Source organism: Oncorhynchus clarkii, chromosome 13 (assembly GCF_045791955.1).
Source record: "Oncorhynchus clarkii lewisi isolate Uvic-CL-2024 chromosome 13, UVic_Ocla_1.0, whole genome shotgun sequence".
NCBI lineage: Eukaryota > Metazoa > Chordata > Actinopteri > Salmoniformes > Salmonidae > Oncorhynchus > Oncorhynchus clarkii.
The window spans coordinates 49,591,695-49,735,873 of record NC_092159.1 but is presented as its reverse complement, the minus strand read 5'-3'; the positions used below and the strand labels follow the sequence as shown (position 1 = coordinate 49,735,873).

Genomic DNA, 144,179 nt, shown 5'->3' with positions numbered 1-144,179 from the left:
GTAGTTTACTTGCATTGGTAAAGAACTCAGTTGGCAGCTTGTGGTAAACGGGCAATGCATTATGGGAGAGGAGAGTTTTGTCAGTTTCATTTGATGTGGACCTGAACAAATATTTTATTAATAATGATAAATGTATGAATTTCCATTCATGATAAAAATGTAAATTTTTTCGTTGTAAAATAAAATATAATACATTCATAGAATATTTTGTATATTTCCCTGTCCTCTGACGATTTGATTATGTGATAATTATTCAGTAGCAGACTGATAAAAGGTCACACAATTATTTAAAATAAATCCATTTAATTTATCATTAGATTACTTGACATGAATAAAGAACATCAAAATGTGTACTAGCAGGATCAAGATAAACGCCTCCAAATAAAACCATCCACTTACAAACAAATAATACTTTTACATTATAGACTCAGACGGTACATACATACTTGTTCATGTAATTCACAGGTAAGAAAATAAAACTCAATCTGAGTTGTCTTTAGAAATATCCCCGTTCAATAACTGGATTGGACATAGCAGTGTAATAATTCTACACATTTTACAAACGCCTTGAGATAAATGTAATCGTCAGGAAAACGTCTACAAAATGTCTAGCCTATCGACAAACGTAGACAGACTAAATAGTAGTGTGCATTTAGATACAATGATGTAACAATACAGAATCCTCAAATAATGCGCTTTTAAAATTCTGTAGTACAGTAACGGTAGATAGGACATAACATGTTTGACAATATAACTTTGGATCTCTAAGTGCTAAATGGTGTAAACATGGATAGACCGATGAACAATCCATGTTGTGCGTTGTGTCTCTTTGTTCAGCTGCAGTTATCTTCCTTGACACTCTACGGAGAAATAAATAAATATCAGAAATCAGATCCAGCATCAAGACTATTAAGTAATAATGGTAAAGCTTGTCTTTCAAAAGTGATTACTGTCAGGCCACATACAGAATCACCAACAGCTTTTCTAATACTGGCATGGCATAGTATTTTTTTCGTTGACATTCCTACATTTCGCAGACATGCAGAAAATACAAGAACATTACACCATCCACTGAATTTGTAGAAGATTATTCACAAGGTGCAGCCATGCCCAAAATGTTGGCTACATTACCAGGACAGTCTGTTCTATTATTCAGTCTAACAGAACTAGGGAGTATATGATGGATGAAAGAAGGATGAAAACCATTAGTTGCCTCCAATATAAGGATTAAAACCATTAGTTGCCGCCTGCTATAGATCACCCTCTGCCCCCAGCTGTGCTCTGGATACCATATGTGAACTGATTGCCCCCCATCTATCTTCAGAGCTCGTGCTGCTAGGTGACCTAAACTGTGACATGCTTAACACCCCGGCCATCCTACAATCTAAGCTTGATGCCCTCAACCTCACACAAATGATCCATGAACCTACCAGGTACAAACCCAAAGCCGTAAACACGGGCACCCTCATGGATATCATCCTAACCAACTTGCCCTCTAAATTCACCTCTGCTGTTTTCAACCAAGATCTCAGCGATCACTGCCTCATTGCCTGCAACCGTAATGGATCAGCGGTCAAACGACCTCCACTCATCACTATCAAACGCTCCCTGAAACACTTCAGCGAGCAGGCCTTTCTAATTGACCTGGCCCGGGTATCCTGGAAGGATATTGACCTCATCCTGTCAGTAGAGGATGCCTGGTTATTCTTTAAAAATGCCTTCCTCACCATCTTAAACAAGCATGCTCCATTCAAGAAATGTAGAACTAGGAACAGATACAGCCCTTGGTTCTTTCCAGACCTGACTGCCCTTAACCAACACAAAAACATCCTGTGGCGTTCTGCATTAGCATCGAACAGACCCCGTGAATTGCAACTTTTCAGGGAAGTTAGAAACCAATATACACAGGTAGTTTTAATTGCTATATTGTATTTGCTTCGCCACCATGGCCTATTTATTGCCTTTACCTCCCTTATCTCACCTCATTTGCTCACATTGTATATAGACTTATTTTTCTACTGTATTATTGACAGTATGTTTGTTTTACTCCATGTGTAACTCTGTGTTGTTATATGTGTCGAACTGCTTTGCTTTATCTTGGCCTCAACTTGCCTACTTGGTTAAATAAAGGTGAAATAAAAATATATATATATATTTTTTAAATGTGTACCCAAAGGAGATCTCTATAGGGTTATGCTGCACCTCTGTACAATATGACTTCTAAGAAGAGTCTCTTTCTTTCATTTGTGTAAGAAATGGACAGAACGTCAAGGGTTATTCAAAATCTAAAGGACTAACTGACATTCTACAGCAAAATGCACAGATAACAGTCAGAGGAATCAGATACATCCAATATTATTAAGACACATAACATAATGAGGTTATTCACAAATTGTCTGTATTACGCAATGAATGACATCTGTACGATACAGACTAGTGATGCTGCCAAAACCAGAGGTGGTTGGGGAAACATCCAGCGAGACTTGACTGTCATGCAGGTTTTGGCCTCAGAGTGGCAGCACTGAACACCTTGTCGTTTTCACATCAGTGGTTCATCTCTGAATCACTGAAGGCAGGGCCACCAGCTTAATGTCATGTATACCATTATTATCTGTGTCCACTGCAGGTGAGAGCTCTCCTAGTGCTTTGTGGGCCAACCTCAGGTTCTCCCTGAGATGTCCCAGGTCTCTCTCTGCCTTGGCTCTCATGATGCTTAGCTCTGTGTAGATGTCCTTGTACGTCTCTGTTGCATACCTCTTATCCTGGGGGAAATAGAGTATGACCCATGCTAATATTTGTACAGTAATACATGGTAATAGCAGGACAATAGTGTTGTCCATCTTATGTCTACTCTTCATACATTTATACAGACAAAGGCTATTGTTATTCTGTGTGCTGTGCTGTGATCTCACCCTGAGGGCTGTCAGGAGTTCATCCTTGAGCGAGGTGATCTTCTGCTTGAGGCACTGTACCTCTGACTCCTTCACACGCAGGGAGATCTAACAGTCAGACATAATCACAGTTGATGCCTCAGACACAGGTACCACACCAGAGGATCAAGGTGCCATAGATCAGCACAGAATGTACAGCACATGAGTATGTCACATGTTTTAGAGGCTGTAAGTTGGTCATGTTGCTAAGGGTGACATCTAGTGGTGTTACCAGTCAAAGGCAGATACAGTTTACCTTTACATCAAACTTTACTGGACTAGATAAAGATTATATTTTATCTAGTATAACAATTTGTTGTTATACTTAAGCAACATAGCTATTGTGCAGTGAAGTATTACTGAAGACTTACCTCCAGCTCATACACATCCCTCTCCTGACTAAGAGGGAAGGTGTCCTGCTTGGCCAGAGAGCAAAGTCTGGTGATCTCTGCAGCAAGATGGCCACTCAGCTCCTGGAAAGACAACCACAGTCATCATTACTAACACTGTTACTTTGTATTTGATGACAAAGACAGAATTGGGAAATACTAAGGGAAATGTAAGGGACCCTCAAGGTTTTGTTGCAGAGTGTTGTAACAGTCTGATATTGTCACGCCCTGACCGTAGAGATCGTTTTATTCTCTGTTTGGTTGGTCAGGGTGTGACTCGGGTGGGAAACTCTATGTTCTGTGTTTCTATGTTTTGGCCGGGTATGATTCTCAATCAGGGACAGCTGTCTATCGTTGTCTCTGATTGGGAATCATACTTAGGCAGCCCTTTTTTCCTTTTGTATTTGGTGGGTAGTTGACTCTGTTAGTGGCCTGTATAGCCCTAGTAAGCTACACGTTTGTTTTGGTTGTTTCTTGTTTTGTTGGCGACATTTATAATAAAGAAAAAAATACACTCACTACACTGCACCTTGGTCCGGTAATTTTCAAGAAGACGTTCGTGACAGAACTACCCACCACAAACGAACCAAGCGGCGTGGCCGGGAGGAGCAGACAGAGTGGACATGGGAAGACATTCTGGAAGGAAAGGGATCCTGGACGTGGGAGGAGATCCTGGCTGGAAGAGATCGCCTGCCGTGGGAGCAGGTGGAAGCAGCGAGGAGGGCGGAAGCAGCTAGTCAAGGGGACCAGCGTTACATAGGGTCAAGGTTGGCAAGGAAGACCGGGAAGCCACTCCCATTTTTTGGGGGGGTGGCACACAGGGAGGTTGGCGGAGCTAACTCCCCATGCTCACGGCAAGGAGCGTGGTACTGGTCAGGCAACGTGTTATGTGGTAAAGCACACTGTGTCTCCAGTGCGTGTGCACAGCCCAGTGCGCCACATTCCAGCTCCCCGCATTGGACGGGCTAGAGTGGGCATCCAGCCAGGACGGATGGTGCCGGCTCAGCGCGCCTGGCCTAAAGTGCATCTCTTCGGCCCAGGATATCCTGCGCCGGCTCTGCACACTGTGTCTCCGGTGCGTCTGCACAGCTCAGTGCATCCTGTGCCAGTGCCCCTCATTTGCCGGGCGAAAGTAACCATCCAGCCAGGACGGGTTGTGCCAGCTCTACGCTTGAGACCTCCAGTGTGCCTCCACGGCCCAGTGTATCCGGTGCCTACTCCATGCACCAGGCTTCCAGTGCATCTCCCCAGTCTGATGAGACCTGTTCCGGTTCCACATACCAGGCCTACATTATGTCTCCCCAGCCTGGTAAGCCCTGTGGCAGCTCCACGCACCAGGCTTCCCATACGTCTCCTCAGTCCGGTGAGACCGGTTCCGGCTCCACGTTCGAAGCCTCCAGTGATGATTCATGGCCCGAAGCCTCCAGTGATGATCCATGGCCTGAAGCCTCCAGTGATGATCCATGGCCTGAAGCCTCCAGTGATGATCCATGGCCTGAAGCCTCCAGTGATGATCCATGGCACGAAGCCTCCAGTGATGATCCATGGCCTGAAGCCTCCAGTGATGATCCATGGCACGAAGCCTCCAGTGATGATCCATGGCACGAAGCCTCCAGTGATGATCCATGGCACGAAGCCTGCAGTGAGGATCCATGGCCCGGAGCCTGCAGTGAGGATCCATGGCACGAAGCCTCCAGCGTTGATCCACGTTGAGCCTCTAGCGACGGTCCCCAGTCCGGAGCCTCCAGCGATGGTCCCCAGTCCGGAGCCTCCAGCGACGGTCCCCAGTCCAGGGCCTGCGGCGAGGGTCCCCAGTCCGGGGCCTGTGGCGAGGGTCCTCAGTCCGGGGCCTGCTGAGAGGGTCCCTCGTCCGGGGTCAGCGACGAGGGTCCCTGCACCAGAGACGCCACCAAAGTGGGGGGGAGCCAGAGGTGGAGCAGGGTCTGCATCCCGCACCGGAGCCGCCACCGAGGTAGATGCCCACCCGGACCCTCCCCTATAATGTCGGGTTTGCGGCCAGAGTCCGCACCTTTGGGGAGGGGGGGGGGGTGGTACTGTCACGCCCTGACCATAGAGATATTTTTATTCTCTATGTTTGGTTGGTCAGGGTGTGACTCGGGTGGGATACTCTATGTTCTGTGTTTCTATGTATGGTTCTCAATCAGGGACAGTTGTCTATCGTTGTCTCTGATTAGGAATCATACTTAGGCAGCCTTTTTTCCTTTTGTATTTGGTGGGTAGTTGACTCTGTTAGTGGCCTGTATAGCCCTAGTAAGGTTCAAGTTTTTGTTGTTGTTTCTTGTTTTGTTGGTGACATTTATAATAAATAAAAATGTACGCTCCCCATGCTGCACCTTGGTCCGGTCATTTTCAAGACGACGTTCGTGACAGATATGAAGTTTATAAAAGTATGCGTTATGCATTCTACTATGTGTGTTAAGACAGAGGACCCGGCAGCCGATTTAGTTGGCTTGGAGCAGAAACACTTGTGATGGTACATGGTCATAATGTGACTGACCTGGTTGCGAGTTCTGAGGTCCTGGTTCTCCTGCTGACACTGACACAGAGCCTGTCTCTCTGCCTCCAGGGCCTGGCCCAGGTGGGAGCTCTCCAGACACTTCAGAGAGTACTGCTGGGACAACACCTCCAGCTCCCTGTGACAGGAGACCAGCTCCTCACTACACACACACACACACACACACACACACACATACAAAAAACATGATCCTGAGAGCTGAAAACCACGGCCAAGACTAGACACAAGGTGTGTTATACAGACAGACATACAGAGTCAAGGAGTCTAGTGAATTCAGGAACTACCAAAAATCCCGTTGATGATTATCAACAATTGTTATTATGGGAGTTGTCCTACCTTTAACTTTTCTATGTCCTCCTTATGTTTCAGCTGGAGAGATGCCATTCTCCCATCATGCTCTGCTTTCATGTTGGCCATGACAGACAGCTGCTCCTCCAGATCCTTCACATGACCTCTCAGTGATGATAACACAATCTCCAGCTCCTCCTCCCCCATAGTGTTTGCTTCTTCATGGGGTTCAGTAGTGCTCCTCTCATCTACATCCTTATCAGTATCAACTTCCTGGATTCCTTTCTCTACCTCATCTACCCTACTCTCTACCTCATCTACCCTACTCTCTACCTTTATCATTGGACTCTCAATGCTGTTTGGCAGGAAGTCACCCTCCACCACTTCTGCACACCTTCTAACCCAGCACACTTCCTCTACTGCAGTCACTCCGTGGTTTGGGCTTTCCACATCCATTTTACCTGCAGCATTCATTGCAGGCGTCTCTGTCTTCTGCTCACTTGTAGTGTCTAGTAGCTGTGTGGCTGTTTGCTGTGAGTCTATGTGTTCTCCCTGCCTCAGGGGGGTCAACCCTAATCCCACTGAGGAACTCCCCTGTCTCTCCAGGTCTGACCGTCTGGCCCCAAGCTGCCCACCACATCTGCTGCACATCAAAGGAGAAGAAGCAATGAGCAGTCCCTGTTGAGTCTCTTGAAATTGGCTCTTGTGTAGAGTGTTAAGCCTACTGAGACGATAGGATGAGAAGGCTTCCATGGCGGTGCAGTGTATGGAAGCTAACCGGGGATCATTTACATTGTGGAAATGACAAAGTCTTTGTGCCAGGGACTGGAGCTCGTCATTGGCCGAGGCTCCGACTGAGGAGGCGATTTGGTTGAGCAGGAAAATTCTCTCCTGTGTGATCTCTGTGAAATGTCGGAAGTCATCGGTGTCATTATGCTGGTTGTACACATTCCATATCCTCTCATCATCATCTTCTTCTTTCATTTCTGAACCTGTTTCACCTGCTATGTTTCCAATGATGTCCAGGTCTCTCAAAGAGCTGCATCCATTCATCCTGTCCAGGCCTCCAGTGTTTATGTTTAAATCTTTCTTATTATGAGAAAAAATACTATGAGCTAGGAGGAGTGTTTGCTTTTCCACTACCATGTGTTCTAAAATCTGACTTAGAATCACATCTGTGAGTTTATCCTCATTGGACTGGGATGGGTTGACCTTCAAACTGTTCAACAGCCTTCCCCAAAACTCCTCCTCTAACTGAAGCTGCCTGACCACTGTCTTGTTCACCTCCACACACTTTCTATCTAATGGCATCTTTACCACATCCATACCTGACCTGTCAATCACCTGCACTACTCTCCCTAAGGTTCTGGACATCAACCTTATCCCTTCCATCACTTGCTGAACCCTTTCTTCACCTGAATCCAATATTACTTCCTCCTGCCATTTGCCTTCACTGCTACACCTTAATCTACTTTCTTTCTCCACCGTCCTTTCCTTCTCTGCTTCCTCATTAAACCTTACGATGTCAGCCTCTGCCTCCATGGCTCTCTGGCTGTACAACCGCTCAGCCTCTCTGAGTTGTGTGTTGTGGGCCTGCAGCTCCCTGCAGGTCTGTTCTGTGTGCTGGAGCTGTCTCTCTAGTTCTAAATGCTTGGCCTCCATGGCCTGCAGACACTGTTGAAGGTGTTCCCGCTCCTTCTCTCCAAGGTGGTGTGTTTTGATATTCTCTTCCCCAGCTTCCTCCTCTTCATCATCATCATCATCCTCTTCTGCTGGGAAGCCCAGGTCTTTGAAAGTGTCCTCCCTGAGCTGTACCTCTGTCTTCTTCAGACGCTGGTCCATTGAGGCTAGTAGGGACTGGGCCTCCTGGAGCTGCTCATCTCTCCTGTGCAGCTCCTTCTCCAGGCCTTCCACTTCGGTCTGGCTGTGCTGCTCTGCCTCAGGGAGGAACTGAGGTCCACTGTACTGAGTGATAAGCTCTGCTTTCAGTCTCTCTATCTCTCTGTCTGCCTCTGTCAGCTGGTTGAGCATCTCCTGGTTGCGCTGGTTGAGGGCCTCGTTCTGGCTGCTGAGCAGTTCTACCTCCTGGGATAGTCTCCTCATCACGATAGCCTGGTCTTGGTCTACGTACTCCTCCGTGGGTCTGGGTGTCTCACAGCATAGTAGGTTGTCTATTCTCACGCTGTTGGCTCTTTCCTGAGTTTCCCCCATGCTCCGTGAATCTGGGCTCCATGCACAACTTTTTGTGTGCGATTCTGGAATCGATGTCTGTCGATGGCTTCCATTTTCAAACTGTGTCTGAGAGCTAGTTTCACTGCCCAAGTTAGATCCTCTGTTCTCACTTCCATTCTGAGGCACAGAGTACGATGAGAGTTCTGTGTCTGAGGTTGGTGACATGACAGGTGTGTTTACTGATATAGGGCAGTCAGGGAACAGATCCTCCAGCCCCTGGAGGTTTCCCTCGGTGTCATGTAGCCAGATGCTGGGTGGTGGTGATGGGTGAGTTCCAGGGGAGCTGTGTTTCTCCAGAGGGGCCGATGACAGGGCCAGGCCATGCTGCTCCTGGAGCTGCTCCTGTATGTTCTGTTTCTTCTGCTCCTGTTGCTGGAGGAGCTCTCTGGTCTCTCTGTACATGTCCGTCAGGCTTTTCAAAGAGGGAAGATCAGCTTCTGGGCACATTGGGGCCTCAAGCTTACAGGAGGAGGCAAGACAATTGTCTTTAGGTAGACATCATTGTTGCAAAGTGGAAGTATTATAAATGGAAATACAGAGCATATCCATACTATGTATGGGCCAATATTATTTTTCCTTACCGGCAGGGAGGCATGATGCTGGAGTCCTAATGCAGTGCTCAACTGAGCCTCCAGCTCAAGCCTGCGTTGGTCTGACTCTGCCAACTGGCCCTTCAACTCTTCTACCTTTAATCACAAGACACAGAGATAAAGTAAGTCCACCGTTAAGCCAACCAGCAGCAGAGAAAGCACCTCATAACGTTAACATTGTTCCTGTTAGGAATCATTTTGAGATACACAGACTCACCCTCCTGTGGTAGGTCTCCAGCAGAATCCCCATATCCTCTTTATCTTTGCCCTGGGACTCAGTGTACAATGGAACAGTCTTCTCCTGTCTAAAGGCAGTCCTTTCCACCTGCTGCCAGCACTGTTCAATCTCCCTCTGCACCCTCTGGTGAGTCCTGGGTGACCTGGGACTGATACCTCCTCTGTCACAGTCCATCTCCCAGCCCACAAGGAAGCCGAGCATGCTGTCATACCTCCTCCTCCTCTCCTCTCGCCTCCTCTTCCTCTCCAGGTCCCCTACCTCCATCCAAAGAGGCTCCTTTGTCTCCTGCTGCACCTCCTGCTCAGAGGCTAGCAGGGCCATAGGGCTGAACTCAGCCCAGTCAAAGGTCTTGGAGCGCCCTTTGCGTCTCCTCTCACGGATGCGGCTCTGTTTGGGCCCCTGGACTCTCTCTGTAGGGACCTCAGAGGAGGGGGAGGAGTCCTGGGTCACGTCTGGCTTAGGGAGGGGCAGTGACTCTGATGGGCTGCAAGGGACGTGATGGACTGGCAAGCTGCTTTACAATCACAACAGAATAACACAAATACTTACTGATGGAGGAAATGAGGCATTCTGCCTAAACAAAGGCAGAGACCTTCCCATCACTACTATAGAATGGTGGTAGTCTACTAATGCATTACTATGTAGTAGTGAGGCTGGTATTACAGACGCCATTTACCTGGCTACATCAGGAGCGTTAGATGGATGGACATTCTTCATGAGGGCCTGGATCCAGTTTCTCCGTATCCCTGCAGTCATGGCTGACAGAGTAAAGACACACTTCTGGGTCTGAGGGAAGACATTAGGAATATTACTTTGATTGAGTATAGGAGACTTACTGTATGTATAGAATGGATCAACATTCATCTGTTGATTTCAATTTTTGTAGGTATAGATTTAGTCTTACATGGATCTGAAAGCCGTAGTTCCTCTGGACCTGGTGCTCTGAGACATTATGACACTTGGTCAAGTCAATCTCCCCCTCCAGATCTGAGTTCTAACAAGAGAAGATGACAAACATCAATTCAAGACTTGGGATGAAAATATAACAAAAGCATGTTTCCCTGTCCTCACAAAATCACATATCTGTGTGTACTTCATTCAGTAAAAATGAAAATGCACATGAACTTGCCTCCTCTGTGAAGGAATCCTTGTAGTACCTCAGACTGTCAGCTGATAGCACAAACCAGTATTTCCTCCACTAGAGGGGAGCAGACAGACATTATAAGGGATATTAGATGCATAAACCTACATAATACATTTGAACTGTCAGGCTTCACCTTCATAGCAAGGATCCACAGCACCTTAAACATCACTAAATGTACACGCACACATTCAGGATCCATGTGCCTTTGGGGTAGAAACGTGGGAAGGTGTTCAGTGACGAAAGTAAAATACATTCTGGATCTGTCCATTCCTATACCTGATCCTCCTTATCCAGGTTCATCATCCACCCTTTCTTGAAGTTCAGCAAATCAGGCTGTAAGGAAGATAAGACAGTAAGTTAGTCAGGAGTTCAAAGAGGCACGGCCATACAGATGTTTTCAGACACTTCAACATAAAAGTAAACTGCCGTCAATCCACTTGGGGCTTTCATTTATACTTGTTTAAATTATGAGAGCATCCTTGTTTGAACTGTGACAGTTTTCTGACATGTTTTACAGCTTTCAGTGCACAGAAATTCCAGAAGTAATAAGCACTCACAGTCATGACAGACTCCGAGGTCCTGCGGTCCAGTGACTTAGCTCTTCTCTGAGGAGGAGGGACGGTGAGTTGACCTGGGCGTAGATCTCCACACGACTGCAGTTTCTGGGTGTAACAACAGGACACTATCAATTACTGAAGTAATAATGTAGAAGGTGTCAGATGGATTAGCAAATGTGATCATGTCCTGTATTACTGTAAGCTTGTTGCAAATAAAAAACAAGATGTCGTTTCACTTTACTCTATCATGACTGAGACGGCTTGGACGTGTGCATTGTATCAAGTCATGGCAGGTCTCTGGCAGGCAGTGTTGTGAGATGTAAGCAGGAGAGAGGAAGTGCTCTCTATACAGGGGCTGTTAAACCTTACTCACATTAAGAATGAGTTCCACTCTGGTGACTGGGCTTGGCTGGGGAGTGTATGAAAAGACTTTGGAGGCTGTATTATCCCTGATGGCCCCTGGCATCCAGTCTCACAAGCCCAGGGATGTTAAAAGTCCCAAATCTCTGTCTTGACAAGATTCCCACATCCCTGACTGTTACCTACCAAAGCTACCTTATATTGGGTTTCATCCTGGCTAACCAAATAGCTCTAAAAAACACATCAGAGAGTCCCTTTAAATCTAGATTAGCCAGCGCTAAATGAAACTAGAGACAGCGGCACCATATGAAACAAGATTATTTTCTCATTTACTTGAGCCTTCAACAGCCTCATTCTTTTTACTCTTACGTAATAAAAAAAAAAGAAAAACGACCACTTCAGTAAATCCAGAACATTCTTTGTCTGTGCCCAGCTATTTGCATAGAAAACTATCCAAGGACACATAACAGTAACATGAGGGAGAGAACACTCTGCTCCAGCCAGCAGTGTGAACTAGCCTCCTGTCTTCTCTAACAACACTGACCATTCTGGACAGTGAAGTCCCCTTTCCCTAGGATAGGATGGGAAAGGGGAAGTGGGACTATCTGGGGAATCTGAGCCTGGGGGACAGAGTGAACTGTGAACAGGCATTTGACCTCTGACTCCAATACCCCCCCCCCCAACAAAAAAACAACTACTGTAACTGGAGGAACATAAATGAACACATGGGATAATATGTTCTGTCGGGTAGGGCCTTAAGAGAAAACTCCTACAGAGGGATTTAATCAGAGATTAACGGTAAACCTTTGACCCCATGGGATGGCCATCCTGTGTATGATGTGTCTAACTAAATCATATTACTGGGTTCAACAGTTCATACAGTATCTCATAATATAAACAGAAAGATATACAGTACACCAGCCATAGTCTGTGAAAAATCAACTACAATTAAGGTGCAACCGGTTGCACCTTAATTGAGGAGGACGGGCTCATAGTAATGGCTGGAACAGAATAAATGGAATGGTATCCAACACATCAAACACATGTTTCCATGTGGTTGATAACATTCCATTCACTCCATTCCAGACATTATTATGAGACGCCCTCCCCTCAGCAGCCTCCTGTGACATCAACAGTATGTTTTCTACATCTAGTACAATGTAGAAATGGTACTGTGTACCAGTATGGACTGTACATGTGTTCGATACTGTAGTGTTAATCCTAAATGCTGGTCAGGTATTTGTTGTTGTCAGGAGTAGACAGACTGATACTTATGCTTTAGTCACTACCTTAATCACCGGAGCCAGTCTGAGAACATGGTGACTGTCATTTCACAAACAGATGTGCACTTGACTCAGGAGATACTGTACAATGATAGTGCCTCCCAGCCTCAAACACATGACCAACAGCAGTTCCCTACAGACACAACAGCTCCCTACAGATACAACAGCTCCCTACAGATACAACAGCTCCCTACAGATACAACAGCTCCCTACAGATACAACAGGTCCCTACAGATACAACTAGTCCCTACAGATACAACAGCTCCCTACAGATACAACAGCTCCCTACAGATACAACAGCTCCCTACAGATACAACAGCTCCCTACAGATACAATAGGTCCCTACAGATACAACAGCACCCTACAGCTCCCTACAGATACAACAGCTCCCTACAGATACAACAGCACCCTACAGATACAACAGGTCCCTACAGATACAACAGATACAACAGCTCCCTACTACAGATACAACAGCTCCCTACTACAGATACAACAGCTCCCTACTACAGATACAACAGCTCCCTACAGATACAACAGCTCCCTACAGATACAACAGCTCCCTACAGATACAACAGCTCCCTACAGATACAACAGTTCCCTACAGATACAACAGCTCCCTACAGATACAACAGCTCCCTACAGATACAACAGGTCCCTACAGACTTACAGGCAGATCCCTAATTACATAGTATCCATGTTTAGGTAAATGGAAAATGTGTCTAAGAGGAATGCCATTCTGAGATTACAACACACAACATGAAGTGCAGACGAATCCCCGTCAGAGCATTAAAACCAGTTTAGTTAGAGAACACAACACAGTCCTGAATTATTCACCTTCTCCCTGTCTTACTCACACACACTAACACATGCCTCAACACGGCTGATGGGAGGATTGACTTAGCCATGCCAAACTCCTGCATTTAGAACTAAACACACATATATTCACACACGTGGCACACACACACACCTGACAGTGTGGACACACGTGGCAGGCACACACACACACACCTGACAGTGTGGACACACATGGCACACACACACCTGACAGTGTGGACACACATGGCACACACACACACCTGACAGTGTGGACACACATGGCATACACACACACCTGACAGTGTGGACACACATGGCACACACACACACCTGACAGTGTGGACACACATGGCACACACACACACACACACCTGACAGTGTGGACACACATGTCACACACACACACCTGACAGTGTGGACACACATGGCACACACACACACACCTGACAGTGTGGACACACATGGCACACACACACACCTGACAGTGTGGACACACATGGCACACACACACACCTGACAGTGTGGACACACATGGCACACACACACACCTGACAGTGTGGACACACATGGCACACACACACACCTGACAGTGTGGACACACATGGCACACACACACACACCTGACAGTGTGGACACACATGGACACACACACACACACCTGACAGTGTGGACACACATGGCACACACACACACCTGACAGTGTGGACACACATGGCAGGCACACACACACACCTGACAGTGTGGACACACATGGCACACACACACACCTGACAGTGTGGACACACATGGCACACACACACACCTGACAGTGTGGACACACATGGCACACACACACACACCTGACAGTGTGGACACACATGGCACACACACACACACCTGACAGTGTGGACACACATGGACACACACACACACACACACCTGACAGTGTGGACACACATGGCACACACACACACCTGACAGTGTGGACACACATGGCACACACACACACCTGACAGTGTGGACACACATGGCACACACACACACACCTGACAGTGTGGACACACATGGCACACACACACACACCTGACAGTGTGGACACACATGGCACACACACACACACCTGACAGTGTGGACACACATGGCAGGCACACACACACACCTGACAGTGTGGACACACATGGCACACACACACACACCTGACAGTGTGGACACACATGGCACACACACACACACCTGACAGTGTGGACACACATGGCACACACACACACACCTGACAGTGTGGACACACATGGCACACACACACACACCTGACAGTGTGGACACACATGGCACACACACACACACCTGACAGTGTGGACACACATGGCACACACACACACACCTGACAGTGTGGACACACATGGCACACACACACACACCTGACAGTGTGGACACACATGGCACACACACACACACCTGACAGTGTGGACACACATGGCACACACACACACCTGACAGTGTGGACACACATGGCACACACACACACACCTGACAGTGTGGACACACATGGCACACACACACACACCTGACAGTGTGGACACACATGGCACACACACACACCTGACAGTGTGGACACACATGGCACACACACACACACCTGACAGTGTGGACACACATGGCACACACACACACACCTGACAGTGTGGACACACATGGCACACACACACACACCTGACAGTGTGGACACACATGGCACACACACACACCTGACAGTGTGGACACACATGGCACACACACACACCTGACAGTGTGGACACACATGGCACACACACACACACACACACCTGACAGTGTGGACACACATGGCACACACACACACACCTGACAGTGTGGACACACATGGCACACACACACACACCTGACAGTGTGGACACACATGGACAGTGTGGACACACATGGCACACACACACACACCTGACAGTGTGGCACACACACACACACTGACAGTGTGGACACACATGGCACACACACACACCTGACAGTGTGGACACACATGGCACACACACACACACCTGACAGTGTGGACACACATGGCACACACACACACACCTGACAGTGTGGCACACACACACACACAGTGTGGACACACACACACACACACCTGACAGTGTGGACACACATGGCACACACACACACCTGACAGTGTGGACACACATGGCAGGCACACACACACACCTGACAGTGTGGACACACATGGCAGGCACACACACACACCTGACAGTGTGGACACACATGGCACACACACACACACCTGACAGTGTGGACACACATGGCACACACACACACCTGACAGTGTGGACACACATGGCACACACACACACCTGACAGTGTGGACACACATGGCACACACACACACACACCTGACAGTGTGGACACACATGGCACACACACACACCTGACAGTGTGGACACACATGGCACACACACACACACCTGACAGTGTGGACACACATGGCACACACACACACCTGACAGTGTGGACACACATGGCAGGCACACACACACACCTGACAGTGTGGACACACATGGCACACACACACACCTGACAGTGTGGACACACATGGCACACACACACACCTGACAGTGTGGACACATGTGGTACACACACACACACCTGACAGTGTGGACACACATGGCACACACACACACCTGACAGTGTGGACACACATGGCAGGCACACACACACACACCTGACAGTGTGGACACACATGGCACACACACACACACCTGACAGTGTGGACACATGTGGTACACACACACACACCTGACAGTGTGGACACACATGGCACACACACACACACCTGACAGTGTGGACACATGTGGCACACACACACACACCTGACAGTGTGGACACACATGGCACACACACACACCTGACAGTGTGGACACACATGGCAGGCACACACACACACACCTGACAGTGTGGACACACATGGCACACACACACACCTGACAGTGTGGACACACATGGCACACACACACACCTGACAGTGTGGACACACATGGCAGGCACACACACACACACCTGACAGTGTGGACACACATGGCACACACACACACCTGACAGTGTGGACACACATGGCACACACACACACCTGACAGTGTGGACACACATGGCACACACACACACACCTGACAGTGTGGACACACATGGCACACACACACACACCTGACAGTGTGGACACACATGGCACACACACACACACCTGACAGTGTGGACACACATGGCACACACACACACCTGACAGTGTGGACACACATGGCACACACACACACCTGACAGTGTGGACACACATGGTGGCACACACACCTGACAGTGTGGACACACATGGCACACACACACACACCTGACAGTGTGGACACACATGGACACACACACACACACACCTGACAGTGTGGACACACATGGCACACACACACACACCTGACAGTGTGGACACACATGGCACACACACACACACCTGACAGTGTGGACACACATGGACACACACACACACACACACCTGACAGTGTGGACACACATGGCACACACACACACCTGACAGTGTGGACACACATGGCACACACACACACACCTGACAGTGTGGACACACATGGCACACACACACACCTGACAGTGTGGACACACATGGCACACACACACACACCTGACAGTGTGGACACACATGGCACACACACACACCTGACAGTGTGGACACACATGGCACACACACACACACCTGACAGTGTGGACACACACCTGGTGGACACACATGGCACACACACACACACCTGACAGTGTGGACACACATGGCACACACACACACACCTGACAGTGTGGACACACATGGCACACACACACACCTGACAGTGTGGACACACATGGCACACACACACACACCTGACAGTGTGGACACACATGGCACACACACACACCTGACAGTGTGGACACACATGGCACACACACACACCTGACAGTGTGGACACATGGCACACACACACACCTGACAGTGTGGACACACATGGACACACAGTGTGGACACACATGGCACACACACACACACCTGACAGTGTGGACACACATGGCATGGCACACACACACACACCTGACAGTGTGGACACACATGGCACACACACACACACCTGACAGTGTGGACACACATGGCACACACACACACACCTGACAGTGTGGACACACATGGCACACACACACACACCTGACAGTGTGGACACACATGGCACACACACACACACCTGACAGTGTGGACACACATGGCACACACACACACACCTGACAGTGTGGACACACATGGCACACACACACACACCTGACAGTGTGGACACACATGGCACACACACACACACCTGACAGTGTGGACACACATGGCACACACACACACACCTGACAGTGTGGACACACATGGCACACACACACACACCTGACAGTGTGGACACACATGGCACACACACACACACCTGACAGTGTGGACACACATGGCACACACACACACACCTGACAGTGTGGACACACATGGCACACACACACACACCTGACAGTGTGGACACACATGGCACACACACACACCTGACAGTGTGGACACACATGGCACACACACACACACCTGACAGTGTGGACACACATGGCACACACACACACACCTGACAGTGTGGACACACATGGCACACACACACACCTGACAGTGTGGACACACATGGCACACACACACACCTGACAGTGTGGACACACATGGCACACACACACACACCTGACAGTGTGGACACACATGGCACACACACACACACCTGACAGTGTGGACACACATGGCACACACACACACCTGACAGTGTGGACACACATGGCACACACACACACACCTGACAGTGTGGACACACATGGCACACACACACACACTGACACACACACACACACCTGACAGTGTGGACACACATGGCACACACACACACACCTGACAGTGTGGACACACATGGCACACACACACACACCTGACAGTGTGGACACACATGGCACACACACACACACCTGACAGTGTGGACACACATGGCAGGCACACACACACACCTGACAGTGTGGACACACATGGACACACATGGCACACACACACACCTGACAGTGTGGACACACATGGCACACACACACACACCTGACAGTGTGGACACACATGGCACACACACACACACCTGACAGTGTGGACACACATGGCACACACACACACCTGACAGTGTGGACACACATGGCAGGCACACACACACACCTGACAGTGTGGACACACATGGCACACACACACACACCTGACAGTGTGGACACACATGGCACACACACACACACTGACAGTGTGGACACACATGGCACACACACACACCTGACAGTGTGGACACACATGGCACACACACACACCTGACAGTGTGGACACACATGGACACACACACACACACACACACCTGACAGTGTGGACACACATGGCACACACACACACCTGACAGTGTGGACACACATGGCACACACACACACACCTGACAGTGTGGACACACATGGCACACACACACACACCTGACAGTGTGGACACACATGGCAGGCACACACACACACCTGACAGTGTGGACACACATGGGCACACACACACACCTGACAGTGTGGACACACATGGCACACACACACACCTGACAGTGTGGACACACATGGTACACACACACACACCTGGTGGACACACACACACACACACACCTGACAGTGTGGACACACATGGCACACACACACACCTGACAGTGTGGACACACATGGCAGGCACACACACACACACCTGACAGTGTGGACACACATGGCACACACACACACACCTGACAGTGTGGACACATGTGGTGGACACACACACACACACACACCTGACAGTGTGGACACACATGGCACACACACACACACCTGACAGTGTGGACACACATGGACACACACACACACACACCTGACAGTGTGGACACACAGTGTGGACACACATGGCACACACACACACCTGACAGTGTGGACACACGTGGCACACACACACACACCTGACAGTGTGGACACACATGGCACACACACACACACCTGACAGTGTGGACACACATGGCACACACACACACCTGACAGTGTGGACACACATGGCACACACACACACACTGACAGTGTGGACACACATGGCACACACACACACACCTGACAGTGTGGACACACATGGCACACACACACACCTGACAGTGTGGACACACAGTGTGGACACACATGGCACACACACACACACCTGACAGTGTGGACACACATGGACACACACACACACACACACCTGACAGTGTGGACACACATGGCACACACACACACACCTGACAGTGTGGACACACATGGCACACACACACACACCTGACAGTGTGGACACACGTGCACACACACACACACCTGACAGTGTGGACACACATGGCACACACACACACACCTGACAGTGTGGACACACATGGCACACACACACACACCTGACAGTGTGGACACACATGGCACACACACACACACCTGACAGTGTGGACACACATGGACACACATGGCACACACACACACCTGACAGTGTGGACACACGTGGCACACACACCTGACAGTGTGGACACACATGGCACACACACACACACCTGACAGTGTGGACACACATGGCACACACACACACACCTGACAGTGTGGACACACATGGCACACACACACACACAGTGTGGACACACATGGCAGGCACACACACACACCTGACAGTGTGGACACACATGGCACACACACACACCTGACAGTGTGGTGGCACACACACACACCTGACAGTGTGGACACACATGGCACACACACACACACCTGACAGTGTGGACACACATGGCACACACACACACACCTGACAGTGTGGACACACATGGCACACACACACACACCTGACAGTGTGGACACACATGGCACACACACACACACCTGACAGTGTGGACACACATGGCACACACACACACCTGACAGTGTGGACACACATGGCAGGCACACACACACACCTGACAGTGTGGACACACATGGCACACACACACACACCTGACAGTGTGGACACACATGGCACACACACACACACCTGACAGTGTGGACACACATGGCACACACACACACACACCTGACAGTGTGGACACACATGGCACACACACACACACCTGACAGTGTGGACACACATGGCACACACACACACACCTGACAGTGTGGACACACATGGCACACACACACACCTGACAGTGTGGACACACATGGCACACACACACATGACAGTGTGGACACACACACACACACCTGACAGTGTGGACACACATGTCACACACACACACCTGACAGTGTGGACACACATGGCACACACACACACACCTGACAGTGTGGACACACATGGCACACACACACACCTGACAGTGTGGACACACATGGCACACACACACACACCTGACAGTGTGGACACACATGGCACACACACACACACCTGACAGTGTGGACACACATGGCACACACACACACCTGACAGTGTGGACACACATGGCACACACACACACACCTGACAGTGTGGACACACATGGACACACACACACACACACACACACCTGACAGTGTGGACACACATGGACAGTGTGGACACACACACACACCTGACAGTGTGGACACACATGGCACACACACACACACCTGACAGTGTGGACACACATGGCACACACACACACACCTGACAGTGTGGACACACATGGCACACACACACACACCTGACAGTGTGGACACACATGGCAGTGTGGACACACACACACACACACCTGACAGTGTGGACACACATGGCACACACACACACACCTGACAGTGTGGACACACACACACACCTGACAGTGTGGACACACATGGACACACACACACACACACCTGACAGTGTGGACACACATGGCACACACACACACACCTGACAGTGTGGACACACATGGCACACACACACACACCTGACAGTGTGGACACACATGGCACACACACACACACCTGACAGTGTGGACACACATGGCACACACACACACCTGACAGTGTGGACACACATGGCACACACACACACACCTGACAGTGTGGACACACATGGCACACACACACACCTGACAGTGTGGACACACATGGCACAGTGTGGACACACACACACACACCTGACAGTGTGGACACACATGGCACACACACACACACCTGACAGTGTGGACACACATGGCACACACACACACACCTGACAGTGTGGACACACATGGCACACACACACACCTGACAGTGTGGACACACATGGCACACACACACACACCTGACAGTGTGGACACACATGGCACACACACACACACCTGACAGTGTGGACACACATGTGGTACACACACACACACCTGACAGTGTGGACACACATGGCACACACACACACACCTGACAGTGTGGACACACATGGTACACACACACACACACCTGACAGTGTGGACACACATGGCACACACACACACCTGACAGTGTGGACACACATGGCACACACACACACACCTGACAGTGTGGACACACATGGCACACACACACACACCTGACAGTGTGGACACACATGGCACACACACACACCTGACAGTGTGGACACACATGGCAGGCACACACACACACACACACACCTGACAGTGTGGACACACATGGCACACACACACACCTGACAGTGTGGACACACATGGACACACGTGGACACACACACACACCTGACAGTGTGGACACACATGGCACACACACACACACCTGACAGTGTGGACACACATGGCACACACACACACACCTGACAGTGTGGACACACATGGCACACACACACACACCTGACAGTGTGGACACACATGGCACACACACACACCTGACAGTGTGGACACACGTGGCACACACACCTGACAGTGTGGACACACATGGCACACACACACACACCTGACACACACACACACACCTGACAGTGTGGACACACATGGCACACACACACACACCTGACAGTGGTGGGACACACATGGCACACACACACTGACATGGCACACACACACACACCTGACAGTGTGGACACACATGGCACACACACACACACCTGACAGTGTGGACACACATGGCACACACACACACCTGACAGTGTGGACACACATGGCACACACACACACACCTGACAGTGTGGACACACATGGCACACACACACACACCTGACAGTGTGGACACACATGGCACACACACACACACCTGACAGTGTGGACACACATGGCACACACACACACACCTGACAGTGTGGACACACATGGGACACACACACACACACCTGGCAGTGTGGACACACATGGCACACACACACACACCTGACAGTGTGGACACACATGGCACACACACACACACCTGACAGTGTGGACACACATGGCACACACACACACACCTGACAGTGTGGACACACATGGCACACACACACACACCTGACAGTGTGGACACACATGGCACACACACACACACCTGACAGTGTGGACACACATGGCACACACACACACCTGACAGTGTGGACACACATGGCACACACACACACACCTGACAGTGTGGACACACATGGGCACACACACACACCTGACAGTGTGGACACACATGGCACACACACACACACCTGACAGTGTGGACACACATGGCACACACACACACACCTGACAGTGTGGACACACATGGCACACACACACACACCTGACAGTGTGGACACACATGGCACACACACACACACCTGACAGTGTGGACACACATGGCACACACACACACACCTGACAGTGTGGACACACATGGCACACACACACACACCTGACAGTGTGGACACACATGGCACACACACACACACCTGGCACACATGGACACACACACACACACCTGACAGTGTGGACACACATGGCACACACACACACACCTGACAGTGTGGACACACATGGCACACACACACACACCTGACAGTGTGGACACACATGGACACACACACACACACACACCTGACAGTGTGGACACACATGGCAGTGTGGACACACACACACACACACACCTGACAGTGTGGACACACATGGCATGGCACACACACACACACCTGACAGTGTGGACACACATGGCACACACACACACACCTGACAGTGTGGACACACATGGCACACACACACACCTGACAGTGTGGACACACATGGCAGTGTGGACACACATGACACACACACACACACCTGACAGTGTGGACACACATGGCACACACACACACACCTGACACACACACACACACCTGACAGTGTGGACACACATGGACACACATGGCACACACACACACACCTGACACACACACACACACCTGACAGTGTGGACACACATGGACACACACACACACACACACCTGACAGTGTGGACACACATGGCACACACACACACACCTGACAGTGTGGACACACATGGCACACACACACACACCTGACAGTGTGGACACACATGGCATGGCACACACACACACCTGACAGTGTGGACACACATGGCACACACACACACCTGACAGTGTGGACACACATGGCACACACACACACCTGACAGTGTGGACACAGTGTGGCACACACACACACACCTGACAGTGTGGACACACATGGCACACACACACACCTGACAGTGTGGACACACATGACAGTGTGGACACACACACACACACACCTGACAGTGTGGACACACATGGCACACACACACACACCTGACAGTGTGGACACACATGGCACACACACACACACCTGACAGTGTGGACACACATGGACACACACACACACACACACCTGACAGTGTGGACACACATGGCACACACACACACACCTGACAGTGTGGACACACATGGCACACACACACACCTGACAGTGTGGACACACATGGCATGGCACACACACACACCTGACAGTGTGGACACACATGGCACACACACACACACCTGACAGTGTGGACACACATGGCACACACACACACACCTGACAGTGTGGACACACATGGCACACACACACACACCTGACAGTGTGGACACACATGGCACACACACACACCTGACAGTGTGGACACACATGGCACACACACACACACCTGACAGTGTGGACACACATGGCACACACACACACACCTGACAGTGTGGACACACATGGCACACACACACACACCTGACAGTGTGGACACACATGGACACACACACACACACACCTGACAGTGTGGACACACATGGCACACACACACACCTGACAGTGTGGACACACATGGCACACACACACACCTGACAGTGTGGACACACGTGGACACACATGGCACACACACACACCTGACAGTGTGGACACACATGGCACACACACACACACCTGACAGTGTGGACACACATGGCACACACACACACACCTGACAGTGTGGACACACATGGCACACACACACACACCTGACAGTGTGGACACACATGGCACACACACACACACCTGACAGTGTGGACACACATGGCACACACACACACACACAGTGTGGACACACATGGCACACACACACACCTGACAGTGTGGACACACATGGCACACACACACACCTGACAGTGTGGACACACAGTGTGGACACACATGGCACACACACACACACCTGACAGTGTGGACACACATGGCACACACACACACACCTGACAGTGTGGACACACATGGCACACACACACACACCTGACAGTGTGGACACACATGGCACACACACACACCTGACAGTGTGGACACACATGGCACACACACACACACACCACACACACACACACACCTGACAGTGTGGACACACATGGCACACACACACACACCTGACAGTGTGGACACACATGGCACACACACACACACCTGACAGTGTGGACACACATGGCACACACACACACACCTGACAGTGTGGACACACATGGCACACACACACACACCTGACAGTGTGGACACACATGGCACACACACACACCTGACAGTGTGGACACACGTGGCACACACACCTGACAGTGTGGACACACATGGCACACACACACACACCTGACAGTGTGGCACACACACACACACCTGACAGTGTGGACACACATGGCACACACACACACCTGACAGTGTGTGGACACCTGACAGTGTGGACACACACACACACCTGACAGTGTGGACACACATGGCACACACACACACACACAGTGTGGACACACACACACACACACCTGACAGTGTGGACACACATGGCACACACACACACACCTGACAGTGTGGACACACATGGACACACACACACACACACACCTGACAGTGTGGACACACATGGCACACACACACACACCTGACAGTGTGGACACACATGGCACACACACACACACCTGACAGTGTGGACACACATGCACACACACACACACCTGACAGTGTGGACACACATGGCACACACACACACACCTGACAGTGTGGACACACATGGCACATGGCACACACACACACCTGACAGTGTGGACACACATGGCACACACACACACACCTGACAGTGTGGACACACATGGCACACACACACACACCTGACAGTGTGGACACACATGGCACACACACACACACCTGACAGTGTGGACACACATGGCACACACACACACCTGACAGTGTGGACACACATGGCACACACACACACACCTGACAGTGTGGACACACATGGCACACACACACACACCTGACAGTGTGGACACACATGGCACACACACACACACCTGACAGTGTGGACACACATGGCACACACACACACACCTGACAGTGTGGACACACATGGCACACACACACACACCTGACAGTGTGGACACACATGGACACACACACACACACACACCTGACAGTGTGGACACACATGGCACACACACACACACCTGACAGTGTGGACACACATGGACACACACACACACACCTGACAGTGTGGACACACATGGCACACACACACACACCTGACAGTGTGGACACACATGGCACACACACACACACCTGACAGTGTGGACACACATGGCACACACACACACACCTGACAGTGTGGACACACATGGCACACACACACACACCTGACAGTGTGGACACACATGGCAAACACACACACACCTGACAGTGTGGACACACATGGCACACACACACACCTGACAGTGTGGACACACATGGCACACACACACACCTGACAGTGTGGACACACATGGACACACACACACACACACCTGACAGTGTGGACACACATGGCACACACACACACACCTGACAGTGTGGACACACATGGCACACACACACACACCTGACAGTGTGGACACACATGGCACACACACACACACCTGACAGTGTGGACACACATGGCAGGCACACACACACACCTGACAGTGTGGACACACATGGCACACACACACACACACCTGACAGTGTGGACACACATGGCACACACACACACCTGACAGTGTGGACACACATGGCACACACACACACACCTGACAGTGTGGACACACATGGACACACACACACACACACACCTGACAGTGTGGACACACATGGCACACACACACACCTGACAGTGTGGACACACATGGCACACACACACACACCTGACAGTGTGGACACACATGGCACACACACACACCTGACAGTGTGGACACACATGGCAGGCACACACACACACCTGACAGTGTGGACACACATGGCACACACACACACCTGACAGTGTGGACACACATGGCACACACACACACCTGACAGTGTGGACACACATGGCACACACACACACACCTGACAGTGTGGACACACATGGCACACACACACACACCTGACAGTGTGGACACACATGGCAGGACACACACACACACACACACCTGACAGTGTGGACACACATGGCACACACACACACACCTGACAGTGTGGACACATGTGGTGGACACACACACACACACACACACCTGACAGTGTGGACACACATGGCACACACACACACACCTGACAGTGTGGACACACACACACACACACCTGACAGTGTGGACACATGTGGTGGACACACACACACACACACACCTGACAGTGTGGACACACATGGCACACACACACACCTGACAGTGTGGACACACATGGCAGGCACACACACACACACCTGACAGTGTGGACACACATGGCACACACACACACACCTGACAGTGTGGACACACATGGCACACACACACACCTGACAGTGTGGACACACATGGCAGGCACACACACACACACCTGACAGTGTGGACACACATGGTACACACACACACACACCTGACAGTGTGGACACACATGGCACACACACACACCTGACAGTGTGGACACACATGGCACACACACACACACCTGACAGTGTGGACACACATGGCACACACACACACACCTGACAGTGTGGACACACATGGCACACACACACACCTGACAGTGTGGACACACATGGCAGGCACACACACACACACCTGACAGTGTGGACACATGTGGTACACACACACACACACCTGACAGTGTGGACACACATGGCACACACACACACCTGACAGTGTGGACACACATGGCACACACACACACACCTGACAGTGTGGACACACATGGCACACACACACACACCTGACAGTGTGGACACACATGGCACACACACACACACCTGACAGTGTGGACACACATGGCACACACACACACCTGACAGTGTGGACACACATGGCAGGCACACACACACACCTGACAGTGTGGACACACGTGGCACACACACCTGACAGTGTGGACACACATGGCACACACACACACACCTGACAGTGTGGACACACATGGCACACACACACACACCTGACAGTGTGGACACACATGGCACACACACACACACCTGACAGTGTGGACACACATGGCACACACACACACCTGACAGTGTGGACACACATGGCACACACACACACCTGACAGTGTGGACACACGTGGCACACACACCTGACAGTGTGGACACACATGGCACACACACAAACAGCTGACAGTGTGGACACACATGGCACACACACACACACACCTGACAGTGTGGACACACATGGCACACACACACACACCTGACAGTGTGGTGGCACACACACACACACTGACAGTGTGGACACACACACACACACACACCTGACAGTGTGGGACACACATGGCACACACACACACACCTGACAGTGTGGACACACATGGACACACATGGCACACACACACACACACCTGACAGTGTGGACACACGTGGCACACACACCTGACAGTGTGGACACACACACACACCTGACAGTGTGGACACACATGGCACACACACACACACCTGACAGTGTGGACACACATGGCACACACACACACACCTGACAGTGTGGACACACATGGCACACACACACACCTGACAGTGTGGACACACATGGCACACACACACACACCTGACAGTGTGGACACACATGGACACACACACACACACACACCTGACAGTGTGGACACACATGGCACACACACACACACCTGACAGTGTGGACACACATGGCACACACACACACCTGACAGTGTGGACACACATGGCACACACACACACACCTGACAGTGTGGACACACATGGCACACACACACACACCTGACAGTGTGGACACACATGGCACACACACACACACCTGACAGTGTGGACACACATGGCACACACACACACACCTGACAGTGTGGACACACATGGCACACACACACACACCTGACAGTGTGGACACACATGGCACACACACACACACCTGACAGTGTGGACACACATGGCACACACACACACCTGACAGTGTGGACACACATGGCACACACACACACACCTGACAGTGTGGACACACATGGCACACACACACACACCTGACAGTGTGGACACACATGGCACACACACACACACCTGACAGTGTGGACACACATGGCACACACACACACCTGACAGTGTGGACACACATGGCACACACACACACACCTGACAGTGTGGACACACATGGCACACACACACACCTGACACACACACACACACCTGACAGTGTGGACACACATGGCACACACACACACCTGACAGTGTGGACACACATGGCACACACACACACCTGACAGTGTGGACACACATGGCACACACACACACACACACACCTGACAGTGTGGACACACATGGCACACACACACACACCTGACAGTGTGGACACACATGGCACACACACACACACCTGACAGTGTGGACACACATGGCACACACACACACCTGACAGTGTGGACACACATGGCAGGCACACACACACACCTGACAGTGTGGACACACATGGACACACACACACACACACACACCTGACAGTGTGGACACACATGGCACACACACACACCTGACAGTGTGGACACACATGGCACACACACACACACCTGACAGTGTGGACACACATGGACACACACACACACACACACCTGACAGTGTGGACACACATGTCACACACACACACCTGACAGTGTGGACACACATGGCACACACACACACACCTGACAGTGTGGACACACATGGCACACACACACACCTGACAGTGTGGACACACATGGCACACACACACACACCTGACAGTGTGGACACACATGGCACACACACACACCTGACAGTGTGGACACACATGGCACACACACACACCTGACAGTGTGGACACATGTGGTACACACACACACACCTGACAGTGTGGACACACATGGCACACACACACACCTGACAGTGTGGACACACATGGCAGGCACACACACACACACACCTGACAGTGTGGACACACATGGCACACACACACACACCTGACAGTGTGGACACATGTGGTACACACACACACACACCTGACAGTGTGGACACACATGGCACACACACACACACACCTGACAGTGTGGACACATGTGGTACACACACACACACACACCTGACAGTGTGGACACACATGGCACACACACACACCTGACAGTGTGGACACACATGGCAGGCACACACACACACACCTGACAGTGTGGACACACATGGCACACACACACACACCTGACAGTGTGGACACACATGGCACACACACACACCTGACAGTGTGGACACACATGGCAGGCACACACACACACACCTGACAGTGTGGACACATGTGGTACACACACACACACACCTGACAGTGTGGACACACATGGCACACACACACACCTGACAGTGTGGACACACATGGCAGGCACACACACACACACTTGACAGTGTGGACACACATGGCACACACACACACACCTGACAGTGTGGACACACATGGCACACACACACACACCTGACAGTGTGGACACACATGGCAGGCACACACACACACACCTGACAGTGTGGACACACATGGCACACACACACACCTGACAGTGTGGACACACATGGCACACACACACACCTGACAGTGTGGACACACATGGCACACACACACACACCTGACAGTGTGGACACACATGGCACACACACACACACCTGACAGTGTGGACACACATGGCACACACACACACACCTGACAGTGTGGACACACATGCACACACACACACACACACCTGACAGTGTGGACACACATGGCACACACACACACCTGACAGTGTGGACACACGTGGCACACACACCTGACAGTGTGGACACACATGGCACACACACACACACACCTGACAGTGTGGACACACATGGCACACACACACACACCTGACAGTGTGGACACACATGGCACACACACACACACCTGACAGTGTGGACACACATGGCACACACACACACACCTGACAGTGTGGACACACATGACACACACACACACACCTGACAGTGTGGACACACATGGCACACACACACACCTGACAGTGTGGACACACATGGCACACACACACACACACCTGACAGTGTGGACACACATGGCACACACACACACACCTGACAGTGTGGACACACATGGCACACACACACACACCTGACAGTGTGGACACACATGGCACACACACACACACACCTGACAGTGTGGACACACATGGACACACACACACACACACACACCTGACAGTGTGGACACACATGGCACACACACACACACCTGACAGTGTGGACACACATGGCACACACACACACCTGACAGTGTGGACACACATGGCAGGCACACACACACACCTGACAGTGTGGACACACATGGCACACACACACACACCTGACAGTGTGGACACACATGGCACACACACACACCTGACAGTGTGGACACACATGGCATGGCACACACACACACACCTGACAGTGTGGACACACATGGCACACACACACACACCTGACAGTGTGGACACACATGGCACACACACACACCTGACAGTGTGGACACACGTGGCACACACACACACACCTGACAGTGTGGACACACATGGCACACACACACACACACCTGACAGTGTGGACACACATGGCACACACACACACACCTGACAGTGTGGACACACATGGCACACACACACACCTGACAGTGTGGACACACATGGCAGACACACACACACACACCTGACAGTGTGGACACACATGGCACACACACACACACCTGACAGTGTGGACACACATGGCACACACACACACCTGACAGTGTGGACACACATGGCACACACACACACACCTGACAGTGTGGACACACATGGCACACACACACACACCTGACAGTGTGGACACACATGGCACACACACACACCTGACAGTGTGGACACACGTGGCAGGCACACACACACACCTGACAGTGTGGACACACATGGCACACACACACACCTGACAGTGTGGACACACATGACACACACACCTGACAGTGTGGACACACATGGCACACACACACACCTGACAGTGTGGACACACATGGTACACACACACACCTGACAGTGTGGACACACATGGTACACACACACACCTGACAGTGTGGACACACATGGCACACACACACACCTGACAGTGTGGACACACATGGCACACACACACACCTGACAGTGTGGACACACATGGTACACACACACACCTGACAGTGTGGACACACATGGTACACACACACACCTGACAGTGTGGACACACATGGTACACACACACACCTGACAGTGTGGACACACATGGCACACACACACACACCTGACAGTGTGGAATGTAAGAGCAGCGCTTCATCCCTGTCCGTGAGCCTTTACACACCATGCATTCAGGCCAGAGCCGAAACGCTTGACGTGACATCTTTGCCTCTCCAACACCTGGTCTTATGAGTCATGTCCAAACAAGTCCAATGGAGAACTAGCGGGAACAGCTGTGTGGTGTACACGTGTACGTTACCTTAACAATGACAGACTCCATCAATGGTGTGTAAAATACCAATCTATATGTGTAGATGTGGAAACACTATTCTAGTGGAAACACTAGACCCCTAAAGGGGTCTGCCGAAAGGGCAATGCTTGTCTTGGGCCCTCCTGGTGGGTAACAAGTGTTGCTATTCTTAAAAGCTATGGTTACTCTTTGGATTATGAGGTGTGGTTCAAGTGATGGTATTATAGTGGAGGAATGTGACAAGCCTTACCGGGAGTGGGAGGACTGACTGCAATGTAAAAACACTGTGACGGTGTGACTGATACCTCTCTCTGGTTGCTGCGAGCTTCACTCCTCCCCTTCCTGGATCCAGCCTGACCCAGGTCCTCTCCCACAGCACTCCTCCCAGCCTTCTCTGGCTCATTGTAGCAGCTGAAAAGCAGGAAAATCAAGCCTGTCATTCAACAAACAGCCATGGTGTCCTCCATGGCACCTCACAGGTGGGCTGTGACATCACTTCCTGCAGAAAGAACTTCAGGATGACAGCTGAATAATGTCACCAACACTTATTCTGTACCCCCAAGCTGGGCCTAGACTGAGGACATCCATGTCACCTACATCCATCTAGTGCTACTGTTGAATTGGACTTTCAAGTGACATCCTCACCTCCAGTGCCATGTTTTGTTTAGAAAGATAGCAGATATTACATAGATGGAATTCCCTAGAAGAATCCGATAGAGCGTTTGTATGTACAGTATGACCACAAAAGCGAATACTATCTTTAATACACTGTGGGTGTAGCATCTGTCCTGTTATAACAGGGATGGTAAATTCTTGTTGAGGCATGTATGTATCTGTATGAGTTGGCACAAACATAATACTGTGCCCTCAGTCAGTGTAATGTCTTGCCTTGACATTTCTCCTACTTTCTGATGACTGGCAGTTTGTGAGGAACTCAGAAATAGAATTCCTTCAAAATATCTAATTACACAATCCTTTAGGAATTTCGAGGCCTTATTCAGGGCAAGGATTCTGTCTGTCCTTAGAAGGCAATGAATGAAACACACAGACCAAGGAGGTATTCCCATCACGTAGCCCAAATACTGTATATGCTGTTAGTTAGGGAACAAACTGGGAGTGCTTCTATAAGTTACAGTACATTTAAAAAACGTTACCTCCCTAATGGAAGAATATGGATCTTTGATGTGCTGTTGGGCTGTGTGTAATGTGTGTACCATTTTATACAGAGAGAAACAGGGAGGCATCTGCTGTCCTTTAGTGCTAATTGCTAGCACATTTGGTCCTAGCCCATGCCAAACCAATTTTATGCCTGTTAGCATTTTCATGACAACACACAACAAATACAAAACCAAATAAATAAAATTGTAACTAATGTCCAAGAACATTGCGTTCATTATAGATCTCCCAATATCAGACACAACTGATAACATGTCTTCTCCATGATTCTCACCTTCTCTCTGCCATGTTGTTCTTGTTGGCCGGTGGGTGGTCTCTGTATGGCGTAGGCTCTGTGGGCTGGCTGGCGCTGCTGGTGTCAGTCCCCTTGCTGGCCACAGAGTCCAGGGAACTCACAGAGCTACTGATACAGGAGCCGTTGGAGAGCCGCAGACTACCGTCAAAGGTCAGGGAGTCACTGGAGGCTGAAGGGAGGTAGTGGGAACCATGACCTGAGGAGAGTTATTAAATAAAGAGGGCTGTTTTCAGACTGTGACTGCACAGGTTAGGTCTATGTTTTGCATGATACTTTAGGTCATTGCTTTTGGACCGAAACACAAATAGCAGGACAGTGGCAAGATTTTTATGAGAATCCTGTTCTAAAAAATCTAACTTGTAAGACTTGTTATATGAGGAATCTGGTCAGATAGTTACTATAACGTCTCCCATCTAAGGAAGTGTCACGTTTGACCATAGAGACATTTGAGGGACACCACTGCATAGTGCCACTATAAAGTTGCACCTAACAGACCACAGCTCATTAAAGAGATGCCTCCAGTTTGTTTTCCTTTTCATCTGCTCCCAGGCCATGGAAAAGCATCTGTAAAACCTGTCATCTACATCAGCCTAATGAAGTCCCCTACAGGCACAGTCTGCACTACAGGAGTTGATCCTGCTCTCCGTTATAACCTAGGCCCAGACACACCAATAAGTCTGCACTTACCGTTCATCACATGACCGCTATTAAGAGAAATGTCTGCTCTGCTCGCATAATTAATCTTAGTTGTGTCTGTGAAATATATTAGAAATGATTGTTTACCATGAGCCCTACATCCTTTTCTACAGTCTTTCAATAACACTACTACACTGGTAAAGAATCTGTCCACTATTAAAGGCCAACTTTCTCATCCTGTATGCATGACCACCTGCAGGAAGTTAGGACAGTGTTAGAGGGCAGGAAATGGCTGTAAATGTCTGGCAGACTTGAAAGCCTGTCTGAGTGTGTGTGTATGTGTGTTGGCTGGTTTCTTTCCTCCACACCTGCAGGGGTCTCGTCCAGGCCCAGGGGATCAGTATCTGTCACAGTCCAGACAGGGGCCACATCCGGACCCCCACTGGGCCGCTCTCCCTGCCACAGGCGAGGGTCACCACTTTTCATGACTGAGAAACTGGGCTCAGTGGCAGCCATCTTTGCTGGGCTGGGCTCCTGATGAACACAGTATGTTTTCATTATCATAATGTGTAAAGGCATAACACATCATTGACATATACAGTAGTTGACGTATTTTTCCGCAATATTTTCAAACATGTATTTAGGCCACCGGTGACCAGGCATCTTGGTTACAATGTTATGAAAAGAAGAAGTTATCACCTGGGAAGTAGTGGGTTCTACTTTGCGTCTCTTCTTCTGATTCTGCTTATAGGTCCGTGGGTAAACGACGAGTTGTTCACTCCAGCTGGTAAAAAGAAAACGACACGGACATGACAGGGATTCAAAATATTGTCCATCAAAGACAAGAATTTACAGAAAAGATAAATCAGGAGTGACATCATTTCATACTGTAATATCAGAGAAGTTAAGTCAGGAGTGATATCATATCATACTGTAATATCAGAGAAGTTAAATCAGGAGTGATATCATATCATACTGTAATATCAGAGAAGTTAAATCAGGAGTGATATCATATCATACTGTAATATCAAGAAGCATTACTGACCCATTGATGATCTCCTTGTTCTCTCCCCGGATAAAGAACTCCTGTTCAGGTGTGATGATGCACAAAGCATTCCTCTGGCCTGTCTTAGGCTCTGCGTCAATCACCGCTGTACACAGATTCATGTTCACTGTTCCTTGTGGCAGAGTGCTTGTCTAAAGGAATGATACACAATGTCAATAATTTTGTCTGACTGGAAATTCTGGCAGAGATTATGATGCTAATCATGGTATCTTTTGTACACCATCTAGAAATATCCCAAAATATATAGAGAGATATTTTGGAGGGTTAAAGGACATCACGAACAAGACATTACCTGTTGCAACTGAGTTGTAATACAGGCTATATAGAGTGACATGAAAGAGAGCAGAGAAGGAGATTTTAGAAGATCAGTGAGAGAGGGGGATGTGTCATTAGAGAACAGATGAATCCCAAATCATCTGCTCTGGTACTACACACAACATCTGGCTAAGAGATGCATAGTGAATCTTCTCATAAAACTTTAAAACATACATCAGGACAATATACTGTAGTTAACCTCTATTCATGTTGGATGATCTGGTTTGCTTAGCTTTTGGGGTGTGTGTGTGTGTGTGTGTGTGTGTGTGTGTGTGTGTGTGTGTGTGTGTGTGTGTGTGTGTGTGTGTGTGTGTGTGTGTGTGTGTGTGTGTGTGTGTGTGTGTGTGTGTGTGTGTGTGTGTGTGTGTGTTCAAATACAGAATATCTTACCAACTCGTCCAGTGCAAAGCTCATGCTGCCATGTTCATACAGGATGAAGAATCGTCGCTGCCATTTCTACCATTTAGAGATAGAGTTGTTATGGATAATGTTGCAATAATGCCTCAAATATTGAATAACTTGCAGGTCTATCAGACTATAAACTAGTACTACTGATTTCATTTCTGTACAACCATAGTCCAAGACTAGATAGTTATTTGTCATTCTCTTACCCTTGACCTCTGAATTGGATTGTCAAAGTCTGTCCCCTCAGCAGCCAAGCAGAGCCAGCCTCCATAGATGGGTTTGGCCTGTCAAGCATGGGAACACAAGGAGAAATCAGTGTGAAGGTTCTATCAAATTAAATCGTTTTTCTATGCCATCCAATGGGTCTTGGCTTTTTCTGGCAGGGAGCATCAATACTTGTTGATTCATGTTTTGAATGTCAAAGGAATAACAATCCTATCTTTTTAGGGAATGTCCTTTGTAGGATTAGCCAGTGACCGTTCGTGATTCAGTGTTCTTATGCTGCATTTACAAAATGTGTGAACAGATTAAGTATGTCCATGCAACAGGCCATAAATAAGAGGCAGGGATAATCTTGTTGGCATGGAAAAGAGAAGATAAACTGCTCTTTGTGCTCTTTTTGAGATGTCCCCAAAGACTGGAATGTTCTGACTCTCTGCCAGTTACTCAACTTGCTCAACCTTTTGTCAGAGAGTTTTGTTTCTTGTGTTATGAGTGCTTCTCAACATGAGATAATTCTTTCCTCAAAAATTCCAACTTGGATACTTTATACGTAACCTTCACACCTGAGTCAGATGCTTTAAAACAGGAGCTTACTTAGCTGAGGTTCATTGACCAATGGCTCTAAATATGCAAGACACACAGAGATGGGCACAAAATATGCCCATCTGTCATCCCTGTCATCAACATTCAGAAAAGTAATAGCCAAAGTATTAAAACTAATAAAACATAAATATTTTTGTTCCTTACCATGATCAGTTGGAAGATGCAGCTCCCGAGACTTGAAGCAGTTCTGACATTTACTTTTATAAAAAATGTTCGCTTGGAATTTATTACACGGATTCGCACTCTTTTGTCCAGACATTTTGTCGCATATAGGCTACCACTATGTAAATCCGAAATGCTCCCCAATTCTCTCTTTGCGGTGCAGTTTGTCCGATTCGAACATCTGTCAAATCCTGTGCGCTTTGAGCTCTCCCTGACCGGTCGAAATCTGGGATGTCCTAGGCAGCTGAGGAGTTGGATATATATATCCAACCTGGACTCATGGGCTGACGTAATATACCAAACGAATATCCGTGACGCTAAAATCAGTATGATACGCTACATTTGGTATGTATTTATTTGTGGATGTCCACCATCCATTTCGTTTAATATGTTATGAATTACAGTTCGTATTATATGTTACAATTCGTATGTTATCTTACAAATTATAATCCGTACTATATGTTACAAATTCTAATCCATACTATATGTTACAAATTCCAATTTGTTGTGGCTAACGTTAGCTAGGTGGCTAATGATAGCTAGGCTAGGGGTTAGGGTTAGAGGTTATGGTTAAGGTTAGGGTTAAGGTCACAGATGGGCAGTAGCTCTGTTACAAGTATTTGAAACATGTATTTTAATTACTTCTGAGTATTTTGTCATTTGTATTACACTGGGTTGAACTACACTCCAATGTATCTTGTCATAAGATACTTTCGAGAGCTGTACATTTTATTTTCAAAATACAAAATACTTTTCTATATATTTTTTTTATAGTGGTTCACAATTTTGTTGCCCCCTTTCACCCTGCATTGGTATCATAAGTCTCATGGCACTATGGTGTGATAAGAGCGTCTGCTAAATGAACTAAATATAAATGTATATGTGAAAATGGACATTTGCAAAGCATGCTAAGTGTTATTCCAATGAGCTCCACATTACAAGGTAATAATACCCAGTGTGCTTTGCAGTTCATTTTGGTATGTTCATTTTCACATATACATTTTGGTCATTTAGCAGACCCTCTTACTCAGAGTGACTTACAGTCATGGCATTCAACTAAGGAAGATAAACAACAACATTTCACAGTTATAGCATGTAAGAAGCTTCTATAATGTTATTGCTATTCTGGGCTGGCTAATTGCAAATATATTTCTGTATTTTAAAATACAAAATACATGTATTTTAATTAAATAGATTTCAAAATAGAAATATTGTGTGGTTTAATTTGATACAATATTTATGGTATTTTGTGTAATTATATTTTGTCATTGTATTTTGTACATTTTGCCCATCCCTGGTTAAGATTAGGGTTAAGAGTTAGGTTAAAGGGTTGTCAGGGTTAGGGAAATGGTTTGTTAACATGCTAAGTAGTTGCAAAGTAGCTCAAATGAAGAAAGTGATTGCAAAGTTACAAATTAGCTCAAACGCTTGTCCGTGATGAGATTCAAACATGCAACCTTTGGGTTGATACACATTTGTGTTATATATCCTTATATATCCTTTCGTTTGTGCCTTAAGTAACCTTTTTTTCTTATGTCTTATTAACATATTATACTCATTTGAGTGTCCTGGATTTTCGTTTAATATGTTATGTCTAGTCTATGAGACCAGCCTGATAAAGCTCAACTTTGCTGCCTTCTACTGCCTGATTGATAGCTGAAATGATAATAAGTCTGGTGAGTTCACAGTATATTCACATTTCCTCACCTGATCTCACAAGATGCCCCTGTCCTGAAATTGACATCAGCCTTATTTCATAGCAACAATAATGATATTATAGACTGACAGAAGATGCAGGCATTTATTCAAGGCATGACAATGGCAGGTTAGAGGTGTACATAAAAATGCTTTCAGATTTGGCACATTCAAAACCACATTTACAAAAACAGTATTTATAACTCTTTTGAATCAATGAACTGCGTTTATTTAGTTGAAAGCGGATTTCCTATGGACCCATAATGAAGCATACTGTTTTTGTTGTAATCGTATGTGATATACAGTACATAATAAAACACTCAACGGTAGTCTCACTGTAATGATGAATGATATGAATTACTGTCATATGACGACAATGTTGGATCAACTCACGTCTGCAATTTTCATGAAGCTTAAAAAACCTTTGGGTAAAAATAAATTAACCAATTTTCTTCCATACAATTGCGAAAGCATCAGATAACAAAAACACAGGATATACATTAGCTACGTACATTATTTACATAAATTGAAAGCACATCTTTTAAAATCTCCTCGTCCTTTCCTGTAGGATGACCAAATATTTCTTATTCAAATAATGATGCATAATATCCATTTCTATGGCCAGTATGGTATTTTTGTGACCTTGTAATTTTATGCTACAATCTAAATGACACAAATTCTTAATCCAGAGCACGAACACAAAACAATCTGCAAATGTCAAGGTTATGGGTTTAAACCGCTGTGAAAATGCCCAAATCATGACTTTGTTGAAACAATTGTTTTGTTCACTTTTTGTAATTATTAGTGTTGAGAGTGTTTTTCTAATATGAGTTTTAGGTGTTTGAGTTTTAAACTTCAGGATTTTGTTTTCTACTTCCCTAGAGTAAGATGAACCTGTGGAAACCATTTTTATGTCTCTACATGCAGTTTGAAGGAAGTTGCTAACTAGCGTTAGCTCAATGACTGGGAGTCTATGGTACTTGGCTCGTGAAACTACCTCTAACTTCCTTCATACTGGATGCAGAGACATAAACATGGTATTCACAAGTTCATCTGACTCTGACAGCTTGTGCTCAGAATAGAAATCTAAACATTTCACTTTTGTATCATCTCATTGACTACAGAGTTAAGAAAGACAGCAACACTGGCTATGTCACAGTCTGGTTATTAGATCTAAGCACACATGACATTCATACTACTTCGGCAAAGGGAATCCTACACAAATAGCATGGTTTTATTTATTTGTATACATTTCAGACTAAATTCATTCACTGCACACAGATATTTTTTGTTGGTGTAATATATCAGTTAGAGTATCTAAAAGACGCATGTAAAAATCTAGTATTTTTTCCCAAAAATCTGTACTACTGTAGTAAATGAGGATAGGGTTACAACGTACTAGCTGTGAATACTGGAGACAGAACACACGATACTGAAGAGCTGAAACCAGGTTTGAGGAAGCAGGAAAGAGGAGGTCCCAGTTAATTCCATGTATTGCCTCCTGTTTCCCCTCTACCCTGAGAACTCCTGTCTGTGATACATGTCTGGATCATAGTATTTGGTTACCACCACTCTGTTGGCAAACTTGCGGCCAGTGAGGGCCTGCATGGCTTTCTGACAGTCTGCAGTAGAAACGTACTCCACAAAGATCTGAAACAAAAAGAACCATCAATCTCATCAGGATCCAAATAGCAGATACATACATGTTCAACAACAATTCATACTTCATGTGGTGTATTACAGTTTTTTATTTTGTTCAGACCAATTACTTATGTTTAACAACAGTGAAGAGCAGAGTCTCATTCTGTATTGAATAACCTCAGTTCAACCTTTTACCTTGCCACAGCCAGGGACCTCCACTCCTTCGACAGGCCGGGGAATCTCGATGGAGCGCACGCTGCCGTACTTGCAGCACTCCTCACTGATGTCCTCCAGGATCTCCTCGTAGTCCTCGTCATCCACCAGCTCCTCAGGCATCACCATGTTGAGCAGGCACAGCACCTCCGTGGGCAGCCCAGAGTTCTGAAGTCCCTGCAGCCCAGGCACCTGCAGCGTCACCGGGGTCTCGATGATGGCAGTCTAGGTGGGAGGAAGGAAAACAGCCCAGACAGACGACACATTTAGACTGCTGGTACTCACATTTGTTTCTTGCCATTCAAAATGCACAAGCGAACTGCGCTCACCGGATTGGCGTTTTTGGCTCCCACACTTGCTCTCTGGACGATGAGCTTTTTGTCACCCAGTTGCATGCCATTGAGCCCAGCCACCGCCTGACAAACATACACAGAAACTTTTCAAATATGGAATAGAACCTTAAAAACAAGATTGATTTGACGCCAAAAAATGATAAACCATAACCATGAGAAAGCATAGCATTTGCTCATCCGTACCTGATCAGTCGCACTGATGTCAACATATTCACAAAAGGCATAACCTTTGGAAAGTGACGTGGCACTGTCCTTGACAAGGTTGAAAGCTTTGAGTGGTCCGAATGATGTCAAGAGCTCCTTCACCTGCATAAGAGATGAAGACAAGCAGAGACATAAGCAGGGTAATATGAATCCACCACATATTCTACTGAATGAATTCTAAGCCTCCATTTAATAGTCATGAGGAGAGAAATCATACCAAGGTGAATGGCCTGGAGAAGTGCAATAAATGACATGGTCAAAGAAAACAAAATATTTGTATCTTGAATTTAAAAAATAAAAATAATTGTAGAACGTTTATTAGTTTCAGTGTGATGAGATTAAGATTGCTTAATTACAAAGCAAATCAATTGTTTGTTAATAATTTGTATATGCATACAACGGCTGATGTTTTACAGACAAACTCTATTTAAGTATGACATATACTAAATCCACAATAATCCAGGGAAACTATATATGAGATTTTTGAAAGAGCACTGAATGACTGATTTTCTGTATGACAAAACATTAACAGGTACAGACTTTGTGTAATGTATTTCATTTTATTCATATTTTACCAGAAATTAATTTACTTAACAATAATATAAAGTTATTAAACAGTAATAACACAAGTTGTGCTGAAAATTGTGCACAGACTATAAAATCCAATACTTATATTTGTTTACTACTTCACCTGGGCTATGAAAATGATGAACCCATCATCAAAGTAAACTGATTGGCTATCACTTCATCTACAAAATGCACTTGTTTCATGACAGTACATCATGTTAACACAGTCTTAACTTTATTTTTAAGGCTGAGAACCACCCCAAACCTAAAATTAATCGGGTATCTGTTTATTTTATCCCACCCCTAACTAATTTAGTCCTTAACGCGTTTCAAAAGAGTGATGGGAGAGAGAGAAAGAGTAGCCAGGAAGGGAACCTGCTGGCTAGGAGTGTATCCGTGGGAGGAACGGAATGTCTTACTTGCCTTGTGTTACATGTTGGCATGGCAGCAGTAGATCAGTACTACTGAACAAATTATGAGCGCAGACTTAACGATCTTACAGGCCCCTAGCTGGGGACAAAGTGGGGGAACAAAAATGAAAGAGCTGTGAGTATCAAAGCAGTAGCAGTGACTGCAAGAGTAAAAAAATAATAAGAAAATAAACACCAGGGTACAATCAGGGTACTGTTTAGAAAGAAAATCAGGAGGAATGGAAAGTTAGAATCCAATTCATTTAGTGCACAACAACATTGCAGAACTATACTGTTTTCCAATCTCTCTGGAGCTTGGAGTGAAGATGTAGCACAGTCAGGGCGTAATATGTTTGGTGTGAAGAATCATGGAATATGGTTGTTGGCAACCATTTGACTTAACCAGGAATTTTACTCAAGCCTGCATTTTGTGATATCTAGGACATGTTACCTCGCTCCATCTTATGAACTGGACTTTGCCTACCTTTGTCAAATAAGCATGGTTAAAATGAGAAATTAGCATACAGCTGAACAGTTACACTTTTCACTCACTAGAGTACTGATAATCAAGCCTGTTAACCCACCCATTCATATACTTATAGCTCCTGCTAGCAGGTGGTCACGCATTTATCCCATTCAAAAGTATGTTTTCATGGGATCATTAGTGACTATAAACTACTTATCTGATAGAGATACTATTGTTATCTCTGAAATCAAGTGAACGAGATTGAAACTGGGTTGATGATTATGCATAAATAATATGTGTAAATATTAATTCACAATTTAGTTCAGTCATGAAATCACTAGCTGAGTTTTTATTCAAACACATCAGAGCGATTCATGGAGTGAAAAATAATGTGTTCACATTAACTAATGCTAATGAATAATGCTAATGAAATGTAATCTCATGATTGCTAACAGAAGTGTAACAACAAACTGCATAAAAGGAGGAGTTATTGGCATCTTCACAAATATCAGACATAAATAATACATTCATATTTTGATTTCCATACAACACTGGCCAAATTGTAGACACAAGGAAAACAGAACCTGAAAAAATATGAATTTTAAGAAAAGTGTAATTCAATTATTCAATGTTTTTCAAACAGCAACTTCTCCTTTGGGTAGGGTGTACATTGTGCTTTGCACAAAAGCACTCTCACACCTGCAGGGTGTGACTGAAGAAATGCTGTCAGTGCTGAATGTGTTAGTTCCTATAAGCATCTCTACACTACTAAATGCCTGTCATGGACTTATGGCCAGGGAAAGAGCTACAGTTAAGATCATACTGTCTACTTTAGACCAAATGTTATTCCCATTGTTACTCCCTATTATGTTTTATTCATGTGTGCCTATAAGCTTTATTTAGCTCACTGTATCTCAACCAGTGGAGGCTGCTGAGGGGAGGACGGCTCATAATAATGGCTGGAATGGAGCTAATGGAATGGCATCAAACACCTGGATACCATTCCACTGATTCCGCTCCAGTCCTTACCACAAGCCCGTTCTCCCCAATTACGGTGCCACCAACCTCCTGTGGCCTCAACATGGTTGTAAATGTAAAGGACAAAGGTCACTTCTCCCCCACCCAACCAGAACAGAATACTGTAAGTCTGTCACTTCAGTGACCAGTTCAAGAAAGTAATACAAATGAGAAGGGTCAGGTATGCTTGTGTTGTCAATGTGAAATGACTGTTTGAGTGAAGTACCTGATCATCATTGAGATAGTTGGGTAGGCCTCCAATAAACAGTTTATGTGGGGAGTCTGGTACCACTGTGGACACGACACCTAGAGAGACAAAAACAACAATAAACACGTTCAACTGCAATATACCTGTACTGTAGCTGATATCTACTGGTGCTATGAATGTGAACTACATAACTAAGAAAGCATGTTGCCACTGTACAAACCTGGGACATGAAAAGCAGGCTGCTCTGAAATGCCAGGTAGGGGCCGGTAGTCATGTGGTCGTCTTATCTTCAACGACTGACCTTGGAAAATGATTCCATCGAAAGCCATGGCCTGTGTGGTCTCATCGACAGACCGGAACTGGAGAGGAAGATGCCAAACAGGGAGTTAGACAGTTTAAGTAAGTTATGCAAGGCAACAAATGTTACACACCAACATATACAGAAGAGAGGCAACCTACCTCTAGGAATGCAAAGTTTTTATCCTGATTTATCTGCACAGCAAGCACAGGGATGCTAGGGGCTTGTGATAGGCCTGCAAGCCTCATTTGGGCATTGAAGAATTCTGCCATGGACTCCTAAAAACAGAAATAAATAAAGGAAAAAATATCAGCTGAAACCCATACAGTAACTGCAAAAATACCGTGAAATACGATGTTGTCACTTCAATGTGCAAGACAACGTAAGTCCTCTGGGAAGTTCACCTCTGTCACTCCAAAGGGAATATTGCCAACATAGAGACGTCGAGCCTGCCTAGTCATCTGACTGCCAACTATGGGCACTTGGGTGGGTGTTACTGCCAACCCACTCATGGCAGATGATGCCAGCAGGGCTATTGTGGGTATCTGCCCAGCCGCTGAAGGGAAAAGTAGAGAGTAAGAGAAACTTCACACAACCTTAGTAACTGGCACTGTTCTTGACAATTCATTCTTACATGTATGAACTTAACAGGAAATAAATAAAACAGGGGAACATTACAGAGGGATATTAGCCACTTAACGGGCAAAGAGAAGTTGACAGATACCTTGCATAGCTTTGTACTGCAATGGTGTGATGTGTTCAAAGCCAGGGGGAGGCACATCCCAGTATCTGCAGGTCCGTTTCCTCTTTGTTCTTCGTGGAGAATAGCTGAGTAAACAGAATACATGTTGGCTCATTGTTGGCAAAGGTAACACTGAAAAGGCAATACCTTAGTATACCTGACATGCTGCTTTCTGTCAGTAAGTGGCTCTAGGTACTGTACCAGGGGCTAAATATTCACCTGTGCTTCTTGTGATCCCGCGAGGTGCTCCTCTGCTCCCGGCTCTTCCTGTCTCTACTGCGGCTTCGCTTCTCTCGGCTCCGGTTGCCTCGGTCTTTGCTCCAGCTGCGATGTTTCTCACTGCGGCTCTGAGACCCACTGCCGCTCCTCTTCTTGCGTCTCTCTTTCTCTCTCTCTATGTAGGTGGGAAGGGAAAGGATGGAACATAAGCCAAGCTTTTGGTAGCTATATACAATCATGGTTCAGCATCATTAAGCACAATGGGTCACTATAATACACCGGACATACCTAACATGCAGAGAGGGGTTGTAATAAGCTAGTATGAACTCTTGAATAAACTTAATTTGATCGGGGTAAAATACACAGAAGCTGCTTCCAGCTATGTGAATAGATTTGACAGAAATTAGTTCATTGCATTCCAGTGGGATGCTTATTATGGACCAAGATATAGCTAACCTACCTGCAAGCTGACCAAGCAAACGAAATTGATCAGTCAGTCTGGGATAGCTAGCTTGATTATCTTGGTAACTAGCTAGCTAACTAGACCAGTGAGTGCATCTAGATATTTAGTGCAGCTATAGTTAGCTAGTTAACTAACTACCAATTTAGCTAGGTAACGTTAGATAAGCTAATTCACACGAACTATAGCCATGCCATGTTTGCTAATCAATAAATTAAGTGGCTAATGGTTAAATTAGCTAGCTAGTCAAATAAGCTACATCTGCATACAGCAGGACTAGCTCGTCTAGCAAAGCTATCTAGCTAACTTGACAACTAGCCACATAACCACAGTAATGCATGCTAGTTAGCTAGCTAAAAGCTTCTAGATAGCTAGAGCCATTGCAACACATCCAAAATTGAAGGCTGAAATAAAATGGGAAATCACCCTGTCGGTTTTCGCACAGCTGTTTTTCGAATTCTTCAAAATCAGCCATGATTAATGCAATATTTTAAACCGATGATATTCTGTATCTGCCTGACTGCCTTGACGGATCAGACTTGGCTGTCCAGAGTCCAGCTAGCTGTAATTGCACAGTACTGTAGTAGACGGCTCCATGGATTTTTCCAGTCGGCAAACTGCTTGCGCTACCCATTCCACAGAGTGATAAAACATAGCTACACAGTAGAAACCCAGATGAGAGAGTAGCCAAACATTCCAAGAGTGTGCAGATCAGGGAATATCCTAGAAACGACGCGCAAGGGGAGCGTTCAAGAGCAATCACACTTTGTACGTAGAGCAATCACACTTTGTAGAGTTTTAGTCAATCCTGTAATCGTAATCAATATGAGAAACTGAATGCCACGTGAGGATTAATTAGTATAAAGATGAGAAGATAGTAACGTGTTTTTTCTACAACACTTATAATAAAGTTTATTATTTACTTTTCTTTTGGGGGGAGGGGAGGGTTGGAGTCCCCTGGAGGTCAGGGTCCCATGGCACGTGCCCTGCGTACCCATTCGGTAAGCCGGACCTTTGTGTGTATGTGTCTGTCTTTCTGTCTGTGTGTGTAGGCTATGCATGCTCACTGGTACGTCTGTGTGAGTGTGTGTGATTCAGTTTGTTTTCTATGCCATATCCTTTGTGGTGCACTAAATGAAAACAGAGCTAAATAGAGCAAGGCCTTAGCAATGGGACACCATCTCCCCCACGACCTCTGCCTCCTGGAGGTGTGAGCTGCCTTGCCATGCTAAACATAACATGTATACAACATGCATGGAAAATGACTGACTCAGCTGTGCACTATTAATAGAGCTCAAATCCCAAAGTATTGCTGGGGGGACAGGGACTGCTGGTCAGAGCTACACTCTGAATGGGCTGGGGCTGGGAACATTGCCCCAAATGAGAAGACCTAACCAGGAATACTAGCAGACATTTTTCCACCAGAGGTCTAGCCACCCCAAACCGTAAGTGGCAGTTGTGTGAATGATATCAAACCATACTATAGGTGTGAAATGGAGACAGTCAGCCAATGACACACAGCCAGGACAGTATTTGCACGTTTTGTGTTGAGACACAAGGAAACTTGTTACTGTAACTGTATAGTTCCATGTTCTGATTTCATTGTAGTTTGTGTAGGGATGGCAGGATAACATCTATGATTACGGTCTTTAGTTTTTTTTTCACATTGTGTCTTTATCACATTTGTTTCATTCGTGTTATTCTTGGATCTATTAAGTTTATCTTTGAGTTGTGCTGATGTTACCGTACAGCTTTTGAAAATAACGTTGCTATAGTATTTTTAGGTCAGGATATATTTGGAGCCTCCCTTTGGCAGACACACACTGTACAGTACATGGTAAACTGTGGCTTAAGTGCTATTAAAACACCCAGTAGAACAAATACTGTGGACCAATCACACTTAAACTGTAATGGGACAAACTGGGATTGTCGTAGGTGGTTATTGCAAAGATATAGTAATCTGAGGAAAGAAAGTTACTGTAAAGTGACTGTATCTTATACTGTATGAATAAACTATGAAATGTTGAGTCACCTTGACTGTCTGACATATTCGGTATGCTTCACATTGACACTGTCCTAACTGAAGATGGGTTTCACTTTGCCCTTTGTGATAATTTGAGGTCATGTATCAAGGAGTATGTTTAGCTCCTTCTGATGAAACAACCAGACAGCATTTATTAGAGTGATCATACGCGCTATCTTTTAACTTGCTCTGTCACTACAGTACATGGTCAATATCTGTCTCTTCTGTTTCCATTTCAGAGTTATGGAGTAACTAAAGGCTTAAAGGCCCAGTGCATTCAAAAATGTGATTTTTCTATGTTTTATATATACTTCCACACTATGAGGTTTGAAGAATACTGTGAAATTGTGAACATGATGATAATGGCCTTTAAGTGTAAGAGCTGTTTGAAAAGACCACTTGAAAAATCAGCCTGTTTTGGTGGGATGGAGTTGTGGCCTGCCGGTGACATCACCAGTTGGTAAATTAGTTAATAGACCAATAAGAAAGAGAGCTCCAACACTCTCAGCCAATAACAGCTAGTTTTCAGTTTTCTCCTCCAAATCTGATCACTCCCAGACAGTCCCAGCTAAATTCTTATTTGATAAATTGCCCTTTTCTAAAAGCATTTTTTCTTCTTATTTTTGACCAAAACATCTGCATTGGACCTTTAACGGTTGTCTTTAACAGGGTCTTTTGGATACCAAAATCATGGACCTGGAATATCTGTTGGTATGAAATACATTTTTGAGAATGTTCAATATTCTCACTTTGATCATATATGACATGACCTATAGAATTTGAATTGAATTCTTATTCTATGTATCACTTCTCATCCATTAGTCAATCCATTGATTATTGATTCATCTTGACATGCTTTCATCATATCATATAATGGACTGTAGACCGACGTGTATTTCTGTATAAGAATGCCCTGCATACTTCAATACATTTACTGCCTGTATTTTTAATTCAAAACTATCAAGTTTTCTCACTAAACACTAAAACATGGCACTATATGCTACTGAAAATGATATTCCCATTGGTCTTTTCCAGAGTATGGACCCAGCTGCAATTCTGCTGGTGCCTGTTGTGGTGGTGGTAACAGCAGTGGTTATTTTCCTGCACCATCTGGTGCTCAAGTTTTTGTCCACAGCAACAGTGCGCAACAAGGTGGTCGTGATAACAGATGCCTTAACAGGACTGGGAAAGGGTAAATCCTTTGTTTTGATTTTGAAAACAAAGCTCAGATATGAAGTGCACATAGAAAACTGTTATTACATTGTTACTAAAACAGTATTCTGTCTGTAAATGTATTAATCCAAACCTTTGCAGAATGTGCAAAGTTGTTTCACGAGGGAGGAGCTAGAGTCATCCTTTGCGGAAAAACTTGGGAAAAACTTGAAGGTTTTGCTGATAACCTGACTAGCGCTGCAGACCCTAAATTAGTAAGTATGTCGTAACTCTTAAACCCAACAGAGCAATTATATGGTCTTTATATGCCTGATACAAAGTTACGTTTTATTAGCATTTATATGAATATGCATAAATTGTAAAGTGATCATGAATATCCTAAAGATTAATAACCATACTGTATATTACAGTAATTTGGTCCTGCATTATTGTGAAATTCTCTTTCCCTTTCCTAGACCTTCCCTCCTAAACTTGTGCTGGTGGATTTCGGTGACATGAACAGCATGCCAGATGTGATCGTAGAGATGCTGGAGTGTTATGGCTGTGTGGATGTGCTCATTCTCAACAGCAGCCTTAAAGTCAAGGCCCCAGTACAGAGCACATCACTGAAGATGGACAAGCTAGTTATGGACAATAACTACTTTGGCCCTATCACAGTGGCTAAGGGTACTATATCATAACAGAGCATAATTTAACTCAGTTAAAAGGAATGGAAGTTTGAGAGTTGTGTTGCATTGGTCCCTTCCACAGGTCTTCTGCCATCCATGATGTCGAGGAGGACTGGCCATGTGATTCTGGTCAACAGCATCCAGGGCAAGCTGGCTATGCCTTTCCGTGCCACTTGTGAGTTCAGTCATTTTCATACTGACAGTAGGCCTACTTCTGAATGTATTTTGATGAAGTTTGAATTAACAGGTATTCAGATGTACAGTATGAGTTCCCTCAATAATGAAACAATTGTATGAGCGGGAGATGAGGGTCTGAATTTGGCTTCTGCTGGGTTTCAGATGCTGCCTCTAAGCATGCGGTCCAAGCCTTCTTTGACTGTCTGCGGGCTGAGGTCCAGGAGTATGGCATCTCTGTCAGCACTGTCAACCACACCTTCATCATCTCCCCTCCACCTGGGGAAAATACCAAGAAGTCCATCTGGTCAAGTAACCTGCTGTCTCAGTTGATGATCTTAAAACTGTGTGTTGTGTTGGTCTGACTACTCTAACCAACCTTATCCCGCCTCCCCCTCCCAGTCTTCTCCAAACAGAAGGTTATGGGCATCACACCAACAGAGGCTGCCAATGAGATCCTGAAGATTCTGAACAGCAAGAAGAGGGAGGTGGTCATGGCTCACTCCCTCCCCAAGATGGCCATCTATGCCAGATCCCTTTTCCCAAATGTATTTTTCGCTGTGATGGCTGCAGGAGTGAATAATGCTGCAGGAGTGAATAATATTGCAGCTTTAGCAGACTCTGAGGAGCTGTAGTCAACATAGCATTGGATTGGCACTGGATTCTGGATACACACCACATAGAACTGGGAATAAGATGATGTGTTGGGCCAGCACTTATGACTGTCAAATATGGAGGACCAGCTGAGACCGGAAAAAAATAGAAGAAGACAAAATTATTATTGAAATGTTTGTATGTTTTCAATGCTGAATGGACACAGGTGACTGAAAAATATTTTGGAAAAATGTTTATTTGGAAACTAAAATAACTTGGGTATCTCATAAGGTACACAACTTGCTTCAGTAGAACTGTCATATAGCAGAAATGAGGGAAACTGTTGTTTGTGTTATTGGGAACCTTATATTAGGCCTATAGAACCTAGAAATAAACCTTGTTTTGAGCTCTGTCTCCTTGTCTTTACTTTTCATAATATATGTAACATTGGTAAAGAGACCACTTTGTAGCCTACAGATGGAATTGAAGACTCATAATTGTATTTTGTGACAGAGGTGGATGGTAATTTAATTACAATCTCAACTCATTATAGTCATGAAGTAACTATTTTACGCTGGCTAGTGGACATCAATGGAATTGCATTGGGAAAGACTGCGCACAGCCACGAGCGAGAACTGACTCTTGAACAAGACAATCGATATGGCTTTACGAAAATTGATTTTTCGCGTCTATGCATTGAACAGCACACCTCATTCTGTAAAGGTTTTGAATACTCATATGTCTGCCTTTAGTGTATTGAGTCCTAACACCGATTTGAGAGTAAAACATGACCGACACAACCTCTGCTTTTCTATCAACCTGGACGGCGAAGGTGAGCGTGAAACAGAGCAGGGATTGCAATTTACAACCAGGGTGTTATAGTAACTCGAGGCCGGTGTTCATGCATGGCCCACTTGGGAAGGTTCCTAGTTAGGAACACATGACCGTGGGGAATATAATATGTTACACGTATAAATAACATTTGACTCTCTTGGCACAGGACATCAGGATAGCGCGGTGCTGCGCTACAAATTTACGAGCAAGAAGGAGGTAGATCTACTGTCAACTTATGTACCCGAGTCTTTCAGGGGCAAAGGAGTTGCAGCTCTTCTGTCGAAGGTAAACTGTCATGACTATGGAATCCCATTTCCGCCACCCCCCAAAAATGTAAAGGCCCAGTGCAGTCAAAACGTGTTATACTGTGTTTTATATATATTTCCACACAGGTTTGAATAAATCTGAAATTGTGAAAATTATGATAATGCCCTTTTAGTGTAAGAACAGTTTGAAATGTCATTCTGTTTTGGTGGGATGGAGTTTTGGCCTGCCTGGTGAAATGAACAGGCGGTAAATGAGTAAATAGTCCAATTAAATATTGTTCCAAACTACTCTGCCAATAACAACTAGTTTTCAGTTTTTCCCTCCCTACTCAGACCACTCCCAGACAGTCATAGCAAAATTATTGCTTGAGAAATTGCTCTTTGCTATTTGAAAACAATCACTGTAAGGTACTTAATTGTTACCCAGCAATGATTTGATATTGAGAATTTAAAAAACGTCTGCATTTGACCTTAGAAAATGATTATACTATCTAAACATTTCTAGGTAGTATCTACACATTTTGAGATACGTAAGTCAACATTTTGAGATACTTTTTTCTAACCTTAATTTAACTATTCAAGTCAATTAATAACAAATGATTATTTACAAGAACGGGCTACGAAAAGGCAAAAGGCCTCCTGTGGGGATGGGGCCCAACTTGTTTAAATGTAGGACAAAACACACATCACGACAAAAGAGACACCACAACACTACATAAAGAGAGACATAAGACAACAATATAAAAAGACAGGAACATGACAATACATGGTAGCAGCACAACATGACAACAACACAACATGGCAGCAGCACAACATGGTAGCAGCACAAACATGGTACAAACATTGTTAGGCACAGACAACAGCAGGAAGGGCAAAAAGGTAGAGACAACAATACATCACACGAAGTGTCAGTAAGTGTCCATGATTGAGTCTTTGAATGTAGAGATGGAGATAAAACTGTCCAGTTTGGGTGTTTTTTGCAGCTCGTTCCAGTCGCTAAGTTAGTTGCAGCGAACTGAAAAGAGGAGCTACCCAGGGATGTGTGTGCTTTGGGGACCTTTAACAGAATGTGACTGGCAGAACAGGTGCTGTATGTGGAGGATGAGGGCTGCAGTAGATATCTCAGATAGGGGGGAGTGAGGCCTAAAAGGGTTTTATAAATAAGCATCAACCAATGGTTCTTGCGACAGGTATACAGAGATGACCAGTTTACAGTGGAGTATAGCGTGCAGTGATGTGTCCTATAAAATGTTGAGATATTAAGTCCTCACCCTAGGGAGGACTCCTGGTCCTTTACACAGACACAGAGACAACAACTGTGAGTGGTCAATAGAGCTAACAGTGCTGAGTTTGCTTTATGCAGGGTTGCATCATGTAGGACTTTGCATCTGTAATTAAAAAGTAAATCACACAACAAACCATTGCTATTGTGTTGATTGATTAATTGCTATTGTGTTGATTGATCATTGCAGTCAATCAAGTTCGGATATAAATCAAATTTGATCACATTCATATTTTCTCTTAACACAAATAAATGGGCCTATATTTAATATATAATTTAGGTTGTAAATACATAGCTTAGGCTATAAATACATGACGTTACTGCTTTGTTTCCCTTGCCCAGAGGGAATCAGAGTGCTTAGGCTTCTCTGGCTACCTGCAGCTGTGGTTGTTATCTGTAGGCTACAGTTGATCAGTTTGTGCTCAAGTTTACAGATGGAAATCACCACACAATGCTACAAATAAATAAACATGGCACGGCAGGTAGCCTAGTGGTTAGAGCGTTGGGCCAGTAACTGAAAGGTTGCTAAATCGAATCCCTGAGCTGACAAGAAAAACATCTGTCGTTCTGCCCCTGAACAAGGCAGTTAACCCACTGTTCCTAGGCTGTCAAAGTAAATAAGAATTTGTTCTTAACTGACTTTCCCAGTTAAATAAAGGTTAAACAGGTTTATTTGTACTTTTACATTGTAGATTATTAGTGAAGACATCAAAACTATGAAATAGTATATATATATGGAATCTATATATATATATATATATATATACAATATATGTATGATTTACCATCTCTACATTTGAATGAAATGAAATAGTATATATATATGGAATCTATATATATATATATATATATATATATACTATATGTATGATTTACCATCTCTACATTTTAGATAGTATTGACTTTTTTGTATGTGGTGGGAATTGGCTTCCATACATGACTCATGATGTCTTTGGTAACAATAAAATAGTTGCATGTTTGGTAATATTTTTTAATTGCAATATTATTAATATTATTTATTAATACATTTGAACCATTCTCCTCTATTCAGGCTGCCATGGATTTTCTAGTGGAAGAAAACCTCAAGGCCCATATATCTTGTTGTTATATTAAGAAATATGTTGAGGAAACCCCACTTCTTGGTTATAAGGATCTTATTATAGTCTGAATAAGCTGCATCCTTGATGAATAGTGGTTGGAAAGAATGGTAATTGTAAAAATACCATAATGTATTCAGTATTTATAGTGCTAGTCAAAAGTTTGGACACACCAATTCATTCAAGGGTTTTTCTTTATTTTTACTATGTTCTACATGGTATAATAATAGTGAAGATAATCAAAACTATGAAATAACACATGGAATCATGTAGTAACCAAAAAAAGTGTTAAACAAATCAAAATATATTTTAGATTTTAGATTCTTCAAGGTAGCCTTGATGACAGCTGACAGAAACTGACAGATGACAGAAACGGAAGTCCACCATTGCTTGAAGACAAAGGTCAGTCAATCCGGAAAATGACAAGAACTTTGAAAGTTGTACAGTCGCAAAAACCTTCAAGCGCTATGATGAAACTGTCTCTCATGAGTACCGCCATAGGAAAGGAAGACCCAGTTACCTCTGCTGCAGAGGATAAGTTCATTAGTTACCAGCCTCAGAAATTGCAGCCCAAATAAATGCTTCACAGAGTTCAAGTAAAAGACACATCTCAACATCAACTGTTCAGAGGAGACTGCATGGTATTCATGGTCAAATTGCTGCAAAGAAACCACTACTATAGGACACCAATAATTAGAAGAGACTTGCTTGGGCCTAGAAACACGAGCAATGGACAATAGACCGGTGGAAATCTGTCCTTTGGTCTGATGAGTCCAAATGTGAGATTTGTTGTTCCAACCGCCATTTCTTTTTGCGATGCAGAGTACGGATGATCTCTCTATGTGTGGTTCCAACTGTGAAGCATGGAGGAGGAGGTATGATGGTGTGGGGGTGCTTTGCTGGTGACACTGTCAGTAATTTATTTAGAATTCAAGGCACACTTAGCCAGCATGGCTACCACAGCATTCTGCAGTGATATGCCATCCCATCTGGTTTGCGCTTAGTGGGTTTATCATTTGTTTTTAAACAGGACAATGATCCAACACACCTCCAGCCTGTGTAAGGGCTATTTGACCAAGAAGGAGAGTAATGGAGTGCTGCATCAGAGGACCTGGCCTCCACCATCACCCGATCTCAACCCAATTGAGATGGTTTGGGATGAGTTGGACTGCAGAGTGAAGGAAAAGCTGCCAACAAGTGTTGAGCATATGTGGGAACTCCTTCAAACTGTTGGAAATGCATTCCAATGCTGGTTGAGAGAATGCCAAGAGTGTGCAAAGCTGTCATCAAGGCTACCTTGAAGAATCTCAAATATAAAATATATTTAGATTTGTTTAACACTTTTGTGGTTACTACATGATTCCATATGTGTTATTTCATAGTTTTGATGTCTTCACTATTATTCTACAATGTAAAAATACAAATAAAGAAAAACCCTTGAATGAGTAGGTGTGTCCAAACCTTTGACTGGTACTGTAATACATATTGATTATCAGCCTACTTTCAGTCTACCTTATTTTGCATTCTCTAACCATGACTTTGAGAAATATTTATTCCGGAGTACGTTCAATGAGAGGCCAAAATAAGCAACCATGTTTGAGTCACTTCAAATGTAGCTTACTATTTCCATCAGAAAGGAAAAGTTTTATTGATAGAAAGAATTCTTCTTTATAAAGTTGTCTGTTGTATTACTTGCTTGTTTAAAATATTTGTGAATAATCTCTTATATTTGTTTGTACATTTTTCATTGATTGAACAATTGTCATTTCTATAATAGATTGCATTGATATCAAACACCCTCTCCTTGTCATGTCTTCAGTAGAGAGCTACCCAGTCTAGTCCGGGTCTTCGTAATGCTGTTCTTTTGTTCTCAAGAAATATAACACCTGCAGAATAGAGGATAGACTTTATTGATTGAATCATCACAATTCAGGATTTGTACAGAATAAAAATAGGATAAAGAAACACAATGTTTTTTTGCAAATCAGATTATAGTTTTTAATCTAGTCATAGATAGGGATCCTGTATTCATCTCTGAATACTCAAGAAGTAAAGAGTAATCTCCTTTAAAATAGTATTATCTGGAAGTGACAGTGGGTTTAAGGGCTTTAGTTCTAATCAAGAGGATATTGCCTTTCAGGACAGCAGTATAGTGCTCAGACCTTATAACTCTACAATTACTACTGTACTAGGGGGATTTGGAAAGTAACCTTATCCTTTGGACCGGTTTTTGGAGAGACAAAATACGGTTATTGTAATGGTACCGCACTGATGATACAAGGACAATGTTTAATGAAAGAGCTGCTATTACTACTGAAAGATTAGTGGAATCTGTGTGGGTAGCTGGACAGGTAGGATGACTGACAGTGAAGGTGAACAGGTGTCAGGTGACAGAGGAATGGATGAGACTGAGGCAGGAATTCCTTCAACCATAAAGTGGTATATTTACTGAGTAGTGTGGATTCATGGACGCACAGAACTTCTGGATCAGATGGAGTTAAGGAAGAGAAAGCAGCGAGATCAGGCGATGGCAATTTCCTCCTTTTATGGAGTTGAGATCTGTCAGACATTTCCACCTGACCTAATTAAAGCGCCCCTGGCCCAGCTGAGTAAATGGCTGGGACAGTAGGGGACCGGCCCAATGAGGCCACAGTGGGCTCATCAGAAGTCCCGGGTTTATCCTTCACGCAACCAGAAGAGAGAGCCAACATTATGAAACTTCTAGTAGCCTCAGCCTATGGAATTCCCAGACCCAAACTGCCATATTTTGAAAACGGAAAGGAGAGTGAATTTGTCCTTTTGGAAATGGCATTGGAGAGCCTACTGGGTATTCACAGTCATCTGTCAGAACGCTACAAATACCAAGTACTAATGGATCATTTGCGGTTTCCCAGTGCATACAGGCTGGCCCAATCCTTTATGCACTCCGCAACACCACACACTGCAGCTCTCCAGGCCCTGGAATTCCTGCCTCAGTCTCATCCATTCCTCTGTCACCTGACACGTGACCACCTAATCTTTGAAAGATTAGTGGAATCTGTGTGGGTAGCTGGACAGGTAGGATGACTGACAGTGAAGGTGAACAGGTACGTTACAGACACTTTTTTAGTTCCAATTAATGTAAAATTTTGTATTAAATATTCATTGGACATGTTGAGGGCAGTTACATTGTGTGATAATAAGGAAATAATATTGTGGGCCAGTGGTGACTAATTCATTTTCTGGGGGCGTTTTAAGATGACATGATTGGGTATAGACCAAATATCCTTGAAGAGCAATACACCTTTTGAAAATAACATGACATAACAATCTCTTAGTACTCAGCTCAGAGGTCAAGAGTCTTATCTGTGATTGCAGGATGGGGAGGCGTACAAGGTAAAAATGTTGCATATGGGGCCACATTAGCGTACTATTGTGAACATGCCTCTGCATACATTTAAGAAGATCTCTATAGGTAATCTGCTGGATTCAGAGAATTGGATTGAGATTCAGCACGTTGGAAGAGAAGAGGAGCGGGTTCAATAGAAACAGTTAACAATTACTAGTATAGTTGTTTGTTTAGGAAAGTTTACCTTTACAAAGCACTAAGAACTAAAACAGAACCACAAGCCGGGAAATAAATATTTGGAAGAAGTATTACAGCACAATGTTGATTTAACCTCACAACAGACCAATTATGACTTGCCTTGGAGCAGCTGTGAGAAAGACCTGTCATTTCAGTTGCAGAAAAATCTCTTCCTGTTAACTACAGAGAAGCAGCTCTGCTTCGTTATGAAGTAAGACATAGCACAAATATATTTTCACACTTACATGTATCTCCCTTCAGAGTTTAAGTGTGTTACCATCTTTATTTCCTGAGACTAACAATTCAACAGATTACACTTACCACTTAGCAGAAAACCTACAGTGGACAATATCTCTATCACCCATCTAACATGATTTGAGTGTCACAATAGTATTGCAGTGGTACAGTATAACATAAACTCAGCAAAAAAATAAACGTCCTCTCTGCGTTTAAACGGCGTCCTAAACGGCATTTATTTTCAGCAAACTTAACATGTGTAAATATTTATATGAACATGTCAAGATTCAACAACTGAGACATAAACTTAACAAGTTCCACAGACATGTGATTAACAGAAATTGAATGATGTGTCCCTGAACAAAGGGTGGGGGGTGGGGGGGTCAAAATCAAAAGTAACAGTCAGTTTCTGGTGTGGCCATCAGCTGCATTAAGTACTACAGTGCATCTCCTCCTCATGGACTGCACCAGATTTGCCAGTTCTTGCTGTGAGATGTTACCACACTCTTCCACCAAGGCACCTGCAAGTTCCCTGACATTTCTGGGGGGAATGACCCTAGCCCTCACCCTCCGATCCAACAGGTCCCAGACGTGCTCAATGGAATTGAGATCCGGGCTCTTCGCTGGCCATGGCAGAACACTGACATTCCTGTCTTGCAGGAAATCACACACAGAATGAGCAATATGGCTGGTGGCATTGTCATGCTGGAGGGTCATGTCAGGATGAGCCTGCAGGAAGGGTACCACATGAGGGAGGAGGATGTCTTCCCTGTAACGCACAGCGTTAAGATTGCCTGCAATGACAACAAGCTCAGTCCGATGATGATGTGACATACCGCCCCAGACCATGATGGACACTCCACCTCCAAATCGATCCTGCTCCAGAGTACAGGCCTCGGTATAACGCCCATTCCATAGATGATAAACGTGAATCCTGTCTGGTCCAGCGACGGTGGGTTTGTGCCCATAGGCGACGTTGTTGCTGATGATGTCTGGTGAGGACCTGCCTTACAACAGGCCTACAAGTCCTCAGTCCAGCCTCTCTCAGCCTATTGCGGACAGTCTGAGCACTGATGAAGGGAATGTGCGTTCCTGGTGTAACTCGGACAGTTGTTGTTGTCATGCTGTACCTGTCCCGCAGATGTGATGTTCGGATGTACCGATCCTGTGCAGGTGTTGTTACACGTGGTCTGCCACTGCGAGGATGATCAGCTGTCCGTCCTGTAGAAAGGCCTCTTTAGTGTCCTAAGTTTTCATAACTGTGACCTTAATTGCCTACCGTCTGTAAGCTGTTAGTGTCTTAAATAAAATCAAATCAAATCAAATTTTATTTGTCACATACACATGGCTAGCAGATGTTAATGCGAGTGTAGCGAAATGCTTGTGCTTCTAGTTCCGACAATGCAGTAAAACAAGTAATCTAACTAACAATTCCAAAACTACTGTCTTGTACACAGTGTAAGGGGATAAAGAATATGTACATAAGGATATATGAATGAGTGATGGTACAGAGCAGCATAGGCAAGATACAGTAGATGGTATCGAGTACAGTATGTACAAATGAGATGAGTATGTAAACAAAGTGGCATAGTTTAAAGTGGCTAGTGATACATGTATTACATAAGGATACAGTCGATGATATAGAGTACAGTATATACGTATGCATATGAGATGAATAATGTAGGGTAAGTAACATTATATAAGGTAGCATTGTTTAAAGTGGCTAGTGATATATTTACATCATTTCCCATCAATTCCCATTATTAAAGTGGCTGGAGTTGAGTCAGTGTCAGTGTGTTGGCAGCAGCCACTCAGTGTTAGTGGTGGCTGTTTAACAGTCTGATGGCCTTGAGATAGAAGCTGTTTTTCAGTCTCTCGGTCCCAGCTTGATGCACCTGTACTGACCTCGCCTTCTGGATGATAGCGGGGTGAACAGGCAGTGGCTCGGGTGGTTGATGTCCTTGATGATCTTTATGGCCTTCCTGTGACATTGGGTGGTGTAGGTGTCCTGGAGGGCAGGTAGTTTGCCCCCGGTGATGCGTTGTGCAGACCTCACTACCCTCTGGAGAGCCTTACGGTTGAGGGCGGTGCAGTTGCCATACCAGGCGGTGATACAGCCCGCCAGGATGCTCTCGATTGTGCATCTGTAGAAGTTTGTGAGTGCTTTTGGTGACAAGCCGAATTTCTTCAGCCTCCTGAGGTTGAAGAGGCGCTGCTGCGCCTTCTTCACGATGCTGTCTGTGTGAGTGGACCAATTCAGTTTGTCTGTGATGTGTATGCCGAGGAACTTAAAACTTGCTACCCTCTCCACTACTGTTCCATCGATGTGGATAGGGGGGTGTTCCCTCTGCTGTTTCCTGAAGTCCACAATCATCTCCTTAGTTTTGTTGACGTTGAGTGTGAGGTTATTTTCCTGACACCACACTCCGAGGGCCCTCACCTCCTCCCTGTAGGCCGTCTCGTCGTTGTTGGTAATCAAGCCTACCACTGTTGTGTCGTCCGCAAACTTGATGATTGAGTTGGAGGCGTGCGTGGCCACGCAGTCGTGGGTGAACAGGGAGTACAGGAGAGGGCTCAGAACGCACCCTTGTGGGGCCCCAGTGTTGAGGATCAGCGGGGAGGAGATGTTGTTGCCTACCCTCACCACCTGGGAGCGGCCCGTCAGGAAGTCCAGTACCCAGTTGCACAGGGCGGGGTCGAGACCCAGGGTCTCGAGCTTGATGACGAGCTTGGAGGGTACTATGGTGTTGAATGCCGAGCTGTAGTCGATGAACAGCATTCTCACATAGGTATTCCTCTTGTCCAGATGGGTTAGGGCAGTGTGCAGTGTGGTTGAGATTGCATCGTCTGTGGACCTATTTGGGCGGTAAGCAAATTGGAGTGGGTCTAGGGTGTCAGGTAGGGTGGAGGTGATATGGTCCTTGACTAGTCCCTCAAAGCACTTCATGATGACGGATGTGAGTGCTACGGGGCGGTAGTCGTTTAGCTCAGTTACCTTAGCTTTCTTGGGAACAGGAACAATGGTGGCCCTCTTGAAGCATGTGGGAACAGCAGACTGGTATAGGGATTGATTGAATATGTCCGTAAACACACCGGCCAGCTGGTCTGCGCATGCTCTGAGGGCGCGGCTGGGGATGTCGTCTGGGCCTGCAGCCTTGCGAGGGTTAACACGTTTAAATGTCTTACTCACCTCGGCTGCAGTGAAGGAGAGACCGCATGTTTTCGTTGCAGGCCGTGTCAGTGGCACTGTATTGTCCTCAAAGCGGGCAAAAAAGTTATTTATTCTGCCTGGGAGCAAGACATCCTGGTCCGTGACTGGGCTGGATTTCTTCCTGTAGTCCGTGATTGACTGTAGACCCTGCCACATGCCTCTTGTGTCTGAGCCGTTGAATTGAGATTCTACTTTGTCTCTGTACTGGCGCTTAGCTTGTTTGATAGCCTTGCGGAGGAAATAGCTGCACTGTTTGTATTCGGTCATGTTACCAGACACCTTGCCCTGATTAAAAGCAGTGGTTCGCGCTTTCAGTTTCACACGAATGCTGCCATCAATCCACGGTTTCTGGTTAGGGAATGTTTTAATCGTTGCTATGGGAACGACATCTTCAACGCACGTTCTAATGAACTCGCACACCGAATCAGCGTATTCGTCAATGTTGTTATCTGACGCAATACGAAACATCTCCCAGTCCACGTGATGGAAGCAGTCTTGGAGTGTGGAGTCAGCTTGGTCGGACCAGCGTTGGACAGACCTCAGCGTGGGAGCCTCTTGTTTTAGTTTCTGTCTGTAGGCAGGGATCAACAAAATGGAGTCGTGGTCAGCTTTTCCGAAAGGGGGGCGGGGCAGGGCCTTATATGCGTCGCGGAAGTTAGAGTAACAATGATCCAAGGTCTTTCCACCCCTGGTTGCGCAATCGATATGCTGATAAAATTTAGGGAGTCTTGTTTTCAGATTAGCCTTGTTAAAATCCCCAGCTACAATGAATGCAGCCTCCGGATAAATCGTTTCCAGTTTGCAGAGAGTTAAATAAAGTTTGTTCAGAGCCATCGATGTGTCTGCTTGGGGGGGGATATATACGGCTGTGATTATAATCGAAGAGAATTCTCTTGGTAGATAATGCGGTCTACATTTGATTGTGAGGAATTCTAAATCAGGTGAACAGAAGGATTTGAGTTCCTGTATGTTTCTTTCATCACACCATGTCACGTTGGCCATGAGGCATACGCCCCCGCCCCTCTTCTTACCAGAAAGATGTTTGTTTCTGTCAGCGCGATGCGTGGAGAAACCCGTTGGCTGCACCGCTTCGGATAGAGTCTCTCCAGTGAGCCATGTTTCAGTGAAGCAAAGGACGTTACAGTCTCTGATGTCCCTCTGGAATGCTACCCTTGCTCTGATTTCATCAACCTTGTTGTCAAGAGACTGGACATTGACAAGAAGAATGCTAGGGAGTGGTGCACGGTGTGCCCGTCTCCGGAGTCTGACCAGAAGACCGCCTCGTTTCCCTCTCTTTCGGAGTCGTTTTTTTGGGTCGCTGCATAGGATCCACGGTCGCTGCATAGGATCCTTAACGACCGTTCCACAGGTGCAGATTCATTTATTGTTTATGGTTCATTGAACAAGCATAGGAAACAGTGTTTAAACACTTTACAATAAAGATCTGTGAAGTTATTTGGATTTTTACGAATTATCGTTGAAAGACAGGGTCATGAAAAAGGGACGTTTATGACTGTTCACTGACAGAACTAACCATGTACACACACACACACACACACACACACACACACACACACACACACACACACACACACACACACACACACACACACACACACACACACACACACACACACATACACACACGATCAGATATGCTTGGGGCATGTGAGGCTGTGGAATGTAAGCCGTAGGAAGGTGAATTCAGTAGAGGGTAGCAGCAGCATCCTCACATCTTCACCCATCATTTCTCCACCCTATAATCCAATGTGGTCATTTTCCAGAACAAACAGGGATTTATCTGAGATACAGACGCGTAGACATGTCTCTGCTTTCTAAAATGAACTTTAATCCCTATGTATTTACAATGCACCGGGTCTTATTAAACAATGATCCCAGATGTGATGCAGAAACCAGGTCACCCTGCAATGCACAGCAGGTGCATGACTGAAACGCCTCGATCACACCGACAGCGTTATTGCATTTTGGTACACCAGAAGTACATTCATTTCCAGTGGGACGCTGCGTTTGCCTTGCAGCATTGCGTTGCAGAGGCATTGAAACGCATTCTGTGTGGTGCATAAGTTGGATTTATCGAATGTATGCATCATACTGTGTGCGTAAACGGCTTGACAGAAATGGTAGCAGAAGGTGAATGTTGAACACCCATATCCAGCTGATGCTGTGTATTTTAGGAAACCAGTGATGGACATTTAGATGAATTTAGATGTAGATGAAAGCCTCTATTATTTTGCTAACCTTCAGATGTGAGTCTGGAAGAGAAAGACAGGGTCCCCGTATTGAAGCCACATCATTGGTGGCAATGCCCTGTGCTTTCACAGCAAACTGTTTGAATTCTCTCTTCAAATGAAATGAAATCAAATGTTATTTGTCACATGCGCCAATTGCAACAGGTGTAGACCTTACTTTGAAATGCTTACTTACAAGCCCTTAACCAACAATTCAGTTTTAAGAAAATATAATTAAGAAAATATTTACTAAATAAACTAAACAAAAAAATCAATTAAAAAAATAACACAATAAAATAACTTGTCCTATCTCACATGATCCTTGCTTCAAATGTAACAATAAATGCTTTGTTTAAACTATTGTGTTCCCACTGGGCAAAAACTGGCTGAATCAATGTTATTTCCACGTCATTTAAAAAAAATCTTTGTTTAAATGTGATGATGTTGAATAAATGTGGAAAACTGATTGGATTTGAAAAAAGACATCAACGTCAGTCATCAACGTCAGTCATCAACGTCAGTCATCAACGTCAGTCATCAACGTCAGTCATCAACGTCAGTCATCAACGTAAGTCATCAACGTAAGTCATCAACGTAAGTCATCAACGTCAGTCATCAACGTAAGGGAATGTAGTCACTTTGAACCTAAATCCAAAGACATGGTGACATTTTTTGTTGATTTCATGTTGAATTCACGTTAGTTGACAACTCTACCAAATTTAAATCAAAACTAGATGTTTGTTTAATTTAAATCAAAACTAGTCTGTGCTCAGTGGGTTATTTTCACTGATATTTCCACAGCATATTATTTGATCCAATATGAATCTCCTGGTGCCTTAATTTATGCAAAGCTTGTTAAGGCTTCTCTCCACCTGAAGGCTTGTGAAGGCTTCTCTCCACCTGAAGGCTTGTGAAGGCTTCTCTCCACCTGAAGGCTTGTTAAGGGGCGGCAGGGTAGCCGAGTGGTTAGAGCGTTGGACTAATAACCGAAAGGTTGCAAGTTCGAATCCCCGAGCTGACAAGGTACAAATCTGTCATTCTGCCCCTGAACAGGCAGTTAACCCACTGTTCCTAGGCCGTCATTGAAAATAAGAATTTGTTCTTAACTGACTTGCCTAGTTAAATAAAGGTAAAATAAAATAATAAGGCTTCTCTCCACCTGAAGGCTTCTCTTCACCTGAAGGCTTGTTAAGGCTTCTCTTCACCTGAAGGCTTTTGAAGGCCACCTGAAGGATTGTGAAGGCTTCTCTCCACCAGAAGACTTGTGAAGGAAGGCTTCTCTCCACCTGAAGGCTTGTGAAGGCTTCTTTCTCTCCATCTGAAGGCTTCTCTCCATCTGAAGGCTTAAGGTTTGTGAAGGCTTCCCTCCACCTGAAGGCTTGTTAAGGCTTCTCTCCACCTGAAGGCTTGTGAAGGCTTCTCTCCATCTGAAGGCTTGTGAAGGCTTCTCTCCACCTGAAGGCTTGTTAAGGCTTCTCTCCACCTGAAGGCTTGTTAAGGCTTCTCTCCACCTGAAGGCTTGTTAAGGCTTCTGTCCACCTGAAGGCTTTTGAAGGCTTCTCTCCACCTGAAGGCTTGTGAAGGCTTCTCTCCACCTGAAGGCTTGTTAAGGCTTCTCTCCACCTGAAGGCTTGTGAAGGCTTCTCTCCATCTGAAGGCTTGTTAAGGCTTCTCTCCACCTGAAGGTTTGTGAAGGCTTGTTAAGGCTTCTCTCCACCTGAAGGCTTGTTAAGGCTTCTCTCCACCTGAAGGCTTTTGAATGCTTCTCTCCACCTGAAGGCTTGTGAAGGCTTCTCTCCACCTGAAGGCTTGTTAAGGCTTCTCTCCACCTGAAGGCTTTTGAAGGGTTCTCTCCACCTGAAGGCTTTTGAAGGCTTCTCTCCACCTGAAGGCTTGTTAAGGCTTCTCTCCACCTGAAGGCTTTTGAAGGGTTCTCTCCACCTGAAGGCTTTTGAAGGCTTCTCTCCACCTGAAGGCTTGTTAAGGCTTCTCTCCTCCTGAAGGCTTGTTAAGGCTTCTCTCCACCTGAAGGCTTGTGAGGGCTTCTCTCCACCTGAAGGCTTGTGAGGGCTTCTCTCCACCTGAAGGCTTTTAAAGGGTTCTCTCCACCTGAAGGCTTGTGAGGGCTTCTCTCCACCTGAAGGCTTTTAAAGGCTTCTCTCCACCTGAAGGCTTGTGAAGGCTTCTCTCCACGTGAAGGTTGTGAAGGCTTCTCTCCACGTGAAGGCTTCTCTCCACATGAAGGTTTCTCTCCTTGTGAAGGTTTCTCTCCACGTGAAGGCTTCTCTTCAGCCTCTTGTGTCTATTGTTTGTCATAGCTTTTCACTTATAAGGATGTGCATTGGATTTCTGGTAAACTACATCTGAGTTTGAATCTGAAATGGCATTATTTGATTATAATAGCATGGATTGCTCTTTAAAGGTTCCACCAGAGTACACAGATCATATTAAATTAAGGGACATAAGTGGAGTTGGCTCCAATGTCAGATTGTACAGTGACCATTTCCTGGTAAACTGTTTAAGCTTACAATACACAGTTTCCTGTTCAGAGGAGATTTCACAGTATCAGAAGTGACCCATATGACCCATAATACAGTCATTATTGGGCTGTCCTTCCATAAAAAACGATTTTCACTGTGATGCTGCGAAAAAAAGCAGAATCAGACACAAACCCCCTCCCTGTATAATTTAATACCTCTGCCAGGAGATTATCCTGGTTGTATTACCAACGCTTCCTATTACGTCATGATGCCTATGTACAGGGCGTTCTGTCTGTGGATGCAAAGAACAATATTCAATCATTGTAAAACAATAATGTGTGTTAAGTCATGCAAGGAACCCCAAAAAAATCTGCATGGTCAGCTGTTCCCATATATGCCTCAAAAACTGTATACTGTATATGAATTGCAATTTTTTTTATCTTTATCAAGTATCCTACTTTATTCACGCATAAATCAATATTTATTGAAGAAATTGTCACCTGAAAACTATGTCAAAGCTGAAATGAGTTGCCTTGGGGTGTTATTTCCCTCCTGACCAACATAATACCATAGCCTGAGGAAGGAAAGCAAATTGCCTGTCTACTGCAAACATTGAGAAAGAAAGTTATCCTAAAGCTGATGTTACAGGATCATGGCTCAACAGTTTAAGTTTGAGCAGTGAAACCCGCCTTCTCTACCATCCCTCCAATCAAGGTAGAGCAGCACTGAAAGATGCGCACAGCATCTCCAGATGATGGTTAATATATCAGTGTCAGATGAGCAAGAACATACTATACTAACTGTATGTGGAAACATTACACCGTCATTTATGTCCAACAAAATATTGTTATTATAGAAAGGAACAATTTATTGCGATGATCAGTTTAGAGATCAACAACGTGTCAGTATGGGATGACAAGCGTATTTGGCACTTCGCTTGGAACAGCCGGTGCACCAGATTTTTGGGCATGGAATTATGATTATGTGCTTTTGCTTACAAGAATACCAGATGTACCGAAAGAAGAGATGTGTTGTTCATAGAATGGCCTCAATTTGTTTGTGGAAGAAGGTATGGCTGGTTCTCATCACCTTCAACAAGACGTTCCGCGACTCCTGCATAAACTTCTCTTCGTGTTCTCCCTTGCTGTGGTTTGCGCGTCGCTGTACTTCATTCTCTCCGGCTGCTGTGATTTTATTTTAGTGGATACTGCGAAACATTTGAAGCAAACCTCTCAACTTTTACCTTTGACTGTGCTGTTCCAAAGGAAGAATGCCTCGGCTACAGATGTCGGTGTGCGCTCAGCATCCCCCTTCGGCAGCGCAGGTGCGACAGGTGCAGTTGGTGCGCAATCAGCCAATGTTGGTAAGGACTGGACGGCAACAAGGAGGCTACCCCAAGCAATCATCATAGGGGTGAAAAAGGGCGGAACACGAGCTCTTTTGGAATTCCTAAGACTTCATCCTGACATTCGAGCACTTGGCTCTGAACCCCACTTTTTCGACAGACATTACTCACGTGGGTTGAATTGGTACAGGTATGTACCTACCTAGCTATCGATGATGATGATGATGATGATGATGATTAATTATTATTATGATTAGAATGATTAGAATGATAGTGCTGAAACAAACATTTGTGTTTGGTTGATATTTGTTTATATATATTTGTTTGACAGGAGGGCTTCATTGTTTGCGTTCTGATTATGTTTACAACTTGCAAAAGGTGTAGAATGATGCACAGTCCTCATTGGAATTTCTGCTTGCTCATGGTCAGCCTGTGTATTGCAAGTTAAAGGGGCTATTTAATGTCTGGGAGAATTTCTCTACCTATTTAAAAAAATGTATTTACCCAGACAAGTAAGTTCAGAACAAATTATTATTTACAATGGCGGCCTAGCCCCGTCAAACCCTAACCCGGATGACACTGGGCCAATTGTGCACCGCCCTATGGGACTCCCAATCACAGCTGGTTGTGATACAGCCTGGAATTGAACCAGAGTCTGTAGTGATACCTCTAGCACTGAGCTGCAGTGCTTTAGACCGCTGCACCACTTGGGAGCCCTACATTTCCCATACATACACTCTGAAGAACAACTGTAAAATCTGTAACACAAATATTATGCAGCGATGTTCTCTATGCCATTATTATTTTATCATTTTGACTGTTCTCCAAAAACAAATAAATGTACCAAACATTCCCCCAACTCCTGAACCTAACATCTGCTACATGATCAATCAATCAATCAAACTTTATTATATGGCACATTTCTTACAACAAATGCATTTCAAGGTGCTTGGGCCAACAGTGCCCCACAATATGGACCTTGTTCTCTCCCTTGTTTGATGTTGTGTGGTGAGCGGTTATTTTTCGTTTTTTAAACAACTAATTGACCAACTTTGGTTCAATTATTTGAATTCCATTTTGTTCAGTTTTCTTCTGTGCGCTCAATTTGCTCATTGTACAGTTTTTCTAGAGATACATCAGATCCAGCCTCAGCTGTGCGATGTAGTAAGGAGTTGTAGTTTCCAACAGGCCAATATTCTATTGTTTAGAGCGTAAAACGTGAGAATTAACTACAATGACCACAATCCCTTGCGCATCTACTTGTCCGGTCTTTGTTTCTTTTACGCCTGCTATGGAAGAGACAGAAGAATGTGCGATCATGAGGTGCTATAGAGCAGCTGTGGCTTCACGAGGGTTCATCTCTACCTGAAAATACTGTACATGATCTAAGTGATTGATATTTGGCATTCAGCAGTCATAAAAGTATGCCTTATTTACTTTGAAGGACTACAAAATTGTGATTTTGTCAGACTGCATAGATAGCAGCTCAATAGAGATGAGATGACGACTTAGAATGAAATAATAAAGTTATTGAATAAAACAAATGTAATATACACAACAACTGAAATATTTTATTAAAGTAAAGAGAATAAATTAAGGTTAATAGGGGATAAGCAGTGATGGACAGTCACTACCATCATGTGACTTTTATTGATGGTTTTATTCTGTGTTGTTACAGCATTCAGGCCACACAATGCATAGTGCATTTAATGTTTTAAAATATTATTGAAACCGCGATTTTTTAATAATCGGACCGAACTGACCTCAAAAAGCACTAATCGTCAAAAAGCATTAATCGCTCAGCACTGTTGATGTCTGAAGTATCATACTGTCTGTTCCTAAAATGGAAATATTCATCAAGCTGCTTGATCAAAGTATAGCACCACATTGTCTAATGAGAATATGCACTGGTGTATGCATTGTTTCTGCTGAGAGGAAAATAATCAAGGCTCTTTATTGAAACACTACCCATGGAATTGAACTCGATCTTGATAATGGTTAGATAACAGCTCCAAGGGAGAAAAGCTGAGTGCAAATGCCAAGCGAGTCAATGCAACACAAAAACGACATATTCTGCCAGTGCCAAAATCTGTCTCCAGGGAAAATCAAAAGTGGGCTCACTAATGGACTTTGCTTGTATTTGTGTGCTCCCTCCCTCCTCCTTTCTCCCAGTTTCTCTTTCGTCCTTCCTTCCTTTCTTTCTCTCTTGTCCTTCATCTGGATTTCTACTGAGGCAGACAGCCGAGTGTGTCCTCTCTCTCTCCCTGGTAGCACATGCTCTTACAAGGGGTGTGTATGAGTTTCAGTGCCCCTCAGCCCTCGTTCAGTTGAATGGGAGTGTATTAACATCCGTCAGGGAGGAAGAGCTGAGTGAGGCTGGAGAGCACACTGGGGAAAACTATATAACACCATGTAAATTATTAAGAACCAGCAGGCATGTTGGCTTCATTGGCACAGGATGACATAGAGGAGTGGGGAGTGAGCATGACCAGATAGATCATGGTGTTAAGGGATGATTCAGTCCCTTTATTTGGCTGTAGGCCTCAATCAATAGTACCTTGGATTGGTTGATGGTTATTCAAAGAATTAACCCCCTCTTCGATCTAAAACAAATGGATATAGTTATATTCTAATTTGGCTCTATTTTGTGTATTTGATATAAGATTGAACAGCCTCACTGTCCCTCTCAGGAACCTGATGCCCAAAGCTCTGGAGGGCCAGGTGGTCCTGGAGAAGACACCTAGGTACTTTGTGACGGAGGATAGCCCCGGCCGGATCCACTCCATGTCCCAGGAGGTCAAACTGATCGTGGTGGTGCGTGACCCTGTGACCCGCGCCATCTCTGACTACACCCAGATCATATCCAAGACTCCGGGCGTTCCCAGCTTTGAGACCCTGACGTTCCATAACGGGACGGAGGAGGCGCTGAAGGTGGACTATCTGTGGAGCCCCATCTGGATTGGCCTGTATGCTCTGCACCTGGAGAGATGGCTGGCCCACTTCCCCTTGGAACAGATCCACTTTGTCCATGGGGAGAGGCTGGTGAGCGACCCTGCAGGGGAGCTGGGCAGAGTCCAAGACTTTCTGGGCCTTCAGAGGATCATCACAGACAAACACTTCTACTTCAACAAGACAAAGGGTTTCCCCTGCCTGAAGAAGCCAGAGGGCAGCAGCAAGCCCCACTGCCTGGGCAGAACCAAGGGCAGGCCACATGCTGACATCCACCCTCAGGTCATCCTCAGGTTACGTCAGTTCTACCAGCCACACAACCTGCGCTTCTACCAGATGACAGGGCAGGACTTTGGCTGGTAGGATGGGAGCCTAGAATGAGGTGGAAAAAATATGATACCATCGTTACTGTTCAAAACACAGGCTGCACGAAGAGGATACAGGACAAAGCTTGAATTGGTGTATTTTGTGACGGTCCTGATGTCATCTGGATTAACTCAAGTCCTCATGCAACCTGTATTGGCAAACAAATCAAAACAGTCACACTTTATTTTGTGACATTTAAACCGCAAGAAGTAACGTGAGTAATGCCATAGGCCTACTGTGTAACACCATGGAAAGTGACAACATCCACCGTCAGAAAGCAGGTCCTCAGAACTCTAGTGTGAACTTACCCTTTACTCCACTAGATGGCAGTCCTTCCCCAACAGAGGCTTAGACGGTATTGTCGAGGTACTGTAAACTACTTGGAAAAATGTGGATTTGTGGTCATGATCGTCATACACATTTTTTTCTGTAGTCAGATTGAGCAAGTATTACCATAAGAAATGACATGGCATCCCATAATTTAAATCCAAGACAATTCAAGGCAGCTGCATTGGCAAATACTTGAAATATTTAGTAGAGTCCTGCATTGATCCATTCAGTCTGTAGTCGTTTCCAGTTGGTTTTCATTTAAATATTCCCTAGTCATTTAAACCCATTTCCTGTATTGTCCTTAATTTCTGACAAAGTTTGTGTTCAATACATTTCCTGTGTATGTTTATGTTTATGGGTGCTGCTTTTTCTTCATTACATTCTGAAGCAAATATTAAGATCCAACTTTCTCTCAAACACAAACTTACATACAGCACATATAAACACAAGCACCATATTGTAACCTACTGTACGTGTTGGAAATAGCCGTCTGTACACCAAGCATCCATATGGCAACTAGACTTGGCTGATATTTGCAGCCCCATGCCGAATGTGGCAACAAAACTACTAACATAGCTTATAAAAACAGCTTTACCATCTGCTCCAGAATAACAGTAATGATAAGAATAGTCATGGCCTTGGCTCTAGAAACATACAGGAGGAAGTTGAGGACAAGTGTTGTTTATTCAGTCAGCTCCATGTTCCTTTGGCCATATTATTAGTAATGATCTCCTCAACGGGATCCATTATACCCTATATAGTCCAGTGAGTTTGGGATCCTGTATATGAGAGCCAATTTATGGTCATTTTAATGAAGAGGTCACCAAGCCTGGTCCTGTAAAGCCTTATAGATCTCGTAGGCCCTGTTCTGATACTGTGAAAATGCATCCTTTCTTCCTCCCCTTTGTGTTTTGAATTGGAACCTATCCAATCATGTTGGAGCAGTCATAACCTCAATGAAGGGAGGATGGAAGGTACATTCTAACAGTATTGGAATGGGGCCCTGCAGGCCCAGGGTTGGTGACCACTGTCTTAGCAGTAGGCCTCTCCCTGTGGTTCTGTCATGCTGTCCAGGCCCATTACATAGGCTGCTCCAGTGGAGGGTTTTTGCCCATTGACAGGGAGGTCCAGAGGCCCAGCATTTCCTTCTCCCCTTGCAGGCACAGCCGTCAGGTACATGTCCCACATCTGCTCTGGCAGGTCCATCTCCAGCAGCTTCTGCTTGATCCTCAGGTTCTTCTCAATGTTCCGCCGCTTGTACTTGAACTCTACGATGGTCTTGGTGTACCTGTTCAGTGCTGTCACTGCAGAAGCCATGCAGGTGGCGAAGGAGCCCCATGCTAAGCTGGGGAGGGGGAAGAAGAAGAAGAACAGAGGGTGTGATTAACCTCAGAATTGCATGCTCTCTCCATCATGACTGTGTTACTATACATGGCCTCAGAATGCTAGCGTCGCTTAAAATTGCACAAGTATCACATAGCTGGGTATTAGAGTTGAATCACTCCTATTGTATAGCACCTAGTGTAACGGTAAGTGACCTAGTCAGTACATACATGTAGGACCAGCTGTAGTCCCAGGTCTTGGGCCTCCAGTCCTCCGGACCCATAGCCACAGCCAGCTGAAAGGCCGTGGTGAACATCATGTGGGCAACCATCCCCAAAAGGCCTGGATCCCGAGGGACACAACACAATACAAAAACGCAAATAAATATGGTGAATGAAATCCTGAGATAATATATGAGACTATATATTTTTCATGTATAATGGTTGTACCTTTCAAAAGCACTGGTATAAGTACAGCAAAAAAATTGTATCTGCAATTGATATTAGTAGCCACACGTGGCAGTATTGTATACGTTATGAATTGAGGGCTATCAGTTTGGATACCTTTCACTTATTTTAAAAACCTTGCATGAGGACAGGTGTTAGTGTGAACAACATTGAGTGCAGTCCATTAATTTTCTCCATGATCATGCTTCCTTATTCACTGGATATTCCGTTTATAGTATTACTGGGGAAGCTGATAGGTTACATTAATACAGTTGCAGCCATTCCCCTTCATAACAATGACATATAGAAGAGAGAATGATGAAGAATCAAAGCCCACCACAGCACAGTTCCCTCTACTCTCTCTTTCTCTGCTGCCTCTTGGCCATCTCTCTGCCAACATTCTGCTCGTCTACAGCTGCTTTACTTGGGATTAACGCCCTAACAACAAGGGGGGGGGGTCAGGGGAAGGTGGGAGGGGAAGGGGGGGGTACTCCTCTGGGTAGGCCTTGTCTTGGCCCAAAACCACTGCCCCATCTCCAATCCGATTAGTCCAGAAACCAGCAAATCCCCAGAGGCATTGGACACACAGACCATAGACCACTGCTCTACGCGCTATGTTAGCACTTACGCTGGGCTAGCTTCCCTACAACTGTACCTCCCTGAGCAAGGCTCCCATCCCACTCTGCTACTATTATTGCTCTGCTTTTCTGCTAACAAAATCATATTCATATTCACATCCACATTTGTTCCACGGACCCAAGGAGAGTTAGCTGTAGGGATTCCACAAATTCTGTAGTGCATAAACCACATTTTAAACGTGTATATTCACTCCTACTTACCCCCACAATACAGTTTGACAGATGGATAGCAACACAATAACCATGATTGACAATACAGTGAGTGAATCTAAATGAAAATGACTCCTGATTGACATTTTGACATTTTCTCAACATCATCTTGATTCCCCTCCTATCAGCTTTGGAAATGGTCTTTGAATGGATGAACACTTAGAGTAGATTCAGCAGTGTACTGAATATCGTATCTGTAAAATTGAAATAATCCATTTAGGATATGGACTAGCCACGGTCACTCTGGCCGGCCTCTGCCTGCCTGGGATGGTTAGTGGGTTGCATGCATGGTATTAGATGATGTAATCCCCTTGGTGGCTAGTGTTACACACAGACACGCTGGACTCTGATCTACTGTGGAGCTGGGACTCCCAAAGCCTGTCTACTGTAGGCTCTCTATCCAATTTGACCAGCCCAGTGCCAGCCTTAGTGTGATAGCGTGGCATGGAGGTTGACATGGCCTCTGGTCATTGAGAAACGGAGCCAGGGGATGTCCACTCACTAGTGTGCCCCCTCTGTGAAGCTGACTTCATAGTTAAGGATGCAGGGAGATAATCAACTCCTCAGTGGCTGGTGATCAGCTTTGAGTGACTGTATGAAAGTATTCTTTGATGACTTGTTCACTTGACAAATGGTGAACGTCACATTTTTTAAAAATAAATATGACTGTGAACATCATTCCCAGGCACAGATGTGTTACCTGACAGGGCGGTGAACATGGCAGCAAAGGCGTTGAGCTTCAGCTTGTTCATGACGCTGAGGCAAGGACACAGCTCTAACCACATGAGTACACCACCCGTGAACAGCAGGATGAGGTAGAGACACTCAGCTGTGATGCACAGCCACAGGACCCCTGGGAATAGAAGGAAGAGAGGAGTCAGTCAGAGTGAGTGCTACTGTCGCCTCTAGAATCCACTTCCCTCTACTAAATAATCCCACCTATAGGAAGGGAGACATCAACTCCATAGACCCAGACAGGAAGAGACCCCTGAGCTCTCTGTAGGCCTGCTCTGGTGGGACTTGGATAGAGACGACAGGTGCAACTGATAATAAGATGAAAGCTGCTTCTAATGTAAAACTACTACAACAGCTTTACTTTAGTTTTTAGGCTGTTATTTAGGATTTCCTATGGAAGCCCTGATTGGAGTCACAGTAGATTATGTTCCAGTAAAAGGCAAGAGTTGACGGACATTCCAAAAAAAGTTGCAGAGGAATTATTGGGAGCAGATATGACTGTCTTTATTTCTTTTCACAGTAGATTATGAACAATTGTTGATGCTTCATATAGATTTTGTTGAGAGTGAAAAAGGGGACACCTGCAAATGGCATCATCCTATAAAATCACTGTCTTTATATATTTTTGATGACTGGACTCATATAAAGTTGTGGTCAAGAGGACAATATAGATTTATCAGGGCTTTACACTACTAGACGGAAAGATAATCGTTTTATAAATGGGTTTTACCTACCTTTTTCATGGTCAGGTGCAATGTCTTTAAAGTCTCTGCAGTTAAAACCTGGAAGCAGAGAAACATTCATTTAGTTCATGTAGCCTAGTCTTGTTCTTTTTCTTACCTTCCAAAAATGTTTTACCCTTATTTGTTATTTTCTATAAATGAAATATAAATGTGTTAGTATGCACAGAAGCATCAGCTAAATGGTTATGATCAGGATTTTCACCTTCGTGTTGTTTGACCGATCGTTTACCACTTTTAAAATCAGACCCTATCCATTTTCTGATAGTGGTGTCTCCAGTCTTCATGTCTCCAGTCCTCATGTCTCCAGTCTTCATGTCTCCAGTCCTCATGTCTCCAGTCTTCATGTCTCCAGTCCTCATGTCTCCAGTCCTCATGTCTCCAGTCCTCATGTCTCCAGTCTTCATGTCTCCAGTCCTCATGTCTCCAGTCTTCATGTCTCCAGTCCTCATGTCTCCAGTCTTCATGTCTCCAATCCTCATGTCTCCAGTCTTCATGTCTCCAGTCTTCATGTCTCCAGTCCTCATGTCTCCAATCCTCATGTCTCCAGTCCTCATGTCTCCAGTCCTTTTTCTATCCCACTAAGCTGTTTGTTCTGTCACACCTCAGGACTGGCTACTGCTGACTCTCACAGCTGTTTGTTCTGTCACACCTCAGGACTTTCTACTGCTGACTCTCACAGCTGTTTGTTCTGTCACACCTCAGGACTGGCTACTGCTGACTCTCACAGCTGTTTGTTCTGTCACACCTCAGAACTGGCTACTGCTGACTCTCACAGCTGTTTGTTATGTCACACCTCAGGACTGGCTACTGCTGACTCTCACAGCTGTTTGTTCTGTCACACCTCAGGACTGGCTACTGCTGATTCTCACAGCTGTTTGTTCTGTCACACCTCAGGACTGGCTACTGCTGACTCTCACAGCTGTTTGTTCTGTCACACCTCAGGACTTTCTACTGCTGACTCTCACAGCTGTTTGTTCTGTCACACCTCAGGATTGGCTACTGCTGACTCTCACAGCTGTTTGTTCTGTCACACCTCAGGACTTTCTACTGCTGACTCTCACAGCTGTTTGTTCTGTCACACCTCAGGACTGGCTACTGCTGACTCTCACAGCTGTTTGTTCTGTCACACCTCAGGACTGGCTACTGCTGACTCTCACAGTTGTTTGTTCTGTCACACCTCAGGACTGGCTACTGCTGACTCTCACAGCTGTTTGTTCTGTCACACCTCAGGACTGGCTACTGCTGATTCTCACAGCAATCATATCAAATCAATGTTGAGTCACAGAGTTTCTGCAAGCAATCCAACTGCACTCAATGATCTCCACACATGTGGAGTCCATTTCAGTAAAGTCAACACAAGTAACCTGATACCAAACAGAACATTACTTTTTGCTTATTTTATCAAAGCTCAAAGACTAAAAAAGACAAAACAACATGATGATGTAATTATGCAAGTAAATAGTAGACTGTCAAATCATTTGCATCTTGATCTTATTTTAGTCTCTCCCAATGTACTTCCTCCTTCACTTCCTGTTGTAATGTACCCAAACCACATCAGGTTTAGAGAGCATGGTCACACAGGACCAGCTGCTGAGCGGCCAACATAGTTGCATGTTCTATTTCAACATTTCTGCAAGTTGTACATGAACGTTATTTACCATTCATGTCAGCAGCCTGCTCACAGGAGAAGAAGATGCCGGTGTGGAACTTCCTCATCAGGAACTTCTCTTCTCCCGACTCCCAGATGTACTGCACCAGCCGGCTGTCATTGATGTTACTGCTGTTGAAGCGAATGCAGTACGACTGCCTGGTCGTCACCGGCCCCGTGCAGAAAGGCTTGACCACCTTCCTGGTCCCCTCGCACCAGAAGCTAGTGGTCACTGCTGACAGGGCACACGTAAATGCTACAATGTTGAGGGTGAGCGCCAGGGACCCCCGCCGACTGCACTCTGTCCCCATGCTGGAGGCTGGGCAAAATGAAATGAAAAGGCAACTAATCCAGGCTTTCGATATGTCGCCGCCGTGTTTTGCCTCTCAAATATATCTCAAATCTTCATAATCTTGTGGCATTTGAGGTTCCTTGAGTGATGCTGTATGTGCATCTCCTGTGGCTCTAAGGATGTGCTGCCTGATACCTTTATTGAAGGATTCGTTCTCTTCCTTGCTTGCGCTCCCTTATACTCCAATCCTCCAATCACTCTTTTTGTCTCTCCCTTGTTTATTTGAACTCTCTCTCTCTCTTTTCTCTTCTGCTTGCTGTGGTCTCTTTTTCTCCCATCTTTCTCCACCCACTCACCAAATGTGTAATTTATTACACAGGACAAATTATATTCTAGACCTCCATTTTATTGTCATATCTAAACCTAGACGGTTTCTGTGAGCATAGTAATAAAAAAGATTAATTTGGGCTTACTCTTTAATCTGGAACAAGGCTCTCGCCAATGCCAACATTGGACTGGACATGCTCTGGCATAGTTGGGCATTACTGATGCATGTTTTCACAAACTACACTGAGTGTACAAAACATTAGGAACACCTTCTCTTTCCATGACATAAACTGACTAGGTGAATCCAGGAGATAGCTATGAATCCTGATTGATGTCACTGGTTAAATCCACTTCAATCAGTGTAGATGACGGGAAGGAGACAGGTTAAATAAGGATTTTAAAGCCTTGAGACAATTGAGACATGGATTGTGTATGTGTGCCATTCAGAGGGTCAACGGGCAAGACAAAATATTTAAGTGCCTTTGAAAGGGGTATGGTAGTAGATGCCAGGCGCACCGGTTTGAAGGTGTCAAGAACTGCAACGCTGCTGGGTTTTTTACGCTCAACAGTTTCTCGTGTGTATCAAGAATGGTCCACCAACAAAATAACATTCAGTCAACTTGACACAACTGTGGGATGCATTGGAGTCAACATGGTCCAGAATCCCTGTGGAACGCTTTCGACACCTTGTGGAGTCCATGCACCGACAAATTGATGCTGTTCTGAGGGCAAAAGGGGGCTACAACCTAATATTTGTTTTGTACACTCAGTGTATAATTTCATCACACTACCTGCGATCATAAAGGTCAGATCAACTCAAAGTGTGACAGTGACTTTAGGTTGTGAAACACACATTATTGCATGAGGCTGCAGATCAAGCATCAACATGTGTGCATGCAAAGTAAATCTGTTCCTATTTGATAGCCTGGTGATTGGCTTATGCAGGATGTTACATGCAAATGTAGGCAAACTGCTTTGGGAAATAGGCTTAACAGATGACAGATGTTGGGAGAAAGGATCCTGCATTTTCTTCAACTGATTTGTCTTGTCCATAACTACTCTCCACTAGGCCAATGAATACCAAGAGGGCAGCAAGTGCCACTTCCTTCACTGATCAGCAGTTGTGGCCTACCTATTGGAGTTCAGTGCATGGAGCTGACTTGAGTGACACATCTCCACTGTGTTGGTGAGGTGCAGTAATTCTTGACATGAAGCTAACAACCAACATCACTGAATGATTGTTTCTATTGAGAGAATTTGATACTGACATTTGTATTCAGATTTCTGAGAGACCAAACGTTTCTGCACAGACCGTAAAAACAAAGGACCCAGGAGGATTGTTAGATCAGGGAATGAGGAATTAATTCCTCATGGCAGAAGTTATACAGTACACTGTGGAAGTACCATGATAATGCTTAGTAATGATATTACGTCTTATGTAATACCAAGCCTTAAATGTACTCTCTTGTGACTTAATGGGACAGTGTCACTTAATAGATCCAACAGAAAACAGAGATGACAGAGATGACTTTGCAGATTCAAGTGGTGGGGAAAACAGGGCAATAAAACGGATGTGTAATCAATCGATATTTGACATAATATTGGACACCTCCTATTGGAAAGTAAGGCAAACCCAGTGAGCTGAGAGTATATGATTGCAGCACAACGATGTTGTCAGAAATTCTGTAAACATAATCCATATGTTGGTACATTACCTTCCATGTGCTATTCTGTAAACATAATCCATATGTTGGTACATTACCTTCCATGTGCTATTCTGTAAACATAATCCATATGTTGGTACATTACCTTCCATGTGCTATTCTGTAAACATAATCCATATGTTGGTACATTACCTTCCATGTGCTATTCACCTTAAAAAAGGCACAAGTACCAAAACATTACTTTCAAGTGAGTGGAACCAGACCGAGGGTTTGAGACATTTTCCCTTGTATTCTTGTGGTCATCTTTCAATTCTGTAGTATGCTGAGAGTTGGGTAATATTTTCCCTAGGAAATATAGTCTACCCTTGATTATGGGGCCATCTTAGTTGATTTACAATATTATGTGCAATGATATGCTTATGACCCAATTACTTTGAGTCCATACTGTTTGAGGGGATTTTGATATATAATTTTGGAATGTACACTTGCCAAATGCCCAAAGTCCAGCTTCAGAGTAGTGCTGAAAAAAATTCACCAACAACTGTCTACTTCCAATTCCTCCTATTCTTATATAACAACCAATTAAAAAATGAACATGATTTCCCCTCTCAACTATACCTGTATTGTTTTTGTTTTTGGCCAGAATCCACAATTTACAGAATCAAAAATGACCAGCAGTAGATGAAACATGCAACCTCAAAACTCAAAGCTTACAAAGGTATTCCATCAGGATTATCCTCAATCTGAATCCTTTCATGTTTGCCAGGCAAACTGAGCACCATTGATGGATGAGGACACTGACCTTGTTCAACCCCATGTAGATGCACACTGCTCTGAACATGTCAGCACACTCAGCTGTCCAGGCTCCTGGATGTCATGAGAAACATGCATACACTGGGCTGTACAGAAGTAAGCAAACATAAAATAAGAATACATTTGGACCCGATATACTTTTGAGAGTTTAGATGCCAATGTAAGAAATGTTGATTTTGGCATCATGATGGTACTGTAGGCTGCTATGTCCTGAGGCTCTACAGGCAACACCACTCAGTGTGTTGTTATGGATTTGGAAGTCCTTTTCCTTCTTTTCCTGTAAATAGCCAGGAAATGATTATAACTGGAACTCAACTTACACTACTATATCCTGACCATTATAAAGAGATAAACATTAGTAATGACTAAAACATCTATCTACTTTCCCACCAACACATTTGTTACAGTAGTATTTCTTAATGCTGCTTACATATATTTGAGATACTGTGATTGGGTTAACGTGCCATCTGATTATGCAAGATAAATTCCAGATTGATGGCATAGGAGTGCTTAATCCATTAAATGTTCAGTACATAAATATGAGTTAGGAATCCATCTGGCTGAACATTGTGCTCAGCAGTTATGATTTGCACAGCTATGTTTGTGTCCCCTGTGTACCACTGCCATCACGTCAGACATAAGCTGGTTACACTAGCTTCATTCCCTCTATGACGTCAGTTGGTTTTACTAGGTAACACGTTAGATCAAGACCTAAGCTGATATGAGCTCTGCTGGGGCTGCCAAAACTAAAATGAGATGCAGTTAAATTAATAACACATTCACACACACCATCCCACCAAAATACCCTGAAAGTTATTTAGGTACGGTATAAAGTTATAAAGATATACGGTATAAAGTTATAAAGATATACGGTATAAAGATATAAAGATGCTGACATTAACACCAATACCATTTCCCCCATTGTGTCATAGATGATCAGACGTACAGTACTGTAAACGGGTTGCTTAGACTTCACTCTCTTGTGACGAGGGCAACGCAAATACCTTGAGCTGAGCTCAGCACACTGACATCTTAGCCTGGTTTCTACACAACATACCACTAACACCATAACACACATAATGCTAATTGTATCACTATCATTTACAGTTTTTATGCTGTTAATACCATTGCCAGTCATAACAATTTACTTGAAGATGGTATTATAGGCATCCATATTATTGATCATTCATATAATAATTCTGAATTTCAAATCAATTATTCCAGAGAACGCACTTCCACTGCTCCAGAGTCCAATGGCGGCGAGCTTTACACCACTCCAGCTGACGCTTGGCACTGCGCATGGTGATCTTAGGCTTGTGTGCAACTGCTCGGCCATGGAAACCCATTTCATGGTCCCGAAGAACAGTTCTTGTGTTGATGTTGCTTCCAGAGGCAGTTTGAAACTCGGTAGTGAGTGTTGCAACCGAGGACAGACGATTTTTACGTTCTACACGCTCCAGCACTCAGTGGTCATGTTCTGTGAGCCGTTGTTGCTCCTAGACGTTTCCACTTCACAATAACAGCACTTACAGTTGACCGGGGCAGCTCTAGCAGGGCAGACATTTGATAAACTGACTTGTTGGAAAGGTGGCATCCTATGACGGTGCCACATTGAAAGTCACAGAGCTCTTCAGTAAGGCCATTCTACTACCAATGTTTGTCTATGGAGATTGCATGGCTCTGTGCTCGATTTTATACACCTGTCAGCAATGGATGTGGATGAAATAGCCCAATCAACAAATTTGAAAGGGTGTCCACATACTTTTGAGGATGTAGTGTATAACAAAGTTTCCTTGTTTAAATCACTACATTCTGTAACCAATACTGAAATAAAAATTAAGACTTGCTATACATCACTACGTAAAAAACTTGACACCTGTCAATGACATGGCAATGTTGACATGGTCTGAGCAGGGTCATCTTATATGGGATTCAATATTGGCAAAGACTCTGTGGAAACATGAATCATTTTCAGGAATTTAATCTAAATTAGCCAACTTTTCTAATTACGCTGAGCATTAGCCAGATCTAGTAGAGGAGTGTATGATGCTGTGACAGAGCTGTCAGAGTAAAGCCATCACTCTCACAGCACAGCACTTACTCAGCTCAATTCCTGAATTCATTGAGGTCCAATTACTAAAACAGCAGATGGCCCAGTAATCTGCCATGAGAGTGTTACAATGGAGAGACAATTCATCTCATCTCCCTATGCTAGCTACAGGGACAGCCCTGAGCTGCTTCACAGACACGAATACCCTGCTCTACAGGTGGGCTTAAACTTGCACACCTTTCACCCTGCTCATTCACATATCTTATTTACCACAAACCAGGTAGCCTAGTGGTTAGTGTTCGACTAGTAACCAAAAGGTTGCAAGATTGAATCCCCGAGCTGACAAGATACAAATCTGTTCTGCCCCTGAACAAGGCAGTTAACCCACTGATCCTAGGCTGTCATTGAAAGTAAGAATTTGTTCTTAACTGACTTGCCTAGTTAAATGAAGGTAAAATAAATATTAAGTCAGTGATCATCACTGTAGTGTCAACTACAACAGGTGAAATAGGACGGTAGTATCAGTATTTTTTTTATGGAAATCATGTAACATCGTTATTTTGGAAACAATGGACATATTACATCCAGAAAGCTCAATCTAATCCTTAGCTAATCTTAAACTGCATCAACCTGTATTATGTAAAGCTTGATGTCATTGTGCCTGTATGATGCACACACTACTACCTCATTGGACCCTAGAAAATATGTCAACCTCGTATGACGTAGTTATCCTCTTTATCTTCAAGACCGCTTGTCTGGTATTTAAGTAGCGATGACATTGTGAAGTGGTCAGGGTGAGAAGGAGAGTCAGACCAAGTCAGGAAGAAGCCAACAGGTGGTTTCCTCCAAGTCAGGTGAGAGAGGTAGTGCACACAAAACAAGAAAAATAACAACATTATCCCTTCACCATAGTGTTTCTTTGCAGCATGGGGAATTCTAAGAGTGGGGCACTGTCTAAGGAACTTCTGGAGGACCTGAAGTCCAATACTAAGTACAACGAGGCCGAGCTGTGTGTCTGGTACCAGTCCTTCCTCAAGGAATGCCCCACAGGCAGGATCACCAAGGAGCAATTTGAGGGCATCTATGCCAGCTTCTTCCCTAATGCAGACCCTACTGAGTACGCAAGGCATGTCTTTAGGAGCTTTGATACCAACGCAGATGGTCAACTGGACTTTAAGGAGTACATTGTGGCCCTGCACCTTACCTCCGGAGGCAAGACCCTGCAGAAGCTAGAGTGGGCCTTCGCCCTCTACGACGTGGATGGAAACGGAACCATCAGCAAAAATGAGATCCAAGAGATTGTTAAGGTACAAAAACAAACAATTTCTCTGCCTCTAGTGTGGTGGTAGTTACTGAACCACTCAGTATACAGAATGGACATAAACAAAGATCTTAGTTACAACCAAAAAGTGCAACAAGATGAATCAAATTAAAAGCAGAACATATATTATTTCATACATTTGTGAAATGATTAGGTGAGTTGTTTAATATTCTACGTATTCAGTCATCCCGTAAAAATATGATGGGAGAACAATCTTTATGTAGTCTGCATTTCAAGAACTGTGCTATTATAGTACATGTGCTGAATTCAGTATTTAATCTACATTTTAAACTGACATGTTTATATTTTATTGTTATATTACTTTACAGTCAATATTTAACATGATCCCCGAGGAAGACCAAAAGGACCTGCCTGAAGATGAAAACACACCTGATAAGAGAGCAGAAAAAGTCTGGGACTTTTTTGGAAAGAAAGAAGATGGTAATTTTGATTGTGAAGAATTTCCTAAATGTGATGAGAACTTCTGGCATGAGAGACTTCTTATGAGTTTTGCACAATTAGACACATTAAATAAACAACCATAATAATGTTGATTCACTAAGGACATGTTCTATGTTTCCTTTCCAGACAAGATTGCAGAGAGGGAATTCATTCAAGGAGTGATGGACAACAAGGACATCCTACGGTTGATTCAGTATGATGAGCCCCAGAAAATCAAGGACAAACTGAAGGAGAAGAAACAATAGCTTTCCGACAAAATCATTCTTTTGAATTCTATAAGACTGTTCATCAAAGCTTTACTGTTTACAAACCCAGCTCTCCTGCCAGACCTGGGCTCTTTGTGCGCTAGACAACATTGGCTTACACATTGAAGTACCGCACATTGTGGTGGATGACCTGTTTTGTCTATGAGCCACCTGGACTTTTCTTCCCACTCAAATAACTGTTCCGTGCTCTAGAACTCTGGGTATTCTTTTCTATTTCGTAATGAATGAATGGTTTACAGGATTCTGTTGCCTGCTGCTGTTTAGTTTAATAAAGAGAAAGCCACCAGGAAAGGACCCACTGGGCACACACTGGTTGAATCAATGTTGTTTCCATGATATTTAAATGAAATGACGTCGAACCAACATAGACTTGACATCTGTGCCCAGTGGGGAGCTCCTTGTGAAGGGACTTAGGCTGAAGTTAACAATCCCTGTCTTACTATCAATCCTATTAGTATGTGAAGGTCAGTTTAGAAACATCCTGGCAGAGGTTTGTTATGAAGGTAATCATGTCTATAGAATGTGTCTTATAATGTGCTTAGCAGGACTGAAACCTCATAATATGTACAGTATTCAACTGGTAGACCAACGGAAAAGGAGTCTTTTTTCTTGAATATTGTTGACATTTTGTTGATGCTGTCAGAGACTGCTGGAAACTACATAATAAAAAAACGCTGTGAAAAATGACATTATTAAGGGGTTCTAAAAAACGTTTTAAAAAATAAATATATAGACTATATACTGGATTTAAGTAGAGAAAATGAGTAAATGTAATATTCAACTTTTGTTGAAAGATTCAAGGCATTCTAAAAAGAGCAATACAGATGTACTTTCACAAATCGTCTGCCTGGTCCTGAGGGAATGAGATTTCTTTCTTGTTTCCATTTTGATTTCCCTTCAATAAGCGTGTATTTAAGTGTGTAGAGTTGTTATTATATTTTGAAATGGTATCATCCTGAATTTGATCATATGTTGATCCTATGTCGGTTTATATTGTTAAAGAGACATACTATAGTATCAAATACAATAACTGTCTTTGTTTACAAGAACAATAGTAAACATATAACCAAATTACCATAATTGCAATCTAAGAGAATGGCTCAATAGTGTTGATGAGATTGAGGAGCAGCCTCAAACTATGAGAATAGAAAGGTTCAGAACTTTTGTGAAACAGCACAGCACAGTTGAAAAATATATGGCAAGTAGAAATGAAAACTAGAGATAGATGGGAGGGACTAAAGGAAGAGGGATAACTGAGGTATAATGTACTGTGCCTGTAAAATATATTGTATAAGCAGGGAGTATAAGTCTAAGTATTGTTGTACATTTGTTTACTCCAATTAGGGGAGGGGTGGTAGGGTTAGGGGGAAATAATAAAGAACTAAATATTGGAAATGACGCAAACGATTACATTGATAGAACCCACAATCTGCAATATTAAAGATGATCTAGAGCGAGGAGCAGCCCGCTCCATACATTACACACGTCAAATAATGAATTACAGAACATGTGCTTTAACTCCAATCATATGTCATTTTGGCACTGAACTTGTCCCAGCTGTAAGGTCAGAAACACAGGACTCGTTCTCTCTCTAAAGCCTGATCTGGCTCCCAGTAATGCATGGCCTGGTTTCATGTTAATATTCCCCCACCTGGCCGATCTCCCTGGATCTCCCTGGCCAATCCACAGACAGTCAGAGGGGAGGGGATTGACTGTAAAAGCCGGAGGCAAAAGGCTGAATTTCATCTGCTTATTGGGATGAATCCAATTCATTTAAACATGTCCCAGGACTTGAAGTAAGCCAAACTGTATGTAAGCCAGTATATGATAATGAAACAAAACCCTTTTAAGTCTTGTCAAATCGTATTTCCAAGGAAACAATTTATTGTAAACACAGCATTCTACAGTATATTGTCTGGACAAAGGTCACCAATGATTTGACATTTCTTTAAAGATTGGACACATTTGAATTGATGTACATGAGAAATGGAAATCAGTTAACAAAAGGCAATTAAATCAACATTAACATTACTACAAAATGACTGGTTAAGTTAAGTACATTAACTTCTAATGCAAGAACTTTACCATAACACATATAACATTGACACATACTGTCAACACATACTGTCACATACTGATAACGTATACAATAAGTTCAACATTTCAATCTGGATTAGTTTGGGATAGAATAATGCAAATCATTTCAGTGGTATTTTCATATTTTCTCACCTAGAAACAATGTGGATAAGGCATGTATATACTGAATAGACGTTGTCTATATACTGAATAGATGTGTTCTCTGTTTGCATGTCTTGGCATAGTGAATGTATTATCCACATTAGAATATGAAAGGAGTGATAGTCTGAGGAGATGGTCCATAAACACAGTAAGTCCCTGCTTTGTTACACTTCCAGAATAACTAACGGCAAAACGCAGACTGACAGACAGACAGACACACAAACATGCCGTGTTTTATATCATGTTATGTACGCTTGTTAAGGTGGATATGTTGGCTAAAGGCTATGCTATTATCTGTTAATAGCATACTGTATGAAATGTATGGTCAGTAACACTGACCACTTTTTCTGATGAGCTTTTGCGAGTCATTAAAATGTGACTTGGAGCGTCCAACTGAGCACTCCTGGAAATACAAAGCACTCCTGGAAATACAAAGCACTCCTGGAAATACAAAGCACTCCTGGAAATACAAAGCACTCCTGGAAATACAAAGCACTCCTGGAAATACAAAGCACTCCTGGAAATACAAAGCACTCCTGGAAATACAAAGCACTCCTGGAAATACAAAGTGGACTGTTTTTAGGATAAATGCAAAATAGCAATTCCCAACTCTAAGCAATGGTTGACTCACAAAGTGCCGTGCAAAATAAATGAATGATTTTCGAATCTGTTGACTATTATCCTGTTATAGTTAATTGACAAACAACAAGGTACAAACATTTAGTTGACCAAAAGTGCAAGGCCACTTAAACAGTTAACAGCTAAATACATCTAGCTTGTATCTACAAATATACACTGATGCAGAATAGAATATATCAAGAACATTCCAGGTACTGTTTATAACCTTGAGGCACTAAAAGGTGTTCATTGTAACATGGATCGTCGTCATCATTGTCTCACCACAGATCCAAAATAGACTCAGGCCTATGTTCCAATTTGCCACACGAGGTGACGTGTGACAGACATGCTGTTTCACAATCCTAAACATCTTACCCTATTCAACTTAGAGAGAGGTTGTTGTACATAAATTCATGTTCATGACAAACCTTAATGAGTTGATTCACTCTTGTTCATTGAGTGCAGTAACTTGGAGTATATACTTTCTGTAAACACATCCCATATACATTGTACTACAGTGCCAAGACAGCCATCATATTTCACAAATATGCACTTAACCATATACAGTTAATGTAAGATATTTTCCCAAAACATGCAAATCTTGACAGGTAAAATGAATGGGCGTAAATATGAAAATATATCATATTTAATCTAGGATATCACATAATGTTTCATGTTCCAGTATCTAAAATAAAGTGAAATGTTAATAATTAGTTGTTCAGTTTCTAATTTTACAACAGATAAAAAACAAAATTATTGTTTAAGCTTGTTTAGTGGCATTCATTATACAGAGTAAAACTATCAAACATTGTATTACTGTAACATGCTGGTATTTGGACTATTGATCTCTTGTTTTTCCATTGTAGGTTCAAAAGCACTGCATTGGGAATGCTAACTTTTCTCCAGTTATCACTGAGATAACGTTGTGCTATTCTGATGTCATCATAGACAGAATGTACAGGCCTCACCTTATCCTGAACATACATGCACCTGCACCTGTAGTTGGAATGTTCTGTGAGAGGCCTGGGATTCTGACAGTATGGAGGTGTTGCCTCTGGTTGCTTGAGGTACGTCAATGTAGTTGACTATATGTCCATGTCCACAGGGCGGAGCTCCCCGGTCTTGTGCTCCTGCACCCACAGCTCTCGGTCTTTGGCTGGGTCCACACTCTGAAGCAGCTGATCCACTGGCTCCACCGTCTAGACAGGGTATCAACACATAAATCTCTTGCCACCTTAGCTAACACTATCAGAAAATAACTCTTCCCCCGGCACACGCACGCACGCATGCACGCACGCACGCACGCACGCATGCACGCACGCACACGCACACACACACACACACACACACACACACACACACACACACACACACACACACACACACATCTCATAGACAATGTAAATGCTTAGAGAACTCATAGATGCTCATACAGAACACAATGAGGGGAGAGACAGTCACTTCTATCCATAGTGGACAGGGTTAAGCGTACTGTTTCTGGAGACACATCGAGCTGCCTTTTGCTAATAAAACTGAAGGCAAAGAAGTGTGCCAGCGGGTATCAGCTGAGCTTGTTATAGTGGCCCTCTAAAGGACACCCTCCTTATTAGGCTGATCAGTAGTGTGTGGCACCTGTAATTGGCCTTCACCAACACCCAAAGTGGCACTACCCTTGGTACAGGACCCTCAAGGTGTTTGCACCTCCTAAATGAGGAGAGCATCTGGGTTCATTCTCCCTGTTCAAGTATGGCCCAGTGAAACAGTCAGCAGGGGGTGATAACAGCTGGTGAAGGTGTGACAGAGGTATGGTGATCGAGTTTGGAGGCAGTGAAATCCTTTTAACTGTTTGGCCAGCATTTTCACAACAAACATGCTTACCTAAACGTTGATCTGAGTACATTGCACAAATCCTTTGTATTGGGATACTTGATCTAGAATTGTTAGCTCCTAACAAGGATCTGATTTAAAAAAAATCAACATACACCACACTCCAAATGACCTATTTCACTGATGACCATTCTGTTTTACTGTAGCACTATGCTCTCCAAAATACCTATTACACGGATGCCCATTCTGTTTTACTGTAGCACTATGCTCTCCAAAAGACCTATTTCACTGATGACCATTCTGTTTTACTGTCGCACTATGCTCTCCAAAAGACCTATTTCACTGATGACCATTCTGTTTTACTGTAGCACTATGCTCTCCAGATGGTAACCATCACACAAAGTGCAACCTATGTTGTATATTTAATTATTTAACATAACAGTTCAAAACTGTAGACTAGACGTAACATGGTAAATATAAATACAGGACACTCAAATTAGTATGATATGTTACGTTTGGCATGGTATCATAAGACAGAAGGTTACGGGTATAACGCGAACGCCTAGCAATCCAAAATTTGCATTACTCGAATCTCATCACAGACAACATTAGCATTTTAGCTCATTAGCAACTTTGCAACTACTTACTACTTTTTAGATACTTTGAAACTACTTAGCACAGGGGTCTCCAACAGATCGATATCGCAGCCCATCTATGAGTAGCTCGCCAACAATTCTGAAAGTACATGCATTTTTCACGTTCCACCGCAAACTGACAAAAACAAATCTCAGTAGTGTCCGAGACCGCAAGCTCCCAGCTACAATCTAATCAACGCAACATTGACATTATCCCACCATTGGTTAGCCACTATTCGCAAAAAAAGCCAAACCTAACACGATATCTGCCAATTAATTTCTTACCTGGCAGAAGTACTGTATATCATGAGTAAGTAAATAATTTGTGTCTATTATTTGCAAACGTTACCATTAAATAAGCATCAGTAGTACAGAACCATTGCTAGACCGGCACATTAGATGGCACATTGCTCACTCTCTAGATGCACAATTAAAGGGAAATTATACTCAAAAATCTAAATGTGTTCGTTTTATTCCAGACCAAAAATATAAGGTCTTCTGTTGTGACTCAAAACATCCAATTTCGTTGTTTCTCTATGAACAAGTGTAATTTTGAAAGTGAAAAACAAAAACAATCTTAAAACAGGAAAAATAAAACTGAAAAAACATATTTTGGGAAAATATAAAACAATTTGGATTTTATAGAGCCCCCCCCCTTAGATTTGTTTATTGACCATTTTTTAAAACAGGTATATTGACAGAAAACATACACACTACTTTCTCCTGTACACTAAGGTCCCAGGGAAGAGTTGGAGGGGAGAGGAGAAGAGAAGAATGTGACTATTTTAAAGCTAGGAAAAAAATTAGTAGCTCGTGACATGTTTCATTTTTTAGAAGTAGCTCTCATGCCGAAAAAGGTTGGAGACCCCTGACAGCACGTTAGTGTAACAGTATAGACTCTACGTCCGTCCCCTCGCCCTGACCTGGTCGCGAACCAGGGACGCTCTGCACACATTAACAGTCACCCACGAAGCATCGTTACCCATCGCTCCACAAAAGCCGCGGCTTCAAGGTGAACCACTACTTCAAGGTCTCAGAGCAAGTGACGTCACCGATTGAAATGCCACTACCGCGCACCACCACTAACTAGCTAGCCATTTCACATCGGCTACATTAGTTAAACCTTCCCCTAACCCTAATCTAACGCTTAAACTAACTCCTAAAACTAACCATAACCCAACTTTAACACCTAACCATAACCCCTAGCCTTAGCCACCTAGCTAACATTATAATTCATAATTCTTAACATATCATACATTTGGCAAATTTGTAACATATTGTACAAATTGCAATTCATCACATATTATACGAATTGTAATTCGTAACATATCATACGAAACGGATGATGGACATCTACAAATTAACGCATACCATACAAAACGTAACATATCATTCTAATTGGGGTGTACTTTTACTATGTTACGTCTAGGTCTGTTACGGTGACCGTATTCTACCCTTGAGTCCAGGCTGTCATGACTGTCAGATTGGTTGTCTGACTCCAGCAAACAGCCACATGTTCTGTCAGGCTGACTCAAGGGAACAGCCACATGTTCTGTCAGGCTGACTCAAGGGAACAGCCACATGTTCTGTCAGGCTGACTCAAGGGAACAGCCACATGTTCTGTCAGGCTGACTCAAGGGAACAGCCACATGTTCTGTCAGGCTGACTCAAGGGAACAGCCACATGTTCTGTCAGGCTGACTCAAGGGAACAGCCACATGTTCTGTCAGGCTGACTCAAGGGAACAGCCACTTGTACTGTAAGTGAAATGGACACATGGCTCACACTTTGGTTGAACATGTCAGTTTCATGTCGCAGCGTTGTGTACTGGCGTAAATCTTGTCGTATCATCTCCACCCTCTCAACCTCAAGTCTCTCCAGCTCCTGAAGAACAGAGGGAAATACATAGACAAGGAATCAACCTCACTGTCAAAACAAATATAACGATGAACATGATCAGCTTTTATTGTTTGTTATCAACAATGAGACTATGAAGAGTTAGTTCAATTGTATTACCAGGCTTGTGGTGACCATCTCCTCAAACCACTTGGACTGGGCCCGGTTGTACAGGTCCACATTGTGCATGAGGTCATCACCTGTAGAGAACAGATTCAGAGTGGTCATTCAACACAGTGTATTTGACTAGGAGGTAATACTCAACATTAAGTTGCTGGTATACATGTGCAGTTAAATTGAGGTAGTTAAATATGAAGTACTACGGCCTTGAAGTGTTTACTACATTAAATGTAGGCCCTAAATTAACTTATGCATGAGGAAAAGTGTGCAAAAGGGCACTCAGTAACCATGCCTGTTGCAGTGTGGGACAACAGGCCACAGACAAATTCCTTTGTCCTGTTACTATGGAGAACCAGCCCCAGACATTAAACATGAAATAAAGGGACTTTGGAACAATGGTTTCCGTCAGCCACAATGGTGGTCATGATGATAGATGGAATATGAAAATGTATGTCATTTTTGTTTAGTTATTAAAGGTTAATAGATGACGTTATTACGAAAACAACGTGAAGAGTTTTCCTAGTATATGTTTGATGTTTATACATTGTACGTTGTGTGGAAAATGTCCAAATCAAAAGGACTGTTTTGGTAAAGATGAAATGTTAAGTTAGTTGTCTAAAATTGGATTTGAGAAAAACCTAGACCTTGCTCTTAACTAGGTACGCCCAGAGAATTGCCCTAAAGGCAGTTACGCCCACTTCTGACCCAAGGGTATAAAACCTGTGAGTAAAGAATTTACAGAAGACTACGTGACCCAAGCTGCAGCCAAGGTCTAAAACGTCAACGGACCCAGAACCCAAGCTACGGATGAGTAGCTGTGTCTAAGCGGGTGAATTCAAGCCTTAGCATCCAATCCCAGCGAATCGTGGTATCTAATAGGTTTCATTCCTATGCTGTGAGCTCTGAGCTACAGAGCTGTCTGTCCTCGGAAGACCCCTTCCATAGCAAGGGTGAGGGAACAGACTCCTAAGCCAAAAGGACACTGACATCGTGAGGACGACCAGAAAGGCGCGCCGGAGAAGTGCAGCCTGAACAGTCCACGTGGAGGATCCACAGATAACTTCCCCACGTAACTACATCATTATATTCTGACCCATAAGAGCGGCAGTTTGGGGCAAGAGTTAGAATAGCATAGCTGACAAATTCACCCACATGTATATTTCTCTCGTGTACTTTCTTTTTTCTCTCTCTTTTGAAATCCCCATTGTGGGTAACACGCGCCATAGTGTGTTGGCCCGTTATACTAAGTTCTAATCAATAGCCTATAATGTGTTTTGTCTATGTGTATCTTTCATCATCATTTTAGCTTTGTAGTAAATAAATATTCAACTAAGATTGGTGTGGTACGAACTCATTGGTGAGACCCGGGTCCGTGCAGATTCACGGACTATACGACGTTCAGAACGAGATTTGGGAAATAGAAACTCAATAAAAACTATTTTTCCCATGGTGCCCCAGGTTAATGAGTTAATAATTGCTTGAATCAGTGTCACGTTCTGACCTCTATTTCTGTTGTTTTGTATTTATTTAGTATGGTCAGGGCGTGAGTTGGGTGGGCAGTCTATGTTTGTTTTTCTATGTTTTGGGGCATTTCTATGTTTTCGGCCTAGTATGGTTCTCAATCAGAGGCAGGTGTCATTAGTTGTCTCTGATTGAGAATCATACTTAGGTAGCCTGGGTTTCACTGTGTGTTTGTGGGTGATTGTTCCTGTCACTGTGTTTGGTGTCACAGGATAGGACTGTTTTGCGTTTTCACATTTCTTGTTTTTGTTAGTTTGTTCATGTGTAGCGATTTATTAAAACATGAATAACCACCACGCTGCGCTTTGGTCCGCTTCTCTTCCTCCTACAGACGAACGCCCTTACAGAATCACCCAACCTACCAAGGACCAAGCGGCGTGGTAAACAGAGGCTGCAGCAACAGCAACAGCAGGAGAAGCGACTGGTGCAGCAGGAGCAACAGCAGCAGCAGCAAAGGCAGCAGCAGGAGGAGCAACAGCAGCAGCAGCAGAAGCAGCAGTGGGAGAGGCTGCACTACTTGGAGAGATGGACTTGGGAGGAGATTCTAGACGGGAAAGGACCCTGGGCAGAGCCAGGAGAATATTGCCGCCCCAAGGCCGAGCTGGAGGCAGCAAAAGCAGAGAGGCGGCATTATGAGGAACTAGCACGGCAGAGCGGATGGAAGCCCGAGAGTCACCCCCAAAAATTTCTTGGGGGGGGCACAGGGGGAGTGTGGCAGAGTCAGGAGTCAGACCTGAGCCAACTCTCCCCGTTTATCGTGAGGAGCCAAGGAGGAGCTCAGAACCAGAGCTGGTGTTGGAGGTGAGCGAAGCAGAGACTGTGAAGGAGTTAATGGGGGAATTGGAGGAGAGTGATATGAGGGACTTGCTGGTTTGGTGCATGAGGCACGACATTCGCCCGACGGAGCGTGTCAGGGATTTAATGGCACCGGGGTCAGCTCTCCATACTCATCCTGAGGTGCGTGCGAGGGGTCTGGTGAAGACTGTGCCAGCCTCACGCACCAGGCCTCCTGTGCATCTCCCTAGCCTTGCATGTCCTGTGCCATCTCAGCACTACAGTGCTCCTAGCAGTGCTAACTGTGGCGGGCGTGGTGCTGGTCAGGCACCGTGTTATGCAGTTGTGCGCACGGTGTCCCCAGTACGCGTGCTTAGCCCGGTGCGCTACATCCCAGCTCCCCACATCTGCCGGGCAAGGGTGAGGATCCAGCCAGGGCGGTTGGTGCCAGCCCTGCTCTCAAGATCTCCAGTACGCCTTCACGGTCCGGTCTATCCGTCACCACCTCCACGCACCAGCCCTCCGGTGGCAGCCCCCCGTACCAGGCTGTCTCTCCGGTCCATCCTTACAGGGGCTTCCTCCTCTCCAGCTCTGCCGGAGCCTCCCGCCTGTCCGGCGCCGCTGCCGGAGCCTCCCGCCTGTCCGGCGCCGCTGCCGGAGCCTCCCGCCTGTCCGGCGCCGCTGCCGGAGCCTCCCGCCTGTCCGGCGCCTCTGCCGGAGTCTCCCGCCTGTCCGGCGCCTCTGCCGGAGTCTCCCGCCTGTCCGGCGCCTCTGCCGGAGTCTCCCGCCTGTCCGGCGCCTCTGCCGGAGTCTCCCGCCTGTCCGGCGCCTCTGCCGGAGCCTCCCGCCTGTCCGGCGCCTCTGCCGGAGCCTCCCGCCTGTCCGGCGCCTCTGCCGGAGCCTCCCGCCTGTCCGGCGCCTCTGCCGGAGCCTCCCGCCTTTCCGGCGCCTCTGCCGGAGCCTCCCGCCTGTCCGGCGCCTCTGCCGGAGCCTCCCGCCTGTCCGGCGCCTCTGCCGGAGCCTCCCGCCTGTCCGGCGCCTCTGCCGGAGCCTCCCGCCTGTCCGGCGCCTCTGCCGGAGCCTCCCGCCTGTCCGGCGCCTCTGCCGGAGCCTCCCGCCTGTCCGGCGCCGCTGCCGGAGCCTCCCGCCTGTCCGGCGCCGGAGCCTCCCGCCTGTCCGGCGCCGGAGTCTCCCGCCTGTCCGGCGCCTCTGCCGGAGTCTCCCGCCTGTCCGGCGCCTCTGCCGGAGTCTCCCGCCTGTCCGGCGCCTCTGCCGGAGTCTCCCGCCTGTCCGGCGCCTCTGCCGGAGTCTCCCGCCTGTCCGGCGCCTCTGCCGGAGCCTCCCGCCTGTCCGGCGCCTCTGCCGGAGCCTCCCGCCTGTCCGGCGCCTCTGCCGGAGCCTCCCGCCTGTCCGGCGCCTCTGCCGGAGCTTCCCGTCTGCCCAGCGCCATCGGAGCTTCCCGTCTGCCCAACGCCGCCAGCGCCGCCCGTCTGCCCAGCGCCGCCAGCGCCGCCAACGCCGCCCGTCAGCCAGGGGCCGCCAGTGCCGCCCGTCAGCCAGGGGCCGCCAGTGCCGCCAGTCAGCCAGGGGCCGCCAGTGCCGTCAGTCAGCCAGGGGCCGCCCGAGCAGCTGCCCCTCTGTCCAGAGCAGCTGTCGCCTCTCTGTCCCGAGCAGCTGTCCCTCTGTCCCGAGCAGCTGTCCCTCTGTCCCGAGCAGCTGCCATCGCCCCTCTGTCCCGAGCTGCTATCGCCCCTCTGTCCCGAGCTGCTATCGCCTCTCTGTCCCGAGCTGCTATCGCCCCTCTGTCCCGAGCAGCTGCTTCACCTCTGTCCCGAGCTGCCCCTCTGTCCCGAGCAGCCCCTCTGTCCAGTGGGGTCATTGAGAGGGGTGGTCATGGTGAGTAAGCCAGGGAAGCGGACAATAAGGCGGACTAAGACAATGGTGAAGTGGGGTCCGCGTCCCGCGCCAGAGCCGCCACCGCGGACAGACGCCCACCCAGACCCTCCCCTATAGGTCTAGGTTTTGCGGCCGGAGTCCGCACCTTTGGGGGGGGGTACTGTCACGTTCTGACCTCTATTTCTGTTGTTTTGTATTTATTTAGTATGGTCAGGGCGTGAGTTGGGTGGGCAGTCTATGTTTGTTTTTCTATGTTTTGGGGCATTTCTATGTTTTCGGCCTAGTATGGTTCTCAATCAGAGGCAGGTGTCATTAGTTGTCTCTGATTGAGAATCATACTTAGGTAGCCTGGGTTTCACTGTGTGTTTGTGGGTGATTGTTCCTGTCACTGTGTTTGGTGTCACAGGATAGGACTGTTTTGCGTTTTCACATTTCTTGTTTTTGTTAGTTTGTTCATGTGTAGCGATTTATTAAAACATGAATAACCACCACGCTGCGCTTTGGTCCGCTTCTCTTCCTCCTACAGACGAACGCCCTTACAATCAGTTAATCACGCAATTAGAAACTTTAATCATTCGATGAGCAACAGTCGTCACATTAACTAATGCAATGTCATGACAAAAGGGTGTAAGAAACAACCTAAAACAAAACTACAGAGGAAGTTATTTTACAATCCAGCCTCTCCAATAATAGCACATCTAAATCAATATGGTAATGAGGCCAGGGTTTTTAATAACATTTGCCCCTGTAAAAAGGGAAAGACACAAGGCAGACGTCATCTAAAGCGTGCCTAACGGGATCTATTGATTAGAGCTGTGAATTGAGACTAAGGGATCTGAGTGGGAGAGAGAATGAACAAGATGACGACTTTTACTGATTTATTTTTTCATGCTGGCTTTTTCCTCTAAAGTGTGTGCATAGATATGTATGGAAAAAGCAATTACAATCTTGGCACCAGAGCTATTTGTACCATCATACTACCTGGAATACAGAGAAATGGGAGCCCCAGGCATTGTACTGCATGGCTGATCATAGCCTCATGTTATCTGAATTAAGCATATTCACTATGATTCCACATTCAAATATAAATGCAAAGCAAGACGTGTTTGTCTCCTAAGCACATGATAATGCAATGTTTTTGAGATCCACAGTACAACACAACACACTGGAAAATATACTTGCAGTATAACAGATGGTTTTAAGTATAAATTAAGAGACATTGCTCAATATTTTGACTATGCTAATTGCTTAGTATCATTACATTACTATTGGCTGCTGTTGGCAGTGAGCTTTAGTGTTGTCGGCCTCCTGTCTGAGCTCTCAAACCCCATCCATGTCTGACTGAACCCTCCCACAATCCCTATCTGACTGCAGCACAGCCCCACCTCACCCCCTCTGCCTCCTGCTGGGGAAAACATAGTCTTCTTAGGCAACACAGTCTGGGAATCCACCCCAAGTCTGAACCCTGAGCGTGTGAAACATATCTGCACTGTCCGCAACCCTGTCTCTGCTCCATTTACACAACAGACCCGGCCATGTGATCCATGTTGCCAGATCTGACTGTTTGGGATGCCTGGCTGGTCCGGATGGGACAAGTCCTCCATTGATACCCTTGTTCACTGCGACCAAAAGATTAGCCCTGGGGATTGTGGGTAATGGTCCTCTCCTAGCCGACTTATTATCCCACCACAAAAATAGATCATATTCCATGTTGAAATACTACTGGCTCTCTTTTGCAATGTTTTCTGGTGTTGTGCCAGGGGGTGCTTCCCTCAGAGTTCTCACTCTGTCGGCTATGCCTTTTGCTGCTTATGAAAACACTACCACAACTTTACACAATGGCAGCACAACATCACAAGGTTAGGCAATTTGCGTGCAATGCAAGAGTGGCCTCAAAAGGGGCTTACGCAACATAAAAGCCGCTGCTCAGCGATACAGGGCTGATTTATCAAGAAACACAGCTGTGGGTGAATTGAACGGCTCAGATTTGAAAGGAGAGAGGCAATTTGTCGCCTTTAGAAGTACACTGTGGTAAGTTAATAAAAAGCACACCTGAGAATGCAGCATGCTTTGGGTGCATGTTCTCTCCTCTCTGGGGGTAGAATCGGCACCGCTATGCTGGCGTTTCATGGAACTGTGACATGCGGCTGCTCTACATATGATGCAATGTGTGTTTAACCCCTGACCTGCTTGTGTGGATTTCCGCCGGGCCTTCTTGATGTCCTCCTCGTGTTTGTTCATGTGCTTGATGTCCAGCTGCTGGGTCTTCACTTCCAGATCTTTCTGCCGGTCTGCCAGGGCTTTACGGGCCTACAGCAACCCAAGCAGCAGTGTGAATACAGAAACAATATGAGTCATTTCATGCTAATCCTCAGATCTACTGAACCTACAACTATTACCACAGTCATGGCAGCCCTTTCATCTCGGCTACCTATTTCCCCACTCAAATCCCGGCCTCATCCCTTAATCTATTCTTATTTCACATCACAGGATCTTCCTTCATTTCGTCTGTTGATTGCAATTCTCCAATGTCATGATGTAACACTGTTGGAAATGTAAACACAGCACTTGGCAGGCACGAACCGTAAACCCACAAAATCTCCTGTGTCTAATGGATGCCAACTAAAATAAAACGAACAGGACGTTATGATCGATTGATTAATCTAGTCTATATGATTACCATGGGGAGAAAGATAGGCAACAAAAAGCAACAGGTTTTTCCTGAGCAGAAAAACGGTTAATCTTATAAGACGGTGAATGGTTTCAATAGTCCAACAGAATAATGCTGTGGTGTAGTCAGATCAACCCTAAACCACTTTTTATGACATTCATTTTGGATAATTTAAAGCTTCTCTAGGAAAACCTGAATTGTAGGACAAGGATTATAGGATGCTTTGGTATAGAATGGTCCATACCTTCTCCACGCCTGCATAGCGGCTGGCCAGCTGCTTCCTGAGGTCTATGATGTGGTGATCGTACTTCTTCAACTCCTTCTTGACGTTGTCTCTGAACGTCAGCAGGGGCTTCTCCACCTCACACTGGAGCTGAAGAGGTACAGTTATTACAGTTGTAATTGATATGTACTTATATGTAACTACACTGTAACTACATTGTATCTGCCTATCTAACTACTATATAAATACACCGATTTTGTCATGTATTGTCATATTATGTCTTGTTCCTGTTCTTTCTCTTCACTTCGTCTCCCTCTGCTGGTCGTATTCTCCCAGCTGTTCCTCATCTTCTCTAAACTACCTCGTTCACCCTTTTCCCACCTGTTCCTTTTTTCCCTCTGATTAGGTCTCTATTTCTCTCTCTGTTCCTGCTGCTGTCTTTGTCAGATTCTCGTTTGAGTTTCTCATGCCAGAACCAAACTATCGTCTCGTTTGCTTCACCCTTGTCCCGTCCTGTCGGAATCTGCCTGTTCATCTGATGCTACGTGTGATCAGGTACCTCTGTCCTCTACGACCCGCGCCTACCCAGAGAGACCAGCAGTCTGTCGCCGCTAACCCAGCTATTCTCCTCTGCTGCTAAGAAGGGGACTCTAACCCAGCTATTCTCCTCTGCTGCTAGAAGGGGGACTCTTCTGTAAATATCAGAAGGACTTTATGATTCATTTATCTCCCTCTCTGCGGGTTGTCTATTTTGCCATTATATACATTTCTGAAGAGGATCTATGTCTTCCCTGTGTTTTGACATTAAAGGACTCTGTTTTTGTTAAACCGCTTTTGGGTCCTCACTCACGTGCATAACAGAAGAATCTGACCAAGAATGGACCCAGCGACTTCGGATCCTCTCCACTCAGCCGTCGAGATCCAGGGAGCGATGCTAGGCAGACACGAGCAGGAATTGTCTGCTGCTCGACATGCCGTTGAGACCCTGGCCGCCCAAGTCTCTGACCTCACAGAACAGATTCACCATCTCCGCCTCGATCCACAGGCCACTTCCAGGGCTTTCGAATCTCCGGAGCCCAGAATCAATAACCCGCCGTGTTACTCTGGGGAGCCCACTGAATGCCGCTCGTTCCTCACCCAGTGTGATATTGTGTTTTCTCTCCAGCCCAACACTTACTCCAGGAGCACAGCTCGTATCGCCTACGTCATATCTCTCCTTACTGGACGGGCTCGTGAGTGGGGCACGGCAATCTGGGAGGCGAGGGCTGAGTGTACTAACCAGTATCAGGACTTTAAGGAGGAGATGATACGGGTTTTTGATCGTTCTGTTTTTGGGGAGGAAGCTTCCAGGGTCCTGTCTTCCCTATGTCAAGGTAATCGATCCATAACAGATTACTCTATTGAGTTTCGCACTCTTGCTGCCTCCAGTGACTGGAACGAGCCGGCTTTGCTCGCTCGTTTTCTGGAGGGTCTCCGCGCGGAGGTAAAGGATGAGATTCTCTCCCGGGAGGTTCCTTCCAGCGTGGATTCCTTGATTGAACTCGCTATTCGCATAGAGCGACGGGTTGATCTTCGTCACCGAGCTCGTGGAAAGGAGCTTGCGTTCTCCGTTTGCCCCCTCTCCGCATCACTACCATCTTCCTCCGCCGGCTCGGGTGCTGAGCCTATGCAGCTGGGGGGTATCCGCATCTCGACTAAGGAGAGGGAACGGAGAATCACCAACCGCCTCTGTCTCTATTGCGGTTCCGCTGGTCATTTTGTCACTTCATGTCCAGTAAAAGCCAGAGCTCATCAGTAAGCAGAGGGCTACTGGTGAGCGCTACTACTCTGGTCTCTCCTTCAAGATCCTGCACTACCTTGTCGGTCCATCTACGCTGGACCGGTTCGTCAGCTTCCTGCAGTGCCTTGATAGACTCTGGGGCGGAGGGCTGTTTTATGGACGAGACCTGGGCTCGGGAACATGACATTCCTCTCAGACAGTTAAGGGAGCCCACGGCCTTGTTCGCTTTGGATGGTAGTTCTCTCCCCAGGATTCAGCGTGAGACGCTACCTTTAACCCTCACTGTCTCTGGTAATCATAGCGAAACCCTTTCTTTTTTAATTTTTCGTTCACCTTTTACACTCTGTCGGCTCCCGAACGTAAGGCTCTCGAAGATTATTTGTCTGTAGCTCTTGACGCCGGTACCATAGTCCCCTCCTCCTCTCCCGCCGGAGCGGGGTTTTTTTTTGTTAAGAAGAAGGACGGGTCCCTGCGCCCCTGCATAGATTATCGAGGGCTGAATGACATAACAGTGAAGAATCGTTATCCGCTCCCTCTTATGTCTTCAGCCTTCGAGATCCTGCAGGGAGCCAGGTTTTTCACTAAGTTGGACCTTCGTAACGCTTACCATCTCGTGCGCATCAGGGAGGGGGACAAGTGGAAAACGGCGTTTAACACTCCGTTAGGGCACTTTGAATACCGGGTTCTTCCTTTCGGCCTCGCTAACGCTTCAGCTGTCTTTCAGGCATTAGTCAATGACGTCCTGAGAGACATGCTGAACATCTTTGTTTTCGTTTACCTTGACGATATCCTGATTTTTTCACCGTCACTCCAGATTCATGTTCAGCACGTTCGACGTGTCCTCCAGCGCCTTTTAGAGAATTGTCTTTTTGTGAAGGCTGAGAAGTGCACTTTTCATGCCTCCTCCGTCACATTTCTCGGTTCTGTTATTTCCGCTGAAGGCATTAAGATGGATCCCGCTAAGGTCCAAGCTGTCATTGATTGGCCCGTTCCTAAGTCACGCGTCGAGCTGCAGCGCTTTCTCGGCTTCGCGAATTTCTATCGTCGTTTCATCCGTAATTTCGGTCAGGTGGCAGCTCCTCTCACAGCCCTTACTTCTGTCAAGACGTGCTTTAAGTGGTCCGTTTCCGCCCAGGGAGCTTTTGATCTCCTCAAGAATCGTTTTACATCCGCTCCTATCCTTGTTACACCTGACGTCTCTAGACAGTTCGTTGTCGAGGTTGACGCGTCAGAGGTGGGCGTGGGAGCCATTCTTTCTCAGCGCTCCCTCTCTGACGACAAGGTCCACCCTTGCGCGTATTTTTCTCATCGCCTGTCGCCGTCGGAACGTAACTATGATGTGGGAAACCGCGAACTGCTCGCCATCCGCTTAGCCCTAGGCGAATGGCGACAGTGGTTGGAGGGGGCGACCGTTCCTTTTGTCGTTTGGACTGACCATAGGAACCTTGAGTACATCCGTTCTGCCAAACGACTTAATGCGCGTCAGGCTCGTTGGGCGCTGTTTTTCGCTCGTTTCGAGTTCGTAATTTCTTATCGTCCGGGCTCTAAGAACACCAAGCCTGATGCTTTATCTCGTCTCTTCAGTTCTTCAGTAGCCTCCACTGACCCCGAGGGGATTCTCCCTGAGGGGCGTGTTGTCGGGTTGACTGTCTGGGGAATTGAGAGGCAGGTAAAGCAAGCACTCACTCACACTCCGTCGCCGCGCGCTTGTCCTAGGAACCTTCTTTTCGTTCCCGTTCCTACTCGTCTGGCCGTTCTTCAGTGGGCTCACTCTGCCAAGTTAGCCGGCCACCCCGGCGTTCGAGGTACGCTTGCTTCCATTCGCCAGCGTTTTTGGTTGCCCACTCGGGAGCATGACACGTGTCGTTTTGTGGCTGCTTGTTCGGTCTGCGCGCAGACTAAGTCCGGTAACTCCCCTCCTGCCGGCCGTCTCAGACCGCTTCCCATTCCCTCTCGACCGTGGTCTCACATCGCCTTAGATTTTATCACCGGACTGCCTTCGTCAGCGGGGAAGACTGTTATTCTTACGGTTGTCGATAGGTTCTCTAAGGCGGCTCATTTTATTCCCCTCGCTAAGCTCCCTTCTGCTAAAGAGACGGCACAAATCATCATCGAGAATGTTTTCAGAATTCATGGCCTTCCGTCAGACGTCGTTTCGGACAGGGGTCCGCAATTCACGTCTCAAATTTGGAGGGAGTTTTGCCGTTTGATTGGGGCTTCCGTCAGTCTCTCTTCCGGCTTTCACCCCCAGTCTAACGGTCAAGCAGAACGGGCCAATCAGACTATTGGTCGCATCTTACGCAGTCTTTCTTTTCGTAACCCTGCGTCTTGGTCAGAACAGCTCCCCTCTGCAGAATACGCCCACAACTCGCTTCCTTCGTCTGCGACCGGGCTATCTCCTTTTCAGAGTAGCCTCGGGTACCAGCCTCCGCTGTTCTCGTCTCAGTTCGCCGAGTCCAGCGTCCCCTCCGCTCAGGCTTTTGTCCAACGTTGCGAGCGCACCTGGAAGAGGGTCAGGTCTGCACTTTGCCGTTATAGGGCGCAGACTGTGAGAGCCGCTAATAAGCGTAGAACTAAGAGTCCTAGATATTGTCGCGGTCAGAGAGTTTGGCTCTCCACTCAGAACCTTCCCCTTAAGACAGCTTCTCGCAAGTTGACCCCGCGGTTCATTGGTCCATTCCGTATTTCTCAGATCATTAATCCTGTCGCAGTGCGACTTCTTCTTCCGCGATATCTTCGTCGCGTCCACCCGGTCTTCCATGTCTCCTGTGTTAAGCCCGTTCGTCGCGCCCCCGCTCGTCTCCCCCCCCCCCCCCATCCTTGTCGAGGGCGCACCTATCTACAGGGTCCGTAAGATTTTGGACATGCGTCCTCGGGGCCGTGGTCATCAGTACCTAGTGGATTGGGAGGGGTACGGTCCTGAGGAAAGGAGTTGGGTTCCCTCTCGGGACGTGCTGGACCGTTCGCTGATCGATGATTTCCTCCGTTGCCGCCAGGTTTCCTCCTCGAGTGCGCCAGGAGGCGCTCGGTGAGTGGGGGGGTACTGTCATGTATTGTCATATTATGTCTTGTTCCTGTTCTTTCTCTTCACTTCGTCTCCCTCTGCTGGTCGTATTAGGTTACCTTCTCTTCCTCTCCTTCTCCCAGCTGTTCCTCATCTTCTCTAAACTACCTCGTTCACCCTTTTCCCACCTGTTCCTTTTTTCCCTCTGATTAGGTCTCTATTTCTCTCTCTGTTCCTGCTGCTGTCTTTGTCAGATTCTCGTTTGAGTTTCTCATGCCAGAACCAAACTATCGTCTCGTTTGCTTCACCCTTGTCCCGTCCTGTCGGAATCTGCCTGTTCATCTGATGCTACGTGTGATCAGGTACCTCTGTCCTCTACGACCCGCGCCTACCCAGAGAGACCAGCAGTCTGTCGCCGCTAACCCAGCTATTCTCCTCTGCTGCTAAGAAGGGGACTCTAACCCAGCTATTCTCCTCTGCTGCTAGAAGGGGGACTCTTCTGTAAATATCAGAAGGACTTTATGATTCATTTATCTCCCTCTCTGCGGGTTGTCTATTTTGCCATTATATACATTTCTGAAGAGGATCTATGTCTTCCCTGTGTTTTGACATTAAAGGACTCTGTTTTTGTTAAACCGCTTTTGGGTCCTCACTCACGTGCATAACAGATTTAGAGTCCTGGTAGTCCTATACAGGATATATGTGACCTAGCTGCATAAAGCATGGATATAAATAGTCATGAAAAGTGCACTTAGGCCACTATACTTTCAAGAGGATTTCTCACTCTTCCACACGTTACCTAACCCCATCCCATCAGCCGTGGTGTCTCCGAGCTCAGAGGAGAAGGGATCATGGCGGGCTGCATGTCCGCAGCCTGGGGCTCATCAGAAGACACCACTAATTAGTCAGACAATGGAGGCTATGTAAAGCTTCAAGGCTACCTCTGCTTTATATTAAGCATTCTTAAGACCCAGTAGAGTTTTTTCTTCACTGGTAAATGCTGCTGTAAGCCCCCCCCCCCCCCCTCTTTTTCTTTGCCCATGTCAGACCAGAGTGAGGTAAACAAACACCCCAGTACGTGGTCCTAGAGGCCTTGGATTGACCAAAGGAACACATAAATAAACTGACTGCCAACTAAGCCTTCTCTGAGGGCTCCATAGCCCATAGAAAATACATCTTATAATGTTATTGAAGGTATGAGTGAAGCATGGATGTTGTCCACTTCCATCAGTTCACATGGAAATTTTAGAATGTTCTTAAAAATCTATAACATCCACAGTATCTTCTAGCAAGACAGCAACCTTGTTGGAGAACTTGAGGTGGACTTCAGCCTCGTCATGACAACTCCTCTTCAGCTGGGCCCAAGCTTCCCCAAGGGTTCTGGAATGGGATCAAACAAGAGACATCAAACAAAACTGGATAGAATGGATGGGAAAACACCCAAGTAGCAAACAGGTATATGGTGAAGAATATAGAACGAATAGACATCTATTCTGTTAACTCACTCACCCTTCCTCCTGAGCAGCCAAGGGGCTCTGGGAGAGCTTGGAGAGGTTCTTAGAGTATTCATCTTCAATCTTTATCCTGCAACAGACAACGACAGCCATGGGGCTCTAAAGTATGGGACTCCAAGGAAGACCAATAGAGGAGATTTTTTTTTAAAGCTGACAGAGTTTCAGAGGAGCATTGGTGCATGGAGACACTGTCCTCCAGCATATCGCCGACACCCAAAGACATACAGCACTGTGGCCACTATGATGCTCAAAGCCTATTATTCTGTGCTGAGAAGATATCAAACAATATCCTGTAACAACAGCCTGGATATGAGTTAATGCACTTTCCTGTGGAAAGGCCAGAGATGGGAATGATGTGAGGCTATTTACTCATGGCCACCATGAGGGCGACTCAGAAAGACCAGCCATATTTCTGTGACATTCAATTATCCCACAAATACCCATTAACCATACACATCTGAGTAGACCTGTCCTCTACGGGAGGTCACGAAGGCCATTCCAAAGAAATGGATATGGCCAGAATCTGACATCAGGTCAGCTGTCTCACTGAACCAATGAAGAAAGGTCAGCCCTGAATTAGAATGTTGGGGAATGGGGCCTTTAAATGAATTGTGTGAATACAGTCAGGGGAAAAAGTGAAAGTCCACCTAATTCTCAAGTCTATTGAGTCAATGGGAACTTTTGTTGTGGGCGCAAAATGGGGCCTCTTGCTATGCTGAAGCCTATGAAAGCATATGTTTAGGATGTCCACTTTATGAACGTCTACAACTTAACGTTATAAACCTAGTACGGTACAACACATGTATCTGAATTCAAATGTGCATGGGGATGATACACCTGGGGCGGCAGCTAGCCTGGCGGTCAAGAGTGTCGGGCCAGTCCCCAAGTCGACTAGGTGAAAAATCTGTCCATGTGCCCTTGAGCAAGGCACTTAACCCTAATTGCTCCTGCAAGTCGCTCTGGAGAAGAGCGTCTGCTAAATAAATACATTGTAAATATATGAATAGATACTATAGAGTGGAGCCAGGTTGTCAAGGACAAAATAACCCATGCTCTACAATAACATAATGATAATGACAAGAGAACCCTGTTTCACCCTGATAAGACACGACAAACAGTCCAAATATGATTACGATCAAAAAAGATACGATAAAGTTAATCAATAACATTTCCCAACACACAAAATACACAGTACCACTGACCCCTTCCAAGCTGACTATGTTGTGTTACCTCTCCCGGACGAACTCAGCCATCTCTTTCTGCATCTGTTTGCCCTTGAGCTGTTTCTGCAGCAGCACTTCAAAGCCGCCCACAGAGGGGGTCCCTTGGGGGTCCTTCTTGTCAGTCTGAGGGAGAGGATGGAGCATCAATCACACACGCAGACTTCATTTCATGGAGAAAATGCCATTTTTACATTGAGTGTGTGTGAGTGGTGATGGGTGTTGGGGAGTGTGTGTGTGTGGATGAGTGTATGAGTCAGAGAACTACAAATGTATGTGTCAAGGAGTGCATGCGCACGTGGGTGTGTTCGTCATTTGCGTGTGAGTTATGAGTGTGTGTGTGTCTAAGGGTTGAACAAGGAGCAGCACATCCCACTATGTGTAACAGGATGCGGATACGACAGGGAGTGATGTGGTAGCCCCACGTGAACCAGAGGTGACAGATTCAATTCACACAATGGGCTTGAGCTTTGGCTGAGTGGAGCACATTATGCCACAGAAATACAGACAGCCACTTAGAACATGACTCAGTGGAACAAGAACAACCATCCAAATCACAGTTCAGTGAAAAGAGGCTTCTGTTACAATCATGTTTGCAGACACATGAGTTGGCGTTAATATGACAGACAAAATCTACCCTATTGGATTCAAAGTCATATGTAACAGGGATGAGATTCCTATAAATATAGGAAGTAGGGATCTTATTCTATGAGCTGGAGAGTGGTTTAGAGATGTCAGGCGCTATCTTACCCAGAAGTAGTCACAGTAGCTCCACTCATTGGGCTTCAGTAGCTGCTGCTCTGGTTGAGCTGGCATCACACTGGGCAGCGGGAAGGTGACGCAGTTGATCTGAATGCAAAAAAATAGAGATACGAATTCAAGAGAGTGAGAGACAAGTGAGAGAGGTTTCTGTGAGACATCAGAGGGAGAGGAAGAAGGAAAGGAGGAGGAGGAGGATAATAGACTAATTGCATTCAACTCTCAGGAATGAATGTGGGAGAAACTCTATGGTTAGAGCAGACATCAAATGTGTAATTTGTGGGAGATGTGCATAGAAGCTTCTCATTTGGAGACGGGACATGGAGGCTCAGTTTTTGTCTGTCATGAGGATGGGAGTAAAGGTCAGGAATGAGTAAATACTCTCAGGGGGTGTTGGTCATCAAGATGGTGATCCAGAGAATCCTCAGAGGTGGAAAGGGGGGGGGGGGTGACATGGAAGGGGACAGATGGAGGGGAGAGGGACAGAGAAAGAGGGAGAGAAAAGAGAGGGGGAGAAAGAGAGAGCACAAACCGTCCAGTCCTGGCCTTACGATCCTTACACTTATTTGTGATAAACTAAAACAACATCATAATGAAGAGAAAGACCTACAATCAGTGATACAGAGGAAACAACCAACAACAACCCAAACCACTGTAGAGCGGAGTCACAGCTAAACACACCCAGCACTCAGACTGAATACACACTCTGGTCCACAGCGTCTTCAATTACCCTTAGAGGACTGCAATTATGTAATGTTCACCATCTGTAACCTCTCCCTGCTGGCACAACAACATGTCCTCTATCTATGCCATACTGCCAATGACATCCCAGCAGACTACATGGACATCCAGACACGCTGAATCTCAGATGCACAAATATGTATTATGTGTTCACTGCTTGGCTAAAGCACACGACAAGGACAAAACCCACTGTGCACATTTCTACTAGCTTGCTTATGTAACTATGACATTGTTTGAAGCTTTGTGTTGCAAATCATTGAGCCTATTGGGAGTTGAAACTATTTAGAATTAGGGAGAGATTTAGAGAAGTTCCTGAGAAAAAACAGTCAAACAATGGAAGCAAGCCCGAAAAGCTATTCTGTAATAAATGCTAACATGAGCCCCGTTCTTTCCTGAAGGCAACCAGCCGTCTGCAGAGATCTCCAACTCCTGCTTGAAAGCAGTTCTATCAATGGCCCCTGGACATCTAATATGTACACACTAACACCCACATACGGACAGGCAAGAGAAAGGAGGTGCATCAATCAGACACACACACACATGCACGTACGCACGCAGGTGTGCACGCACACACACACACACACACACACACACACACACACACACACACACACACACACACACACACACACACACACACACACACACACACACACACACACACACACACACACACACACACACACACACACACACCTAAGTCTGCATAATATGCATGCTTCCACACACCACATGAGATACAGTAGTAGGAACACACATAGAAGTGTAGTAGACTCTTTCTAACGCTAACGCTAACGACTGATTGTCACGGACACCAGATTTTCCATCACACTGACTCGCCATCTATCACTGCTGTTGTTTATCTCCTGCTCACATCCTCCAGAAAATGAGACCATTTATCTGCAGCATGGCTGTCTCTATAGCTCACTACTCTTTTATGGGCTCTTAGTGGGGTGCTACACTGTTAGGACTCAGAGATTCATATTCATTACCTCTGTGAAAACCAGGGAGAATTGTATGGCACTGTTGGCACTCTGTGTGGTTTATAGTAGTTGATGTTTTTGGACAGTCAGCAAATCGAGGGTGTTATGGTTCAGCCTGACAGTGTTATGGAGATTCTGAGAGGCAGGCAGGGTCATAGCTTATAAATGATTCACATGATGATGGTCATTCCTGTAGTTTAGAACAGACTAATTACACTTACCCTCAACAGCAGACAGTGTTGACAAGTGCCAGTTTGCCTAATCAACCAGAGGGACAGTCTGTCCTCTACCTGCATTCATTATACAGTCATTTCCACCCTAAATGCTTAGGCAAATGTAGAAAGGTTAATTTATTGCCTGGACGTTTAAAAATTGTGAGCCGGGCCTCACACATTGGAATGGTTTGAATAGACATAAATATCACTAACAGCATGGAAAATAACCCATGCTTAAAGACATAAAACACAGAAAATAGCCCATGCTTAAAGACATAAAACACAGAAAATAACCCATGCTTAAAGACATAAAACACAGAAAATAGCCCATGCTTAAAGACATAAAACACAGAAAATAGCCCATGCTTAAAGACATAAAACACAGAAAATAGCCCATGCTTAAAGACATAAAACACAGAAAATAGCCCATGCTTAAAGACATAAAACACAGAAAATAACCCATGCTTAAAGACATAAAACACAGAAAATAACCCATGCTTAAAGACATAAAACACAGAAAATAACCCATGCTTAAAGACATAAAACACAGAAAATAACCCATGCTTAAAGACATAAAACACAGAAAATAACCCATGCTTAAAGACATAAAACACAGAAAATAACCCATGCTTAAAGACATAAAACACAGAAAATAACCCATGCTTAAAGACATAAAACACAGAAAATAACCCATGCTTAAAGACATAAAACACAGAAAATAACCCATGCTTAAAGACATAACACACAGAAAATAACCCATGCTTAAAGACATAAAACACAGAAAATAACCCATGCTTAAAGACATAAAACACAGAAAATAACCCATGCTTAAAGACATAAAACACAGAAAATAGCCCATGCTTAAAGACATAAAACACAGAAAATAACCCATGCTTAAAGACATAAAACACAGAAAATAACCCATGCTTAAAGACATAAAACACAGAAAATAACCCATGCTTAAAGACATAAAACACAGAAAATAGCCCATGCTTAAAGACATAAAACACAGAAAATAACCCATGCTTAAAGACATAAAACACAGAAAATAACCCATGCTTAAAGACATAAAACACAGAAAATAACCCATGCTTAAAGACATAAAACACAGAAAATAGCCCATGCTTAAAGACATAAAACACAGAAAATAGCCCATGCTTAAAGACATAAAACACAGAAAATAGCCCATGCTTAAAGACATAAAACACAGAAAATAACCCATGCTTAAAGACATAAAACACAGAAAATAGCCCATGCTTAAAGACATAAAACACAGAAAATAACCCATGCTTAAAGACATAAAACACAGAAAATAACCCATGCTTAAAGACATACAACACAGAAAATAACCCATGCTTAAAGACATAAAACACAGAAAATAACCCATGCTTAAAGACATAAAACACAGAAAATAACCCATGCTTAAAGACATAAAACACAGAAAATAACCCATGCTTAAAGACATAAAACACAGAAAATAACCCATGCTTAAAGACATAAAACACAGAAAATAACCCATGCTTAAAGACATAAAACACAGAAAATAACCCATGCTTAAAGACATAAAACACAGAAAATAACCCATGCTTAAAGACATAAAACACAGAAAATAGCCCATGCTTAAAGACATAAAACACAGAAAATAACCCATGCTAAAAGACATAAAACACAGAAAATAACCCATGCTTAAAGACATAAAACACAGAAAATAACCCATGCTTAAAGACATAAAACACAGAAAATAGCCCATGCTTAAAGACATAAAACACAGAAAATAACCCATGCTTAAAGACATAAAACACAGAAAATAACCCATGCTTAAAGACATAAAACACAGAAAATAACCCATGCTTAAAGACATAAAACACAGAAAATAGCCCATGCTTAAAGACATAAAACACAGAAAATAGCCCATGCTTAAAGACATAAAACACAGAAAATAGCCCATGCTTAAAGACATAAAACACAGAAAATAACCCATGCTTAAAGACATAAAACACAGAAAATAGCCCATGCTTAAAGACATAAAACACAGAAAATAACCCATGCTTAAAGACATAAAACACAGAAAATAACCCATGCTTAAAGACATAAAACACAGAAAATAACCCATGCTTAAAGACATAAAACACAGAAAATAGCCCATGCTTAAAGACATAAAACACAGAAAATAGCCCATGCTTAAAGACATAAAACACAGAAAATAACCCATGCTTAAAGACATAAAACACAGAAAATAGCCCATGCTTAAAGACATAAAACACAGAAAATAACCCATGCTTAAAGACATAAAACACAGAAAATAACCCATGCTTAAAGACATAAAACACAGAAAATAACCCATGCTTAAAGACATAAAACACAGAAAATAACCCATGCTTAAAGACATAAAACACAGAAAATAACCCATGCTTAAAGACATAAAACACAGAAAATAACCCATGCTTAAAGACATAGACAGGGTATCAACACATAAATCTCTTGCCACCTTAGCTAACACTATCAGAAAATAACTCTTCCCCCGGCACACACACACACGCACACTCACACACACACACACACACACACACACACACACACACACACACACACACACACACACACACACACACACACACACACACACACACACACACACACACACACACTGTAGGGTACTCAGCCACTGTTGCTATGCGACAAATTACTTTTGCTGTGAAGGCACAATCCCCCATAATAACAAAAGATTCCAAGACGTCCTCCACTATTCTCAGAATGCTGTGGCGTCCTCCAACTCTGTGTTCACTCATTCATTTAATTAGTGATTATTGTGTGACTGCTTTGGTAAAACATTTTCCATTAATAATAATCAAAAATAACCCATCTGAGTCTTCCAAACGACCTAAGATGACACCCAAACAAGCTGTTACGCTTTCTTCTTAACAACAAGTCAAACAGCACTTGAGTATGTTTAATGAGGTGGAAAACATGGCTGGCTATTCAGATGATTCAGCCCTGTGCATCTTCCTTCCATCACACTCAGGACCAGCCTTATAATACGGAGGAGACAAGGTAACAACAAGGTTACGGGTCTATTGGTCTCAAATCAGCGGAGGCTGGTGTCACTTTAAATGGGAGGATAGGCTCATTAAAATTGATTAAAACACATTAAACACACCGTCCCATTCACTAAATTCCAGCCATTAGTATGAGCCATCCTCCCTTCACCAGCCTCCACTGTCTCTAATGGAGGGGCCATGATCCATCTATATGGGATCTGATTCTGTCCATGACAGCTGGAAGACAGGTCACGTGACGCAACATGCATCATGGGACAACAGGAAAACACCCTCCTGGACTGACATCATGATGAACGCCATACCCAGCATCAACGACTACAACCTCTCATTATTCCATCATTACACGACACCACTTCTTCTATGCAATGAATGAGTCCCTGAACAAAACCATGAATATCAATAATCACAGACCAATTACCCATTCATGTGATTTCTCTTTACACCGCAAAGTATAAAACTGCATTATAATGGAATGAATGTAGCCTAATCTAGTGGTCTCCTTTTCTGAGATATTCATTGCTTGATCCATTTATATTTCTACAGAAGACATGACATCATGGTTAAATGTTGAGGATGTGTACAGACCATCATGGCTCATGTAGGATTGGATAGTACACTGAGGATTGGGGTGCACAACAGCACCCCAATCCTTTGTCAACAATGCCATCAATCAAGCCCTATCAAACAAAGCTCACCTGTAAAAAAAAGATCTACAAATAAATAAAATAAACATGTTTTCTATTTTTCCACAATATCAATTCAATTCGTTTCCTGAATGGCTCCAGTGTTTCCTATGGCAGTCTTTTCCATTTCAGCAACATTAATCAGTGTGCTATTGCTTTTGTAACCATGGAAACTGGCCTTGCTGCATCTCTCTGTGCAGGTCGGTGGGGCTTCACAATAGGCAGACTGACAGCTCCCGTGGCTGGAGCAGGCCAGCGAGCCCACCGAGCAGAACCAACACTGGGCACACACAGAACTGTCTGTCAGCCCTCAGCCCAGCACTCACCATCTCCTCCTACATTCCTCATTATAGGTTACATAACCACGAGGTCCAGTGTCAGAACAACTTAAACACTCTGAGGGATGTTATACATAAATCTGGTTACATGTGGTCCACACAAATCCCTAATTTGCTAGAAATTTGTTTCTATATTTCTGAGTATAATGAGTTTAATGAATGCTAGTTATGGATACGTGGGAGTAGGAATTCAAGCTGCGTGTGTGATGTAAATGTTTTCATTAGCTGTTGTTGATGGAGAGTAGAACGGAATTATAATCATGGCTGTAATGTGGAAGTGTTGATGTTGTGTTTTGGTGAATGCAGTCCTGGGTGAACTGCATTGTCCTGCAGCCATGTGGGGTCCATTGGGGGATGGGAGGGATGCAGCATTACACTCATATAATATATTTCTATGTTTTCTAGAGAAGAAGACTCAGAGGGCTCGTCAGATTCTGGATCTGTCTGAGAGAAATATACTCTAAATATACCCAGAGATGTCAACTGTCAGCTACAAAGATCTTTTGCTTTTCAAGAAAATCAAAGCCCATCATACATTTAAAGAGTATGATCAAAAAAAAGACTTTGCTGCATGGGATACCTATTCTCACTCAAAGTCTGCGGCAGCTTCTGTGAACTGAGAGAAATCTGAAACTCTTCATTGCTTGAGGACGCATCTCCTGTGTGTAAATGGCGCTTCTGCAAGCCTCAGTCCCAAACCCACAAGACTGATAGAAGGGAGTAGACACAGTACAGTCAATGAGAAAAAGATTAGCACTGATTAAGACTAATGTTCTATCCAATAGGTTGTTTGGTGTGGCGGCAGTGTTCCTGCACTGTGGGTTCCCCCATTACTCCACAGAGATCTACAGCCAAACACAGAGAATACACTGCTACACAGACACACTGTAGCATAGTGGGTAGATGCAGTACATTTTAACATTGGCAGATGGTGGAATGAAATACACAAACATCTAGCCTATTGTCGGGTAAGCATTGTTATCTTCTTTCTTCTGTTCAATTATCTCAAAAGGGAATAATCCTAGCTAAAAATAAACATTCTGTCACATCTGCTGTTTCTCCCTGGTGTAATGGTGCACAGGATCTGTATCCTAAACACAGTCTGAGGCTGCTGCTGCTCTGAGAGAGAAAGGGAACAACAGAGATAGACAGAGAGAGAGAAACAGAGAGAGATAGAGAGTGAGTGAGAACAACACAGAGAGAAAGAGAGAGTGAGGGCGACAGAGAGAGACGGGTAGTGAGATGGAGAGGTTCTGGGTTTGGAGCTCCAGGGTACTCACTGTTATCTTGGTCTCCTTGATCTCCTTGTTCTGCCTCTTAGCTGGCGAATTGTTCCCCGGGTTCTGTTGGGAGAGACAGGAGGCATCGTCAACGTCAAAGCTCTCCTCGGTGTCAAAGCTGGCCGCCTCCATCATCACACAACACCTATACTCCTCCTGCTCCTCTCTCTGCTCCTTTCTCTGCTCCTCTCGCTGCTCCTCACGGGGAAACCCTGCTCCTGCAACTGAGGCTGCCTCTCACAGCCTGCTGCCTGCCTGACGTGGTGAGTCGAGTGGAGACGCGTCACAGGGGTGGGGTGGGGGTGGTGGTGGTGTGTGTGTGTGGGGGGGGGGGGGGGGGTAAGGGGCTGGGGAGAATGGAGGGGGATGTGTGGAGTGGAGGGAGGGGGTGGAGGCGGTTGGTCGTAGTCCTAGGAGCGTGACGAGGCTGTCACCCGAGTCTGGAGGTTGACGGCAGGGGGAAGATGTAGCGAGGAGGCCTGTGTCTCCCTACTGTCCATACTGAAAACTAGTGAGACAACACATGGATGGAGCCAGCGGAAGAGAGCGAGAGAGAGTGCTTTAGCAATGTAAACATATGTTTCCCATGCCAATAAAGCCCCCTTGAATTTAGTTGAGAGATGGAAGACTGAAGGAGAGGTGGGGATTTATTTACACATTCGATCACCATGCCTCCCTCTTCCCTCTTCAGAGAGATTGAAAGAAAGAGACAGAGAGAAAGAGGGAGTGTGTGTGTGTGTGTGTGAGAGAGAGAGAGAGAGAGAGAGAGAGAGGGGGGGGGGGGATGTTGAATGAGGGAGGAGAGGATAAGGAGAGAGGAGAGGGGGCAGGGTCTGAGGGAAATGGCTTAGTAATGATAACTAGAAGGCTAATTATGATTAAGAGGCAAGTCGGAGGAAAAGAGGAGGAGAAGGAGGAGGAGGAGGGAGAAAAACAAACCAATGAACAGCCTCTCTGGCCCCACATGTGTGTCTATGAGCTTTAGAGCTTTGGTCTGTGTGTGTGTGTGTGTGTGTGTGTGTGTGTGTGTGTGTGTGTGTGTGTGTGTGTGTGTGTGTGTGTGTGTGTGTGTGTGTGTGTGTGTGTGCATACAATACTGTCTGACAGTGTGGGTGTGTGTTAGCGTAATGACAATTCAGAGCGGTGTGGGTATATGATAATAGTGTGTGGGTACAGGATGTCTGATAATAGTGTGTGGGTACAGGATGTCTGATAATAGTGTGTGGGTACAGGATGTCTGATAATAGTGTGTGGGTACAGGATGTCTGATAATAGTGTGTGGGTACAGGATGTCTGATAATAGTGTGTGGGCACAGGATGTCTGATAATAGTGTGTGGGTGTTTGCGGAGGTGTGTTTGGCAAGTGTGTTTGTGGAGGGCTGATGCATATTTGAATGTTTTTCAGGGGTGGGGGTCCAGAGGGTGGATGAGCGGAAGAATTGATGTACACATGTGAGTGCATCGTATGTGAGTGCGGAGGGAGCCAAAAAGGTGTGTGTGTGTTTACCCACACGCGTGTGGTGGTGTTATCTGTGTGGGCAGGGCTGCAGACACACTTATCCTCTCTTTCTCACTCTCTCTCTCTCACTATCCTTCTCTCCCTCGCTCGTTCTACTCTCTCTCTCTTTCTACCATCTCCCTCTCTCTCTCTTTCTACGATCTCCCTCTCTCTCTAATGATGGCGTTCCACCAGAGGCTGCAGCATGTTTACAGCGAAAAGCAGAGCTGCCACCGCCCGTACACGTGATCGCCCCAAGGACACCACCCCACTGTGCCCTTCTCTCCACCCCTGCTTATTACAACACCCCCCTGCAGAGGCCAACACAACAACACAGTCAGCTGTAGTAACCCAGTGAAAGCCTCATGCTTCGCATCGACGCACTCTCACCTTCCTCCTCCGAAACATGGCGCCGTTGACCAGCACCTACCGATGTGCCCGGGCTGCTCGGAGCGTGGCGATCCAGCCAGCGGACTTTCCCAGAAGCCCAGGATGCCCAGTTCTCCCAGTTTGAGCTATAAAGATTATCTTGCTGGTGTCCTTACAAAAGCTGACAACAAACCCTGCGGCATGGTCCAAATCTCAGCTGCCCATATGGCCCAAATCTGTCCATGTATTCTCCCGTTAGCTGATGACGGGGTACTCACTAACGCTGGGTAATTAGTCACGTGGGTTGGCGTGTAACACTTCTTGGCCCAGGTTCATAGCTGCTCAAAGCAGGACTGGGGAGGACCATAGAGGACCATTTTTGTCCTGAAGAATGTTTGATGCGTGCGAAGGATTTCAAGCATACCATATCAAGAATAAACAGGGAATTATTGCATTAAAATAGTAAAAATGTTAATTAGTTTGCCTACAACACGTTATAAGTGTTACAGGAACCATTATTGAGTTTGAGCTGCTTAATGTTGATGTGAATTCAATATCAGACAACTATTTCACTCCGATCAACACGTTGAGCTGATTGCAATGTTCCAACCGTAATAGACTTAACGAGTTGGACAAAATATAGGTTTATCAGGTGAAGTCCCTTTTAAAAAGGGTATTGCAGACTGCAGTGCTGAGTTGAAAGTCTCACCTGTTTGTCCATAGTGGCTCTCCGTAGGGGCACGCCAGGGGGGTCCGTGGGATGCATAGCACTTCCTGTGGTATAAGGTGCTTCATTGGCTACAGGGGAAAAGATCAGAAATGTCATTGAGATGATTGACAGATTAAACCCGCTCATTACTGAATCAGTTCAGAACGATAAACAGATGGGGGAACATACAACTCCTTCATGTGACGGACTGGGTATCAATCCATTATAGTGAAAAGGTCAGGTTGTGCTTATGTCTTCAAGTGACATCTTAATGTTATGGAGTCGTTTGCATCCTAACAGTAGGGAATAATACATCCCCATTCATCATCCAGACAGAAAGCAGTTTGCACTCCCTTACATCCCTCCTTTGTCCCAGCTTCAGTCCATCTCACTGGGCTACGGCTCAGTACACAGCATATCTCATAGGTGTTTTCATCTTCTTCTCCCTCTGGCCCATAAGAAAACAATGGCCTTAAAATAATGCCAACGGCCTAAAGGGAGATGATCCTGTGTGTCTGTATGTGTGTGTGTGTGTGTGTGTGTCACAACCCTGCATACGTCTATGGTAATGTCCCTACTCACATCCTACAGGGTCCTAATGGTTCCTCATCAGCCGTGATTCATGGCTTGTCGCTGCATATCAAGGCAGCCCATCTCAAAATGAGCTAGAGTATTATCACAGTTGAAGTCGGAAGTTTACATACACCTTAGCCAAATACATTTAAACTCAGTTTTTCACAATTTCTGACATTTAATCCCAGTAGAAATTCCCTGTCTTAGGTCAGTTAAGATCACCACTTTATTTTAAGAATGTGAAATGTCAGAATAATAGTAGAGAGATGTAAGGGTTCTCGTCCTCCTCTTCTGAGGAGGAGTAGCGAGAAGGACCGGAGGACCAATGCGCAGCGTGGTAAGTGTCCATAATGTTTTTTAATGAAGACAATAGAACACTCGAACAAAACAACAAACGATGACGTGAATATACAAAACCGAAAACAGTACCGTGTGGACCAAACACTCACACGGAAAACAAACACCCACAACCCAAAAGTGAAACCCAGGCTACCTAAGTATGATTCTCAATCAGGGACAACAAATGACAGCTGCCTCTGATTGAGAACCATACTAGGCCGAACTCAAAAACCAACATAGAAAAACAAACATAGACTGCCCACCCAACTCATGCCCTGACCATACTAAAACAAAGATATAATAACAGAACTAAGGTCAGAATGTGACAGTACCCCCCCCAAAGGTGCGGACTCCGGCCGCAAAACCTGAACCTATAAATCAAATCAAATCAAATTTTATTTGTCACATACACATGGTTAGCAGATGTTAATGCGAGTGTAGCGAAATGCTTTTGCTTCTAGTTCCAACAATGCAGTAATAACCAACAAGTAATCTAGCTAACAATTCCAAAACTACTACCTTATAGACACAAGTGTAAGGGGATAAAGAATATGTACATAAAGATATGAGAATGAGTGATGGTACAGAGCGGCATAGGCAAGATACAGTAGGTGGTATTGAGTGCAATATATACATATGAGATGAGTATGTAAACAAAGTGGCATAGTTAAAGTGGCTAGTGATACATGTATTACATAAAGATGCAGTAGATGATATAGAGTACAGTATATACATATACATATGAGATGAATAATGTAGGGTATGTAAACATTATATTAGGTAGATTTGTTAAAGTGGCTAGTGATATATTTTACATAATTTCCCATCAATTCCCATTATTAAAGTGGCTGGAGTTGAGTCAGTGTGTTGGCAGCAGCCACTCAATGTTAGTGGTGGCTGTTTAACAGTCTGATGGCCTTGAGATAGAAGCTGTTTTTCAGTCTCTCGGTCCCAGCTTTGATGCACCTGTAATGACCTCGCCTTCTGGATGATAGCGGGGTGAACAGGCAGTGGCTCGGGTGGTTGTTGTCCTTGATGATCTTTATGGCCTTCCTGTGACATCGGGTGGTGTAGGTGTCCTGGAGGGCAGGTAGTTTGCCCCCGGTGATGCGTTGTGCAGACCTCACTACCCTCTGGCGAGCCTTACGGTTGTGGGCGGAGCAGTTGCCGTACCAGGCGGTGATACAGCCCGACAGGATGCTCTCGATTGTGCATCTGTAGAAGTTTGTGAGTGCTTTTGGTGACAAGCCGAATTTCTTCAGCCTCCTGAGGTTGAGGAGGCGCTGCTGCACCTTCTTCACGATGCTGTCTGTGTGGGTGGACCAATTCAGTTTGTCTGTGATGTGAACGCCGAGGAACTTAAAACTTACTACCCTCTCCACTACTGTTCCATCGATGTGGAGAGGGGGGTGTTCCCTCTGCTGTTTCCTGAAGTCCACAATCATCTCCTTAGTTTTGTTGACGTTGAGTGTGAGGTTATTTTCCTGACACCACACTCCGAGGGCCCTCACCTCCTCACCTCCTATAGGGGAGGGTCTGGGTGGGTGTCTGTCCGCAGTGGCGGCTCTGGTGCGGGAAGTGGACCACACTTCACCATAGTCCTTGTCCGCCTCTTAGCCCGCCTCCGTGGCCTCTTTAGAGCGGCGACCCTCGCCGCCGACCTCAGACTGGGGACCCTAGCAATGGGTCCCGAATGGACGGGAGACTCCGGCAGCGCCAGACAGATGGGAGACTCCGGCAGCGCCGGACGGACGGGAGACTCCGGCAGCGCCGGACGGACGGGAGACTCCGGCAGCGCCGGACAGGCGGGAGCACTTGTAGGGAGGAGACAGAGAGACAGCCTGGTGCGGGGGGCTGCCACCGGAGGGCTGGTGCATGGAGGTGGCACCGGATAGACCGGACCGTGAAGGCGCACTGGAGCTCTTGAGCACTGAGCCTGCCCAACCTTACCTGGTTGAATGCTCCCCGTAGCCAGGCCAGTGCGGCGAGGTGGAATAGCCCGCACTGGGCTGTGCTGGCGAACCGGGGACACCATGCGTAAGGCTGGTGCCATGTACACCGGCCGAGGAGACGCACTGGAGACCAGATGCGTAGAGCCGGCTTCATGGCACCTGGCTTGATGACCACTCTAGCCCGGCCGATACGAGGTGCTGCAATGTACCACACCGGGCTATGCATGCGCACCGGGGACACTGTGCGCTCCACCACATAACACGGTGACTGCCCGGTCCCTCTCGCTCTCCGGTAAGCACGGGAAGTTGGCACAGGTCTTCTACCTGACTTCGCCACACTCCCCGTGTGCCTCCCCCCAATACATTTTTGGGGCTGCCTCTCGGGCTTCCAGCCGCGCTGCCGTGCTGCCTCCTCATAACGCCGCCTCTCGACTTTCGCTGCCTCTAGCTCTGCCTTGGGGCGGTGGTATTCTCCCGGCTGTGCCCATGGTCCCTTGCCGTCCAGAATCTCCTCCCATGTCCAGGAGTCCTGATCTCGCTGCTGCTGCTGCCCGTTACCACGCTGCTTGGTCCTTTGGTGGTGGGTGTTTCTGTAAGGGTTCTCATCCTCCTCTTCTGAGGAGGAGTAGAGAGAAGGATCGGAGGACCAATGCGTAGAGTGGTGAATGTCCATAATGTTTTTTAATAAAGACAATAGAACACTTGAACAAAACAACAAACAATGACGTGTGGACCAAACACTCACACGGGAAACATACACCCACAACCCAAAAGTGAAACCCAGGCTACCTAAGTATGATTCTCAATCAGTGACAACAATTGACAGCTGCCTCTGAGTGAGAACCATACTAGGCCGAACTCAAAAACCAACATAGAAAAACAAACATAGACTGCCCACCCAACTCACGCCCTGACCATGCTAAAACAAAGAAATAATAACAGAACTAAGGTCAGAACGTGACAAGAGAATGATTTATTTCAGCTTTTCTTTCTTTCACCACATTCCCAGTGGGTCAGAAGTTTACATACACTCATTTAGTATTTGGTAGCATAAATTGTTTAACTTGTGTCAAACGTTTCAGGTAGCCTTCCACAAGCTTCACACAATAAGTTGGGTGAATTTTGGCCCATTCCTCCTGACAGAGCTGGTGTAACTGAGTCAGGTTTGTAGGCCTCCTTGCTCGCACACGCTTTTTCAGTCCTGCCCACAAATTTTCTATGGGAGGTCAGGGTTTTGTGATGGCCACTAAAATACCTTGACTTTGTTGTCCTGTTCTATTTTTGTTTCCTCAGACCAGAGGACATGTCTCCAAAAAGTATGATCTTTGTCCCCATGTGCAGTTGCAAACAGTAATCTGGCTTTTTTATAGCGGTTTTGAAGTAGTGGCTTCTTCCTCACTGAGCGGCCTTTCAGGTTATGTCGATATAGGACTTGTTTTACTGTGGATATAAATACTGTTGTACCTGTTTCCTCCAGCATCTCCACAAGGTCCTTTTCTGTTGTTCTGGGGTTGATTTGCACTATTCGCACCAAAGTACGTTCAACTCTAAGAGACAGAAGACATCTCTTCTTGAGCGGAATGACGGCTGCGTGATCCCATGTTTATATGTGTGTACTATTGTTTGTACAGATGAACGTGGTACCTTCAGGCGTTTGGAAATTGCTCCCAAGGATGAACCAGACTTGTGGAGATCTACAATTTTTTTTCTGAGGTCTTGACTGATGTCTTTTGATTTTCCCATGATGTCAAGCAAAGAGGCACTGAATTTGAAGGTAGGCCTTTAAACACATGCACAGGTACACCTCCAATTGACTCAAATGGTGTAAATTAGCCCATCAGAAGATTCTAAAGCCATAACATAATTTTATGGAATTTGCCAAGCCTCTTTAAAGGCACAGTCAACTTAGTGTATGTCAACTTCTGACGCACTGGAATTGTGATACAGTGAATTATAAGTGTAAACAATTGTTGAAAAAATTACTTGTGTCATGCACAAAGTAGATGTCCTAACCGACTTGCCAAAACTACAGTTTGTTATCAAGAAATGTGTGGAGTGGTTGAAAACAAGTTTAATTGACTCCAACATAAGTGTATGTAAACTTCCGACTTTAACTGTACATCAGCATGACTCATGAGGGAAGCTGAGCACCACAGCCATGGAAAGAAATGACATAATGACCCCTGAAGGAAGCTGAGCACTACAGCCATTTAAAGACATAACATAATTACCCCTGAGGGAAGCTGAGCACCACAGCCATGTAAAGACATGACATAATGACCCCTGAAGGAAGCTGAGCACCACAGCCATGTAAAGACATGACATAATGACCCCTGAAGGAAGCTGAGCACCACAGCCATGTAAAGACATGACATAATGACCCAGCTCTACCTCACACATAATGGAGCAGAGACCAGGAGAATATGGATCAGAGGGGGATGGATACTCTGTTAGAGAGACAGATACAGAAATATATATCAAGGGATCAAGCTATTTTACGAGGTCTCAGAACAACAGTGTGCTGAAATGGAATGGTATGAAGTCTCACTAGGTGGGTATCTGCGGTATCATCAACAGAATGCTCTGCCACAGATAGGGAGCCCATGGCGGTGCCGTCATACTTATTCTAGAGCCCATGGCTGTCTCCATGAATGCTTTGCATTATCGAAGCAGACTGAGTTATGGACTCAGATACAGGCAGTGTAATCTGAGCCCACTTCCTGTTCAACACTACTTCACCCTAACTTCTTGGGGCTTGTCTCCAGTGCCGGGCCGGGGCATCCGGAGCCCAGGGAGGATCCGGGCTGGACTAGCCAGGCAGAGAGATCCCTCAACCTGGGCTTCATTACTGCCTGCCTCCCCTGGGAGGATTAGCCTTGTCTGGTCTGACAAATCCCTACAGCTGGCTGTTCTCTCCCTGGTTGTTCTCACAATGTGTGGAGAGAACATGCCAGCAGTGGACTACCATCTACTGGCCTGGGATGGTGTTCCTCAGACATACAGTAATGAGAGGCAGAACCTGAAATGCCCCTAAATAAGCCAACAAGTGTTCCAGCTAGCTAGGTCAAGTTAGATTGCTATGGCTTCAGTTGTACAGCTACAACACAGCGAAGAAGAGGAATTGCTATTGCAATCAACACTTTTGACACTTATTTAACTCAATAGATATGGTAGATTTAATTCAGAAGAGGCTTGATGTTACCTTCTGGTAAGGAGTTCCTTTGTGCCGGTGGTCTCACTGGGGTTCCATAAGTAGCAGAGGGCCGTTCCCATGTTGTTTCTGGAAGGACACATAAATAGTTAAAGCCAAATGAGGAGTAAGGCACAATGGACACACAGTTCCACAGTTTCCCTGAACGCTGAATGAAACTCTAAAGAACACAGGTGGAGAGCACAACCATTCAGAAATGTTCAGAAAGTATTGTAGAGGACATGGTCACACAGGACTATAGCGGGCGACTACAGTGTTCTGATAATCAGTGTTCTCGTTCAGTTGAGAACAGAGAAACAAGACGAGAATACTTGAAATTAAAAGTATTGAAATGAATGATTCACTTGCAGAAAAAACTATTGATATTCTTGACATTCTCTGAGAATGTTCCCGGGGCATCAAAGAAACATCTTTTCAGTTAGTGGAGCAAGAAGTCCTTTGTTATCTGGACAGTGTTAGAGAGGCTTTCTGACTATCAATCAGGCAGAGACACTGTATATACAATGATCTGATAACGTCGGTACATTACATGCTCTTGAGTAATAAAAGTGTTAGACTTGCTTGAAAATACAACTGAGTGCCCTTTAAAAATAGCATCTCTAATCAGTGTAATTCAAAAACACATTGTAATCATTATGCAGTTGAATTAATATAATAATGAGTGTTACAGCATATGGTTTTATAAAATAGCCCCTGGGTCTTTATCTCTACTACAGTGTGTGGTGTGCCAAGGTGCAGTGTTCTGCCAGAGTGTTGGAGCTTCCGTGGGTGAAGCCTGGCTTTGTCCTGTGGGAAACAGTCTTTTTCTCTGGCTCCTATCCCATTGAGGGGCACGCACACACACACACACACACACACACACACACACACACACACACACACACACACACACACACACACACACACACACACACACACACACACACACACACACACACACACACACGCTCTGTCTGTGTAGTGCAGACCACCAAATGAAAAGCGTTTGATAAGCATCTGTATAAAAGGTTGGCTGCCTATTAGCCCTGGTATTAAAGCAGGTATTTCTTCTGTCTAGTAATCAGGGGTTGTTTAAATGTCATTACACAGGACGGCTTTGTGGAACACATAGGTAGAGCTGCTGAGGTTCCTGCAGCAATGGTGGCCATCACCACACATTTGGGCTAATCAGATGAAAGTGGATGAGATGTTAAGCCCTCCTTCAGATGAATGCGCTGGGGAGATGTTGATGATGGGGAATGCTAATGAGCTCTCTGAGACGGCAGCATTTCACAGCAGAATTGGAAACTATGGTTACCAAAAAAAAACGGACAAATGGAACTGATGGTTTCTGATTTAACATTTGTGAACGCTAACCTGACGCAGTAAAAAAAGGAAGTAAGCTTTATGCGTGTGGATGCATCACACTGTTTTTGCTCGTGAAAGGATGAAATATGTATTGGTTCCAGCATAATCGGGCAGGATATATAGCTACAGTAATAAAGCAGATGTATACATTATATATACATAGTCAGAGGGTTATTGTAGAAATCTATGGTGCTGGCAGAAGGTGAATCACAGCCAATAGGAGTGGAGGATCTGCCAGATTTCTTCCACCCTCCTCATAATATTGACCCTCCTCTCACATGAGTGAGCATGTCAGTAGGGTTGTGGTGGAGCTGTGTGCCTGGCTTACCTTTGCTGCCGGTGTTGACGTAGTACCTGCATCCCTCGGGTGACTTGTAACATCTCCAGCCTTGGGGAAGAGGGACACTCTTACTCTCATCCCCCGGTGCAGGGCTGGTGGCCGCTGGCTTCTGTCACAAACATACCACTCGTTTCACCACCAGATAATTCATATAAGCTGGGACTGTTTCCCAGTCCTGCTCATATAAATGGTGAGTACAAATATTAACTATTCATTGAGAAATTTTGATTTTGTTCTGTTTTTTTACTGTAACTGATTTGCGCACTTGATTAATACACATAATATTCCATACTACGTATCTGCATATCGAGGGGTTGCATCAGCCTCTAATGTTCCCAATTAGCAGTGTCTGCTCATTTCTTCCCAGTTACAGTACAACGTACTCCCACATTTCTAAAGCAGGCTGATCACAGGCGCAGACACAGCTGTGTAGGAAAGATCTGTTTTAATTAGGAACAATGTCATAATTAATATAATGATTCATTCAGGAAATATTGACCTGTGGCAAGGAATGGGAAAGCTTGTTTGATTGCAGGAAGGGTGCTCTTTTCTTGGAACCCTTCATGTGGTTGTTGGTAAACTGAGAAGACCCCACTGCTGAAAGAGACAAAAGAAAGCCCCATTGCACTCTGCAAACCCCCACCTAAACAAGCCTAATGGAACAAAATTAGAGCTCTTTGACAACACAGATCCGCCTTATGTTTATCGATGAGCAAAGGAAGCAAACAAAGAAAAGAACACCCTCCCTACAATTAAACATGGGCAGGTTTGAAAATGCTGTGGATTTGCTTTGCTGCCTCTGGTACTGGGGGCCTTGAACGTGTGCAAGACATCATGAAATCAGCAGATTATCAAGGTGTTCTGGAGTGCAATGTTCAACCCAGTGTCCTAAAACTGTGTCTCTGTCAGTGGTGTAAAGTACTTAAGTAAAAATATTTTAAAGTACTAAGTCGTTTTTTAGGGTGTCTGTACTTTACTTTACTATTTATATTTTTGACAACTTTTACTTCACTACATTCCTAAAGAAAATGATGTACGTTTTACTCCATACATTTTCCCTGACAAAGTACTCATGACATTTTGAATGCTGAGCAGGACAGAAAACGGTCCAATTCACACACTTATCAAGAGAACATCCCTTGGTCATCTCTACTGCCTCTGATCTGGCGGACTCAGTGAACACAAATGCTTTGTTTGTAAAGGATGTCTGAGTGTTGAAGTGTGACCCTTGCTATCCGTAAATAACAAAAACAAGAAAATTGTGTCGTATGGTTTGTTTAATATAAGGAGTTTTAAATTATTCATACTTTTACTTTTGATACTTAAGTATATTTTACTCAAGTAGTATTTTACTGGGTGACTTTCACTTTTACTTTTTTTTATTAAGGTATCTTCACTTTTACTCCAGTATGACAATTGGGTACTTTTTCCTCCACTGATCTCTGTTGAAGGTTGTGGGTCTTCCAGCAGAACAACAACCCAAACACAAATGAGAAAGCACCCAGGAATGGTTCAATAATAAATACTGGACTCCTGCAGTGGCCAGCAATGAGTCCAGATCTGAATCCCATAAAAAACGTATGGTGAGATCAGAAAACAGCAGTTGGTGAAAGGCATCACTCAAACATTGAAAAATGTGCAGCTGAAAAATGGGCCGTATTGCCATGTGCAGCAACCCCATTGATGATTACAATAAGTGTTTTTTTGCAGCCATGTTTGCCAAAGGCTGTTTAACCAAGTATCAGCCCTGGGTGCCATGTATTTTGTCCATGCCATTTGTTGAAATTTTCTTAAATAACAATTGGGTCTGCAATGTTGACAATCCAATAAAAAAATTATTCCATTTTAACTTATTTCAGAAGTTCAAGGGTTCCAATATATTTGTCCACCACTGTACATGTTCCCTTGAAATCAAACCAAATCAAAGTTTATTTGTCACGTGCGCCGAATAAAATAGGTGTAGACCTTACAGTGAAATGCTTACTTACAGGCTCTAACCAATAGTGCAAAAAAGGTGTTAGGTGAACAATAGGTAAGTAAAGAAATAAAACAACAGTAAAAAGACAGGCTATATACAGTAGCGAGTCTACATACAGACACCGGTTAGTCTGGCTGATTGAGGTAGTATGTACATGTAGATCTGGTTAAAGTGACTATGCATATATGATGAACAGAGAGTAGCAGTAGTGTAAAAGAAGGGTTGACGGGTGGTGGGTGGCGGGACACAATGCAGAAAGCCCGGTTAGCCAATGTGTGGGAGCACTGGTTGGTCAGCCCTATTGAGGTAGTATGTACATGAATGTATAGTTAAAGTGACTATGCATGTATGATAAACAGAGAGTAGCAGCAGTGTAAAAAGAGGGTTTGGGGGGGTGGGGGGGGCACACAATGCAAATAGTCTTGGTAGCCTTTTGATTACCTGTTCAGGAGTCTTATGGCTTTTGGGGTAAAAACTGTTGAGAAGCCTTTTGGTCCCAGACTTGGCACTCCGGTACCGCTTGCCATGCGGTAGTAGAGAGAACAGTCTATGACTGGGGTGGCTGGGGTCTTTGACAATTTTTAGGGCCTTCCTCTGACACCGCTTGGTGTAGAGGTCCTGGATGGCAGGCAGCTTAGCCCCAGTGAATGTACTGGGCCGTTCACACTACCCTCTGTAGTGCCTTGCGGTCAGCAATTGCCGTACCAGGTTGTGATGCAACCGGTGCTCTCTATGTTGCAGCTGTAGAACCTTTTGAGGATCTCAGGACCCATGACAAATCTTTTTAGTTTCCTGAGGGGGAATAGGCTTTGTCGTGCCCTCTTCACGGCTGTCTTGGTGTGTTTGGACCATTCTAGCGGAGCTGTTGATGTGGACACCGAGGAACTTGAAGCTGTCAACCTGCTCCACTACAGCCCCGTCGATGAGAATGGGGGCGTGCTCGGTCCTCCTTTTCCTGTAGTCCACAATCATCTCCTTAGTCTTGGCTACGTTGTGGGATAGGTTGTTATTCTGGCACCACACGGCCAGGTATCTAATCTCCTCCCTATAGGCTGTCTCGTCGTTGTCTGTGATCAGGCCTACCACTGTTGTGTCGTCTGCAAACTTAATGATGGTGTTGGAGTCATGGGTTAACAGGGAATACAGAAGTGGACTGAGCACACACCCCTGTGGAGCTCTAGTGTTGAGGATCAGCGTGATAGATGTGTTGTTACCTACCCTCACCACCTGGGGGCGGCCCGTCAGGAAGTCCAGGATCCAGTTGCAGAGGGAGGTGTTTAGTCCCAGGTTCCTTAGCTTAGTGATGAGCTTTGAGGGTATTATGGTGTTGAACGCTGAGATGTAGTCAATGAATAGCATTCTCACATAAGCAAACAACATCCGTTCCGATGTGCTGTTATTATTTAGAAGCTATTCTTTTCGGCTCACATTGCTTTCTTCAGGGCTTTCACAGTGCCTTCCCTTGGTTGGAGGGTGTTATTCACAATGATCCACTATCTGGATAAAAAACTATCACAGCTTCTTGGACCTTATCAGCAGTTCCCAGAAGGTTCATACACACCCATAAAGCTCCTGGTCACATTGCGACTGCAGAATTTACTGCAGTGTACTTTATAAGGCAAAAGTCCTCTTTAATCTACAGGGATGGCCTGACGGACGATTCATTGTCATTAACAACAGTGTGTTGCCCAGTCAAAGCTGTCTGACAGAGGGCCTGCTGAACTCTGCCTGTACCACTTCTAACATGGTGACTGGCTGCTAGTCACGACCCTACCCCAGATCCACTGCGGAGTGTGGGGACAGAGGGGGAGGAGAGGGGGAAAGGAAAGAGAGGAGGGAAGGATATTAAATTAATGATAAAGCAGAGAGATCCTGCTGATATCTACACTCGTTTGATGTACAAGATAAAAGGGATTCCTTTCTGTCTCTCTTTCTGATATAAAGCACTGGGCTTGCAGTGAGCAGTTTGCAGTGAGTACATTACAAAGCACCTCGTCTTCATTGACGAGCCATGCTGTGCTGCAGGAAACTGTCCTCAGTCATTTATCATGAGCTCATAAAATGCATTATCCTTCCTCAAGCTCCCAATAAGGACATACTGTATGTGATTTTCACAATGTCAGACAAATCATGAACATACTGTATCACCAAGGGGCACAATGTCCATTAGCTTAACATAAATCAGACTTCATACAAGTATAATGGCCACTACTAACCCTGACCTAATGCATCTTAGGCAGCATACCATCCTCTGAACCATGGAATAGCAGTGAACTGGTACTTTTTGCCCGGAGACATGAATCGTTAACTAATTAATCCTCCCAGAGAGATGTAAATGACAGATTCTTATCTTGAGATTTGTATCATATGTGATTTATCTCACTTCCCTGAGCTGTAGCGATTTCACATGTCCCCTGGCAAAAAACTGTTGAATAAAGTGGAACGGCATCCAAGCGTTCAAAGAATTTAAAAGGACAAAATCCTCTGGATATCTCCTGCCAAATCCCACAATCCTTTGGGGTGGTGCTCCCACTGCAACCCTTGGGAGGAGGCTCTTTATAGAGTATACTCCCCTCCAGTTTCCTCAGTTCCCATTGAATACCAACAAAGCAACAGGACAGGCCCTCTCCCACCACTACAGAGGAGAGTCTGGGCTCTTGCTGTTAGCATGCCCTTCTGTGGCTTTATTGGTATGACTGGGAATGAACGAGAGCATTAAAGCCACATTGTGCTATCTGCAATAGGGGGATTATTATAGTGCAGCACCTGAAGCTGGTTAAAGACAGGGGTACTAAAGGAAGAGCCTGGCCTAGTGTTAAATCCTCACCGCTGACTGATTTTCTCTACACTCAGCTCTGCATGTCAATGTATCTCTCTGCCTATTGTATCCATCCTACTTAGGGCCGATCTCTCTCTCTCAGTGGTGTGGCCCGGTGGGCAAAGCCCTCTCACTGTCACTCCAGGAAGTATTGGTGGTGCACCGAGTGCCCTGTAACAGTTTTAAACTATTTGGACATAAAGATGAACTTTATCAAACAAAACAAACATTTATTGTGGAACTGGGATTCCTGGGAGTGCATTCTGATGAAGATCATCAAAGGTAAGTGAATATTTATAACGCTATTTCTGACTTTTACTGACTCCACAACATAGCGGGTATCTGTATGGCTTGTTTTTGTGAGCGCTGTACTCAGATTATTGAGCGCTGTACTCAGATTATTGCCCGGTGTGGTTTTTCCGTAAAGCTTTTTTTAAATCTGACACAGCGGTTGCATTAAGGAGAAGTATACCTTTAGTTCTATGCATAACACTTGTATATTTCATAATTTCTGTAAATTGATGTGGCTCTCTGCAAAATTTCAGCGGATGTTGTCGAGGAGTTCCGCTAGCTACACTACAAACATTATCAGGTTCCTTTGAAGCAATTGTAAAGACACCCCACCACTACATAACCAAGAGTTAGTGAGATGTAGTCTGTGTAAGGCGTAGTCTGTGTTTAACCCACTGAGGTATGGTTTAATTTCATTATATATTATAAACAGTTTGAGATCATTTTGAGAGGATTTCGCCAGTGGTTGAATGGGGAATTGGGCTTCTCGGGAAAATGTTGTCCAAGGTTGCAACAGTAACCAAGGGAGGCAGGGCTTAGCAAAAGGTAATTGTGAAATGTTCCAGAGAACGAGAGTGGGAGGAAGAGATGAAATTCCACTGCAAATGTGGTACTTGTGCTAGCTTTGAGTCATCAGTCAATCGAGTTTATTGTCATTGTATGACCCTTTGTTTAGAATGTCTACATACTGAGGTGATTTCAAAAACACTGCATCTGCATTTATGCAACCTGCTACCTCAGGCTCTGCTACGCACATAATATCTTCCATTCTGTCCAATCTAATCAATTCAAATGAAGTTACTGTGGTGCTTGTTGTCAGTCACCCACATTTGTGTAGGTGTTAAATAATATATTGCAACAAAATGTTGCATCCAAGTTCAGTAAGGTAAGTGACTCTTAATCTGAAACACTCACAAAAGAGTAGACTAAATGTAATTTGTTTTTACATGATTTTCTCTGTGGCTCCAGGGCATGTACAGTACTAACTGTACTGTAAGTTTCAGTAATTATGAGAAAAGTCTTGTAAAACAACATACCGTAACTCCACACATGATAATGATAAAGAGGGCAAACATGGACAAATCAGTGAGCCCTGTTTCTTACACAGGCTAATGAACGTGACACTAAACAATCCAGACTTCATTTAACAGGTTCTGTTTTTTTTATTTTAAGGGAAACAGAGCCTTCCTGAAGACACAGAAGAAGAGGGAATGTGATTGAGCTAGGAGAGCAGGGTGGCTGAGGGACAGAGGGACATCTAAAACCAACAGTGAAGATCAAAGTGTTTTGGCAGGCCCCCCCACACACATTGGGCTGCAGAAGAAGCGGGATATGAGAGCTATATCTGGACAGAGACAGACAGACCATGTCTAAGCAGAATAAAAATCCACCAAACTCAAAAGGATGAGAAATAAAATACAACTACATCTGACACAAAGGCTTGAACAGAGCCAATGAATCTCCTGTACCCATTCTGTCTGACTACCACAATTGTTCCACTGAAGCAATAGTGCTCCATTGATGCAACTCCCAAATCTGCCAAAAAATGTAACACCGCACATAAAGTACTGTCAAAAATGTCACTGATAACAGAGACCGATAATAATAGCATTAAAAACAAAGCCTTACCTTGTTGGGCTAAGACTACGTCGTAAGGAAGCAAACAGCCAAATGAGAGAAGTGTCCGTTAACTAGTCACAGTGAACATTGAGTGGGACAAGGCTCTTTTAGAACCAGGAGGAGGAAACATTTGTCACACATATGGGTTCTCATTACTGGCCAGAGTGACCCGGCACCCAGGGTCAACGCTAAGACATGGAAGGAATGGACAGACACTAAACATCTTTCTACTCCGCCTCTTTTCTTTATTTACAAGATGAAGAATAAAACGGTCCAGGAAGAACCATCTTGTCGTATGAGACGTTTTCTATGAGTCTTTGTTAGCAGATGTAAGGGTCTGGAAGCCCGTTCCCAGATGCAGCCAGGACCCTGCTCCATGGCAGGCCACACAATGGCCAACACTGTGAGACAGAGCTGTGAGGCACTCGCAGGCAACAAGGCCTGTTTTGTGTTGGTCCTTCCCTCCATTTCTTATAAATCAAATTGACCCTGTGTGAAGTGTGTTCGAGCTGCCACACTCCCCTCTGATACTGACTGAATGTGACTGACTATCTCTAACATGGCATGCAGCCGGCCAGGCTACATCATCTGGCAGCTGGCTAGACAGAGATCTAAATGAAAAAGCGATAAGAACCAGAGAAGACAGCAGACACATTTTCAATCTTTAGAAACCCAACTTTCAAGCGGAGTCGTCCTGTTCAACATCAAGTTTGTTTACAGCCAGGATGTCTGACATGTCCTTAAGAGCTCATCAAGGCCATGGGGGACTGATATGTTTATAAGGCCTATTTATTTTGTCCTTCTCACAATTACTCAGCTAAATGCAAATCAGAACAAAGGCTTACATTACCTATAAGACACAGAACTCATACTCAGCATTAAGTTATCAAAGCCTGTTACAGTAGTATATCTGGGTACTCAATGTGCACTATAGGGACGGCTTCATGATGAGATTCTTGAGATGTTGATGGTTGACAACACATGATAATGTCTGAAACAAACACGTTGTCCTCTTGCATTTTGAATATGAGTTAGAACACATAAGCTCACACTAAACGTTCCATAAATGAGGACACAGTGTTTCTTGTTGACTGAACTTGTTGACAGGTGGCAAAGCACCGTTGATTAGATCCAGAGCATACTGGAGCATCATTGACCGACTTCAATGGAGTGTTTCATGTTATCAAACAATCTTCACTGAAGGAGCAGCAAGAATTCAATGTTGGTTCTCTCGTCTGTTATGAGGGGTATAAAACACAAACATGCACCAAAAGCAGCTGTGGAGTATCTGTAGCTGATCAGTTAATGAGTGGATCAGATTGATCAGTTAATGGAGTTAATGAGTTGATCAGACTGCAGAGCATGTTGCTCAACTTTCAAATACACTTCATATACTGTACCTTTGATCACTATTGTAAAGTGTACTGTATATACATATAGGTACATCACGTGTGTGTGTGTGTGTGTGTGTGTGTGTGTGTGTGTGTGTGTGTGTGTGTGTGTGTGTGTGTGTGTGTGTGTGTTTGTGTGTGTGTGTGTGTGTGTGCGTGTGTGTGTGTGCATGAATTCGTGTGTGGAGGAGGCCTTCTAGTCAGGCAGGCCCTATTACTGTACATTTTGAAATGAAAGACGACAGGTTTGAAAGGCTTGCTTATTGTCATCGACATCTTGTACTAGAAAAGCTTTTCACACCAGAACGTGATTGATGTAGCTACGCTAAGCTCAGTAAGTAAGCACCCTCTTGTGGAAGATAACGGAGAAACAAGCAGTGTGATGCTTTCACTCATACAGAATGAAAAGGAATAGCCTTTAGAAGATTTGATTTGACCATTTAAAATCCATAAAATGTTACACCAAGCAACAGATACATAAATAAACACAGTATCTGACATCTCAGTACATGATCTGTAATTCTTCAAACTGAATTACGTTTGTCACCCCAAAGCACAATATTCAGTGTCAAACAACTTGAACTACAATATCTTATTTGATCGTTCTCAGTTTAGGTATGTATTAATTCATTTGTTATCTCATACATTCATTGTGTAAGGACACCTTGTGTGTGGATATTAAGTTCAAAGCCCTTGCAGACTAGGCTATCCTGCTGTCCATGACATATCAAATGTTCAATCAAAGTGAAATACAAATCCTGCTTCATTAATTTCTAGTTGGCATACACTTGGATGTCACTATGTGAGTACACTGTCCTATCGCTCACCTTGCTGTGACATTGCACTCTACAGTCACAGGGTATAATAACGTTCTGATGAAGCCTTGTCTTAAAGGGATACTTTGGGATTTCCCCAGAGTGAGATGAACTTGTCTTAAAGGGATACTTTGGGACTTCCCCAGAGTGAGATGAACTTGTCTTAAAGGGATACTTTGGGACTTCCCCAGAGTGAGATGAACTTGTCTTAAAGGGATACTTCGGGACTTCCCCAGAGTGAGATGAACTTGTCTTAAAGGGATACTTTGGGACTTCCCCAGAGTGAGATGAACTTGTCTTAAAGGGATACTTCGGGACTTCCCCAGAGTGAGATGAACTTGTCTTAAAGGGATACTTTGGGACTTCCCCAGAGTGAGATGAACTTGTCTTAAAGGGATACTTTGGGACTTCCCCAGAGTGAGATGAACTTGTCTTAAAAGGATACTTCGGAACTTCCCCAGAGTGAGATGAACTTGTCTTAAAGGGATACTTTGGGACTTCCCCAGAGTGAGATGAACTTGTCTTAAAGGGATACTTCGGGACTTCCCCAGAGTGAGATGAACTTGTCTTAAAGGGATACTTTGGGACTTCCCCAGAGTGAGATGAACTTGTCTTAAAGGGATACTTCGGGACTTCCCCAGAGTGAGATGAACTTGTCTTAAAGGGATACTTCGGAACTTCCCCAGAGTGAGAAGAACTTGTCTTAAAGGGATACTTTGGGACTTCCCCAGAGTGAGATGAACTTGTCTTAAAGGGATACTTTGGGACTTCCCCAGAGTGAGATGAACTTGTCTTAAAGGGATACTTTGGGACTTCCCCAGAGTGAGATGAACTTGTGGATACCATATTTATGTCTCTGCGTGCAGTTTGAATGAAGTTGCTAACAAGCCCAATTGCAAACTAGTGTTAGCTCACTGACTAGGAGTCTATGAATATCTGCTAGCATGCTAGTAGATACCCATAGACTTCCAGTCAGGGGGGCAGGTAGCCTAGTGGTTAGAGCTTTGGGCCAGTAACCAAAAGTTTGCTCTGAGCCGACAAGGTAAAAATCTGTTGTTCTGAGCAAAACAGTTAACCCACTGTTCCCCAGGCGCCATGGATGTTGATTATGGCATCCACAAATTCATTTGACTCCGGGGAAGTAGATAAAGGGCCAAAATCCCAAAGTATCCCTTTAACAATTAACAAAAGGTCACATGAAAATGATTAACTTTATTTCTTTGTGAATATTATGGTCAGTAGAGTGGACATACTGTATAGGTTATGCCGGTTAATTCTGCCATTCTGATGAACAGAAGAAGAACAGGAGAAGAACAGGGTTCATACTGTAACTGTTGTTTGGACTGTGGCCATGTACTTATTGTTAAAACAGCTGTATCCAAGTCCGGGGCTTTGTACTCCAGTATTTCCATCCCAATTAACCTGAATTATCCTTTAAAAAGAAGGGAAACAATCCTCTTCAAATCTGCTTGAACGTGTCTGAGAAATCATGTTACTTTTCTACAATCACTGAAATAGCAACCGCACTAAGACAGTCATTAAACAAGCTGCTGGTTGTCAGATGTCTCTGTTATATCACATTCCCCGGGGTAGAGGAAAAAGGGACAAATCTATTAGCCCATAATTTATATAGTTTGCTCATATTGTAACTATGGTACGTAAAGTTGTCTTTGGCCAATGTTAAGTCTGATATGGAATATTTAGTAGAGTACCCCTACTTTATTTTAAATGTAGCCGAGTCTATGAAGTTGGATCTTGATTAATGCAACAACCTGGATTTATGAATAGCGAGTGTGTCCAAAGTGCCTACTAAGCACGACTCATACTTTGGGGTCATTTTCAAATGCTCTTCTCAACAACAGCCGATGAATGCTTTGACAGATATTACTGGCAAAAATGTTTCCCCCCTTATCTTTTGGCTTGCATTGTTACTATATCATCTTTATATGTAAGTTACAGTATTTCAGCTAGTTTGTCATCCGTGAAATATTGGGAGTATCATGTAATATTGTCAAAACTATCCGTGGCTCTAGACAGTATATTATTATATGTATGTATAGAGAGAGAAACTTCACAGCTAAACAGTCACAGTTCGTTGCAATCTCTTTTGGTTGTGGTTAATAATGCATTGATGTCAGGTTCTTTATTGAATGGAAATGTGACATATTATAGTGTGCGAGTGGTTGGCCTAAATATAACCATAGAGTGCCTTGTGCTTAATGGAGTTATCCATGGACAACAGGTTCATGCAGCTCAAACAATGCATGCCCATGGAAAGGAAGGAGGATTCTCACCAAGGACAATGGCTCAGTATAAAAGAGGCTTCTGCAGCAGGCTATGCTCACCCCCTTAGCATCAGCAACAAGGTAAGTCTCCCCCCATGCTTGACAAGAATAGCTGAATTCTTATAACTTCATGTTAAAAAGCAGATTTCCATGTTACTGCGGAGATTTGCTTCCATTCGGGCCCACAAGAGCATTAGTGAGGTCAGGCACTGATGTTGGGCGATTAGGCCTGGCTCGCAGTCGGCGTTCCAATTCATCCCAAAGGTGTTTGATGGGGTTGGGGTCAGGGCTCTGTGCAGGCCAGTCAAGTTCTTCCACACCAATCATGGCAAACCATTCCTGTATGGACATCGCTTTGTGCACAGAGGCATTGTCATGCTGAAACAGGAAAGGGCCTTCCCCAAACTGTTACCACAAAGTTGGAAGCGCATAATCGTCTAGAATGGCATTGTATGCTGTAGCGTGAAGATTTCCCTTCACTTGAACTAAGGGCCTATCCTGAACCATGAAAACAGCCCAAGACCATTATTCCTCCTCCACCAAACTTTACAGTTGGCACTATGCATTGGGGCAGGTAGCATTCCCCTGGCATCCGCCAAACCCAGATTAGTCCGTTGGACTGCCAGATGGTGAAGCGAGATTCATCACTCCGTTTCCACTGAGTCCAATGGCGGCGAGCTTTACACCACTCCAGCCGACGCTTGGCATTGCGCATGGTGATCTTAGGCTTGTCTATGGCTGCTCGGCCATGGAAACCCATTTCATGAAGCTCCCGACAAACAGTTGTTGTGCTGAAATTACTTCCAGAGGCAGTTTGGAACTCAGTAGTGAGTGTTGCAACCGAGGACAGACAATTTTTACTTGCCTCAGCACTTGGCGGTCCCTTTCTTTGTGGCCTACCACTTTGCGGTAGTTGCTCCTAGACGTTTCCACTTCACAATAACAGCACTTACAGTTAACCAGGGCAGCTCTAGTGGGGCAGACATTTAACAAACTGACTTGTTGGAAAGGTGGCATCCTATGATGGTGCCAGGTTGAAAGTCACTGAGCTCTTTAGTAAGGCCACTCTACTGCCAATGTTTATCTTTGGAGATTGCATAGCTGTGTGCTTGAATTTTTATATACCTCTCAGCAACGGTTATGGCTGAGATAGATGAATCCACTCATTTGAAGGGGTCCACATACTTTTGTATATTTAGTGTAATTCACATTTTTTATTGCTGCTGGAAAATGTTCCTACTGTAGCAAACAAGCTCAAATTAACATTCTACATCTAGCTGGTTTTCAGATGAACACATTATGGTATCAAGCTTCTAGATGTCCATATTCAAGGTTGCTGAGATACAGTAACAGAACATTTAGAATACGCATGGGGAGTCTCACGGTGCTAAGTAAGGAGTACGAAGGGCGGACTGATGAGTGACAGTTTGAAAACACAAAACAGCATTTTATTTTATTTTAAGATGGTTGAATGATTACACACTCACAGTAGCTCTTTTGGTGTCAATTATAAAGAGCCAGACCCATTACACGATGAGTTTGACCTTAGGTCCTTGTTGTCGAAATATGACCATGCTTATGTCTCGGGGGTGCTCCTGATAACTAGTTCACAGCATTCTGCTATGGCCAGTGTGCATGGATGCACAACTCCAGTCACAGAGGGCTGTAGTGTGTGATGGTTTTCGTCCTCGTCTTTTGATCAGAGACTATCTTATATCTGGGCGGAGAGAAAATTTTCATCCCTTCCATAGACATTCTATTATATCAAGCCGACTTAGCCCTACAATGTGAACACTGATTTAAGAAAGGATACACATTTTTATATTTAACCTTCATTTAACTAGGCCAGTCAGTTAAAAACAATTTCTTATTTACAATGACAGCCTACCGGGGAATAGTGGGTTAACTGCCTTGTTTAAGGGGCAGAGCAACAGATTTTTACCTTGTCAGCTCAGGGATTTGATCCAGCAACCTTTCAGTAACTGCCCCACACTCTAACCACTAGGCTACCTGCCACCTGGGCAAATTGATATCAATGATGTTTACATAGCATATTATTTTCTAATATAAAATAAAATTCACTAACGGAAACCTTCAGTGCATTGTGTTATGTCCGGAATTAAGACACTGCAGCTGTCATTTAGTGCTGCTAAGCACCTGTCTAAACTGAGTGTCCAGGTCCTCAAATACAGAGCATCCCCATCATGCGGAATCATCATCTGTGCGTTAGTGAGGTACTTCAGAGAGTTTCCTCTTGCTCATTCCTTATAGGTGCACTGTGCAGCCGTTTACTTCTCATTTCCATTTCTGTGTGTTTTAAAAAAAAGAATATGGCTTAGAATTACAGATCTTATGCTATAACACAATATAGGATCCTGATTCAAATGTAATTATAGGATGTGTATGGTTATTACCTGATGTGTATGGTTATTACCTGATGTGTATGGTTATTACCTGATGTGTATGGTTATTACCTGATGTGTATGGTTATTACCTGATGTGTATGGTTATTACCTGATGTGTATGGTTATTACCTGATGTGTATGGTTATTACCTGATGTGTATGGTTATTACCTGATGTGTATGGTTATTACCTGATGTGTATGGTTATTACCTGATGTGTATGGTTATTACCTGATGTGTATGGTTATTACCTGATGTGTATGGTTATTACCTGATGTGTATGGTTATTACCTGATGTGTATGGTTATTACCTGATGTGTATGTTATTACCTGATGTGTATGGTTATTACCTGATGTGTATGGTTATTACCTGATGTGTATGGTTATTACCTGATGTGTATGGTTATTACCTGATGTGTATGGTTATTACCTGATGTGTATGGTTATTACCTGATGTGTATGGTTATTACCTGATGTGTATGGTTATTACCTGATGTGTATGGTTATTACCTGATGTGTATGGTTATTACCTGATGTGTATGGTTATTACCTGATGTGTATGGTTATTACCTGATGTGTATGGTTATTACCTTATCATAATCCAACAAAACCCCATTTGTTGCAGGGATGTGAAGTAGTGTTGTATTGTTTGTGTTCAACTGCAGAGAAGGAGAAGCATCCGTGTAACAGGAAGATACTGTTTGTGTAGCATCCTAACAGGAAGAAGTGTTCAACTGCAGAGAAGGAGAAGCATCCGTGTAACAGGAAGATACCAACCACGTGTAACAGTAAATAGGGCACACAATTATGCAGAGAAGGAGAAGCATCCGTGTAACAGGAAGATACTGTTTGTGTTCAACTGCAGAGAAGGAGAAGCATCCTGCTACATGGCCAGTTGACCAACCACCATATAGGGCACACATTATGCTACATATCATATACATTATAACCTATCTGCAGGTGTTACTGTTGCATTAACTTCCAGGAAGATGTGTGTGCAGCACTAGGTTACATAGCAATGAGTAATACGTTGGTGTGATTACAATAAGCATGATTGCTTGTTGCCTGTCACATTAAAGTATAGCTTGATTACTGTAACTTGATGTCCCTTTATCACACGTTCACTCTTTCTCTGTCTCCCACTGTGTAGGGGTGTGTGTTGGGTGGGCGTGTTGAAGACACAGGAAGTGTCTCCATCTATCGGTCGTTGAACAATACTACAACAAGGGAGCCAATGCTAGCAGTTAGAAACTCTTCTTGCAGTCATATCTGTCACGAGTTCCATCCTTAAGGATCTCATATTAACAGAATGCCTGTCAGATTAACCAGACAGTGTTCCTTGATCTCTATGCTTCACACAATGTTTTTTCTTCCATTAGTAAACTCTGAGTTTGGATGCTTTAATGAGATGCATTTTATGATTAGAGTGAGTTGGGGGAGAGGTTCAGGAATTCACACAGTGATTCTGGTATGTACAGTATCTATACGTGGAGAATAAGTGGACAATGTGTTTGCATTCTCAACTTGTCCTCATATTATTTCATCTTCGAAAGTCATTATGTATTCATGATCGTTCCTGATGAAAGCAGTGGATAATTCTGATGTACTGTAGCTCTTGACAGATGACTCTTTGATAAATGAGAGATGAGTGGACACCTCTGACATAACCCTGTATGAGGGGAAGCTAATCTCCTGTAGTATGAATGTTTCTCCCATAATGCCTGGCTTTTTAATCAAATGCTTTTGGATTTTATTTTTCTGCACTCAGTCTCGTCTAGAATCAAGCTGTATGTCTCCTAAAGTCTAGGTCAGTGAGGCCAACCTGTTGTCAGAGCTATCCTTGGAATCTGTCTGTATTCACTCAAAGTTGAATCCAGAGCTGTCTCTAACGTACACTGAAGAATGGCTATGAGACGTTATTTATGGGTACATACTGTGTGTGATGGGTTTTCTAGTTTTTCCACAACAACCATGCCGCCCAAAAATATCACAGCTCAGGTATTAAATGGTTGTTTTTCTTGGAAGTAAGTTTGTTTAATTTTGCTTTTAAACTATTGTTAAAATATGGTGCCTTAACATGCCCATATATTTGAAAATAAGAACTAAAATAACTTATTTTTATAGTTTTTATATGGAATTGGTCACAAGACATACTGTATTCTATTCTGTATTTTAGTCAATGCCACTCCGACGTTGCTCAATCTAATATTTATATATTTCTTAATTATATTCTTTTACTTTTAGATTAGTGTGTATTGTTGTGAGCTGTTAGATACTAATACACTGTTGGAGATAGAAACAAGCATTTCGCTACACCCGCTATAACATCTGCTAAATATGTGTATGTGACCAATAACATTTTATTTGAAGAGCCCATAATCAAATCTACATTCAGTTAAATGACTTGAAGAAGAGGGTTTTATTCATCAATTTGTTCATTTGGCATTCTGCTATGTCTGTCCGCTCCTCAACTTCATCAAGCTCATGTTGCACCTTCCTGAATTTAGCCAAATTGATACTGGTCTGCTCCTCCTGTGGTTCACAGAAAATAGATAGATATGAATAAGTTAGAAGTGGTGAACTGTTGTCCTATTCATCTAATAATACTATGCACAGTTGTTGCCAATAATATATTGTACTCACCGCCTCCTCACTCTGCCTTTGGTAAGCTTTCACCCTCATCTGCAGCTTGTTGTCCAACTCCTGCAGTCTGCCTACATTCTTATCTTCCTCACCCTAAAAACCCAGTGTTATTAATTACTCACATACAGTGTATTTTATCATGATTTGGTGAAAGTCAGGAATAAGCAACCAAACATATTTTACCTGAAATGTGAGCTCCTTGACTTCTCTCATATTTTCACACATCCTTCATGGCTTCCACACCAAGTTTCTGCCCTGCCTCCAGTTCATTCTCCAGCTCTCTAACCTTGAGTGTAAATAATGTATTACAAAATAATCACAAACTAAGAGAGTGTGAACTGGAAATAAAACGTTTATCTTTATCCTTACTCTGGTCTCTAGTTTCTGGAGCTCTTTTTTTCCAGCTTTCAGGGCTAACTGCTCAGCCTCATCTAGACGCTGCAGAAAGTCTTTAACAGAGACCTCCAGGTTCTTCTTCATCCTCTCCATGTGATCACTGGTGTCCTGCTCCTTCTTCAGCTCCTCAGCCATCATGGCAGCCTATCGATACAGAATTTGTAATCGATCAAGACATTGTTTGAGCAGACTTCATTTGGGCTGAGATTTACACTGAGTTCGGACCTACAAATTCCAATTTTATGTGGCTAATGTTAGCTAGGCTAGAATTTATGGTTTGGGTTATGAGTTAGGCTAAAGTTAGGGTTAGCTATCAGCTAAGTTGTTGCAGAGTAGCTACCCAGCCACACAACCTACGTTTTGCTAGACGTTCGCATTATACACCCAACCTACTTTTGTTTTTTCATTAAGCAAACTTCTGTCTTATATAACCATACCAAACTTAACATATCATACTCATTTGAACTTCCTGGATTTACTTTACTATGTTACCGCTAGTCTATTAGACCAGGCTGGTGTATAGTGAATGGGTTTCTATTGTATGTTGAATATCAACATGGTCAACATCTGATGAACCTATATAGCTTCTCTATATTTGGATAAAAATCAAATCTGGCTCATACGCCACAGTGGAAAAGTAAAGTATGTCCATTTTGTATTTTCAACTGTCTATCTATAGCTGTATTGTGTCACATTTAAATGTTTTCATTTGAAACCCTGCAGACTGTCAATTAAAAAGCAATGATGGCTAAGGATGGCAGCTTAGAGGGCTTTGGGTCCGGACACAACATTCCTCATTCTCTGGGATCAGGGAAGATTAGGTTTGTTAGGGCATTGCTCAGATTCTGGCATTGGGCGACTGGGATCACGGTCATTTAGGGCTCACTGGGAGGGCATGGCCCGATACGGGCTGGGGTTGACAGGTGGCAGTTAGCACGTTCCAGACAGACAGAGACATGTCCGTCTGCGTGTATTCCATTGTCATTCAAAGACCTGAGACGAAGAGACCTTTTCAGTTTTGCTTTCAAGACTATTGACCTAATGCTAAACTGAGGTAATGTTGCTCTATGAGATTGGATTGAGTCACCATGACCAATACACAAATGTGCAATAAAAATAAAACATACTGACACAGCACATTTGACATAGTAATTCTGAACAAAAATGATCTACTAAACTGAATCCCAGAGGCCTTTGTCGGCTCTATAATGAAGCACGCTGAAGCAATACAAGACTTCTGACAATACAAACATCTAAGCTGCTTCCAATTGTGACGTCACATGTAGTAAAACGCTTTACAGACGACCTGAATACATCTCATACAAAAGCAGCCCATGCCTCATCATGGATCCAAACAAATCCAGGCCTCCGTTTAAGCATGGCCGGGAGAGCATTCCAAACAACAGGGGTAACAACAAATTCAATAAAGCCCTCCAGATCCATACAAAATCCAGAGTGGATTTCTATTAATGTTCCTCAGTTGTCAATATAGCACAAGTATGTGTTTCAAGTGTACCATATGTCACACCCATGTGATGCCTGTGCTGACAGAGGGCTTTGGACATATAATGTTTTGTTGAATAAGTCATCTATTTCATCTATACGGGTGGCATTTCAAGAATACAATGACAAACAATACAATGCATTCAGAGTGCTGTAGATGTTTTCAATTGGTTTATGTTCTGTTTATTCCTGCGTGTGGCCGTGTGCAAGAACAATTCTAAATTCTATGAAATAAACATTTTACTGGTTCAAATTCAAACTTACTTTGAAAACAAAATTGACTGATATACTGTGGTGCATTTTGAGCACAACATTATCTCTGGTCCAGGGTGTTAGTGCGCATTAGTAAAGTGTCAAGGACACTGCGAGATTGTGGGAATTTGAAGTTACAGTGCGAACGAGAGAAGAAGTAAGGAGACATTCCCCATTGGCTGGTTCTGTCCGAGGCAGACTGATGCCTGCCCAAGGTGGAAAATAGATCTGAGGATGGGAGCATCTGCCTTGGGTTAGAGGGTCAACGGACAGGAGACCACAAAATAAAGCTGCTGATAAGCACTTCTAGTCTGAAAGAACACCCAGTTTTAGGGGGACTGTCTCAGACAAGACATCCACAGGGACAGACACTGATCGTATCATCAAACTCAACTCTCCAGGGCAACAGTGTACATTGAATAAGGCACAAGGGACTCCTGTCCATTTTGCAAAGAGATGGGCATTTACTGTAGATGGGACACAACAACTCAAGATATGAAATGGTTCAGTGGGTGAATTCATGAGCATACAATATAAAAAATCTCATAAAGGATGATTTGATACTTTGATAGCTGATCTCTTCTCATCTAGAAGAGTATTTCTTCCCAGTCATCACAAACCACCAACCAGCCAGGAATTTACAATCTAAACTAGATGCCCTCAATCTCACACAAATCATCAAGGAACCCACCAGGTACAACCCTAAATCCGTAAACATGGGCACCCTCATAGACATTATCCTGACCAACTTGCCTTCCAAATACACCTCCGCTGTTTTCAATCAGGATCTCAAGGATCACTGCCTCATTGCCTGTATCCGCTATGGGCCCGCGATCAAACGACCACCCCTCATCACTGTCAAACGCTCCCTAAAACACTTCTGCGAGCAGGCCTTTATAATTGACCTGGCCCGGGTATTCTGGAAGGATATCGACCTCATCCCGTCAGTCGAGGATGCCTGGTCATTCGTTAACAGTAATTTCCTCGCCATCTTAGATAAGCATGCCCCGTACAAAAAATGCAGAACCAAGAACAGATATAGCCCTTGGTTCACTGCAGACCTGACTGCCCTTGACCAGCACAAAAACATCCTGTGGCGGAATGCAATAGCATCGAATAGTCCCCACGATATGCAACTGTTCAGTGAAGTCAGAAACCAATACACACAGTCAGTCAGGAAAGCAAAGGCTGGCTTTTTCAAGCAGAAATTCACATCCTGTAGCTAGTTTTGGGACACTGTTAAGTCCACGGAGAACAAGAGCACCTCCTCCCAGCTGCCCACTGCACTGAGGCTAGGTAACATGGTCACCACTGATAAATCCATGATAATCGAACATTTCAATAAGCATTCCTCAACGGCTGGCCATGCCTTCTTCCTGGCTACTCCAACCCTGGCAAACAACTCTGCCTCCTCCGCAGCTACTCACCCAAGCATCCCCAGCTTCTCCTTTACCCAAATCCAGACCATAGATGTTCTGAAAGAGCTGCAAAACCTGGACCCGTACAAATCAGCTGGGCT

General features: G+C 44.9%; 9 protein-coding genes and 1 long non-coding RNA gene across 14 annotated transcripts in view; 4 read left to right on the top strand and 6 right to left on the bottom strand.

The window, feature by feature from the left end:
* Positions 1–55, bottom strand: part of LOC139364970 (transcription factor 20-like) — a 6,887-nt gene extending 6,832 nt beyond the window's left edge. Inside the window, exon 1 of the mRNA XM_071102251.1 lies at positions 1–55. This exon is cut by the window's left edge and continues 38 nt beyond it. The gene's annotated coding sequence lies outside the window, so the exon portion shown is untranslated.
* A 2,786-nt stretch (positions 56–2,841) lies between these two features.
* Positions 2,842–37,743, bottom strand: LOC139423574 (protein outspread-like). Its single transcript, XM_071175166.1, has 20 exons — positions 37,642–37,743; positions 36,879–36,956; positions 36,658–36,723; positions 35,932–36,083; positions 35,586–35,670; positions 35,255–35,420; positions 34,230–34,446; positions 33,085–33,190; positions 10,905–11,009; positions 10,624–10,680; positions 10,333–10,401; positions 10,108–10,197; positions 9,880–9,989; positions 9,183–9,714; positions 8,957–9,061; positions 6,199–8,834; positions 5,838–5,997; positions 3,302–3,403; positions 2,913–2,999; positions 2,842–2,847 (listed from the first exon to the last, which is right to left on the bottom strand). Exons 1-20 carry the CDS (start codon positions 37,642–37,644, stop codon positions 2,842–2,844), a joined length of 4,932 nt encoding a protein of 1,643 aa, XP_071031267.1. The 5' UTR covers positions 37,645–37,743.
* A 1,703-nt stretch (positions 37,744–39,446) lies between these two features.
* Positions 39,447–46,883, bottom strand: LOC139364968 (splicing factor U2AF 65 kDa subunit-like). The gene is made up of 11 exons (XM_071102247.1): positions 46,579–46,883; positions 45,693–45,867; positions 45,456–45,559; positions 45,136–45,287; positions 44,893–45,009; positions 44,654–44,792; positions 44,452–44,531; positions 41,745–41,867; positions 41,538–41,624; positions 41,191–41,433; positions 39,447–41,004 (listed from the first exon to the last, which is right to left on the bottom strand). Exons 1-11 carry the CDS (start codon positions 46,625–46,627, stop codon positions 40,867–40,869), a joined length of 1,407 nt encoding a protein of 468 aa, XP_070958348.1. The 5' UTR covers positions 46,628–46,883; the 3' UTR covers positions 39,447–40,866.
* A 231-nt stretch (positions 46,884–47,114) lies between these two features.
* Positions 47,115–51,190, top strand: LOC139364969 (dehydrogenase/reductase SDR family member 7C-B-like). Of its 3 annotated transcripts, none has more exons than XM_071102250.1 (8): positions 47,115–47,153; positions 48,845–48,886; positions 49,211–49,367; positions 49,490–49,602; positions 49,804–50,014; positions 50,099–50,191; positions 50,356–50,502; positions 50,593–51,190. In XM_071102250.1, exons 1-8 carry the CDS (start codon positions 47,127–47,129, stop codon positions 50,823–50,825), a joined length of 1,023 nt encoding a protein of 340 aa, XP_070958351.1. In that variant the 5' UTR covers positions 47,115–47,126; the 3' UTR covers positions 50,826–51,190. The 3 variants fall into 3 exon arrangements, with proteins under 3 accessions (XP_070958351.1, XP_070958350.1, XP_070958349.1); XM_071102248.1 differs by lacking the exon at positions 47,115–47,153 and adding an exon at positions 47,509–47,597; XM_071102249.1 differs by lacking the exons at positions 47,115–47,153; positions 48,845–48,886 and adding an exon at positions 47,467–47,597.
* A 206-nt stretch (positions 51,191–51,396) lies between these two features.
* On the top strand, positions 51,397–54,376 carry LOC139364967 (uncharacterized). 2 transcript variants are annotated; one of them, XR_011626521.1, is made up of 4 exons: positions 51,397–51,616; positions 51,785–51,903; positions 52,390–52,414; positions 54,218–54,376. It is a non-coding gene; the product is annotated as an uncharacterized lncRNA (long non-coding RNA). The 2 variants fall into 2 exon arrangements; XR_011626520.1 differs by lacking the exon at positions 52,390–52,414 and having other exon boundaries at positions 54,218–54,320.
* Positions 54,377–67,076: 12,700 nt separating this feature from the next.
* Positions 67,077–71,203, top strand: LOC139424018 (heparan sulfate glucosamine 3-O-sulfotransferase 6-like). Its single transcript, XM_071175699.1, has 2 exons — positions 67,077–67,540; positions 70,041–71,203. The coding sequence occupies exons 1-2, from the start codon at positions 67,077–67,079 to the stop codon at positions 70,660–70,662; spliced, it is 1,086 nt and encodes a 361-aa protein (XP_071031800.1). The 3' UTR covers positions 70,663–71,203.
* Positions 71,204–71,987: 784 nt separating this feature from the next.
* On the bottom strand, positions 71,988–77,049 carry LOC139424017 (germ cell-specific gene 1-like protein). The gene is made up of 5 exons (XM_071175698.1): positions 76,749–77,049; positions 75,082–75,129; positions 74,313–74,465; positions 72,549–72,660; positions 71,988–72,340 (listed from the first exon to the last, which is right to left on the bottom strand). The coding sequence occupies exons 1-5, from the start codon at positions 77,047–77,049 to the stop codon at positions 72,028–72,030; spliced, it is 927 nt and encodes a 308-aa protein (XP_071031799.1). The 3' UTR covers positions 71,988–72,027.
* A 5,621-nt stretch (positions 77,050–82,670) lies between these two features.
* On the top strand, positions 82,671–84,175 carry LOC139424016 (recoverin-like). The gene is made up of 3 exons (XM_071175697.1): positions 82,671–83,191; positions 83,535–83,646; positions 83,794–84,175. Exons 1-3 carry the CDS (start codon positions 82,811–82,813, stop codon positions 83,910–83,912), a joined length of 612 nt encoding a protein of 203 aa, XP_071031798.1. The 5' UTR covers positions 82,671–82,810; the 3' UTR covers positions 83,913–84,175.
* Positions 84,176–85,866: 1,691 nt separating this feature from the next.
* On the bottom strand, positions 85,867–131,051 carry LOC139365036 (growth arrest-specific protein 7-like). 2 transcript variants are annotated; one of them, XM_071102359.1, is made up of 14 exons: positions 130,982–131,051; positions 124,254–124,374; positions 122,570–122,647; positions 116,504–116,592; positions 113,928–113,990; positions 106,620–106,718; positions 105,880–105,995; positions 104,645–104,719; positions 104,437–104,515; positions 98,373–98,501; positions 97,644–97,767; positions 91,267–91,346; positions 91,036–91,134; positions 85,867–87,988 (listed from the first exon to the last, which is right to left on the bottom strand). In XM_071102359.1, the coding sequence occupies exons 4-14, from the start codon at positions 116,558–116,560 to the stop codon at positions 87,875–87,877; spliced, it is 1,035 nt and encodes a 344-aa protein (XP_070958460.1). In that variant the 5' UTR covers positions 116,561–116,592; positions 122,570–122,647; positions 124,254–124,374; positions 130,982–131,051; the 3' UTR covers positions 85,867–87,874. The 2 variants fall into 2 exon arrangements, with proteins under 2 accessions (XP_070958460.1, XP_070958459.1); XM_071102358.1 differs by lacking the exons at positions 116,504–116,592; positions 122,570–122,647; positions 124,254–124,374; positions 130,982–131,051 and having other exon boundaries at positions 113,928–114,427.
* A 9,206-nt stretch (positions 131,052–140,257) lies between these two features.
* LOC139423573 (myosin-7-like) lies at positions 140,258–141,884 on the bottom strand. Its single transcript, XM_071175165.1, is given in 6 exon segments — positions 140,258–140,398; positions 140,510–140,602; positions 140,693–140,714; positions 140,716–140,795; positions 140,879–141,049; positions 141,792–141,884. Coding segments are annotated over 6 exon segments (600 nt in total).
* Positions 141,885–144,179: the final 2,295 nt, after the last annotated feature.

Bases quoted from the DNA above. Each gene is read 5' to 3' on its own strand.
- LOC139364969 (XM_071102250.1), top strand. From the start codon at position 47,127: ATGGCACGTGCCCTGCGTACCCATTCG. The intron at 49,368-49,489 runs GTAAATCCTTTG...AAACCTTTGCAG, and splicing joins CTTAACAGGACTGGGAAAGG to AATGTGCAAAGTTGTTTCAC. The intron at 49,603-49,803 runs GTAAGTATGTCG...TCCCTTTCCTAG, and splicing joins GCGCTGCAGACCCTAAATTA to ACCTTCCCTCCTAAACTTGT.
- LOC139364968 (XM_071102247.1), bottom strand. From the start codon at position 46,627: ATGGCTGATTTTGAAGAATTCGAAAAACAGCTGTGCGAAAACCGACAG. The intron at 45,560-45,692 runs GTGAATATTTAG...CTGTTTACTCAG, and splicing joins CGGGATCACAAGAAGCACAG to CTATTCTCCACGAAGAACAA. The intron at 41,005-41,190 runs GTAAAAGGTTGA...TTTTTGTTTCAG, and splicing joins AGGTCCCTGGCTGTGGCAAG to ATCTTTGTGGAGTACGTTTC.
- LOC139365036 (XM_071102358.1), bottom strand. From the start codon at position 114,062: ATGATGGAGGCGGCCAGCTTTGACACCGAGGAGAGCTTTGACGTTGAC. The intron at 104,720-105,879 runs GTAACACAACAT...TGTCTGTTGCAG, and splicing joins GCTGAGTTCGTCCGGGAGAG to GATAAAGATTGAAGATGAAT. The intron at 98,502-104,436 runs GTTGCTGTCTTG...GTACCTCTTCAG, and splicing joins ACCTCAAGTTCTCCAACAAG to CTCCAGTGTGAGGTGGAGAA.
- LOC139424016 (XM_071175697.1), top strand. From the start codon at position 82,811: ATGGGGAATTCTAAGAGTGGGGCACTGTCTAAGGAACTTCTGGAGGAC. The intron at 83,192-83,534 runs GTACAAAAACAA...ATTACTTTACAG, and splicing joins AGATCCAAGAGATTGTTAAG to TCAATATTTAACATGATCCC. The intron at 83,647-83,793 runs GTAATTTTGATT...TTTCCTTTCCAG, and splicing joins TTTTGGAAAGAAAGAAGATG to ACAAGATTGCAGAGAGGGAA.
- LOC139423574 (XM_071175166.1), bottom strand. The intron at 11,010-33,084 runs GTATCAGTCACA...TGTTACACCCAG, and splicing joins CTCGCAGCAACCAGAGAGAG to AAACTGCAGTCGTGTGGAGA. The intron at 10,198-10,332 runs GCAAGTTCATGT...TTCTCTTGTTAG, and splicing joins AGGATTCCTTCACAGAGGAG to AACTCAGATCTGGAGGGGGA.
- LOC139424017 (XM_071175698.1), bottom strand. From the start codon at position 77,049: ATGGGGACAGAGTGCAGTCGGCGGGGGTCCCTGGCGCTCACCCTCAAC. The intron at 75,130-76,748 runs GTAAATAACGTT...CTCTGCTTCCAG, and splicing joins GCAGGCTGCTGACATGAATG to GTTTTAACTGCAGAGACTTT. The intron at 72,341-72,548 runs GTATGTACTGAC...CCCCCTCCCCAG, and splicing joins GACTACAGCTGGTCCTACAT to CTTAGCATGGGGCTCCTTCG.
- LOC139424018 (XM_071175699.1), top strand. From the start codon at position 67,077: ATGGCTGGTTCTCATCACCTTCAACAAGACGTTCCGCGACTCCTGCAT. The intron at 67,541-70,040 runs GTATGTACCTAC...TGTCCCTCTCAG, and splicing joins CGTGGGTTGAATTGGTACAG to GAACCTGATGCCCAAAGCTC.